We start from the raw sequence: 134795 nt of genomic DNA on the forward strand, positions 1-134795 counted from the left end.
TATGCATACTCAAAAGTAAATCACAGGGGAAATAAATCCAGTTGCTTTTTTCTATATGGAGAGCAAGAAATACTCTCAGAACCTTCTTGCATTCATCCCTTCAGCAACTACATAAACTTGTGGGGTGTTGAAGCACTGCCAGGAGAGGGGCAGAGTATTGCAGTGAGTTTTGTACTGCCAGCAGCTCTTCCACACAGACAGATTCCTTTAAGGTGTTTCGAGGCAGTGAAAGGCTGGAGAGCTGACGCTTAAAAACATTTTAAGGTGAGCTGTGGTACTGAATAAGCAAGGAGCAGTGGGGAGCCCCTGGCAGCTGCAGCAGAATCTGGGCCTGTTCTTTACAGGACAAAAATGCATCTTCTGTGTTTGTCCTCGTGAGCTGAACAACACCAGCATTTCCATGGAGATGGAGACATTGCGTATTGTTGGAGAAAGGATGTGAATTTTAAACAGAAATGTGATAGATCTCCAAATGCTGCTCAGGAGGCAAGGCACTGTTTTTATGCTAAAGAAGTAGGTTTTGCAGCCCCCTGCCATGGGCATGGAGGGCTGACACTGTTAACTCCTTCAGTTCCAAACCAAAAAGGCACCAGGACAGTGAACAGTCTGTCACAGCTTAAAATCTGTTCAGAGATAGCAAAGTCCTTGTCTGTCTGAGCACTCAGCCCCACTTTTCCCATGATACACCATTTCCATGCCAGAGTGGCAGAAAGGGCTCCCCCTGCAACAAATGAGGAAACTTCAGTACTCTGGGGGAATGAGAGTCTAGGCTCAGCATCCTGAGGGATAAAACCACCAGCTTTTGGATTTGCAGAATTTAATATGAATTAACCAAAAACCCCAAAAAACATACTCAACATATTAAAAATATTCTATGTCAGCTTTCCATTAACTGCCAGAAAACACAAGGGAAACATTATTCAAGCCAAACAAGTACTAGGGGCTCACATTTTTTCATTTTACATCTTCTTGTGACTTGACACTTAACTTAAACTGTGCTTGAAACCAGGAGAAAGCAGAGAAAGACCCATGAAGGTGACTTGGAAAGTGGTTTCACTTCTAGCTGAAGAAACTCTCCTCACATAAAGGCCCTTTAAGCTTGCTTAGGAATGGGCAACCTCAGAAAATATGAAAAACAAGGCGCATTGTGCACCTGCAGAAAAAGTCTTGGCCACCACTGTGGAGGTGCAGCCTTGCAAAAGCCCTCACAGGAATGGGAGTGGAGCAGTCAGCCAGGAAAGTAATGGGAGGGATGCTTGGGAGACACACATGGAGGTGGCCAGCGCTACAGAAATCAGACAGAAGGTACCTGAGAGAAGCCAGATGGGAGCAGATGTGTTTGCTAACCCTGTCACAAGGAATTTAGCATGGTGGGAGGCAGGGAGAATCTCAGCTCCCAGATTCTCTGCTTCCCCAGGGGTCTGGCTGGGGAAAGGGCCCTGTGCTGCCAGTGTCCTCCAGACCCTCAGCTCTGCTGTCACACGGGACAGAGGGGTCCCCAAGGAACAGGCACTGCCATGAGCAGCAGCACCAGGAAAGACTACAGAGTCTGTCATTTATATGCAAAGAGCTGAATGCCTTGTGAATGTCATTATGAAATTACTTTAATTTATTTAGGACCAGAGATGGAGGGAGTGGAATGGGGAAGTAGGAACATAACCCCATGTGCTGCATTTCTGTCTATGGTAAGTAAAGAAACTCTACCCCAGCAATCTTCAGGACTCAGCATCCTTTCATCTTGTCAGAGAGGCATGCCTGAAGCACTGACAGCCTTTCCTGAGCCCCAGGCCACAACAGCTTTCCCAATCCACTCCCTCCTCTCCTCAGGATGCCCAGCTGCATGGGTCTGTCCCCATTTCCCCTGTCTGGATGCAGATGGAAAATCTCACTCCATTAATTGCATGGGGGTAGGTCAAATTCTTGTCTTTCACTGCTCTTCAGATGGTACATAAAAAGAAGCATTTTACATAATCTTGGTTAGACAAATGGCCCACTGAAGGCAATATTCATTAAAATTCCATATACATAAGAATCATTAAAACACAGAGCTGGCTTGTCCACACACACAATTTTTCTAGTGTTAAATCATGGAATTTTAGCACTTAATGATGTTAGAAAAAAAGTTAATATGGCCACAAACCACCAAAAAAACTACCACAGGCCTGAAATTCACAGTAAAACTATAGTTTGTTTGCTGGGTTAGGGTTTTTTGTGGGTTTTTTTTTTCAATCAACCCACAATGTCTGGAAACCACAGGCTGAAAATTTCTTATCATTGCTGTAAATAAAAACACTGTGTGGGAGAGAGAAAGTAGAAAACACCAGGCTGCTATTTGGCATGAGACTTTTGGGAGAAAAGGGATAAACCTGGCACAGGGCTGGGGGAACCTCCCTGGTTAAGCAGTGAGCCTTGTCCATTTCAGCAGGCATGTAACATAGCCTTCATAAACTGACCTGGATCCACCTTAAAGTTATTAGGGTAAATACATTTCCTCCAAGAGGACACTATGGTTCTTGTTCTTCTAATAGACTGGGACACTTCTGGTAATTTCCACCTTATGTTTATTAAAGACCAGTTTATAGCCCACATCTAAGCTTCCCTTCAGCTCAAATATCTCTGAGGACCTTTCCCTGAATATTGGATATATTCTCTCTCTTTCCATGTTTTCCTAGGCTAAACACAGCTGCCTCTGGAATGGCATCTTTCCCTTTCCACAGACATCCAAAACAATGGCTGGGGTTTGCAGTGTCCCTGCTGGACACTGCTGATCAGACCTGCATGTTTGCTGTCCAGAGGATGGGGATGGAATTGAAGGTGGTCTAGATGGTCAATCTTAAAAATGCAAAAGTAGCCTTGTGGCTTGAGGGTCTTTGATGCTGGAGGAAGACAATGATTTACCATCCAATTATATTGGCAAAAATAGTTAATTTCCCTGGTGATGTTCTCAAACACAGCCAAGGGAAAGCTTAAGAAGGACATCCAGCTTTGTGGCTGTGGCAGGATGGGCTGAAAGCACAGCTCTCTACCACCACTCATGGCTGTGGGCTCTCCCATCTCATGCCTTCCAGGCTGCTGATTAGCTTGGCCTTCGTGTGGGTGCATCCTTATACTCCATCCAAGTGAGATTAGGATGTGACAAAAGGATTCAACATAATGCAAGTTTCAGAGCAAGTGACAGGAGTACTAAACTCTAAGCAGAGCATAAACATACAAGGTTAGCATGATCAAAATGAAATTACCTTCTCCTTATTGTTTCTTTATAGACCACATATTGACCAGGAAAGTGAACTGCTTTCTGCAGCATGTCCAATTGCCTTTGGGAAGCTTCCTTAAATCAAATTGGAAATGTTTTGCGATTTCTCAAGAGAATAAATGAGAAATAAATAGCAAAACAGCATTTTGCTGAGGTGTCTAGTCACCAGTCATCATTAGATCTGACAGACAGAACAAGATGTTTGGAAAACTTACTGAATAGGGTCTGTTATCTTGCTATGTATCAAGGCTTTTATCAGACATATCTATGGTATTCTTTATAAAAAAAGAACTCTGTTGCATTTGCAACAAAAATATGTTTATCCTAAGGACCTTGTTGTCTACAGTGTGTTGTTGTTTCTGAGCCCTATACAATTTATTTCATGGCAATACAGCTCTCTGTTTTAATATTGCTGTGAAAAATCAGGAACGTTGCTGTTTATCTGGTGAAGGGCAGACAAAAATCTGCTCTTATTTACACTTGAATAAATCTAAAACAAGTGTTGACTTAAGCTGCTAATCTAGATACCCACTGCTGTACCAGAGGAGAAACTCCTCCACTGAATGCTCATTTTTTTCAATAATGGCTGTCCCTGCATGGCTGAGCCCAGGGTCCTGATGGATAATGTACAGAGATTTTGAAAAAGTCCTTTTTCTCCATCCTAGATCTTCAGCCTTTCTCTGACCCTGACTCCAGCCTTTCTCTGCTATGTTAGAGACTCAGAAACTTCAGAAACCTTTTCCCTGGACAGGAGCTCACAGGCCATGACCAAGGCACTTAAGCTCTTCTGGATTAATTATACTGAGCTCTTGGCATGCTCTAAGCTTTTCCAGACTTCAAATCATTCTTGCAGTATTTCAGTGTATCCTCTCCAATTTATCAGCATATTTTTTTAAACTGGGGCTCCAAGAAGTGGACAGTTTGTTCCAGTAAAGCTCTTGCTAATGCCTCAGAGTGGTAATTTCCCTTCCCACTTCTCATGAGTATTTCCTTCCCATGCAGCCATGGATTACTTTAGCACTTTAACCACTTGGCTAGCCTGGGAGCCCATCAGCAGCCAGCCATCCACAGTGAAAACACTTCCTGGCCACTGCTTGCTAAAATACAGCCCTAATCCTGTCATTGGTACCTGCATAAAATATTCCAGCTGCGCAGTTCCATCTCCAGCAACTCAGCCCACTGTTAAAATGTGTGTTACCCAAGGGAGCCTGAGCTGCTGTGACAATGGAGAGCTCTGGAGGGCTGCCCTTTGTCACTCTCCCCCACACAAACCTTCTGCAGTCAAGTCCACGGGGTGTATTTCCACCCTGGCTGCAGAGAATGATGAGAGCAGGACCATGAGCAGCACCTTGTGAAATCCCAGTGAGCACCTCCACTGGGACACTGCTCTCTTAGATATAATTACCTTCTGAGGTATATAATTATAATTACCTTCTGAGGTCTGTCCATCAGCTGATTTCTGAGCCTTTTGGTAGGGATTTGTAATGCTTTATGTACAGAAATGCTGGCTTTTTTCAGCAGAATGTTATCCATTATCAAATGAAATGCCTTGCAGTGTCAAGCTTGGCAATGCTGTTTGCTTTTATCAGTCAAATGCATCTCAAAGAAAAGGCAATATCAAGTTCAACAGAAATACTGCTCTGTGCTCATTTGCCTATACATACAAAAGAAGCAATCAATCTGAAAAACCTTGGCAAATAAGAAAATATATTCAGTTATTTAAATTTTCAAAGAAAAATCTTTTGTTCATCCAGTTTGCAATGTACCTGAAAACAGAAAGGTTTTTTCTCCTTCCTGATATTCAGCAACTCCTATAAAGTCTGAGACAGCCAATTTCACTCTCAAGCCATTTAAAGCAGATGGATTGTAGCCATGCACAAAACTCTCTAATGAATAAGTAAAACTACAGTTACTTATTATATTATATAATAGCCATTTGTAAAGAACTGATCATTGAAGCAGCTGAAGTTTTCAGCTTCTCCCTGACTTGCTTTATTTAATTGCCTTTGTCTGCCTGGGTTTTGCTGGGCATTTACTGCCATCCAGTGCTTCTCTGAGATATGACTCCACCATCCACTATTGAGAGCTAACACAAAGCAAGAGTATTTGGCTCTTAAGGCACTCACTGACCTCATTTGGAGAAGTGCTACAGGTATTTTACAGCAATGAGCCATGGCTGTGCTGCAGCAGTGCCTGAAATGCTGTACCTGACTGTGCTGGCAGCTTCATCCTGGTGGGACTGGGCTGCCAAGCCCTGCAGTCACACCCTGCCTGCCCCACATCCAATGGGGGCTGATTTGAGCTCCTGTTCCACAGCTGTCAAAGACAAAATGTTTCATGATAAGAAATGAAAATAAAGGTTTGCTGTGTTTTTAAGATATTCATCTTCCATGATTTTTTTTTAATTTGCCGCATACAATTTGCTTTTGTGTTTTGTAGTCTGCAAGTACTCAGTGTTCACTGCTTCTGCTTGCCTGAGAGATAAAGCTCCATACTTGAAAAGCATTCATCTTACTGGTTTGCTGGTTTTTTGTTTTGTTTTGGTTTTGTTTTATTTTTTGGACCAAACCCACACTTCATAAGAGCTGCTCATGTTTATGAAATGTGTAAGAAGGTTAAAAGAGTAAAGATTTTAATTATACAATATCTATTTTTTTCATATTTTCATGAAATGTTGAAAGACATTCATAATGAACAATCCATGAAGCAAAACACCCAATGCTACTACAATATTATACTGCTTTTAATAAGACAGAATGTCTTAATTCCACAAGTAATAAACTGTGCCAGGCTTTGGAAAGGCCAAAACAATTACTTCAGACCTCATGGGGAGAGAGAGAGAGAGAGAAAGGACAGACCAAGTGCAACAAGAAGTGTAGGGTAGTGAGGGAGGGAGTCAGACTCAACCTTGATCCTGACCAAGTTACTCAGACCATGGTTTGGAAGCTCTGTGCACACTTGTTTTGGTTGGGTAAGAGATACCTAAATAGTTTTATGCATCCAGCCATTGTATTTGTACCTGCTAGTGGCACTTCCCTTGCTGCAATAAGATAATGCGTTGTGGTAAAAACGTACTTAGGATGAAATGTGTGTTTGTTTATTTAAACTGATTTCTGTTTTGCTTTGTATGGTGATTTAAGAAAGCCAAATTTGTAGTCTACAAATTAACCACTACTTTTATTGTGAGAGATCAAACACTGGAAAGACTGCCCTGAGGGGCTCTAGGGTGTCCACCCTTGGCTGACTGGACGTGGTCCTGAGCACCTTGCTGAGACTGGCCCTATTCTGAGCAGGGGATGGACTAGATGGTCTTCTGAGACGCTTCCAGCTTCAGCAAGTTGGTTTTGTGTGGTACAATGCGTAGCTTTGTCCTGAAACAAAATGTTAGATAGACACAGGAAAAAGTTGTACACAACAATAAAATTATAGCCAAACACTTTAATTCTGGTCATGAGCTAACCACCTTTCACTTTCCAGTAAGATAATGAATCTCTAATGACACAGAAACTCATAATAGCATTCATAAACATCACACAAATAGATTTCCTACATATAAAAATGTTCAAGCACATGCTTAAGTATTGGAATAAGCCTACTGTGATCAGTACTCAGGTTTAGACTAAGCACGCGTTAGATGAACACACAAACTTTACATCTTTTAACACATTCATTGCTCTGGTATCTGTATTCCAGACCACAGAGCTGGGTAGTAAAGGGCAAAAGGAAAGTTATATGTACTAGAAGTTGATGTGTGTCCAGGTGAGATAGAAGTGAACTGGGAAAATGAGAGCCCAAAAAAGGAAAAAGCTGACCCAGAAAACACTTTGAGATACAACCATAATTTCCCCATGTAAAACTTCTAGCACAAGCAGCTGAGCTGCTCCACATATCCCAGCTGAGTTTGGCCTCAGAATGGAAACATAGGAGATTTTTTTCTTTTACAGCTGTGTTTAACCAGGAAAGTTGGCATATGGAAAGCCTCTCAGCTATCCTGATCCAGTTTTCCTGATCACCTTTCCTTGCCTGGCACAGCAGCCCAGTGGTCACCCCATCCCCAGGAGCACAGGTCTCAGGAGGCACCAAAGCCTTCATCTCCCCTTTCCATAAATGCCCCCTACATGTACACATCCATCCCCCAAATTTCCCCTTCTCCTTGAGTAGAATCAAAAAGCCTCCACAAAGCTCAATGGCACAATAGGAAAAGAGGTGGTGGGTTTAAACTAGAGGAGGATAGATTTAAACTACAAACAATGAAGAAATGTTCTATGATGAGAGTGGTGAAGCACTGGTACAGGTTTCCCAGAGGGGTGGTGGGAAGATACCATCCCTGGAGATACTCTAGGCCATGTTGGATGGGGCTCTGAGCAACTTGATCTAGTTGCAGGTGTCATTGCAGGAAGGTTGGACTAGATGGTATTTAAAGGTCCCTTCCAGCCCAAATTAGTCCATGAATCTGTGATTCTCTGATGGGAACACTCAGATCACCACACACACCTGAGCAGAGATGCTGTGCTGCACCTGAATGTTCTTTCCTGAACTGCTGCCCCACTGCAGAAGGAGGCTATAAGGAACTGCTCAGTGCAGTGTTTCAGTATTGGATTTTGTGCTGCTGTGTTACATTTTATTTTAAGATAATAGTAACTAAAAATCTTTGCCTCAATTTATCTCTGAGATTTAATTTCAACTGAACTTTACAAAAATTATTTTCCTCTTTATCATTCTTTTTAATTCTGTGTTTCTTATATAGCTATGATTCAAAGAGGTTTAATTGGACTCACTTGGCTTTACAATAGATTCCAAATCCAAATACTTTTATACCCTTCAGATGCCTACACAGTGATGGCATGGAAATGCTGATCTAATGGATCAAAACTAAACCTGTCCCACAGACTCCTACCCTAATCTAAAGGCAAACACCAAAAATAATAAAAAAATTCAGCCAGGATTTTGCTGAAAATCTGTATAGGAGACCTGAACCCTGGGGGTGTGAGGGGATAGAGTGTAAGAAAATAAAGATGGTGCAGAAGGCAGTCTCACACGTGAGGAGTTGCAGCTGTACTAATCACCAAAGATTAGGAACAGGCTGCCCTTAACAGGCCACAGCTGTGCCCCATAAGGATGAGGGATATAAAAGAGTGGGTTAGTTGGGTGGGGAGAGAGTTGGAGTTGGTTGGCTGTGCTGTGGAGAAGAAGAAGGAGTCAGTGCTGTGGGGAGGTGCCCATGAGAAATCACCAAGAAGGTATGGAACTTTTGGAAAAAGATAGTAACATGGGGGAGCAAACTGTCTTTTTTAATCTTTACTGGGAAACCAAACAACTTATTGAAACTTTTATAATTACCTATTATGCCTTTAAAAAAATCTCAGACATCAAGAAATTGTTTGAATTTTGTGGTGCATAAGTATATGAGTTGTTTGTTGGTCTCACTTTTTTAAAAGGAAAGTTAGTCTGATCCTATGGCTGGACCCACCAGCAGCTTTACCACCCATGTGAGCCCCTGTATATCAAAATAATGCTCTTAATTTTAGCCTGGCCACAGCTTGTCCAAAATGGGAGTGCTGAGATCCAAATGAGCTGTGATATTGCTTTACCCATGGCTCTAAATGAAAAACTGCTAGTTTTAAAGTTTATTTTAAAGTCTTTATCTATTTTAAAACTTGTAACATACAGAATGCTGAAAGCATAACAAAACACAAAAAAAACCAGGTTGGCTTTTGAAGTGTTGAAGGAATGGGTATGTTTTCTCCAACAAGTGTCTTAAAATTGGTAACAGATGCTATTTTGCCCTTGTTGTCAGTGATAATTTTACAAGATCATTTCATCCTCCATTTCCTCAAAGTTTCATCTGACTAGGTGCCTGCATTGCCGGTGTCTCAGCTCCCTATTTCACCACGCCTTAGTCTGTTACTCATATTCTGAGGTTTGTCACAGTGTGTCACCTACCTGTTTTTATGCTTTACCCTTGACCTTCTAAACCTCCTGACCTGAAAATATTTAAAGGCTACAAGGCCATCCCATCAACATCCCTCCTGCGCTGCAAGGCTCAGTTTCTTCAGGAGAGCCTCATGACATTCAAAGCTTAATTTCTCTTTGGTTTATGCTTTCTTCATGCTTTTAGAAACTCTGTGAATCATGTGAATGCCTCTCCCCACATTTTTAATTTTGTTTCTGGATCTGAAATGAGCATAAATATGTGATGGATGCTCCAGAGCCTTGGCAGACCTGGGCACTAAAACAAGTGAAGGAAAGGGAAAGAACTTGATTTGAGTTTAGCTGTGAAGAACATTTGCCTGATTGCACCTAGAAATCTCTTTAGCCATTTCACAGTGCCTGATTTGGCAGAAATCTCAGCAAACCTAAGACATCAATTGGGTCCTGTCTAATGTGAGAGCAATCTGGGAGTCAACACAGTTCTAAAGACAACACGGCACAGGTAAATGCACCACATAGAATGTGGTGGGGTGTTTGACTCTCAGTTTTCAAGATGGGAATTTGGTGCCATTACAAAAACGTTTGCAATGTTCCAGCAGGAGCTTTCTATCAAAAGAAGGCTTTGATTCAGCATTGCTGTGGGTAAATGATGGATGTAGTTACACCAAAGAGAGGATCCTCAGGCTCCCAGGCCTTCATGTGCTCCCAGGAGGCTGATGAGAATCCATAAGAAGCTGGGTTAAGAGAAAGCAAAGTAGGTTGCTGTCTAATTGGCATTTCTTCCCCAGGATTTTTGTCTGTGAGTTAGCTAAGCCTGAAGATTAATGTTACAGGGGAAAATGGGCACAAAGGGAATCTAAACTCATGGCCCCAAGGACTCCAGCTTCAGGAACGGGTATGAGATGTAGATTACAGCTTGAAACCAAAACATTAAGATTGTTTCAAATGACATGGTGTTTTTGAACACTTTGTTCAGATTTTTATGTGTGCTCATGTGAATATTCCAACCTGCATCAGGCCAAGCAACAAATGTTGAAGAACTCATGTCCCCCCTGGGATATAAAACCTAATATGTACTTGGCAGTAGAAAACAAACAATCTGCGGTAGCTTAGAGGCTTAATTAAAGGGCAGCTATACCTGTGGTAAAAAATAGCAAACATTGACTTTTCAATGGTTTCTGTGAGCAATTCAAAGGAAAAAGAAACAACCAAAATTCAAACCTACTTGACAGTGTAAAGAGAAAAGTAATTCTGAAGAGCAGGTGGGCTTTGGGAACACAACCTTTACTGATGGAAGCCTTGGAGATAAACACAACTTAGACAAGTGCTTAAGTGATGCACAGGGTAGAAGAAGTTACCTTAACAAGATGTATTTTATAGAGCTGTGTGTTTTTACTACCAGCTTGCAACTAAGAACTCATGAAAAAGAGAAGTGCTTCTGAAATGGTGGAAACAAAATGTATTGCCACCTCTGGGTAGAACAGCCAAGGGATCTGAGGCAGTCCCTCAGCTCCTGCTGAGCAGGGATACAGCTGAACACCACGTGGGAAATGCAGTGAAGCCCAGCAGAGATCACAGTGGTGGAGTTTTAAAGAAATTACACTAAAAACTGCAGAGTTTAAGCTTCTTTTAAAGGAACATTTGCTGTGAACCTTTGAAGAAAGACCGTCACTTGCTCTAAGCCTGGCTCACAAGTGAAATGAAAGCTGTCCTTGCAGTGCTATTCAGCTGTCCTCAATGCACTTTCCAGCAAGAAGCCATTAATAGCCTCCAACAGGAGAGCAGATGAACAGGAAACTGTTTCTGTGAAACTCTCCTCCTTGCTGCCGCTCTAAAACACACTCTAAGGCTCATTCCATTTGTGTGAGTGGTTTCTAAACAGCCCACTTATTTAAAACTCCATTTTTGCTGGGCTAAATTTCCCTCCTATAAAGAGAGCTAGGGTGACATTTATGGTAGCGCCACAGCCAGAGACCCCTGCAAGCACAGAGCTCCTTCCTGCTGCATTCTGGCTCCACAGATGCATTACCAGGGAGAAAATGCAATAGCAAATCCTTTCAGTCTTGTTCATCTGTTAGTCAAACAGAGAGGGAAGCTGGTTAATTTGGTAACAGGAAGTCTTTCCTCACTGAAACATCACAGGCAATAAATAACCATTCAGTGGGTTTTTGTTTGTTCTCTTCATTGCTCTGTGACTCTGACAAAAGATAATTTATCTGGCATTACATTTAAATGAAGAAAAACATATATATATTCATTAATACAGAAATCATATGGGGAAAACTGAAGATATTTGCAAAGAAAGGTCGTAATGGAAAATACACACAATTTATAACTGACTTTAATCCTTTTTCTCCTTTCTTTTGGACAAGCTCATTACAGAAGGAGAACTGAATTTCTGCAGTAGCTGCCTTTGCTCACAGGCCTCTGATGAGCAATCAGCCCTGTGCACTGAAGCATGAACCCTATATGTGTACAGAAATTCATAGTTCAACAAATTCCCCAGATCAACTTGGAGATGGAATAACAACAGAATTAGATGTGTTATTAGAGATAGTGACCCAACACCTTCATTTTTCTCCTTTCATTTACCTTTCCATCTGCCTGCATCCAAAATGACAAGCTGAGTCTGCCTTCACTCAGTCCCTTCTGTGATGAATTGTTTGATGAAACAATTTCTGCAGGCCAAAAATATTATAGTTTTCTTTTTAATTTTGATGTTGATTTTCTTGTGTTGCTATTCACATGGAAGCCACAATGGATGGAGGAGATAAAGGAAAATGTCACATTGTGCAGGCTTGGAATTAAAATAAAGTTCTTGCATCCCAGTTTTTTTCATGGAGCAAAATGCATGGAGCAATACTTTTCTAAGAGGGATTACTCAGTGAGTTCATCTTTGTCAGTAAAAGCAGCAACAAGTTTGGAGTGGAATAGGTTGAACAATTTTGGTATCTCTTGTTGTCTACAAAGTAAACTTCTTATCTAAATGTACTCCCTCCACATGAGCCTGCCACCGTGCCCCTGGCTAAGGCAATTTCCAAATGGCAGCTCCAGAGCCTCTGTGGTGCCTGAGCCACTGCAGTGGGCATCTCCATGACACCAACAATTTGGTTCATGGAGATGCCCATTGCAATCTGGTTTTGGGAGCCATAATCCTGATACCTCTGGCTCATCAGGATCATCAGCAGCCTGCTGCAGTAGGCAGATACTGATATAAAATTATAAGGATATAATAAAGGTTCAGCATTTTTTGGGTACCTTTGCTCACCTTTGTCAAACCAAGTATTATATAAAAATAATACACATACTCTATTATATGTGTATATGTATACAATAAGGAAAGGGTGGCAGTCTCAATTTTGGATTTACTTCAAGCACCTCTCATACAGAGGGTGGACCAAGGAGCAAGTGTTGCACTATCAAAGCATGGCTGGGCCTTGATGACACCAGTGTTTTTCAGAAACATGCTGCCCAGCTCCCAGCTTCTCAGAGCCTGTTTTTTGGAGAGGGACTTCTCCCCACACATCACATGCTGCCACAGGCTGTCAGCACTGTTTGTGAATCAACAAGTAACACAGTTACCCCCAGGTAAAGGGAAGAAGGTCACACAAAAATATCATAAAATCAATACCTTACTTTTTCTAAATTTAATTTAAGTTTATTTTACAATTCATTGTAGCTGGAATCAGTGGCAGCCAGGTGCTGAGACAAGAGTATTTCCTGTTGTGCCTCCTGCCATGGAAAGGCTGCTGTAAGCACCAGCCTCTTGTCTCTGAAATTGGAGTTCCATCACTTGTTGAGTCACTCAGGATATAACAAGTTCTACATTTCCAGAAGTGAAAAAGAATTTGGCCTTGAACAGCAGGTGATATTTTTGTATTTCAGCTTAAACTCTTTTCTTAACAAGGAAAGGAGAGGCTTTTAATTTTCTGGGAGCCTTATAAAAATAGTCACAGTAACTTTACTTTGATAACTCCTGTCTGTCATATCTGGGACTTCAGACTCCTCTTGCCTCATACAAGTGCTAAACCAAAGGAGCATCAGCGACACCAGCAGCACAGAGTCTGCCATTTCACCTATTTAATTATTTTATCTGAGCTCTTCCCCTCCTCTGCCAGCTGGCCAATATTTTTAAGATTTTCAGTCACTAAAATATCTTTTAGAGCGTATTTCATTAAGTGGGAGACTTTGGAGTCATACCCTTGATGTGTAACTTTAATGAGGACAAATATTTGATGACCCAGTGTGCAAGGGGGTGGCACTGCAGGGTAACCCTATCCCTGGATTGCACCTTGCCACCGGCCAAGGGGTGATGTCTGTCACCTGCCTGTGTCAACTGTGCCTCTCTGGCATGGCATCCGGGGTCCTCTGTCTCCACACAAGACCTGCCAGCTGGGTGGCAGCATGACTGCCTCTGAGGACCTGAGAACCCAAAAAGCTTGGGAACCAAGTTAACTTTGGATTTTCCTTCCCTGGTACCACCTCAGCAGGACCAGATCCCTCACAGAGCACAATTCTGATGTGACACCAGTGCTGGAGGATGCCCCTGAAGGTATTTTAATTAGTTCAGGCTAGCTTATTCTGCCATAGTGGTTCACAAAGGCCCCACAGCTTCATCATCTCAGAGCTCTGAGCTGGTGTCTTTGATAGCAGCTTGCATCAGATCTGTTTGCCATTAAATCATTAGCAGCCCATAAAAAATGAAAATGAATCAGGCTACTATTCCCCATACTTTGGTCATTTCCTAATCTCATGGAACACATGAAAATAGCTATGCTAATGATATTGTTATGAATTTGGTTTTCTTGCTCATCATTACAATTTTAAAGTGGCTTAAATGGACTAGTAATCACCATAGCAACAAAGCAGCACTCAGGGGGACTACTATCAAGAGAATTTGATGTCTTAAAAGGGTATGTGGGGTTTTTTTACATCTTTTCAATGAAATCTGGAGGTTTTTTCTGACTTTGAACCAGATAACAGACCTGAAACAACTAGGAAGAAAATATGCACATTCTCATAATAGCACAGAATATCCCCAAATCTACACTTGTTATTTATTGATGCAAAGTTTAGGGGGCATGAATAGGGAAGCAAGTAGGAATTAGTCCACCAGGAAGGATTTAAGCATGTGTTGGGATAAAAAATGCATTCCAGTTGCAAAAAGACAGTGTTGTACCTGGGGAAGCAAATAACTGAGGTCTGCAGGAAGATCACAGTGTCTTGCTGTGCCTCAGCCTTCAGAGACTTTTTTATAATAACCTTTCCTGCTTCTACCTCCTCCTTCCATTGCTGAACATTCAAAGACTCTTAAAATTGTCACAGTATACAGCACAGTCTAACATGGTTACTTCAGTTGTTCCTTAGATACTGACAGCAGCAGCTAATTATATTAGAGATGAGATATAATTTTTTTTTAATGTTTGCTACTGCCTGGCTAAAAATGTTTAGATCAATAATGACATTATCTGTTTTCTCTTTCCTATCTTTGCCCGTTTTCTGGAAGATATGATGTGTTTCAGGAAAAAGCAAATTGAATCAGAGTTATAACAAAATTATTACTGTATTTTTTTTAAATATTGACTCAGATCTGCATATATGTCTGACAAACTATAGGAATTAAATACCAATATTGCCCGATGGAGCGTGCCTGGGCTCGTCTGGGCCTTGCTGCTTGACCAGAGATGGGCACTGTGGGGTTTCACCTCAGAGCCACCTTTGGCTGGCTGGCTGCTGCAGCTGGGTGCTGGGGACAAGTGCAGGCATGCAGGAGCTCAGGTTTACCTCTGGCAGAAAGGATTCAAGGCGAGGTGAAGGAAAAGGAGTCGGGTTCTGCTGGAGGGTTTTGATCCAGAGCTTTATTCCTGGCACACAGGCCTCGGAATCCAGCAACAGCTCCAACAGAACTCCTGAACCCCGTGGTTGCTGTGTCTTTTAACCTTGGGGACAGGGGGAGGGAAGGGGTAGGGGTCCCACCAACCAGGTAAGGTGGGGGAGTCTCAGGGGACAAATGGCTCCTGGATGGCCCAATGTCCCCAGGGCTGAGAGGCATCTTGTGAACTTCGCCAATCACGGATGGCCTTGCTGGCCTGCCGAGACTGACGGACAGCAGTCAGCAGGGGCAGGGGAGGGGAAGGGAGAGGTTATTGGCACACCCGGGGAAAGAACCGGGATGGCTGAGACAGGCTACTACATCGCACTGCAACAAACCCTCTCAGTAAAAGCCCCTTCTGCGAAAATCAACCCACCGGCAGCTGAGGCTGGAGTGCTGGAATGTTCCATGCACCCTAAACCAGCGCATGGCAGCAGGACTGGATACAGGAAGGAAGCCAGAGGCCAGTTTCTGCTTGAGGAGATATTTACCCTTACTTGTTTTGCTCTTCCTCCCCAGAATGCCTGACATCAGTAACCGGGCAATGTAGACAGCAGGTACAGGCAATACAGCTGCCTGTGTGCAGGCCTCATTTAGCAGCCTTAGGGAACAGGGTTTGCCATGCACAGCTCCCTCCAGCCCTGTAAAACCCAGTGGTGTCTGCTCAGGAGGGGCTGCCCCTTGGTGTGTCACAGAGCTCAGGAGCCACGTCCTGCCAGCCAGAGCACCAGGGGTGCCCTGTGGGGCTCAGAGCCCAGGAGGGAGCTGTGGGTGAGGGAGGCTGGGGAAGCAGTGGGGAGCTACCCCCAGCCACGCTGGCCAGCCCTTGGGGCAACAGAACTTGCACTCTTGAGGGTAAAGACATTTTCCAAGCTATTTTCCACCTGTTCTCCTTGTTGGAGCCTAAGGAACCAGCACATATCCAGCAGGAGCTGAGGCCTCTCCATCCCTCTCCTGCCTACATCTGCCAGACTCCTGTGTTTGGGGGTTGTGGGATAACATTCACTTCAGCCTTTAGTCTCCACCTTGGTACAAAACCTTTCCAGTATTACAGAGCACTTGGATTAACAAATTGCTTCTTGTGACGGTGTTCACAGGGGTCCAAGGAAGAGGGAAGAGATGAGGATCTGACTCCATGTTTCAGAAGGCTTGATTTATTATTTTATGATATATATTATATTAAAACTATACTAAAAAAATAGAAGAAAGGATTTCATCAGAAGCCTAGCTAAGAATAGAAAAAGAAAGAACGATAACAAAAGCTTGTCTCAGATTGTCCAAGCCAGCTGACTGTGATTGGCCCTTAATTAGAAACAACCACATGAGACCAATCACAGATGCACCTGTTGCATTCCACAGCAGCAGAAAATCATTGTTTACATTTTGTTCCTGAGGCCTCTCAGCTTCTCAGGAGGAAAAATCCTAAGGAAAGGATTTTTCATAAAATATCATGGCTACAGCTTCTCTTCTTGGAATGGGCAGAGTTTTCTTCTTATAAAGGACTTAGGTGCCTGCCAAAACTTGTATCTCAATGCCACTGCAATCACTGGGCACAGGGACCTTCTCCAAGACCTGCACAGTCATCTGTAGCCAGATACTATTTTCACCTCATTGCTGATGTGCAAGTCGAACCTGCCAAGGAGATCTAAAGCAGCACACTGAACTCCAAGTTCCTTCCCTTCATTTTTAAATACTTGCAGAGGGAACCAGCCCAGGGCTCAGGGAGGATACAGGCTGTCTTCAGCTATGAGCTGAATGGTCTCCACCAGGAGAGCTCACAAGAGAACACATTGTTAAAAATCCCACCCCAGAGGCCTCAGAGGTGCCCAGGTGAGCAATATTGTGGGTGATGGAGACCTCCAGCTTCAGCATAGTGCAATCCTTGTGCCCCATGGGAATGAGCAGCTCTTCCCCATTCTGTGCCCAGAACATGTCACCCCACAGCTCAGCAGGCTCTGCATGTTGCCCACCACAGCAGACAACAGTGCCTCTGCTTATTAAAAACACAAAATTAGACAGACCACAATGTTGCTTTTACTGAAGAGAGCATCAAAACCAACATCTGATAAGTATGCTTCATTTCTCACAGGGGCTTCCCTTCAGATTGGTTAGAAACCTCATTCAGCAGCTGTATGTCACGAAAAAACTAACAAAGGAAAAGGACGTTTAAATTACCTCAACCACATCAATATTAAGAGCAAATGGAGACCAAGGGTCCCCTGAGCCCAGACTGGCTTGGCATAGAAATCCCCCTGGCTCTGACAGCCACATTTCGGATCTGGAGGCTTAAGCCCCAAAAGGAGAGCCTGGGTAGTTCCTCCACTTCAGGAGCTATACAAACCAGTATGAAACCAGACAGAAAATTGATCTAATAGAAGAGGATAAAAGACATGGGATAGGGGAGACACTCCTCATAATGGTGTCCCTCTCTCTTCACCATGGCTGCTCTCAGGATTTTGACACAAGGAGAGTCTTCTCCTGTCAGGTGCTCAAGTCTTTGTTCATTGACTCATCCACCCCTGAGCAACCTGGTGCAATCACCAAAATAACACTCCTGAAAGCAGGAGAAAAGTGTCTCTCATTAGGGCTTTCTTGGCAGTAACAAAGAAACCCAACACCATAACTCCTAAAAACAAGAACAAAAACTTAAAAAAAGCTGAAACCTGGCATCTATATTTTGGTAATATATTCCCCACCAAAAATGTTAGCAGCAAGGAGGATTAAAATACAGCATTATAAAGTATTTCAGTCATAGAATAACATAAATAGCTTATAAAGTGTGATGTGTTTCCATGTGGGGCTAACAGATCAGGTTCCCAGGGCTGTCACAGGAACCCCTCAGCCTCAGCAGCACTGAGAGAAAAGCCAACCCAACATTCCCCACCCTGCTCTGGTACTGGTGGGCTCCACAGCTCGGGCAGCTCATGCTTGCAAAAAGCAAGGGGACAAAATCATAAAGACAGAGATAAATACAGCAGATGCTGGGATCTCTGCAAGAATGCAGATCTGGGGGTATTTAAATGCAAGGTAGAATTCTTTACAGGCTGAGGATATGGGGAGTAACAGGAGCAGGACATCCCCCATCTAATGTAAGTTAGTCCTATCTCGGTTTTAAAAATAGCAAGTGCTAGCAACTGTGTACACCTGCAAAATATTTATATTCAGGCATTTGTGGACTGGGATCTGGGAAGCCTGAGCTTTCTCCCAGTAGCCGCTGCTGCTGCTACAACTCACAGCACGTCTTACAACTTAAAGATGAGATTTTTTGCAAAGATACAGGATAGCATCAGGTTTTTTACATGGCTTAACAACCCAGTCCTGTATCTACCTGCATTTTATACCACCTCAGCAGCGCCACCACCCACCAAGCCACACAGTGGCACTCGGCCCCTGTGGGAGTGTGATGTGGCAGGAGGCAGCTTTGGGAGCTGCAGTGGGAAAGGATGGGCTGGGTGGGCAGCAGGAGCAGGCTGGGTGGGGCTAAAGGTCTGGAAAAAAGAGGGCTAAGCTTTGCCAGTCTTCATGTGAATGTATCTGCTGTGCACAGAGAGGTTTTTTCAGTGCACACAGCTACATGTCCACAGGCATATGCAGAAAGAAGGTAAAACTGAAGAGTAACATGGGCTAAAAATGTAAATTAAATCAAAACCTTTTTAAATTTAAATTTAACATTGTCCAAGGTCCTTATTCATGGTTTTTAGAATGAAAACATGCCACACATCAGACAACATGCCCTCTGCTTCTTCTGCATGGAGGCTGTGAACAGCCATCCCCTCCTTGCTCCTGCTTCCAAGAGGGATGAGTCTAACCCAGCACAGCCCCTGAGACAACATGCTCAAACAAAAAAGCCCACGACCTCTCCTGGCTGTATTTCCTGCCTCCTCTCTACCCATCCCTGCTCTTATTGCAATGACCCCAAAAATTTGATGAGCAACAGCCACCCCTACACCTGGGGTTTTTTTTTGTTTTTGCCAGCCCTATTTGCCTATTTGAAGTTTTTGAGGGAAGGAGCTGGGCAAAAGTCGGTGCTTGAAGGAAGTGGATTTAGCAGATTAAACACACCTCTAACAACAGCATTCCAACTCTTTAAATATTTGCACAATCAAATGCAGATTGCACACGTGGACATTTTAGCTCAGTTTCTTTGCATTATCCTTTATTACTATATGCTCAGGATTAGCCCTTAACATTTATCCAAGTTATATTCAAAAGTTACCTCTGAAATCTGATGGACATTGCAAACCTGACAAGGGGAACACAGAGGTATTTGTATGTCAGATCCCTTATGGCCACCAAGACCATTTCTGGGCTGCAGATCCAGGGCAGCCTGTAACACCTCCTGTGCTTTCTGGAAAGGTGGATAATGCACTGCTCTTCTCACTGCTCTCATCCTGTGCTGGGCTCCTGCCCTTTCAGGAAGGTTTGGTGAGCCCCAGAATTGGCATAAGATAGGAAGCAGGAGGCAGGGAGCTCAGTTTGGCATGAAACCATAGGCATCTTAAAATGTTTGCTTGAGCAGAGCTCAGGTTTTTCAAGGTGTTTACCCAGCTGGACATGGAGCCTGGCACTCCTGTAGAAGCAAGTGTTGACAGGTTCCTGTCATCTCCCAGCCAGGAGATGCACAGTAAGTCTTCACTAAGCTGTCCACATTGTCAGGAATATAAAACAATAAAATTTCTCATAGAAATAAATCTTAATAGAAATAAAAAGTAGAAATAAATCTTAAGCAGGAGTTAATAAAGCAGCAAGTTTAAGATGTTTGCTGAGGTTTAGAGTACTTTGTGTTTATTTTCCCGAGAAGTCCCCAAATACAACTGGGATTTGCCACCTTGCATGATGACCATAATGGTCATATTTGAAAATGTTTGTATTACAGCAATGCAGTAAAGCTAGATTTTTAATATAGACATTCTTTATACACTTTTTGGCATATTTAAATGAAGAGTCTCAACATATTTATACAGCCTTGAAGACAGTATCTCCCCTTTTTCCAGAAGCCTTCCTGAACCCTGCTCAGCCACAGATGGTGTGAGGAGCACCCACAGTCATCACAAGTCCAGTTTTGGACTCAAAGCTGCCTCTCCCTCACATCCCATCTGTCTTCCCCTCACCATCTCAGCCCTGCATCACACAGGTGAAGTTCAGGGCTTAGCTGTGCTTTGCTTTCCTTGGAAAGTGCCCAGAGCCACTCATCTTGCAGAAGGATTTGAGCACAGACCCAGCTGCCCCCACTCCATGAGCTGTGCATCAGGGCTGCTATTTTGGTCAGTCACAGGGGTCAACACCCCAAGAGAGCAATGTGAAGTTCCCTCCATGAGCAGGAAAAGGGCTTTTTAAGGCATCTCCCCTGCCAGGAGAGTGCTGGGAGTAATGATGACATCCTGTGCAGCTTTGGAAACTTCTAGAGCATGTCCACTAACCAACACCAACACACTTCCTGCAGGCATCCCAAATGCAGGGCATGGCAAGAAAAATACATCTGAAACACAGGAAAGCCTTGCATTATGAGAGTAAAGAAAGGTAAATATAACATTCACACTCCATGAGAAATGTCCAATGGAGGCTGCTGTAAGCTCACACTCCAGGACCCATCAAGTTTTTTTCCCAAATAACATCTAGAAGATTTAATCCTTTTTACTTTTTTTTTTTTTCTTTTAATCTTTTAAGGGCTTCTTTTCACCCCAAATACTTCTTGTATAGATCCCCTTTCTACAAATACATAACTTGCATGATATTTTTAAGGACTGTTAAATTCAGAATCAACTCATGACTCTTATTCCTGCTGCGTGCCTGGTTAGTATTTGTGACTGGCCAAACACATTTCTGGGCAGGGGCAACATTTTTTCATGAAGCAAAAACAACACTGAATACAGTTGCTTTGTTCACAGACTTTATACCAGGAATCCTTCCCAAATACTCATCTGACATCTAAACAACCTAGGGAGAGAGGATTTGCAGAATTTCTTACTGACTTAGCCACAATGGGTTAAAACCTCACACCCTGTGCTCAAAAGATTGGCATGGAGATGCCTCAGCAAATAGCTTAGGCTCAAACATTCCTTCCCAAACACCATTTTACAGCAGGCAAAATCATCTATATCTACATTTGCTCCTCTGCAGATACATGTTTTGCTCAACCAATGCTTGTCCCTGTAAAACTGGCTTTTTCAAGAAGAGATTGTTTGCTTTAAAGAACTCACTCCACAAGTTAAAGAAGCATCTTCTTTCCCAGTCATGTAGATGATCAGGAGCAAAGACACGACAAATTAGCTTGAGGAAATGGAAGCCACTGAGTAATCCAAACCAGCAGATATAGCAATTTAGCTCCAATTTATACAAAATGGAAGATCTAAGAGGTGAAGGCAGCTTTAGTGAACTTGTGGCATGCTCACTGGGACATGGTCCATCAGTATCTCTAAATAATCAGAACTGAAATAACAGTTATTTTTGTGAGAGGAAGAAAACTGGAACAATGCTGAAGGAGAAAAACAAAGGTCAGAGGAACCAGTGGAAAAGTTCTCAATTCAAAACTGTCACAGAAAAGGAGAAATTTGGGAAATTTAGGAATGAAAAAAGAGCAACTTTTATCAATATCTGGTGTGGAATAGGGAAGGATAGTGAAAAAGGAAAGCTGAAGGAAATCATTATCCATATGCAACTATATGTCACAGAAATTGGCAAAGATGGACGGAACTTCAGTAGAGAATACAAAAGCAGAAATTTTGGCTAATGCACATCTCAACTAGGCTTTGCAGCTTTCAAGGTAAAGTGCCAGCTATTTAAAGACAGAAAAAGGTATTTATCTACCCCTCATCTCTCTGCTTCCCAGTCAAAGCCAACTTGACTAAATACAGCATCAGTTCAAGCTAAATCTAGTATTAAAGACATGCTCATAACTACATCCTTCAGGCACTGCAATACGCCCACCTAACTTCTGGAGCATCCACAAATCAGTGAGGACACTGCTGCAAGGGACTGATCCCTTTGCAATATCCCAACCTCTCTAAGACAAAAAAAATCAACTTTTTACATCTTCTGTATTTCTCATGTTTGAAATAAAAATATTCAAAAGTCTAAGATGAGCCAATAATTAATGCACTAAACACTTAGCCTAAGGAGAGCAATTTAGTGAATCCAAGGATTCAGCAGAAGAACTCAGACTTAACTTGAAAATTACTTAAAAGTAACAGCAAAAAACCCCTCACCTTCTCCAAGCTGAAAGCTGAAACTGCCCTTTATCATTACTCCAGGGCTGCCCAGGGCATGCCTTGCTCAGGTGCACTGAGTCACCATGTGTGGGTGACACTGCAGAGTGTGGCTGGAAAGCCTTTCTGCAGCAGGAGCTGGAGTTACAGGGACAGCAGGTGAGCAGCTCATTCAGCTCCATTCTGTCTTCCATGGGCTGCTGCAGTGACCTTGGCACAGCAAGCACTGTTTTCACACAGACCAAGTCCCCTCACTCATACCATGGTGTCTATAGCCGAAACCAGACTGCCAGGCTCCACACTTTGCTTCCACAAAGCCTCAGGCAGGTGGGATTGAATCCAGCCTTTGTGAGTACTGCTGCAGGTGCAACTCACCTTGTACAAACACTTAACAAAGAACACATTAAACCAGTACAAGAGGAAAGTTAAGCATTCTGTGAACAACTTAAGTATTGTCAGAACACTTAAAATACCAGCCTAAAACACCATTATACCGCCAGCTGCATTGCTGCCACCAGGAGAAAACTAAACATTGAAATAAAGAGAGCAGCACACACTCACGAGTGCAGGATCCATCTCAGACTGATCTATTTCAGCTGAGCCAAACACTTGGAGCATTGTAGAGGCAAACAAATGGGCAGGGTGGCTGCTGTGAGCAGGGAGCTGAGGTGACACAGAGGCTGCAGAGCTGCTGCTGCTGCTGCTGAGGGAATGCTGCTGCTGAGCACCCTCCCGCACACCCCTGGGATGGAAAGGGTTTGTCCCTACCTCCAGGGCCCACCGGCAGCACAGTGGCGTGGAGCTCTGGCTGACAGGAGCTTGAACTCCTCCCAGCACTCTTGTGTCATCCATGCCCTCCTGCATCACAGAAATCACTGCTTGCTATTCCATTCATTAAATTAACCATGTAACTACAAAGGGACTGATGCACTCACAGAAAATACAATCATACACACCAAAATATACATACACTCTCCAATAAAGTAACAGAATTATTTTAAATAAAATTCCAGTTCCTTGGGCTTCAAAAGCAATGACACCCACCCGCCTCCCCCCAGAGATGGCTGTGAATCTGCAAAAAGCACTAATTTACTTTGTTCCAAGAAATCAGGTGTAGTTTTGATAGATAAATAACTGAAGTTTGCAAGAAGCATTAGCACAAAGCATTTTTAGGTTTATTTAAATAAAAATTATAATTTATACAAGACTTCTTAAACAAACAAGATTTTCTTAAAAAATGTACAGGGCAAATAATTTCATTATTTCAATTATTCATACAGTATAAGTCTTCTGTCGAACAAAAGTTACACTGATAATGAATTATTTACAATTTCAAAATATAGACTCAAACTTCAGACATAAAAATTTTAACATCCATTATATTTCAATGATTAGTAGAAATTAAACATCTGCCAAAATGTACAGAGTTCAATAAAAACTACCAATGTTTTCAAACAGGTTTAAGTAGCCAAAAATCAGGTACATCCTTTCATCTCTTCACAGTCGGGTAAAATTCCTTTTCTCTTTGTCTGCAGAATGAGGGTAGAGTTTTGCTGCTGGCATCCTGTGTGATGTTGCTACTAATAAATAGCTTGTTTCATTCAATCTTGCCTCAAAAAAGCTACAGTGCACAGAAAGGCATGATTTCATATTTCAGCTTGTTTCTCTTTTGAATTTAAATGGTCAGTGATAAAGAATTAGTCAGTTTTCATCTCCCTTTTTTATTGTCTTTAAAAGGGACTCAAACTAACCAATGAACTTCCAAAGAAGTTAAATCCAATTACACGTGAATGATCCAGACATCCACAGACACGAACAGAATTGCAAATATAAACAGCAGTCAGACAGACAGAATGACAAGAACATCACTTTCAGCTATTTAAAGCACTTTACATTAAGTGTTCCGACCCAGCCCGTTTCCGAAGGGCACCAGGCTGCACTGCAGAACCAAGCGGGAAGATTGGAATTTGAGGCGGGAGCTGCAGTGTGGTCACACAAGCCCAGGATACATTCACTCACTGCCCATCCCCTGCTGCCCTCCAGAGGGTGCAGCAGGAGAGAAAAGCCTCAGTGAACACCCAAAGGACACCCCGGGAGGAGCAGCTGTGCAGCAGGGAAACCGGATAACCCAATGTAAAGTGAAATTTGCAAAGTATGTACACACATGTCTGTCAATTATATTACAGCTCTATTAAAAAAAAACCAAACAAAGAAATCCAGTCTGTTTTCTCTACACTAGAACCAATGTTGCATTGCAGTTTGCACTAGGTTTGCTGCTTTAAGGATTGCTAACTTTTAAGTTCACACTGTTAAAGCGTGGATTCATTTCAAACATCAGCACATCAGAGTTTATAAGACATTTCTAATTTCTTCATTCAGAAAATAAATTTTAAGAGTGTATTGTACACATGAGGCATTTCAGTCTGGGAAAAGGATAATGCTATCTTTTCTCCCTCTGGGAAGCCTAGGTGTGGTTCACTGTCCTGGCACCAGCAGTGTAGATCCTACAGCTCCTCCAGGAACCAGAATCTAGGAGAACCCTGGACACGAGGGTCACCAGTGAAGGGTGGAGGGGGAGGAGGTAATAAGTGCAAGTCAACTGATTTCCTACTGAAACTGCTGTTATGACCAGAGTGAAGGTATAAATTACACTTGAAAAATGATACAAAAATAAGAAAAAGAGCATGCTCTCTGTAAAAAATATAGTTTTCTGTTTCTTCAAAAAAAAAAAAAAAGGATAACCTTAAAACACATCCAAGGGATTTTCTTCTTAAGACAAAATGAATGAATCTGATTAAGATTTATATAACATTAAGCTATTTTAATGCCTATTTTTTAGCTGCACTTGCTATTCAAGGAAGATTCTAGAAAGAAAAGCCAAATTATAATATGTAGCAATTACAAAAAAGATATTAACTGATTTTAAAGTAGTTTTGATGAGAAAGATTTAAGATCAATAATTTTTTCTTAAACACAACCTGAATGTGTAAAGTTATGAAACCATAAACTGTCAAGCTACATCCACTTTAAATGGTGGCAAAATGGATTTCCCACCAGTTCACTTGTATTTGAAGTTTCCAGGCCCTGAGTTACAGCATACCAAAGGTGGTCTTAGAAATGCACCCATTTTTCAGGTCATGTACAGACATTTTCCAGTGCTACTCTAAAGTGAGAACTTGAAAATTGCATTTTAACCATTACAGTGGCTTCTCCCCCATTCCTGCTTACATTTCCACCCAGGGCATACCCCATCAGTGTTTCACTTTACAATACTCAAACAAATTATGATATTCAACACAATTGCTTCATATAAAATTTCTGTTAAGTTCTCATATCCTACCTTTTCATGGCCAGACTAAAATAAGGTTTGTAGAGTTTGACCTCCACCTTCTTCATTACTCTTGTACTTATTGACAGACTTCAAGTTAAAACTGTGCTAAGAGTTAAACACCCTTTGGTGTTTGCTACCCCTCTCCCTCCTTCATTTTACCCCTTTCCTTACAAAGAAAGGAAATTCCTGTTAAAAAAAAAAAAAAAAAAAGAAAAACAGAGAAAAAAATCTATGAAATTAAGTCTCATTTTACATAAGAATTCACATCTCCATTGCTTTTTTTAACGGCCATTTATATAATGTCTGGAGACATCTATACTACTCAACTCAAAAGACATAGCAAAGGAAAAGACACTCAGGAAGGCTTGGCATAACTCCTACTGTGCTTTCATGAAAATGCAAATAAAACTCTAAACCTCTCAGATGGGTGCTATTATATAGAGTATAAAAGCTCTCTAATATTAAAGACAAAGGTCAATATGTGCTTTGCTGCTAGACAGGCCTGAGAGAGTTTAGAGGAGTGCAGCCTTCCTGTTTTACCTGGCAGTTGGGTTTAATTGTTATTAAAATTTAGTTCTGCAAGGGGGAAGACAGAAGCACACCAACGCTCCTCAAATTATGCTTTGAGAGAACTGGTGCTTTCAGTTGCTATATTATAGCATAATTTTATCACAAGGTAACTCAAGAAAAGAGCCAAATTAAAAAAGATCACATCTGAGTTTAGTTTAATCGTTCCCACCTCAACACAAAAAGCCTTCAAGTCTTTAATGCATTACATACAAACGCCTTGTACATGCAACATGTACAACAGCTGAGCCCTTCTAGGACAAGTACCTATAGAAATATATTTATAAGATGCCTAACATTTTAGGAACAACATTTTGGTGCCCTCTTTTATAAAAAGTATCTGCCTGCCTTCCATCCTCTTGCTTTGGTTAATGAGGAAAGGAAGATATAGTTACAAACTTTCTCCTCCAATTTACTGTACAAGTAATTTAAACATCTCTATGCAGGAAAAATTGAAGTTAACCAAACCAGTAAAACATCCTTCTGCAATGCAAAAATTAGCAAGGAGGAGTTACTTTAAATGCAGTTGTCCATATGGAAATACTAAGAAGTTAATACTTCCTTTGTGTTGCCATCGGTTTCAATAAAGGACCCAATTAAAAACTCCAAGCTGAAGAAGGTGACTTCAGGCTGCTGCAGTCATCATTCTCACATCTCAGGGAAAAACAACTAAGATAAAGGGACAAATGAATCCCTAGCGACATCAGTGGAGATAAAGGGATCAAACTGTTATATAGTCAGGTCTCCAAGCATCTTCCCAGCTTTTAATGTCAGTAAATAAACATTAAAAGTGCTTAATGTGCAAGGCTAATAGTGATGATAGCACTTTCACTGTTTTCATTTGGTTTTTTTGTCTTTTTTTACAAAAACCTTAAAAACAAACATGAAGGCATATATAAAATACACTTGGTTTATGTAACAGATAGAATATAAACCACCAGACAAGAAAAATTATTGCAAAATAGATGAGGATGTTCATTTTTTCACTACCAAGTCATACAAGAAGGAAGTTTCCTTTAGTTCTTCCAAGATAAGACACTAGCTTTCAGTGCTGGATGATGCAGATGTGATTTTCATGTATTGGCTGAAAATTGCCTCAAAAGCCTCATCTCTGTGTACCATGGCACCAAACACCAAAGGCTAAATGACAGAAAAAAACACATCATGTCAGTCCACAAAGAAAAATAATTTCCTCTAGGTATATTTTTGTCAAGTCGCTAGGAACAGATCAATTGTGGTAGAAATGCATTGATAAAGACTAAATAATCCTTTTGTCTATCAAATCCTTGACCACATGGCATATTTCCTAATATTTTTCATTTCCTTAAAAACTTCATCTGAGGGCCAGGCTCTCCCACCTCAAAGCCTCCTTCCCCCCATGGATGCTCTCAAGCCAACAGCTTTTTGTTTCAGACTGCATAGCAGACTGCATGCACCTGATGGAGGGTGCTGGGGAAAAGCTTTCTGAAGTGTTAGAGTAAAACACTCCAGATGCACTAGACCAAGCTGAATATTTAATACATCAAAATTCTGAAGACAAAAACACTGAATAATAGACAAGTGAATTTTTTAAAAAGAAAAAAAAAAAAACAGCCACTGGCATAAGGGGGAAGAAAGAGCCTTTATGCTTGTGCTAACCAGAGGAGGAAAAGAAGGTAAGAAATCCAACACAGCAATACAGATACAGCCAGCTACTTACTTTCTGTGTAGATGGTGTTGATACAGCAATACCCATCCCTGATCCCGGGAGAACAGAGAGCACTTTATACTAAAAAAAGCAAAAAAAAAAGCCACACACAAAGACATAAGACACCTTCTGTACTGAACAACTGCAAAATATGCTGCAGAGGTTACACAATCCATCACTGGCCTGTCCTCCCAACCATGACTAAGAGATCTCCAGTAAAAGCAGGATGAGGCCAGCTGCCATTCTCTGGAGCCCCATTCTCCTGGCCTTGCTGGGAACAGCCTCACTGGACAGCCAGGACCCTCCTCTCCCCTTGCTCCCAGGAGCTGCTGGCAGCATTCCCAGCCCCCCTGTGAGCATCAGTCCTGCCCAGCCCAGCGGGGAACGCCGGCAGGGCACACGTGAGAGGGGCCTGAGAGCATCACCCTCAGCCTCCCCTGCAGGGGAGGGACATCCACCCACTCCTTGCAGCAACAGCAAGCAGACCAGAAAAGGCTTGTTCCAAAATTAGATAGAAAACAGGGTACCACAGAGTCACAGCATCATTAAGGTTGAAAAAGAGCTCCCACCTTTGAACACCACCATGTCACCTAAACCACAGCACCCAGTGGCACACATGGATTGCTTGCTTGTTTTTTACAAAGTCCATAAAGATAAGAAGGAATACAGTTTGCTGAATTCAGAAGTATTCACAGGGAGAAAGTGACATTCAAGTCAGACCCAGGTTTCCCACCTCCAAATAAAACCACAGTACGTTTTTATGCTTGACTGCATGATCCCTGTCTCATTAAAAACACTACACAGATGCAAAAGAAACTTTATGGCAGTAAAGGCCTATTGAACAACAAAGTAAGTTGAAGCATAATGTTTGAAAGCCATTAATATGAATTATTAATTCCAGTAGGAATGTTCAATTTGAGCATAAGCTGTCTGCTTTACAGACATGTCAAAGAAATAGAAGGAATTAATTTGAAAATCTGGAGGTACTTATGCAGTAATAGACACCAGGCTGAGGTGCCTCTTTGCTCAACGTGATTTAATCTGTTGCACGGATGCAGCAGAAAGCAAGGGTGTCTGTGTTTAAGATAGGGAGAAGTTCAGAAAGGGTAACAAAAAGTGATGTTAAAGGCCACAGAGAGTGGTGCAAGGCACCAGTGAAGCCATTAGTAACCACAGGCTGATAAATCTCAACCAGAGAAAGGACAACACTGCCCTTGCTATGCTTCCAACCTTCCACTTCTTGCCTCTGTTACTGATGGGTCCCAACTAGATGAAATTCCAGCCCATCACAGTCTGGCTATTCTGATGATCTAAAAATTTATATCATTATTTATCAATTTATTCTAATGATCTACATTTCTCCACTGACAACAATCCTGCCTCCCTCTAATGCATCTACTTTTCAGGTGGTGCATCTATCAATATCCACACTCAAACTGAAGTTAATAATACACAATTCCTGTTACCAGTAGATCTTCTTAAGGCCTACACAGCTCTGGTCAACAATGGAGTTTGTAAGCAACATAACTTAAATTTTAAAAAAATCTGGGAGTGTAAGCGTTTAGTAAATTAGTTTGTCTTCATGCTTAGAGCAAGTTTGCTTGTGCTGAGTCTGAAAAAGCAGTTCTGTGAAACATTCATAAACAAAGGATTACATTTCACTTATACAAACTATCAGTGGCGTGCTTTTCCAAAATAACAAAAGCACAAATGCAAAACATGACTAGCTGAACAGAAAACCAGTTTTCTCCCCTATTTCCAACACCAACCAGACATACCTTCTGGATATCTGTTATGTCCGACAGCTTTATAACTTTATTTCTTTTTGATGAGCCAGATTTTGAGCTTTCAAAGCACAAGTAACTGAAAACAAGAAAAGAAAGTGTTCATTTTAATAGAGTGTTTTAAAATAAATTTCTCAAATATCTTCTTGTCTCTTCTGAAGTTTGAAATCTCACAAGTTAAAATAACTTTCAAAATAAAAAAAAAGACGTTCAGTTAAGTTATGGCTTCTAATTTAGCACAAACATTTATAAATTCTAGCAGCTGGCTGGTGTGTCTGAAAGCCTAGAACATACAGTATGCATACACACAAGAAATCTTGTATTTATATCACTGCATTGAATGGTTAAACCTGACAAGCATTTTAAAGACACACAAGGGACATATATCCTTAAACAGTTGAAATACCAAATGTCAAAAGGCTTATATGTCTTTCACCATCCTGAAAGAAGATTAATGAGAAACACTATGTTAGTTTCATGTTATTGTGCTGCAGACAAAAGCTCAGATTTCTAAACACTGGAGAGCAGCTTCCATCACTAGGTGACACTGCATACAGATGAGCTTTACTTCCTTTCATTACCCTCCAAAGGAATTTCAGTGCACGACCCAAACAGTAATGACCATAGCTATTCAGTCCTGGGAGGCTGGGAGGTAAGCAAGGAAATTTTAAAAAACAGCCACTCACCCATAAAAATTTGAATCTAAGGCTTATTTTTCAGTTTTCTTTTTTGGTGCTGTTATTTCAAGGAACCTACACATTCAGCTTGCTTGAAAAAAAAGCCCAAACTAAGAATATTTGTCAAATAGCTGTTGATCACAATTTTGAATGTTCACTTAGGTTTTAGGTTTCCATTCTAATATCTATACAGTTAGTATGTTATCCACATCAAGAGCTGCAGCTTCTAACAGCTGTCTGTACAGAGCTACTTTGCATTCCTATAAAAGCCTTTCCAAGGCAAAATCTCATCTGCTAAGCACAGCCACACACCAGGCTCAGCTCTCCCTCTCCTATGATACTGCCTTGATGTTGCAAAGCACCTTGAAATGGCATTTTTGTTTCAAAACATTATTAAAGGATCCTTTTTTTAATTCAAACACTCACTTTTCTGTGACATAGAGAACTCCATTCCTGATGTAGTCTGTGGGCATCTTCCGATCTCTGTTGATCAAGCAACAGCGCCAGCCATTTTCACACACTGAAAAAGGCATAACAAGAAATCTGACTTTAAGAAAATGAGACTGGCACTATCCCCAAGTCTCCTTATACAATAGAAAACACTGAATATTAAACTTTACATAATTAAAAGTGCTTAGAAAGAAAGGCCTAAGTCTTGTGTTCTAGACACCATAACATCTGTTTTAACACTTATTTTGAAAAAAAAAAAGAAAATAAAACCACCCACACAATTATTCCCTTTAACTTGATTACTGGATTTGCATAACCATAAAAGGAACACCAGGCTGTGCACTCTTTCCAAGAGCTGCAAGGGTATGGAATGAAAGAGACCACCTCCATTCATCCTAATTTAAAGCAAGACCTTTAAATCAAAAGCTTACACCTACACAATGCACAGAAAAGGAATTCAACTTTAAATTATCCTTGGCTTTTTACAAAATATTCTACTAATGTAGCCTTCCTGTGGCATCATACCTGGCAAAGGACGTTCATTCTCTGGCAGGTTAAAAACTTCATGGAAATTTCCTCTCTTGGTGGAATGAAAACGACTTGTGTCTTCATCTTTGCTTATTCCAGTGGGGGCACTTGAGCCCACATAACTCCTGGCAGTTGCTGTTTGAAGCTGCAGGAAAAGAAACATGATTCCAAAATCTGAGCAGCAACATTTAAGCTACACTCTCAAAAATAATTTAGCTAGCTACTCTTTCTAAAAAAAAAAATTAAAAATCTATAATGCAACAATTTTCACTAACTACTTCCATAAATTAACTTCAGACTAGCGCACTATGCTGCTGCTAGAGCACAAGCCTCTAATATGCTACCTGAACATAACCTTTCAAAGTGCTGCCCTTTGATGGACACACTTTGCTGGGGTGAAGCACATGATGCTAAATGCACCTATCTTAAAATATAATTTTTCTACAGTAAAGGCTATGTCTCATTAGATACTGTTAAGTCACTGCAAACAGCTCCAATGATTGTAACTACTGGGATTACTAACAGACAATATATTATCAGTACTTGGCTTGCTTTCAAGAGATAAACAAAGTATTACTGCACAAAAGAAGTTAGAAAGAAAAAAGAGAGGAAAAAAAGCCACACAGAACTGAGTGAGCTCATTATGAATAGAAATGCTGGAAATGAAAGGAAGTTTTCCACACTATGATCCATACCTTTTCATGCCCTGACAGCTAGCAGGAAAAGAAACAAACAACACAAATGTGACAGTGACAAAAGAAAAAAAGTGAAATCTATTTAACAGTATAATACACAGAATAAAACATGAACTGAGCGGCACTGCAAGACTTTGCTCACAAACCAAGAGACTACACACAATGAATGCAATTAAAAAAGAGTTACGAGTGATTAGAGCACACCAGTTCAATTTATTCAGGTTGCATTGGAAGCAGTGATCTTTTCTGTGCTTTGAAGTTGCACTGAATTTTGAGAGTGTTGACACATAAAACAAAATCTGAATGGTTGCTGGCATCCTTGGGAAGGAAAAAAGTACCATGGAGCTCCTAAAACCATACCTGAGTAAAATCTGCTTCTAACAGAGATTGAAAGTCACTGGGGACTGCTCTGGCAACAAGCCCTGCTTCTGGAAGGAGAGCAGGCAGGTTCTTTTGGACAGCTCTTCCATTCTCATCTTGGTGGGGCAGCACATGATTGCAGAGCTGGCACGAGTAGCTCTGCTCTGAGCCCTCCCATGCTCAGGCAGTTAAACAAGTGGCAAACTGACAGCATGCCAGCCCAGGACTGGGCATTCTGCGCAGCCCCAGAGCTGCTGAGGGCCAGGCAGCCTTCAGCTGCTTTCTGTTACTCTGCACTAAACTGGCAGCACTCAACCCCTCACAGGATTTACACACTAAGCAAAGAAATCCAAAGCAAATGAAAACCTGTGAACTGCAATTGCTAACTAGAAATCAGACTGACAAAAGAGGCACAGCAGAGGGCATTTGCCCTCTTACCTGCTTAAAGGTACCTTTTTAGGGTACCTGTAATACAATGATGCCTCTGGGGAAAAAAGTAAAGTTAACATGGAAAGCAAATGGCTGATGGTAACTAATATAATTTCTGAGGTGCTGAGTCCCTGGAACCAAGAAAAATAAAAGCTTCTTCAACAATCTGTGTGCAACTAAAGATGAAAAGAATTCTCTGAAGGCCTTCTTAGACAAGCTATTTGGCTGCACATGCACACAACCAGGTGAAGCACCATGGCCCAAAATATAAAAATTATCAAAGCAAGAGATCTAATGCTCTTTGTGCTGGAATAAGAACTATTTCTGCTCTCTGCTACACTGCTTCCTACCTACCTGCTATATAAAGAGATTTAAAAAATGGGAGTTTAAACTTCAGTACCATTACCATTACATCTGGTGGCTGAAAATATGAGTAGTTCTGCCCTTTCTAGTCCTAACTAACACATGCAAATGCTTCCTCTTACCACTCAGGCTTGAGACAACCAATGGCCAATTACTAAGAGAAAATAATTTCCTTAAGCCTTAAATCTAACTGTAAGTGATTGGATTTGTAATGCTGGGAGAGTTCTGATTGTCTAAAATATCACCAACAATCTGGAGGTATTCCTTTTCACTCGATCTGCCATCAGCTTTTGGCATACAACCTTTACCCATCAGATACTGCTGTCAGGACTGCTCTCTAAGGACACAAGGTCAGAGTGGGGCACAGGCAATTAATATTGCATTGTGTCTAAGTTTACTCTGCCTTGTACACTGCTGAATAATAAGAAGCCAAAGCAAATGCACACATGCTGGCACTACATGTTTTGGGCTCTGCCTTTCCTATGAAAAAAAAATTAAAACTCTCTTTGGTTTTTACCTTTTAGTACAAAAATCTATTTTTCATACTATGAGGTTTGCAGAAATCTCTCAAGGGGTAAGAAAGTTTCTCTAAAATTACTGAGATGAAGTTCATGTTTTCAAAGGCATTTGGAAGCAGGTAATGCAGTCCTGCACATCCTTTCCAGGAAGAGAAGCCAAGGCCACTGAGCCAGACCTGGTAGTACAAAACCCCTGTCTCTACTTGTAAAACTAAAACCACGAAGAACAGCCAAAAGGACTCATTATTCTCTAAGTTTATGGACTCAAGTTCAACAATTCAGAATCCTTCCACCTCTGAGGCAGATTAGAGAGACTCAGCAATATGATGTCACAACTACCACAGTATGTAAAAGATAACCTGAAAGAGTGAGCTTTTAAGATAATTTTCTGCAAGTAAGAGAAATTCAGGCCATGGATGGCTTCATCCAAGTGCTTATTTACCCCTCTCATCCCTTGGAAAACAGGAACAGGAGACTCACTTTCTGTAAGAAACTTGTCCACTTCCTTCTGAAATATTCAATTGTGCTGCAGTTATTTTACCATCCTATGCTCCACCATCCCCCAAGCCCCAGATTTCCTCCTAACAACTAAGGGTTAATTTCTTATTCCTTTTACTCTCCAGTTGTACACCCAGGCTGAATTACTGCTCAGTACTGTGCATTTCAGACAGTACTCAGAAACTCCATGAATGCAATTAGATACTGTGCTAAGAAGCATTAAGCAAATGCTAAAATGGCATTAGACTCAAGGTTTAATACAACTATTTTAATTTTTAAACTAACAAACATTGACAAATCCAGGGATATGGAAAACCCTGACTCAGTTACCACGTCAGGCCCCAAAAGAATTTACCAAGATGCACAAAGCACAATACTTAGTGATTTAACTATGACATTTTTAAAAAAAGAAAATGTACTTCTGGAGTATGACATGAAGTCATTTGTCACCACTATGCAAAAAGGTCACTTAATACAAATAACCATGAGACATCATGTCTCATATGTAAACTACCTTACTACCTTTGTAAGTGATTATCCCATTAGAAAGCTAATATACTTTTAAAAAGGTAGTAAACTACCTTAATACCTCTATAAGTGATTATACTTACAATGGTAGTAAACTAATAATTTAAAACTATAAATAAATACACTACTATACTACTATAAAATAATAAAAACTAATTTCTAAATTAGAAAGCTAATATACTTTTAAAAAGGTAGTAAACTACCTTACTACCTTTGTAAGTGATTATCCCATTAGAAAGCCAATATACTATAATATTGCATATTATACTCAGGCCTTTATCTATTTTTTAACTGCACTTCATTTTGAATAAGCATGTAAATTTCCACTGAAAAGGGATGTCTAAGAATAGAGAAACTGGTTACAAAAATACTGTACTTGACAACAGTATTACACAGAATGTAGATAAAAAAATTGGTATGAATATGGATGGTGTTCTATTTGTGTGTTCAGCTTCATGATTCACAGTATCTCTATACATACATACACATTTTTGATAATTGATTCCTTTCATACAAGAAACAGAATTCATAGAAAAACTGTACATCTTGAAAATAATTTAAAAAAAAAAACAGATATTACAATCAACTAACATTGATTGTAAGGATTTAATTAACCTTCTCTTTAATGTGCTCTAGTCACTGGAGAAAAGGAAAAGGGAGAAAGGGATCTGATTTTCAGAGGCTGAGAACACAGGGACAAAAAGATTCATTGCCCTTACCCGTCTCGACACTGTAGCATTAGATCTTTCTTTGAGCTGAGGATCTGTCAGGAGGCTTATCCAGATGATATAAGGAGTGTCATACTTATCTCTTAGTCTGGGGCATCGTTTGAAGATAAAATCAATAAGGAAAAACTTGACTCCAGCATAGAGTCCTGAAAAAAAGGTCACTTCAGTTTGAATGCTGAAGAGGCATTAAGAACATCACTGTTTTGATCCTATTTTCAAAAGTTCACAAATGAAACAGAATTCTGTATATTTAGTCACAGTGTTAAAACCATTCTCCTAGGTTTACTATTTTGTTATTCTTCTTGCAACACCAGAAAATTATTTTTCTTTCCTTCCCATCCCCAGTTCCTTTAAATATTTACATAGCTACTATTATGCAGAAGAACATTTGAATAATTCAAACATATGTTCCTTATTACCAGAAGCATTCTAAAAACAGTATATACTACCAAAGCAAAAAACACACCAGAGCATTCAACTATGCAGCTCCTGCAAGAATTTTAATGGCAACAGAGGGCTCTCATGTACTACATAAACCTCTATCTTCCAGTCCCAACTCTTATCTTATACAAGTTATTTCCTTGCATTCTGCCATTCAATCTGGGCTTAAAATACTCTCTCAAAACTTTACTGAGTGCAGTTCAGATCTCCTAAGAGTCAAACAATTATTCTTCATGCATCTACATTTAATTGCTGCGTCAAGCAAACCTACATTTATGTTCAAGCTAACTAAATGTAATACTAATTTGATTACATCATTAGTTTAATGAGAAAGAATTCTTAGCTCACAGTACAGGGCTTCATACCATAGCAAGGAGTCTCATGGTGTAGTGAGAACCCTTTTCTCCATTCCCAGCTGAGACTGAGTATCTGTAACAGACCCACTGTAGTCTGTTCATTTTGTCCAGCCCATCCTCCAAGTTTTACCAGTAATCCCACTAATACTTTTATTTTTTTCCTACATTGTCACTTTCATGCCTCCTGTGCCATGCCACGTATTTCATCTACGAGGATGAAGAAGCAAAAAACCCTCAACATACAGGATTTTCCAGAAGCCTGGGAGCTGACAGTCTGAGAAGTTCTGCTAACAGCTCATCATAGATTTCTCCTCTTCAAGAAGCAAAAGCATTATCCAGTCTTTTCCTATTATACACTGAGATGGTTTTCAAAATGGTCATGACAAATGATGCCAAGCACAATGAAAATACTTTAGAACACTGCATGATTTATTAATGTAGGTTTTCTCTCTTAAACTCTAAAATTCTCCCTCTAAAGATCATGTAAGCTTTGACCATTAAGTCTGGACTGTAAGAGGTGAATTATTTATTGTGTTTACCCAATGCAAGCCCAAGAATCCTGTAGGGCAAAAAGCAGGATGCAATAAAAGCTGCCCATAGAGCAATGTAGAGCTTCTGTGTTATTTCTGGCTGGACCCACATGAACAAGCTGAAAACAAAAAAGAAGCAAAATTTTATTACCAGTGTTACAGATATTGGTCAAGACTTGTTTTAAAAGGGAAGAAGATCTCACATCAGATAACTTACTTTTTAAATTTCTCCAGTATGTCTGCCATCTTGCCAAAAAGGTTCTGCACAAGAAGCAAGAAAATTAAAACTAAGTCCTGCATTGTTTTGGGGGTTTCTGTCCACATAATGAAAACAAACAGCTTTCTGACTGTGTTGGTAAGCAATTCCCAGAAGTGACTTTTTTAAAACTAATTTTTAGCCTTTTATGTACTTCACAACTTAGTAAATACAGAACAGAATAGCAATACATGATGACTTCCATCTCGTTTAACCTAGTTCTGTAACTTTTGTTTGATCCTTACAAGTGAAGAAACTATTTGATCCCACTGTCATGACTGGAAAGCACTTACATTATTGCAAATATTTTAAATTAAGCTGTCAATCTAAGAGTAAAGAGCTTCTGTTAGTAGGTAACAGAACTGAAGGTCTCTTCAGACATTCTGAGTACTGAAATTTCAGGAAGTGGTAAAAATGAATTCATCAAAAGGACTATTAGCTTCTTGGAAACACACCATTATCAGTTTTTACAATAAACCATTGGAGACAGCAGATTTCAACTAATTCCAACAAATGGGGAGGCAACTGACCCCTGCTCAGGACTCAGGCCATACTCTCTGACCAATCCTTACAGTCAGAGCACCTGAAAATTTCACCTTCCCAATAAATTTCCAAAGTTGTTCATATGAACACAGGCACCACCCCAGCAGGAGGGAGGAGCTGAGCAGCCACAGTCAGCAGGGAAGGTTCAATCCCTTCTGACAGCAGCACAGCACCAAGCAGGGCACAAGGCTGCAGCTCAGCTGCATGCTGCAGCCACTCAGCTGCCACCTCAGCCAGCTCCGGGGGCTGGGACAAAACTTCCCTTCAGCCTCACCAGCAGATTGCAAGGCTTGGAGAGGGTGGAGCTTTTTAAAACATGCTGTTTTAGAGATGAAGTGCAAACTGCTGAATTAACACAGCCAAACAGATCACAGCCTTCAGCTAAATATTAAAGGAACAGAGTCTCCTACATCAGTTTTATAACTAGCAGATTTGTGATATGGATCCACGCTCCAGTACATTTTGAAGATTCACCACCCAATCCACATTATCAGAAGCTTCTATGATACATAAGGTACAAAACTGTGAGAAGTTGCTTCTGTTCCCCTCCAGAGCTTGCTCAGAGCTGCAGTCAGGGAACCACAACCCATCCTCTAGAGCATCAAGCCATTTCAGAAACTCCAGGAATCTTACTGAGATCTCCACTGCTCACAGGTAAAGTTCCCTTTGCAGGAGAAGTATTTCCTCTTTAAGCATTGGTTTTCACATGCTGCCTAACAACCTCCTTTGACCACCTGGAGCATGAACCCCCTTGTTCCCAAGGAGGCAGCCAGAGAGCAGCACAGTACCTGAGCCTTCTGAGCCACATCCAGAACAAGCTGGAACTTCTCAGACACAGTCAGGTCCTCTTTTGGGGGCTCCTTAAGCAAGAAAGAGACAATCCAAGAAAGAAACAATTGATTTGCAGCTCAGATAAAAGGTATTTTTACAGAACAAGGTGACTCCTCAACATTCTCAGCAATACTCATCTCACTTTTAATTGTCTCTACATTTACCATTTTCATCCCTTGTTTCAAAGCCATTTTTTATGTCTTTCAGTGCTGGTTATTGTTAGTTTTCAATGCTTTGGGAGGCTCAGGGGAGACTTTATCCTTATCTACAACTATCTGAATGGAGGCTGTAATGAGGTGTGGGGTCAGTCTTCACTGCCAGGTAACAAGTGACAGACCAAGAGGAAATGGCCTCAAACTTTGCTAGGGGAGATGTAGATTGGCTATTCAGAAAAATTTGTTTATTAGAAGGGTTGCCAAGCCTTGAAACAGGCTGCCCAGGGAAGTGGAATCACTATCCCTGGAAGTATTACAGTGACACTTAGATCTGTCCCTCAGGGACGTGTACCCAGACCCAGTGACGGGGCTGGCAATGCTGATGATGTTCTTAAAGAAAACAGAATGCAAGACTTCTTGAAGACCCCAGTTGAATGCAAGACTTCTTGAAGACCCTAATTTGGCCCAAGCTGATAAATTAAAATTCATTTTAGAAATGTGTTTTAAGTTTGGAATATTTTAGGGTGAAGCATGTAAATCCAAGAGTGCTGTTACTAAAGACTTTTAAATTACAAGAGAAAGAAAAAAAATGTAGTGTCTTCACTTGCAGCTTGCTCTTCCTTCCTTTCCAGCTACCCACACAAACACAGAGAAAGGTTTAAAGCGGCAATTTTTTCTGCAGGCATACAGGTGAAGTTGATCAAAGACCTACCATCTGTTCAGAAACTTCAGGCACAATGCTCCACTGTATCCTCCAACCCCTAGGAATGATGGAAATAGTTAGAGAGCAAGAACTCCATCCATCAACACGGCTTGTTTGTAAAAGGTTAAAAAGCAGTTTTCTGCAATAAGCACTTACGGCTTAAAAGCAAACAATATAATCCCCAAATTAACAAAGAACCCACAATATAACAGAAGCACAAGTGGCCAACAACAGCCAGCTTTAAAAATATTAGTAAGTAGACACTAAACAGAATCACTACTTGTGGGTTTTACAACAAAACTTAATGGTGTGCATGGAGTAAAGGATTAGGAATATTTTCTCTTATTTTCTCATGCAAAAAAAATTACATCAACTTGTTCAGAAGCCTATTTGCTACCAGCAATTTCCAGGGAATACAATGTCAAACAAAATATCAATTAAGAAGTCAGAAAAGTAGTTTACAACATTAACATTAAGGTAATCTACACCATTTTAAGGTGCATTTAAAAAAAACAAACACCCAGACTTAATTTTTAGAAGAGATTGACTTTACAATTGGAAGATACTTTGGATAAAGTATTTCAAGAGCTATGGAAAAAGGCAAAACTGCCATTTTAGGCCTAGGTGAACGTTCTCTGCTGGGAAAACCAGCAAGCTTCAGTATTGAAGGTGATGTTCTTCAAGTACTCTAAACATCACAGAATTAGAAATATTAGAATTTCAGTGTGCTGAGGGATTTCTCTGAGAGCATGCAACATTGTTTATGATAATCCAAGCCACAGGATACAAAGATAATTCCCAATAATAGTAAAAGATTATAGAAACTGAGCAATGACCCTTAGGGTATTTGGGTTTGAATTTCCCTGTGTTAAATGTAAGAAAAGGTAGCAGTTTATAACTCAGTGCAAGGATAATAAAACATCTTTCGAACAAAGCATTACTTAAGAGAGAGTAAGCTAGTATTTATGCAAATACCTGGCTATGAGGTAATTTAGGGATAACCTCAAAATTGCTAAAAATAAGAACATAGGAATGGCCCAGCCATGCCATACAGCATTGATGTAAATCTGCAGATTAAGAAGAAAAAACAAACAAAGAGAGATGTGGATTACAAACTGGGGTACAGTGAGTTACATGAAATACCACTTCCCACTGTGCTCTTGGGCTCAGAACCATGCAATTCATATAAAAAAAAATTAATACATTTTAGCCACTCTGTGATTGACAATGGCCCCACACTAAGGAATGCAAAACCAAAACTAAGAATGAACCAGATCTCCAGAGATGACACTTCACTAGTTCTCAGCTGCCTCAGAGATAGTACTGAGTATTTTCAACACTACAATTACTTGATGGGCTAGCAGGGAAGAAAAAAAAAAAAAAAAGAGGTAAACCCTCAAGTCTGTGAATCTGCTACATGACCATGATATGGCCAGCAATGGCACAGAAGCCATGGTACAGAAGTGGAGTTACAGCAACTAGCCCCATACTGGGCAACAGGATAAACTCTCACTCTATTATTTCAGGTCCATTAAATCAAAAATTTTTACCAAGATGAAAAAGATTGCAGGAAAACAGGTTTTATTTTATGTAAAAAGTACAAATACAAAAAGCTTCAAAAAGCTTCTGGGTACAGAATACCCAGCTTCTGAAAACAGAGACTACAGTCTCTGTGAGAGACCCTAGGGTTTTTACCGATAACCACAAAGTGAAACCTTGCTCTGGCTCCCAGGTACCAGAGCTTTCAAAAAAAAAAAAAAAAAAAAAAAAAAAAAACAGCTCAAGTTTCTTCTTTCAGTTTTTATCTGAAATATGGGCTTACCAGGTGAGGCAAGAGAAAAACCAGCAGATATGGGGAAGGGACAGACAAAGGGCACTGGGAGGGAAGTCTCCTCCTCAATATTCATTCAGCTGTGCCATACAAAATAGCAGAAGGTCCGTAACTTATGGGGAGTTACTATTTAACAAAAAGGTGTGTGATATTTTCACCACACAACTATTGCCAATTCCTTTGACAGAAATTAATTTCATATACACTATGATGAAAAGAATTTAGATCATTTCATTAACAATAGGAGGAAGGAAAACAAATCCAAACTCCACTAGATACTTGTGTTTATTTGCAGCATCCAAACCTCATTAAGATAGCAGAGAAATGCTTGAACTTAGCTCACAGACCTGATGTTTGCACATTGATTCTTAATGAAATCAAGGCATTTTGCCTTTCCTCAGTATGATCCTATCAAATGGCAAAGAGCCCTGATGGGGACAATAGCTTCTCACCAAATGTAACCACTATCAGCATTTCAGCCCTAGACAAAAAGAAACTTTGCAGAGGCTGAAGTAATCATTGAATTACCAGGTCTGGGAGACTGGAAACAAGAAAGGCATGAACAACACCCAGACAGTTCTAAGTTATTTTAACAATTACAAAACTATGCTACAGGAGACCCAGGAAAACACAATTTAACTGGTTTTATATATAACAAACTGACCACTACTGTTATTTTGTGTCAAATGAAATTACATTTTTGATTTGACTGGAACTGTAGCACAACCCCTACTCAGATATGGCAGTTTCAAAGAATTTCAGCAAATAATGTATTTTTTCAAGTTCTTACTACTCCTGGAAGAGTAGGATAACTTACAATAAAGGCAATAGCAGAAGTGTAGATAGAATACCAGTCTAATAAGGCAGAAAGATTCTTCAAAAAATTTGTAACAGGTTTGGCACCTCTCTCTAAACGGAAGTTGAGAAAAAACGCAGTATTAGAATTAGCTGGGAGTGGTTAAATCACTTTTAAATTACAAACAATCAAATTAGAAAACTACAGGAATATTCATGACATGTAATGATAAAAAGGCTTATCCAAATGAAAAAAAAATTAAACCCACCAATGTAACTGAACAAATAAAGAATGCATTTCCAAAAAATGAAGTGTTATCCAAGACAAATATTACATCTCAACTCTTAAGTATAAAAAAAGGAAAAAAAAATCAACATCATTTATAAGGGTACCCTGATGCTAAAAGCGGCTTGTTCTCAGCCATGGTCACACCACCCCAAAGACCATTGTAAAGGTCAGTTTGTCTCACTGTAAAACAATCTACATTAACCTGACTGAATTACAAGCCACCAAGGAACAACCCAGAATCACAGAATCCTTTAGATGGGAAAAGACCTTTATGGTCATCACTGTATTTGACCATTAACCCAGCACTGCCAAATCCACCACTCAACCATGCCTCTAAATGATTTTCTCTGCAGAGCCTTCCCACCCACCACTCCTGTCCAGGTTGGTGTCACTGCAAACTGACAGGGAGCACTCCATGCTGCTGGCCAGATCATTGATAAAGATACTGAACAGGACAGACCCCAGTACTGAGCCCTGGGGAGCACCACTTGTGACCAGGTGGGTGTAGCTCCATCCCCACCACTCTCTGGGCCTGCCCATCAGCCAGCTTTCTACCCAGCAAAGCGTACACCCGTCCAAGCCATGATCAGCCACTTCCTTCAGGGAATGCTGTGGGAAACAGCACCAAAGGCTTTACTGCAGCCCAGGCAGACAACACCCAGAGCCCTTCCCTCCCCTGCTGCTGCTCCACCAGCTAGATTAAAGCCAGGCTGGATCTCCTGGCTGTGTCTCTGCAGGACTCTACCCATGGCTGGCACTTTGCTGCTCACCCTTCCTAAGCCAGGCAATGATGCCTCCCTGAAGGCAGTGTGCCACCCTGCAGGCTCTGCTCTGGCCGTCACTGCAGGGAGACTGCCCCGCGTGGGAGAGGCCCACACACAGGCACACCCAGCCAGCAAGAGCAAGGGCAGCTCTTCCTCTGCTCCCTAGAACCCTCTAATCCTTTTCACTGCTTGGCAAACCAGCTAGGGAACGCAAGGAAACAGGAGAGGGCTGCTGCAATGCCACCAAAGGTGCCTGTTGGACCACACCAGTTTTGCCTTTCGTGAGAAGAATGATGATACCTCCTGCACAGAGAGCCTCAGAAGCTCTCACTCTTGCAGTAGAACTCACAGCTTTCCAAGCCTTTCTTCAAGACAGCCTCTGACTTGCTGTCCCAGTTTGTTTGGCTTGAGACTGAGCAATCCCAAACACACTTCCTATGTGAAGTAATTAAGCAACTAGCACTGCATTTCCTTAAGCATCAGCAGCACAACCCAAGCAGCAGATGAAGAAGTGGATGGGCACACCCAAAGCACTGCAAGAGCTCATGGACTCAAGGGCTGCTTCCACTGCTCTGCTGCAGCTGCCTACACCAAGCCCATAAAGAAGATTAAGACTTGAAAGACTGGAAATCACTGGTGACAACAACACTCTGGAGAGCTCTGAGTCAGCCTCCCTGGACAACAGGAATCTAGATTTTGTGGCTAACGTAGTGGAAGTTAGGAACCACCCAAAATTTGACTTTAATACTACTTTTTAAAAGGTATTCTGAAGGCAATGCATGTACACCACTGACAACAAATCAAAAGTATTCTCCCAGATGAAACCAGACTAAACACAACAAATAAAATACTGCTAAGCACTTACTTAATCTTCTCATATTTTCAGTCAACCTGAAAAATAATAGATAAAAGCAATTTGTTAAAGAGACAACTAGTGAACACTTGTGTACATTTGATCCTTGAAATACTCTTCATGCTTCTAAACTATAAGCCTTTATTCTGGCGTTTATTCTTGCCTATTCTTTATTATTTCTTGTTACAAAATGTGTTTCTACTAATACAGTCTACCTTGCATCAGACTGAAAACTGAAGTTTAAAAGCCCTCCAGCCTAACTAAGCCTTTGTTCACTGTTTCTGGGAGGCATATAACAAAACCTGGTAAATAATACAAATCTTATTTTAATTCACACAGCAGATAAACTTAAAATCTCATGTTTTGTCCAAAGTAGTCAAAAAACTTTTGACGTAATTCTGTACTTTTGGTGTTATTATTTGTTATTGAAACAATTGCTGAAACCATACAAAAGGCTGGTTAAAAAGAAAAAAAAAAGTGAGAAGAAAAGTAACTTGTAAAGGCACCAAGAATTTCTCAAAATGACATTAGGGATTTACCTTCTAGCACTAAGTGGCTCTTCTGTTTCCACTGTATTCTCTTCTGGCTGAAATCTGAAGTCCTCAATATACTCCCCAAATTTATCACAAAACCACTTATGGAGTCTTGAGGAGACTGTGTGAGAGCTCTTATCTATAAAAAAAGAAGCACTAAGTATCAGGATAGTGCTAGAAGACACCTTTATGCAATGCCAGCCATTCCCACACACAGTGTTTGTTGGGAAGCACACTTTGCTCAGCTCCCCCATCCTTCACCAACACTCTTTGTGGAAACTTGCAATTTACTTGTGCCACTGCACAGGAACCCAACTGCATTAAATTGGTAAAATAAAACTAAAAGTGATTCCTGCATTGCTCTTAGGACAGTACATGGAAGCATCTTGTCACCCAAAGTACAAAGAGTAAAACATCCTAACAAACAGTAATTTTTAGCAAACACAGTAAAAACATTTTCTGGTTAAGAGGCTTCTGTAAATGAAAGACTGATGTAAATCTCAGTGCTCCCTGTTGTGCTGAAGGGTCACCTTGAGAAAAGCAAGTGCAAAGCAAATCACTCCTGAGCAGAGAGCTGGAGAACACCCTGCAGCCACAGGGATCTGACAGGAAAGGGAGGTGGAAACATAAGCAAGATTCTGCTAGAGCCATTTTTACTTCCACTTTCCAACCACTGATAGTTCACAAAGATTGTGTGTGTGTGTCTTTATAGAGCAATACAAAAAACCCACAGAGTTTCTTTTTTTCTAAAGTCAGCCTTCAGAAATTATGCTGCATATACCACTTTCTATATATGGAATATTCAGTCATATTATTACCTGGTCTTACACAACAGAATAATGAAGTGATGCACACTTTCTGCACGTCAGTTTCAGTGGAAAAATAACATAATAAAGGGGTACATGGTAATAAAATCAGGCTAAAAGCCTTAAGGCACTGCAAGTGAGAACAAAACAATCACCTATAACACACAAAATTGTGGTCTAAAAGGAACAGACAGACTATTTGGAAACACAGCTCAATACAGCAATGTCACCAAGAGGATACTGGTCATAATTACTCCATGACCAAATTTAGTAGAGAATTCCATTAAATTAATGTATGATTAAACAGAGACATGGGAGATTCATCAGCCAATTGCAACAGCCAAAAAGATGCATTTAAGCTCATGAGAAAAAGCCACTGGTGCTCAGAAAATAGAATCAAACCATTTATTAATGATTGACAATGAAATATAGAAAAACAAGGAATCTAGTGACTGTTTACAGCTGGGACAACCCTTCTATTTGAGAATAAAAATATGAAGTAGCTTCCCACATGCTAATACTTCAGAAAATACTGAGAAAGAGATTTTGACAAGAGGGAAAAGATGTCAGGTTGTAGCTCTCATAACAAAAAGCACTGACACTATGGAAGTACAGGAGGGGAAATTTCAGATTTAGTCCAAAGATTTAAAAGCCTAAATCTCAATCACAAGCTGTAGGAAGGGAAGTAAAAGTGTACTGAAAGATTAAGAATTTGACTGTTGCCTTAGTTGTTTCAGACATCAGTAGTACATTATTGAATTCATAATTAGCATCAGCTTGAGAAATGTATATGGCAGTGTAGGTGTCCAACAAATTAATAACTCTTATCTTACTCCTTCACTAGAATGTCTCTTCTTTTAGATAAAGGAAGTAGTAATATGATTAGTGGCATAACAGACCTTCTGCAATTGAGAACAAAACAGAACATTTTTTCTATGTATTACACCTGTTTTCTGCTAAGTCAAGGATCAGCAAGGCATGCCAGAATGGTGAAGTGAGCCAATAGCTTTCATTACATACCTAAAGGCTTTACAATACACAATAAATTCCTTGCTCGTGTATGCTAAGTTAACTACAAAAAGTAAATGCAGAATCACATACAGAGAGAGAAGTTGCTTGAATTGTCATTTATAAAAAGCTTCTTCAGAAGCAAGATTTGATTTTCTAAGGATCTTAAAAAAATCCAACTGAACTAAAGTGCTGTTAGAGATCTGACCAAGCTCACCTGTTCCATTGGCCTGTGCCTGTGGCTTTGCAGGTTGCTGAGCTGCAGGCACCTCTTCTGCCCTACAAAGAAAACAGAAACAATGTGAAATGTTACAGAGGGAGAATTTATTCCCTTTTAGGTAAAAGAAACACCAGAATCTCCACGGTTTCCATAGCTGAGATTATACAACCATGAAAACCCAGCTTACACCCTTTCACAAGACTCAAAATATTCACTGCACTTCAGATCCTGGGAAATGCCACCCACTGTGAGGTGGGGTTTAGCCATTGCTGTCACCAACAGCTCCAATTCACCTTACAACTGCTCAACAACGTAGTATTAAATTTCTTGCATTATTTATGCCTTTGTGTGGTATATGCATTGTAATGCCTGCCAGGAAAATTCTTCAGAGCCACGACTCTTCCCACAGCAATAAATTAAAAGGGATTCTATATCCCTTTTATAACCACAGCAGCAGAACAAAACCACAATTTAAGACACAAATCTTGAATCCTGCCACTGCTACTAGGGTCAAACAACTCCACAAGAGGAACAGGTGTTAGGAATGATTTAAAATGTTATGTTGTAAGCTCTCAAAATACACAGATCACAACCAATTTGAAAAATAACTTGAGAAATCAAAATAGCCCAAAAAACTGCAACAAAAATGTTCTAAAAATATATGTCAAGAAGCTGGCATCATTGGTCTCACCTTTCAAAATGACTCAAGAATATTCCCATCCATTAAAAGTGAACAGATTTTTTAAAACACAAATGCTTTTAGCATTCTGTACATGTGCAAGGCTTCAAGTTACATTTGTACACAGCCTCCAACTGCCAACCTGTGTTGAGAATACTTCAGGCTTCAGTCCCAAAATCTTCATTCATCCATGCAGATAGCATACAGAAAGATTTTTCTATGGAAGCAAGAGCTTTGACAACATAACACCAGCCACAGCAAGCTTTGACAGGGAGTTGTATGATTGGAAAGATTACTTCTTGAAATAAAAGTGTCAGTTGTGCAATTTCATGATCACTCATTTATCAGGCAATGTAAGCATTTTCAAATGTTCCTTTAATCTTTTGCTCCTCAGAAAGAGAAACAAGTGAAACATGGTCAGGAAATGAAGAGCAAGAGGAAGGATCCCACTGCACTGGGCAGATTGCAGCAATACAGATGGACACACAGTCCTCTCTCCTGCTGTTCCTCTAGAAAGGATGTTAGGAAAAGATGTCACTATTGCCTGCACATGGAAAAGGTCCTTACTGCTGTGTGCTGCTCAACATGACCACACATCAAGGAACATGATGGAGAAACTGCAGAACTTGTTACATCCCTTCCTTCCTAAGCATTCCCAATCCTTAATGAGTTTCCACATCCTTGTTAATTTCTAAAAAGAACATTTAGAAGTAGTTTACTGATTTATGAATTACAGTTCGACATTTATTGGTGTTAATGAGCTAAAATCAATGGTTTTTGCTTTGAAAGACACTTGCTTTCATGATTCATCAGGACTTTTCCCCATGGCTTCTGTATTTGCAGCAGAAAGACTTTTGAAAGTCACCTGAAATGTCATCAGTTTATTTTCTTTAGCTAAACTTTAACTTTGGTTCCTGTGCCATTTTACCCCAGTTTCTATATAAGTCACAGGTTCCTAACCTTGTTTCTTCTCCCATACCCTTGCATCTCCTCCATTACCAGCTCTCAAAAGACAGACAGAAATAAACATGATCAAATTTGCACCAACTCTTATGCAGTGGTATCTTGTTTTCCTCCACCAGCCACACATCAGATGGTTACACCACATATTGAGCGTTTCAGCTGAAATCTGTCATTTGGGCTGTGTTTCACTGGAGCTGAAGCCACATTTAGGTGGAAAGGAGATGGTCATTAACAAGCCATTCCAGCTGTGTGGAGGCACTGGCTGGGGCGGTGTCACACCAGAACTCCCGGGACAGAGCCAAGATGAGATCCCAGCACTGTCAGCTGTCAGAGTCTCCAGGCTGGGTCTTCCTTTGACATGCTGGGATGTACTTTCAAAAGCAGCACAGCATCATTACTCCCCATGTTTCTTGGGCAAAAAAATCAAGAAAATCTCACCAAGAAGTAGCTCTGTACAGCAGCCTTACTGGGCTCCATCAGGAGCACATGACAGTTGGCTTTGGCCCTTCTTGGTGCTTTTGTTTCATTTCTCTGGCAATGTCTTACTTGCCATCTGCCTGTTACTTCTTCCCCATGAAGAACCTGACCTTTACAGTCATCAGGTTAATGACAGCTCATTACTGCACCTGTGAATCAGGTTATAATTAGCCACTTCAGACAGATCTGTGACAGGAAGCTCAGAATTCATTGTTTGGGCTTGCACACCTACTGGGAAGTTCAATTGTAAAATCAGGTCATGTTGAACCATGCAGTTCATCAAGACCACTGACAGAGGGAAGAAATTATCTTTCCAGGTTTCTGAACCACTCTTCATGCCAGAGATAATTTAGAGGACTGAAAAACATAAACAGTCCCCAGAACAACAGTGTGTTCCTATGTGGGCTTCCCAACAGCAGCCTGAACCTACAAAAACAAGCTGCATTAATTCGTCTTGGACACACTTTCCACCCAGAAAAAGGGTGTAACACCAACACATCCCCAACATGAAGCTAGGTCATCTTTATGCAACTAGAGATTGCAGCCATTTAAAGCACAGCTGTTTGAAACAGATAAGAGCAACCTCAGACAGTGGAGGAGACAAACACAAACTGTCTTTTTTGTTTATTTTAATATACTGAGGTCAGGGAAGCATCAATATTAATGAATATTAGAGCTGTGCATGACCAGGTCACATGTACCTCTGAAAAGCAATTAGCACACTCTGATGCAGTGTCCATTCAGTGCTGCCCCTCAGAACAGCACCCAAGTGTTATTTAATTATTTAGCTGCAAGCATAACACAAATGTTAAGGGAATTTGACACTTAAGACCATTTCCCTAAAATAAACATTTTTGTTTATGCATATGAGGCCCTGAATAGAGCTGCAAGTTGAGATGTCTGTGAATCAACAGACTCCCCCAAAAACTGGATGCAGACCAGAATTGTTGGACACAAGAGGTGCAGTCCCTGCCATGATGTTCTCAGACATATTCAAAGCATATTCCCACAGGCTAACTCCAAGTTCAGAAGCAACCCATCACCAGTTTTTCAATCACTGTTGCAAAAGACACTCAAGGCTGTTAACACTCTTCCTAATGCTCAAACCTGAATATGTGTGTACGTCCATCAAAAGCACATTCCAACCTCATACATGCAAAACTAAGCAGGTATTTTCTGAGCCTAGTTTAAAAATACCTTTCAGGTATGCATGGCTTCTTACCCTGAAGAGCTGTTAAAAAACCAAGTGATATAATTTTCATGTTTTCCATCTCCTACCCATTAAAACACACCAAACATTTCAGAAGCCCTTGCTATTCTCATCTACAATGAAGGAATAGAGATTTATGCAGAAGCATTGTCTATTTGGTCCTTGTAAAAATAGTTCACAATGGTACTAATAACAAGGTGTGCTGCATAAGTCACAAGCTGCTGCTAAATGGTGTTGCAAAACTTTGTTATTTTTCTTTTCTGCATGACTGTAGCTCACAATTTGCAAAATATGTCACTTACAGCTCACACAAACTATTCCAGATTATTTATGCATCATTCTGCTCACATGTCATAAGCTTCAGCTGCCATACCAAATGCTGGGATGTTCTGAACTGTATCTGTGGAAAACTTCAGCTGAGGCCACTGTATTTCTGAATAATCAGATACACAAACAATAAACATCAATACAAAATAAAGCACCAAAAGTCCTCTTCTTCCACTCTACTCTCTTCCCTGTGCACAATTGTGGCCTCAAAAAGGAAGCCCATGTTCTTCACTAGAAAAAAAAAATTAGATTTTGAACTTGCTTTCTCCTTGCCAAACTTTTTGTATCATGTTTTATATTGATACATGTATTATCTGCCTCACAAATACTTTCGAATACTGCAACTTTTAAAATAATTTCTTTCTTATACCACAGCACAGTTTGATTTTCATTAGCATCAGTTTACTTCTGCAAACAGAAAGAACAGTATCTGCAAACCCCAGCCCCCAAGTAAGTACCACAAAGCTGCTCCCTCCCCTACCAGGGGACACATGAATCTCTATTTTAAAACTGCTAACAATAATCTTAGAAGCAGGGTGAATTTGACATAACCAGACAGAACTTGAGGCAGTTACTTTGCTTAATAAAATTAAATTTCCATCAGGCCATATTTATTTATTAATAAATATTACTTTGCTTAACCAAATTAAATTTCCATCAGCCCATATTTAATTTCCAATTAAATATGGGCTATTACATATTTGACTATGTAAGCCAACATTTCTCCTATAGTCCCAATAAAAGTATTTTTAAATGTCCACAATGAGATGCAAAATATAGTAAGCAGTGAAGAATTTCACAAAATAAGCACAAGTTAAGCAAAAATTATGGACAAACAAATTGTTCTCCTCCTGGGTAGAAACCAAAAAAATTTCAGAGTCTTATTTTGTTGTCACCTTATGCATCCTGCCTGCCACAAAGAGGCTGAAATAGAAGTAAGAGCAGTTAGAGAAGCACTCCAGTAGAGAGGATAATTGGCTGAATGTAATCCCCAAGTGCAATACCCAAGCTGACAAGACTAATGCAATCCTTAGGGTATCTAAATAGCACTCAGGGAGCCATGTCATCCTACCTTAATTTAGCAATCTCACTCCTGCTAGAGGTTTGCTGCTGTTCACAACCCAACAAGGTACAGATGTTGACACAAATACTGATAAACAAAGACTGTCCATCTCTTCTCTCTGTACAGCCTGTGCTGATAAGCTGCAGTGGGCCAGGTACGACTCTGAGTCAGCCTTATTATTGTGAAACAGAGTGGGATGATGAGTACCATTGTGAAGAAGAAGAGAGCTCCTCATCCTCCCCCAGGACTCACAGCCATGAGGAGATCCCTGTCCCCTTCTCTGTGCATGACCTGGAGTGCAGGCACAGCCCTTGGGACAAAGCTGTGCCAGATCTACAGACAAGCACATGGAATTTGCATCTCAAGCAACTTCTTCAAGGCAGCAAGTCACAGGTGAGAAATTATCCTTTCCTGAAGCATCAGTTTCACCTACCAAGAGCAGGGAACAGGGCTCAGTGCTCTGTACAGCTGTCACTGTGCCAGCTGATACTCTCAGCACACAACAAGCTCAAACTTCTCCTCCTCAGCTGTCCACTCTAACAGGCAGTGCCAGTCCAGACACACAGCCAGACCAGCACAGGCAATAAAAATGCACCCTCACATCCCAGCTGTAAGAGCAACTTTAAAATGTCACTCAAAAAAAGTCCAGATGAGAGCAGTCTGAGCCACCTTCCCACTGCACAGTTGTGGTGCTGGGTGGGAACCAGACTCCTCACAAGGACCTTGGAGAGCCCCTTCTAAGCTGACTTGGCAGCACAGGTCAAAGACTTCACATAGACCAACCCTGCACAAAACCAGTGATTTTGGAAAACCATCACTGTGAAATATCACCTGAAAAAATCCCACTGTAGTAGGTACTGAGAATAGAGGGAAGGCCTAATCTATCTTTTATCTAAAGCCTTGGTGCACCAACACTCTGAATACTGTTCAAACTCTTAAAACAGTTAAAGAATGGCAACTGAATTGATGAAGGGGATGGAGTACTCTTAAAGAGACTGTGGAAAAGCTGGAACTCTTTAGTCTGGAGACAATGTAAGAGAAGAAAGGACTCATTAAGGACGGCAAATAAACTGAATGCTGAACAGTAATTCACCATTTCTTACAATTTTGTAACTACCGGGTGCTTCTTGAAACCACTATAAAGTCTGTCAAAAAGGAAAGCAAATAAAATGCTTCTTTAAGATGTAAGAGGGGACTTCTGCAATGCATTGTCTCCACAGTTTCCAGAAGAAGATAGCTCCAGCAATTAATAGTGTTAAATAAATTCATGGATAACAAGTCTGCCAAGAGAGACTGAAGTGAAAGACAGCAATGTACTTTCTGACAGCCTTAAATAAAGGGTATGTGTATGCTTACAATGAGTGGCTGGGGGAACAGGGGCTGTTTAGCCAGGAGAAAAGGAGGCTCAGGGGAGATCTCAGTGCTGGCTACAGCTGCCTGAAAGGAGATTGTAGCTAGGTGGGGGTCAGCCTCTTCTCCCAGGTAACAGGCTATAGGAGAAGAAGAAATTACATCAAGTTGCACCAGGGAGTTTTAGACTCGGTATTAGGAAAAATTCCTCCACCAAAAGGGTTCTCAAGCACTGGAACAGGCTACCAAGGGATGTGGTTGAGTCACCGTCCCTGGGGGTATTTAAGAGACATGTAGATGTGGCTCTGGACTGCATGGTTTAGTGGTGGCCCCAGCAGTGCTGGGTTAATGGTTGGACTTGATGGTCCTAAAGGTCTTTTCCAAACTAAATAATTCTATGATTCCATGGGAGCAGGAGGCAGACAAAGAACAGAAAGAAAGCAGGCCCACATGTTTCATATAAATAGCTCCCACTTCCATTGCTGCCAGTGGATGTGGACTGGCCTGAGAGGGAAGGTATTTTTACACCTGAGTACAGAATGAAGTGGGAGGCTGGGAAGAATTTGCATGGCACTGGGAAATTGCATATCCAAGCAAAACATTTTGGCTGTCTGCTCTTGCTTGTCACCTCTAAGTAAGTGTCAGTGCTTAGCACGTGATCACCAACTCAGCCTGCACTGTGTCCTGTGACAGCACTGGGTGGTGAGACAGAGATCCTGCTCTCAGCCCAGGAATCTCAGCTCCTGCTGGGCAAGGTACAACAGGCAGCTACACACACAAGGGGTCTAAACAACCAGCCACAAGCAGCTGCTGTGGTCTGAAGATCTGTGTAGCTAAGCAGAGTAAGGAGAGACTACATCAAATGTGATACTTTGCATCATCAAAATGGATGTCCTTGAAATGGGCATGAAAGCACCTGAAAGGACCTAGAAGCATGGGGAGTGTTTCCATCTGTCACTGCAGTGGCCAGAAAAGCTCAAATTCCAGTTACTCACATGCTTTTAGAGCTTTGCTGTGGCGCTGGGACATCCTTGCTGCTGCTAGATTTAAGAGTAACAAGGATTGGGCAGTCTGGAGAAGACACTGGTTATGAGATGGATAAGCATTTGCAATGGCATGGCAAAGGCTCTGGCATTCAGTGGCTCCAGGAAGGCAAGATCCCAGAGGGAGAGCATTAGAAGAGGTGAAATGAAAAATATCTCAACTAGAAAGTGTCATGGCACTTCTATAGCTACAGCAGCACTTATGGCCAAGTAACTTGTATGTACGTGGATGTTAATTATGTCATTTTACAGGACAACTTAGACAGCTGCTCTCTCTGTGACCAGTAATTTATTTTAAGAGCACCTGGGCTGGAAACATATGTTTTTACCAGCACTTCCCAGAGACAGATAGAGATCTCAAGTGGCTTTGAGCTCTACAGTGAAGATGTTTCTCTTACCTTGCTTTAAGTACTTCATTGACTCTTTGTTCTAGCTCTAATCTCCTCTGCCGTTCCTTTTCTAGCTCCTGCCTTAATGTTTCAGCGTTTGTTTCTTCTCTCAGCTTCCTGAGCTCCTCCTCTGTTAATTAAAGAAGAAGATAAAGATTTAGTTACCCTGAAGTATTTCTATACAAAATTTGAAAATCTAATTATGACAGATTCGGTGTGGGGGATTTTTTTAGCTGTGCTATACCAAATATGTTCACCAGAAAAAAAAAAAAACAACAAGTATTCAAGGGCTAGACAGACTTCATAAAAAGCACACAGCTGTATCAGGTACAAAATGTTTCATTACAATTGTTAAGCAAGGAGAAAAATAGCTCCAGTGTTTTCTTTTCAAGATGCAAAATAAGCCCTTGGTACAAGCTATCTTTACTTAAACATGACTTACTCTTCATTCCCCAAAGAAATAATCAGCAGGAAAGGCTGCCTATTGCTAAATGCAGTGATCATAACAACAACAAAAAAAGTATCTGTTTTCTTCCCTCATGTCTGTGGGTGGAAAAACACAAAACCATAAACTCAAAAGAAGTTATATGATGCCATATAAACCCATGCCTATCAGTTCCTGGCACTAGGTCAGAGGGTGCCTCTATGAGCCTCAGCACCTTATAATTGTAAGAAAGGGTTGTGAAACAAGAAACTAAGTTAAAATTTTTACACTTTTCCAACGTTTTTGGAAAAATGTAAAAACTACTAACTTCCATGTAATAATTATATATACATATAAATATAATCTCATATTTACTTATACAAACACATACACACTCTCACAACATTTTTCACAAGAAGTTAGTATCAAGTATGTATAAGGCTTCTTTGTGGCTAATTAGCCTTGCTTTTTGTCACTGGCAGTGTCCTTGCTCATGACCTTATTTTACTCTAGAGCTAAAATGGGGTCGCTATTACTGACAGCTTTTCCCAGCTAGGCATACATGAGACATGGCCAAAATAAGATTGGTAATCTCTCTCTTTTTTTTTTTCCTTTTTCTTTTTAAACCAAAATTTACTTTACACTTTTTCTCTGGTATGATTTTTAAGCTCAATTACAACAATCAGTAGCAGAACAGCAGGTGTATGTCAAGTTTACACCAAACTAGAACAGAAACTACTTTCTACTTCCACTACCATTAGAAGCACAATGGGTTCAGGCTTTTTACATTGTTTTACAAGACTGGAACACCATTTTATACCCTCCAGAGGGTTGTTACACAATGTCTTTTGTTTCTTCTCACATACTGCCTTCTAAATCTTTCACAGTCAGAGGATTTTGGTGTGTGAGCCTCACTGACTCCAACCACCATGGTTCTTGAGAAGGTCTGAAGCCGTAGTGCAAATGTCCAGAGGAAGTGATGCGCTCTCCATGCCCTGCAGCAAGCCCTGTGCAGGGTGTCCAACCTCTCCATCTGCTGATTGTCCTGCAGCAGAGCAGGAGCCTCGGAGCACAGAATTAGGAGAGATGGGAAGAAGACACATGACTCAAGGGGACAACACTATGGCTTCCACAGTAAGGCAACAGCTGAGCTCCACCAAAAAGAAAGGAGCGCTGTTACCATCTCCCACTGAGAGATGGTGACCCTGGGAAGAAGAGCTGGAGCACAGAAACCACCACGTTATCCCCCAGAACTGAAACTGAGAACCCCCAAGGGTGGGGCAGGGCAGTGTCACTGGGGCAGAAGGTATTGTCTCTCTTGTCAATAAATGGAAATGTCACTGGGGCAGAAGGTATTGTCTCTCTTGTCAATAAATGGAAATGTCACTGGGGCAGAAGGTATTGTCTCCCCTGTCAATAAATGGAAATGTCACTGGGGCAGAAGGTATTGTCTCCCCTGTCAATAAATGGAAATGGCACTGCTGCAGAAGGCAGTGTCTCTCCTGTCAATAAATGGACAGATATGGATATAAGGGCAGACTTCTTCATGGGGCTGTTGCTAATGACGCATCCACAAGGAATTTTAAATCCAACAAGAAAACTAAATTTGTAATTAATTTACCCAACTTTCAAGGGCTTGTTCCAGAACAAGAGCCTGCACACAGCTGAGGGGAAACATCTGTTGCACTTCAAATGCACTGGAGCTTGTGCAATATCATGAAGATATCACAGAAAGTTCCAAAGCTTGATAGAGACACTATCTTCTCAAGACCATTAAAGGGAAAAAAATTCTTCATTACGCATTTTTAGTTTGATTAAAGAGGAAGTGACTATGCATTTTGTGTACATAAAAAAACCACACACATTATAAATTAACCTCAATGTCCTTGAAAGTCAGATTTTCCAGCTTCCTTAATTCCAGCTGTTCTGACTGTGCTACATCTTGTACCAAAACAAAACCTCCAGAAATTGTATCTCTTGTCCTCCAAAGAGGACAAGCAGTGCCAAATATTCTTTATGGAAAGAGGCAGAGTTAAAGGGTGCACAGTGAAAGAGGCAGAACTCCTGTAAAACAAACAAAAGAAAATACAACATCCAATCCTTAAGGACTGTCATAGCTTCACATTTCAGAGCATTTCCTAACTTTCTCATACATGACTGCAATTCAAATCCACCTCATCAAGCCCTTAAAGCAGTACTTGTTGCTACTTTGGCAGCAGTGTGGTCTGGCACTGTAAAACCTTCGTGTTCAGTTAGTTAAATACTCCTGAGTCTGCTAAGCAACAGGAGCCACAGAGAGGGGAAGGGGGGGAAGTTCTTCCTTGCTCTGTCCCCTGAAATAATCTACCACTTGGCCAAGCTGAACTGCACTTTTAAAGCAAATTTCTCTGTCCCTGAAGAGCCCTCCTGCAGAATGACGGAAGCTGGCTACAAAGAGCAGAGGTCACAGACCCCTGAGAAGAATACATAAGAATATTTCACCATGGTATCTATCCACTGAGTTTTGTAGATGAATACCCTCCATGATGCTGAGAATGGAGAGCTCCTTGGATTTCATCTTCAGTCAGCCAAAATTCAAACATCCTCTCCCCTCTGCACACACAAAATGATAAAACATGAAACATCAAGCTTCAAGGTTCCAGATTAATCAGTTTCCATAATTTCCTGCCCAGGCACATCCATCATGGCTCACTATCTCATCCAGGGCAAGAAACATTAAAATATTGCTGGGGGCTCAGTGCATGTCTTAGCTGGACACTCAGGTGAAGTGAGCAGCCATGAAGGTGACCTGGCTAGAGGGGGGAATTACTAAAAGAATAAAGTGTCTGCTGAAATACTGACAGAGAAAATGCTGCTATGCCTGGGAACTGGACCTGGGAACCAGAAGTATTGCTGAGAAGTGCAGCTGGCCTCTCTGAAATGCACAGCCTGGTACCCAGAAACCTGAGACACCCTGAGATACCATTGGGAAGCACAAAAACGAGGAAACACAACAGCCACTTATCATCTGAAAAGGTGAAAAGTAGCTCAAAAACAGGGAAAGCATCCTGGGGAAGTAAGACTTGGTAATTGCCATTGGCAATTACCTGCAGGAAAAAGAAACCAGTCTAGAAAAATAACTGGCATGAGAGAACAGAAAACATCATGTGTTGGCTATTCTGGGTGAAATATAGAAATTAACAGCATCTACTGGCTGCTGAAGTGGTACTGTCCTACACTTCCTTATTTCTGTCTAATATGACTTAAATTTTTATCCAAAACAAAACTTCTCTCTCCAAGAATTTTGCATACTGCACAGACTTTTCCTTTCCTAAACAGGATGAACGCTTCACACAAACTTTCTAAGAGATCTTGAATCCTCACCCAGGACAGTTTCCTCCAACATCTGGGAAGGTCTGGCCCATTCTGACATCTGTCCAATAAGCTGGATACTGGTAATAATATAAACATTTGTAAATGTGCACATAAATAATCCATCATGATTCCATTTTCTGTGGTTTTACTGGAAAGCTTCATTAGTGAGAAGTTTGCAGTAGCCTGTAACAGTATACACATATTTGGTTGCTGCCATACTATTGATTGTTCCCAGGAATTTGTAATAGCTCAATATATATTTCTATAAATATACACACACACACATATATATATTTGAGTTATAAATCATACATATAGTTGCTAGCCATGATTTTTGTCACAATATGTAATAAAGTAGAGAATTTAGAGTAAAAACCTCCATGCCCTAGAGTCTTAGAGAAGCCTATGAAGTCAGTAATAACCTCTAAATACCTACACATTGGGTAACTGTAGGTTTTGATAGCAAGTGTGAGTCTGAAAAAAATGCTTTAGAAGCTCTCTAGCAAAGTCAACTCGTGTAGAAAAGCAGAACAATATCTGGATGCTACTGCTCTTTTAAAATGAGCTATAAAAGTCTGTCAGACAAGGCAACATTGGTGTTTCAATGACAGTAATCACTACACTTCTTATTGCACTGCAAACCCTAGGAGAATTGACCCCATAGTGAACACCATCATCAGTGATGTATCTCACAGGTTATCAAAAAAACTTACCCATTCCAGTTTTTCTACAGCATTTTATCCTCTATGAAGTGTTGGAACTGAACTCTTAGGGTTTGACAACTGAAATTGAAAGACTTAGCATTTCAAAAATCTTAGCTGATACCATGAAACTGCTACAAGACAGCAGCACCCAGTGTTTTGTTGCATCATCTTACAGCATCAGCCACTACAGCAAATGAAAAATTTCAGTTTGCTCCTCAGAATGCTCACCTGTAAGAAACGTTCTGATAAAAAGCACTTTAACACCCAAGTGTTTAGTATTCAGTATTTAGTTCTGGTGAGACTGAACAGAATGTGAGTAGTGTTTAGAAAAGAAGGATGCTACATCAGGCTAGCAAGGCGTGGCAGAATGTTGGATTTCTAAATCAAAACTGCTTGTGCAGTAAAGCGGATGTTTCCCCTAATCCCAGGATTGGAGGTAGATTAGGGAGCCTCCTCGTAGCTGTTTTATATAATACCATTTATTCCCAGACCTACAGGTATGCTGCAAAATCCCCCTCTGGGACAAAGTGACCAAAAATTTATTTCAGAGCAGAGCTAGAGACTGCCAGTCACTGTTTCTAGCTACCTGAATTCAGTCTAGTGTTAGATCTAAGGAATTTAATCTGAGTTAAAAACTAGAAACAGCAAAAAGCATGTGTGGAACCCTGTTATATTTACATGGGGAAACACCAGTACTTAATAGGACAAAAATAACCCTTCTACATCTATGTTAATCATGGTAAATCTCCTTACAACCCTTTGAACATTGCTAGGGTTCAAGCATGTTATTTAATTGTTACTAAACACATTAAATCCCAACCACACACTTTCAATCGGGATCTCACCAGTTGTGCTGATGGAGCTAGACACTGGGAGCTGTCCCCAGGGCAGGCAGCTTCCACCCTTGCCAGACTCCCAAATCCTACAGAAAGCTAAGATGTTAACTTTGTCCCAAGGTAAACCCACTATATGACACTACTAACAAAAGGTCAGGAGTCTGAAAGCATCAGATATTTTTATCATCATAGACACTGAAGAGATTTTAGTCGTCACCATTAAAACCAGCAGCAAATGGCAGTGCTGTGAAAGCATGGAACAGCTCCATCACTTATGATAAAGCAAGGACAAACAAAGAATATTGTCTGACCAACAAGCAATGATGGACGAAGAACCTGCAATGGAATTCCCTGTTTTTTTCCTGCTTACACTTGCTCTGGAATTTACATACTCCTCTGAAGACATGGTCACAGTTCATAGCTGTAACTAGATAGAGCTTAACTGTGCATTATTTGTTCCTGTACTTCTTCTAATCCATGATTCTCCTTCTCCAGGGCATATGTTTTTTCCATCAGTGACTTGAGCACCATGGAGACTGCCAAAGAACTTATCATAAATCTACCCAAAAGATTTCAGATAAAACATTACCTTTTGATCCCAGACATTGTGAGATATTCTACTTCTCTGCATGCCAAATGCTTGGCAAAGTGCTTACTAAAGCCATCACTCTAGCAGCTCCACTTCATTAATTCTCCTTTCTTCCTTGAGTCACCTCTTAAGGTCATGTCATCTTTCATGCTTGGATTTCTACACTTCACTTGGGAATCCCAAAACTCACTGCTTAGGAGGATTACTCTAAGGATTTTATGAAGAAGAACCTAAAAATGTCCTTTGTCAAAATGGATACCAGTATTCTAGCTGTCCATAGCTCTTCCAGAGCTGAACAACAACTGGTTTAGAAGAACTCCTCTTTTTTGTTTGGGTTTTTTTTTGCATTTTTGAACACCTTGATTTGTCAATTTAATGGCTTTCCCTTGTGGTCAGGCCTCTTGCTTGTTTGCATGAATCTTTCATAGAGCAAAAAAAGATTTTCTAATAGGAATATTGGTGTCATAAAAAGCCAAAAGGCAGACAGAATCATTAAACATTAAGTATCTTTACTTAGTGCATATCCTTCCCTCCTCTCTGCCCATTTTATACAGGCATTTGGTAGAGTGGAGAAGTGAAATGCATAAATATAAACCCCACATTTTCAATATCACCTTTCTCCAGCTAAGTCTGCACGCATCAAAACAAAGAAGTGACCTGTCATTTTCAGAGCCAGTCATGCCAATCTCCCTTTAAAAACTTTAACACAGCTTTGGCAGTTAAACAAAAGTTTTTTGCTTTGTTTTGTTTCCATCATTCCTTTGTGCTTCCCTTTGCTCTTCCAAAGACAGAGCTCCTGCCCCAGTACTCAGACTAAGCAGAGCTTTAGAGGACCAGATTTTGAGCCTCTTTGCATGTGCCTACAGGCCAGGGAGCAGTGTGCTCACAGGGCTCCTGCTCTGCTGATAAGAAACAAGCCAACTCTGATCCAGAGACAGGGGAGGGAAGGGAGAGTCTGAACCAGCATCCTCCCTCAGACAGTTAATATTCACTGGTACTCTTCTCCTCACCTGAGCAGCAAGAGTTTCATACAGAACGATCTCTTTAATGTGATGAGGAAGATGGATTTACAAAACACATCATATTTTATAAAGTCTTCTTCCTCTGTGCAAGCTGTTCCAGCCTCCTCTCTCACCATTCCTGTCATATCCTACTTGGAGTGGGTGAGGTTAGAAATAACTAAGATGCCATTGCTAAGGTTTGTACAAAATCATGATGCTGACTACCAATTAGTAACTTTACATTTACATTTAGTGCTTTCAGTGGAGCTTTTTTCATGTTGTAATAGACACAGACCTGGATCATTTCCCCTTCATTAGGGAAGGATTTTAAATTACACTTCCTGAAAACATAGCTTACTGATACAGACCCCCTTCTCAAAACATCAAGTGGAAAGTTTTCTATTGCTAGATACACTTAAAAGTTCAGCTTAAAAGCAATGAAAAATACTGCTCCTCTATGAATTTTCAGAAATTTCAGAGAATAAAAATGCCAGAAGTGTTGCAAAACCCACCTAAAATAAACAGAGCTGCAAAAATGTTGTCATTACTGCAGGAATGGTTTTCACTCTGTGGTTTTGGCAGAAGTGAAACAGTCTATAAATGTTGAAATAACGTCTGGCTTAGGAATAGCAGCAGGCTCTTCCAAGGCTTTTGTGTTACTAAGCTGAGCAGGGAAATGCAGGTTCCACATGGGGCTCCCAAAATCTCTGTCCCAGTTACACACAAGGGAGAGGCACAACAGGGCTGACCTTGCCCTGCCTGGGTTATCACACCATCTCTGCAATTAACGAAGCCAAGCTGGGCACCCAAAAAAAGGCAGAAATAGGCACAGCCCACACACATAACACAGTGTGTAGGTGGGATCTGCTCAAGGCTCCACAGCAGCTCCAACAATACATCCCTCTGAGCACCGTGCTGCATTTTCTGTGGTCCATCAGCCTCATGAAAGGCAGTGTGACAATACAGGACTCTGCAGCATTTGGGCATCTTCACGTACAGCACCATCCCCTCCATCACCACGTGCATCCTTTGTGCAGTGGCATGGGCAGACTGCACAAACCAGGTTCAGACCAACGATCAGCCTGCTGCTGGACTGGCATGGAGTCACATCCTGTCCCTCTGCCCTGGTCTCAGGAACCTCATGCTCTGGGAAGACAAGCAGAGAGTGAGCAAAAGCCCAATCTGCCTCTTCTACCAGTCAGAGCAGAGTCCCTGAAGATGAGAAATGGAGATCTGAGTGCTCATTAGTCTGTATTGAGGCCTCCTGACCCTCAAACAACTGATCACAACTGCCTCTTCCAACAGTATTTCCAGGAAAATGAAGTCAGAGTTTTGGAGGGTTGTTTGTATTTTTTTTTTTTGCCCAGGAAGGCTAGAAATGAACTCAACATACATATTGAGTATGAGAACTCAATGTACACATTAAGTATCTTTGGGTATAAGCAAAACCTTTCCTACATCTCTTAAGAAACTTTCTGTAGTTTTTGAGAAGTCTCCCAATCAGAAGTCAGACCTAGAAAAACTTTAAAATTTGTTAGGAAGCAAATGAGAGCAGCTCTAGTAAAGAGACAGCACTACAGCACAGCCTGGACTCATATATTTTGACTGTGTCACCTCTGGGTGCCCAGGATAAACATTAAAGATTTCCCAAAAGTCACCACAGGCAAACCAGTCTTCATCAGAGGAACTCTACAATCTCAAAAGAGACATGTAAATCTCCCAGGGATACATTCTTAGCGCTAAGGAGTCCGGGATTTTAAACTGAAAGAAAGGAAGTTTAGAGGAAGGACTAAAGGATGTGAGAAACCCAGGGTAAGCTCCAGTACCACAGCACCCTCAGCACTCACCAGCACCAGCACACTTTATTTCACAGCCCTGGTGCAGCATCAGGATCACCTGGCCAAGGGCTGACCATGTAGCAAGGAATGGCCTTTATGGCCCACAGCTGGGATTTGTGTCTCTCAGATAAACACTGAGCTGCTTATTCTCTTGCCAGGGTCTCCACCTGCTATGTAAACCAGCTCAAATCAGCTCTAGATTCTGCTTCAAGATTTCTGAACCTCAGGTTCAGACTACAGGCTGCTATATCAGTAAGAAAACAGCAAAACCAATGCAGCGAACCTATTCTTCTGCTCCTCTCTAGCTCTGCTACTGCAGCTGGTGTGACCCTCATATCAGGAGAAATTCAACAGAAGGTGTCCTGACACAGTTGGCAACTGGACTCTGGCCCAGCTTCACTGCACAAAATGACTGGGACTGTTTGAGGAGGTATTAGCATTTCTGCACACAACTGTACTCTTCAGCACAGGTCTTTTGCTGGTCAGCACACACTTGGCCTCTGAGGTTTAACACTTTCTAACGTGCCAGTTCTGCCTGGGAATCATGTATGGTTTTCTAGAGCTCTATTTCCATGAGGTCAGTATTCTTCTAGGTTGTTCTTAGAAAGAAGCATCAGGTCATTTATATCAGAAAGTGAAGTGTGAACCAGAGAAAATACTGTGGAGTTAGTCACATAAGTGGTTCAAAAAGGCACAAGGATGAACAGTGTGCCAGAGCAGAAATTTCAATGGGAAAGCAACATAATTCCAACTTCTTTTGTCATGTGGTATAAACATCATGACTGAGACCACTGATTTGGTGAGACCTTAAAGTCTCCTGCCACAGACTGCTGTGTGGCGTGGAATGCACAAACCCTTGTGGGAGAGGATTCTATTTCCTTCTAGTACTCCTCATCCTCATGTGAGGTTCCTTTGATTTACCAGCTCATGACTAACCCTCTTCTCTAAGAGTCATCAGGTTTATTCACTCTCAGCTGGTGCTACCAACTCCTCTTTCCTGAGCTGCTGAATTCCACATTGCAAAAGGCCTGAACACCCTTGAATTAGAATTAGCTAATACTTCATGTAAACCACAGGATGCATGTGTGCTTACAAAGCACCTTGTGGCACCAGGACAAGAGCACTGATATCTCCAAAACTGCCCTCTATAAGCAGGCACAGGACATAACAGGAAGCAAGGTGTTTGCCTCAAACAAAAAAGATGCAAAAGCAGAAAGATTGTTTTGTTGGTTGTTTTGTCTTTCAAATGCAACAACAGCAGGTACAATTTTATTTTTTGTTAAGATACTAGGTTTTGAACTGGAAACACTAAAATCACTACTAATCTTAGCATATCAATATAACTGCCCTGGGTCAGTAGTTGCCTTCCAAAACTGAGCCCTTAACTAGCCCAAGGCAGTGTTCACTTGTATTAAAAACTAGGTTATAATAACAGGAAGTCCTTTAGAAATAAATGATTCTGATTGGCCCAGCTCCAAGAAAAGCTTTTTCCAACCACATGCACTGGAAACTCCAGCAGACTAAGCCCTTTGCACTCTTCATTCAGCTGCTGTTACAAGATTTCTTCTGAAGGAACCCACACCAGTACCACAAACTCAACAGGCACATTTTCAGCATTCCTATAATAAGGCTCAGAATGAGCCATTAGATCAAGAGATTAGGACCATTCCCACACAGACAGGAAAAGCAACTTTAGCCCCTTTAGCTGGGAGAATCAGATGATCCCTGCCCCTTGCTTAAGACATTATCCAAGATCCCATTCTCTGCATGCCTCACCCTCCTGTCAATCCACAGCTTAAATCCCTTGCATTTCCAGACACATTTCATTTGCATTTACAGCTCTGCACATGCTAAGCAATTCCTCTCCATCTTCACATCTCTGGGTGTTTAGATTACCTCTTTGCTAAAGAAGACATTCATCTGGCATCTCAAATGTAGATATTTTCCTTAGAGACAACAGCTTCTCTCCATACCTACTTGCTCTGGATATCCCCAACAGCTCATAGAGGCTACAGTGAGGTTTGGGATGTGTTTCACTGAATGTGCTACTCAGCCAAAATGCACCCACTGCTGCTGCCTACTAACAGTTGAATGGAGTTTAGAGAAAAACTTTAGCACCTCAAATTACAGACCCACACTGACCTGCACCTGTGTAATGTACGTGTACATCATACATGAGATAGAGCTGAAAGGAAATTTCTCCTCCTTGAACCTCCTGCCTGATGACATCAATACAAATAAAAGTCAGAATCAAGCTGATAACAAGTAGAACCACAGCACATTAAAAAGCAAATGCATGAAACTTTATATATTTCCCTCACTAATTGCTTTGGTTTTTGCATGCCCAGCTGGAGGAAATGGAGTACGTGGACATGGCAAACAATATGCAAATTCACTATCATAGCAAGGTGTCCTTAAGGGATTCCATAGTTAAAAATAGTATGGGAATACTGCAGAGCAACTAGCCTTCCTAAAAACACCTACTGTATGGAAATACTGCAGAGCAACTAGCCTTCCTAAAAACACCTACTGCAGCAACAGGATTTAAAAAAAAATAATGGCCAGGCTTTCTTCCAAGGGTTAACTGAAGTGAACAAACTGCACATTTCAAGAACGTTTTTTTCTGCAGATCATTAGTTCAGTTTTGGGAAGAAAACAATAATGAAGCATTTCTAGTATCAAAAATCCCAAACCAACTCAAAAGAGAAGTAAAAAGGAAAAGTAAGAACTCAGGAGCCATACGCAAAAGCTGAACTCCATCTTCACTCCAACTGACAAACATGGTGACCTATTTCATCCCAAAATTTTGAACAGAAAGTGGCCAAATAAGGGATAAGCTGCATTTAACTTATTTCTCAACCAGTTTATGACTCTTACTCTTGTTTTTATGGACAAAGGTACAAGCAATTTGTCAGGACAATGCTGTTATTACACCTACAGCTAACATCAGGCTGTGGTGAAGAGGTGAGGGCTGGAGACGCTCCTGGCTGACTCAAGGCACCCAGCTGAACCACCCCACTGGCCTGAACCCCCAAACATCTGCTCAAAGTTTATAGAAAGGGGTAAACTTTATCCTATTTATCCTTCCCCTTGGAGTTCACTGCAAAGCTCTGTGCAAAGGAAAATTCAGCTACAAGTAACAGTTGATCAGAAGGTTTTCAAATAACAGCAGGATCCTGAAGACTACCAATATTCACAATATTCAAACATTTAGTTACTGTAAGAACATTTAGTTCTTACAGTAACTAAATGTGTGCCCCATTTAGTTACTGTAAGAACATACTAAGAAGGAGAATGGATCAACCAGCCATGGAAGTGCCTGGGAGCTCTACCATGTTTTTACATCAAAAAGCACATCCCACTCCAAATCAGAAATCAGTTCTGCTAAGTCCTGCTGCTTCTGGTGTACATTAGATTGCATCAAGAAATCACAGGTGTCCAACCTAGCCTAAACACAGCTGTGTAACAGGGGCTTAAGCAAAGTATCTTTGGGGATGGAAGGAGTACATGGTAACTCTGTACCAAATAGTTAAATAAAATTCAAGTAAATCACTGAAACTAACATGGCAAGTCAAACAGATCTTTCAGTTTTTACTTGACATTCCAACCATGATACCTCTTCCAGGTATCAGTGGAAGCTGACAGCAGCTTGTTATAAATTCCTGCCCAGTCTCCTTTATCAGGCCTCCCTCTTATACACATCAGGGGGAAAACATATCAAAGAAGTATTGCCAAGTGAAAAACAAGTCACAGAAAATTAATGACAAATCCTTGAGAACAAGCTGAAGATAAAAACCTAAGTCTTGTCATTGGATTATGGCCTAGAAATTGAACAGAATCTATAGTCTTGTTATTTCTACTCCTTAGAAAATATCTGACAAGCTTTGAAGACATAAAAACAAACCTCATACTCTGAAGTTCAAAACCAAAATATTAAAATGGCCATTTTGGGAAGTAACTGAGCAAGAATCCTCATTAGTTTATTAGAGAGATCTCTACTTGTATCAAGTTATTTTGTTTGCTGTTTTTCTGTTTTTAACTATCCTGTCTTAAAAATCAACAGTTCAGACCTGCTGAGATAAAATCCCCAAAATCTTCCAGCTTCCCCTCGCCATGAATGACAACTTTTTCTCATTATACAAACATATGTACACATATATAAGCATCAACCCCAAAAAAAGCACTTTAAAGCTCCAGACATTCTTCTCTGTATTTCCTACACCACTTACCAATAATACACATCATGTTAAGAGACACAAGTTTTAAGGTGCATTATTTGTTGAAACAGCTGCCACGATAATGAACTTGTCTCCCCTTCATAAATGTCTTCTTAGCAACTACTACTGGAAAGCAAAACACCTATTGCAGGCACATGAAGGTTGACTTAGTTCTAAGACAACCTGCAGATGTCAACATCAAGACTTCATCTACGCAGCTTTTGTCACACAGTGAGTATGTTGTGAGGAATGTAATGAGGAAAAAAATACCCAAGTGACCCAGAAACCCTGGGAATGCTTTCAAGTTCTTCTTAGGGAAGCATAAACCCATGTGCTATCTGCACATCAGCACACCTCAAAATTCTGATGCCAACTCCTACTGTTAGAGAAACATTATTTCAGAAGTCCAAAGCTATTCCTCTCCACAGAGCATTTTATACTTACGTAAAAAGTGTTTTTCCAGTAAGGCTATTTCCAGGTGACCTTTGATCTCATTCAGTCTGTCAGACTCTGTTCTGTTAAAATCCTGGACTCCTGAAGCCATGATGGTGGTCCCTGGACCAGCCTATAAGAAAGCCAGAACATACTGAAAGTTCAGAAGCATTCTTTTGTATGTGTGTGCGTGTCATTTAAATAGATCAACTGATTTCTGGGGCAGTAAAGAAACAAGCATGTATTAACAACTCTACATGCCTCTTTCAGCATCAGATTACCAAAATAAGTGAATGAAAGCTAATCAAATGTGAATTTACAGAACACACTTCCGCAAACCTTGGGAAGCCACAGAAAACAAGCATTTCCCACCACCACCCTCACCAGTTCTACTGCATCATCATTTAATCCCTCCTTCTGCTGACTGAAAAGCCATATTTATACTATTCCTCTCCTCTTCCCATAGAATGAATGGTCAATGCTACACGCTAAACATAACACAATTTAAACATAATCTTGACATAAAATTGTGAGGCCAGCAAAAGTAATAGTTTTCTAGATAATCACTGAGCTACTGGGAAACACATATTGTATATTTTAATATCTATCTATGGAATGTATAATTTTTAAGATCTCTCAGCAAGGAAGGGGCTCCCCACTCCCCCACAACAGTAACTCTCTCAGTTACTGCAGAAGGATGTTGTTGGTGCCCAGGAGCTCACTCTGGCAGGCCAGAAGAGCAGGAAATCAGAAGATTGCACGCCTCAACAGATTTTACCAGCACCCCTTGAATGAACTCAGCAGAATACTGAAAATACTGCAGAAAGCAGGAATTAAAAAGCAATTTGATTAGTTAGTGAGACCACTGGCAATGTCCACCTCCATGAATTAAACACGGAAAAACCCCAGGCCACAGAGCAGAAGGCAGGTGATGCCTTCTTTCTCTCATCAAGTGGGCATTTTCAGACAGCAGGGAAAAGGGTGGGTGAGGGCATCTCCTGGGTAATGGTTGCCAAGTGCTTGTGTGCAGGCCCCACCAGGTATGAAAAATCTGTCTATGAGAATTGCAGGAGTTTCTCTAGCAGTTTATACTCAAAACCAAAGGGGTAGATTACAGAAACCTACCTCTCAAAAACAATCTCAAGACAAAAAAGGAATTTATTTACGTATTCTGACTATTTCCCACTCCTTTTCTGAACCCTGCAAACATACAGGAACTGCATTCCTTTCAATCAAACATGGTTAAATGTATTCCTTGCATACATTTAACCATGACAGCTTAAATTACATACATATATAAATTCAAGTAATGTACAGAAGACATTAAATTCAGATATTTTCTATGTTTTAGGAAAGATGTGCAGAAAGCTTACTGACAGCAAAGTACTTTCACAATTGGGATTGATTTGTACTTTCCAGATAAAACAGTGTGGAAATAGCTGTTAAACATCTGTTTTCTTGTTTGAAACTCAGTTTAAGAACAGATCCTGAGTTTAAGCCTCAGAATCTGTCTGTGCAGGCATATCAGCAATCTGTAGGCAGTCACTGCCCAGCATTCACCTAGCACCAGCTCCCCACCTGGGCTTGCTGAACACAGAGCCAAGCAGAGATGGATGCTATTTCCAGTCCCCCAAGCAGCACACCCACACACACTCTGCCAGTGCTGCTGGCCCTGACGAGGAGCAGGAGCTGTTAGCTCAGCAGCAGCCCTGGGCTACTTCCCATCTTGGAGCTGGCAGGAATCACAGCACAGCAGAGAGGGACAGGGCCCAGGGCAGCACTCACACCGGGAGCTGCATCCTCCTCGCCATGCCCACGTTTCCCCACCACTGCTGCCTTCAGACAGGAGGTGCAGTGAGAGATGCCATCTGCAGCTGCTCCAGACACTGCAGAAGATTATCAGAGACTCTTTTCAGATGAGCACAGGATGCAAATTGACCTCTCTGTTGATCTCTTATCTACAGAGCTGGGCTGTATTTATTTACACTGCAAGATTTAGTGCTATCACTTGCCAGACACTTGGAGAGCCCCAAGGAGGATGGTGTGGCTGAAGCTGAAAAGCAGCACCCTTACAACATGGGCAGGCACAAGGGAAGTGTTATTAAAATTCAGACTGCTGCCCAGGTGTTAATGCATGGCCTTCTGTACTGTACACCCACATCTAGCACACAGGGACAATCTCTGCTCCCAGCACGCACGATTTCACAGGGAGCTGTCTGAAGAAACAGTGCCACTGCTCAAATATTTTATTGATAAATAAATAAAATCACATTCAGGACAAAGACAAAGGTGCTGTACTCAAAAGGAATGGCCTGAACTGGGCATCAGCCCCGTGCTTAGACAGCAGCTGCTCCCCATCCCTGGTGAGGGGGGACAGGAAAAGAGAGGGGCTAGCAAGTACCTAAGCATATTCAAGTCCTCATCCTCACTGAAGGTACTCAAGATGTTTTACCCAAAGATGTGCTACATTTCAGAAATATGCCTAGAGAACCAGGTCTGCTTTTGCTTCTTCAGAGCTGTTGAGTGAATAATCGAAGCCCAGGATACCTTAAGTGTGCCTCTAAGGAAGAAGGAAAGAGCAAGAGGTGCACAGCACTGGGGAGAGTGATACCAGTTAACATGACTCATTCTTAGAGTTTCCAAATACGTTTATCTGCTAAAGCATTGGACCTAAGCAGCCTGACATCCACAGACAGATTAAAACTCAAAAGGTACACGCTTTTAAACTAGCAACAAAAGGTTAAAATGACCTTCTAACTTAGAGAGGAGAAAAAAAGAGAAAGAAAATCCACTGAGTTAAAACGTAAGGCTGCTCACTAGAATACTAGGAGCAAGATAATGTAACTAACATGTAATAATAAAATGGCTTATTAAGATACACAGTGACACAAGTTTGGTGGTGCACTCAATTTCCAAAATTAACATCACCGCAACATTTTATAAGTACTATTTAGAAACATGCAGAAAAATTGAGGATGCCCAAGACAGTGATATAGAAAACATTTAAACAGATGTCTCTGTCACTGAAGCTTTTCCCCACACCAACACATCTAAGAAAACAAGAAATAATGCCTCTACATTTGCTGAAGGTCAACTGCTTGCCTCTGAATTCAAAAAAGTCCCTGTGTCTGAAGCTAGCATATCTGGCTCAATTCACAAGTTAACAAAATCCTTGTATTAATTCCAGTTTTATCTGGGTAAAGGTTTCTCCTCTCTGCTGCCTCTGTTTGACAGCTCTGGGACTCAGGCTGGATTACCTACACTGCCCTGTACAGATGTCCTTTCCAGTTTCTGACTCACAGTAAAAGCCTTGAAGGCTTCCACAGATTTCTGCTTTTCCTTCTGCCTCTCTAGCTGTGACAGTATTTGACACAAGAGCCCTCTTAAAAGGTTGGCAATCGTTATTACTTAGCCAAGACCATGAGAAGAAGGCAGTAGTGCCTAGGAACACAGAAATGCCCGAGGTGAACACACAGACAGAGGGGTTAAAGGAACATTTCTGATGACAACAGACTGCCTGCAACCCATCAGCAGAGCTCAGGGCTGCTTGTCCAAGCCACATCCAGCTCCAGATCCAAAACCCGCATCTCCTCACAAAAGCATTTTTCAAGCCATCTGCAGTTCAGGCTTTTCATAGCAGCATTTCCCAGCCCTCCCTCTCCAAAACCCCTCCATGCTGCAAGCCCTGGGATTTTGTTCCGTGTGCTGCCACTGCTGCTGTACAGCCACAGAAAGGGTCCCAGTCACTTCCCAGCTAAATGGATCTGTCCTCTCCACTTGCAGCACAGCACCTCTTCAGTATCACACAGAAACAAACTGCCCAACTCTGTGCTTCTAATTTCCTTCCACAACATCATATGTATGCAGATGACTTTTGTCTAGGAATATCTCACAAAATGGTGAAGTTTCCTCAGAGAGGAGCAGCTCTCAAACACGAAGGATGGGGAGCAGTGAGGACACAATATGCCAGTGCCAGGGGCAAAATCCTCCACTCAAGTCACTCCTCAGAGCCCAGAAAGTGGCTGGGACACAACACAGGGAAGAGATAGTTTAAAATAGAAATTTTTAACTTGCATTCATTTGAGGAAAAAAGAGAAGGGGAGAAATCTTCAGCAAAACAACAAACTACACAGCTTGTCTTGTGAAGTTCTAGCCTCCTGAGTTTTTCATCTGACACTTCATGTGCATTTTCTCACTTCAAATTATGAAAGGGCTCCCCATGAATGATGCAATTACCTGCTGTAAGAAAAGGAAAAACTCAACAACATTGCATAAGAATGAAAGCATCTGCATGAATAGTTAATTCTTAGTAGCTATTCATGGAAGCATACCCATACTGGCATCTTCCTAAACCACAACTATATTCTACATAAATTTTTAAAAACCTACTGCTAGCCAGGTTCAGAGGCTTTAACTTCTTAACTGTAATGTTTGCATCGTGCTTTATACCTTCCAATCCCCGTACATGTGATGACCAACAGAGCAGCACTTGAGGTTTTAATTGACATGTGTCAGGGAAAACCAAGCTATACTGCAAGAGCAATTAATGTTTTCTGTACCACAATAACTCAGATTTAATCCTAGCACACTGGCAGGGAACTTGCATAAGTACATTAGACTGCTTCCAGTACAATATGCCAAATACAAGAGAGCTTTACCAGCAATTCTCACTTCCAGGTTAGTGCCAGCTTACAGGTTTAAACACAGTTTGTTCCTTCTCTGCTCCATGAAGGGGATGTGATCTGTCTGCAACATGTTCATTCATACACCTGCAAGTAGAACAGGATCTTGTCTCCCCTTCTGTACAAACAGGAAGGGTAGCACTGAATAGAGGGGACTTTAATTACTGAGCAAGCAACATTGCCTCAATTTCTAATGTCACAACAAATCACATGCTAATTGTTTTGGAATGGACCAGGTTCCTCCCTCTACCTATTTTGCAATTGTGGTGATTTTACAAAACAATGCAGAAAGAGCAGTGCTGCATGGAGTGTCTAATACCCTTGCCTTAAAAAATACCAAACAACCAGAAATCTAGGAAGCCATTCAGGAATTGAAAGAGATATTTAGCAGAGAGTTAAATTTGTTAACCAGTACTGCTGTCTTGGCAATGATCTGATCACAGCATCCAAACACCCACAGGGACCTAAGAAAGCATCTCCTATTCAAGGCATATCTGGTAGCTGGGGCACTTAAATGAGAGGGGGAAACCCACACAAGCAAGCAGCCAGACTGTAAGCTGAATCCAAACTAGTTCAAAAACTCTTTTTTCAACAAAAACTCTCAGAAACCACTGAGAATTCAAAGGAAAATATAAATCCTTCCACCTCCAGAGTCCCTGGACCAGGAGCTAGCTGAGTGCTTTACCCAGGTTAGGATGTTTATTATTGAACTAAATAGGTACAGCTCAGTTTAAAGATAAAGAATAGGAAATGACCTTATCTGGCCATCCTTTCTGTCTTTTCACAGGGTATGAATTTTACATGTGTGACCTCAATAAGGCATGTGAAGTGTTGGGACTAAGTGCCACTGAGCAATCTGTGGCCTGGGACTGAGCATTCACTTCATTTGCTGCAAGTGCAACAGAGGATACTGCTCCTCCTGGCAGATGGTCAGGGCTCTGCAATCACAAGCTTTTATCACAAGGCTTTTTACTCTGCAACCTCCATTTGTATCAAGCTTTTGCACTCGTTTGTCAAGTTCAGACACATACCTAAAGAAGAGGCACATTTTTAAGAGCACTGTAAACCCATGAAGGGTTCTTCACTCATAGATGCACTGTGCTGTTCTAATAGACAGAGATCTTTTCTTGATGCCTCCAAAATGAATAATACACCAGACAGGGGCAGGGGAGGGAAGCAGAGAGAGGCAGAGATGAAGTCTTTGTCTAGGGAATAGCTGACAGTGAAGATGCAGATAAGGGGAGTAGGACCCTAGTTTTGGGTGCTTATGTTCAGTTCCAAGCCACCAGCCTTGCTCTTTCAAGACCATGAGTTCTGTACCCAGATTTCAATAGAAACCATGAAGGAACCAAAGTGGATCTACAGATACATTGTAGATCCCGTGTGATAAGGATCCTACAGATCCTTTTCAGATAGATGTGCTTTTGTTCCTTCTGATCTACAGGATCTACAGTAGATCTGTAGATCACGTAGATCAGAAGGAACAGAAGCACATCTATCTGAAAAGACATGTAGCCTAACTTCCATTTACACAGAAGACTTGCATTGGTTTTTGTGTGCTTTCAACGGTTTCCCAAAGGTATTAAACAGGAAGAAACCAATAAGATTTGGTTTTCCCATGATCAGTGTAATACAAATATAATACTAAGTTGCTTACAAAGCCTATAAAAGAAAAACACCCTGCACAAGCAATTTAAGTTATGAGTTTTAGACACTGAATTAAAACCATTTCAGGCACAACTCAACTATATAATCTCAATAAGAAACAGACAAATAATTCAGAATTGCACTGTTTACACAACCTCAGACACACTACTTTAATATTGATTTAAGTATATAAGCATTACTTTCTTTACTCTTGGCACCTCTGCAGCACAGGGGTTATTTCTTCTCCCTTCATTTGAGGGATGGGCAGCAGCACTGAGTGCACAGATGCCTGTGAGGGCCAACTGTTCATCTCCAAAAATTCCCATCTGAAATTTATCCCTTATATGTCAGACCTTTTTCCTCATCCCAATTTGCTTATTTTGCTCATATCTGTAACACAGCCACTGCTCTTAGACTGTTACAGCATCACCCTGGGTTTGGAGCTCCCAAACATCAGGAGCAGAGCGAAACAAGGTTGATGCCATTTCTGCTTCCCTCTCTTTCTTTCTCCCCAGTTTTAAACAGCTGCCCTCAGCTGTATCCAAGGACTTGAACCCAAGGACCACAACAGCCTAGTGCAGAACATAACAGCCAGAGAGCAAATGCTTCTCCAAGCTCCCTTCTCAGCACACAGAGCTCAACCTTTTGAGAAAGCAGATACCATCACTGCAGATGTGCAGCTGATAAGGCTTTATTACTATTCAAAACTACAAGTTTACCTTGCTGTGCCCTCAGCTGCCCTCCATACCACCCAGGAGCTACTACTCCCCTGAAGAAATACAGAAAATAGTACCTGGAGTTTAAGGCAGATCTTTCTGTAGCCTCTAGCTCTGCCATCCAGACACTTCTGATTAAATACAAAAGGCATATGTACCAACACCAAACATAAAGCCTGAAGTTTAATGAAAAGAAGCCAGTATTTACCTACAAAAAACTCACAAAATACCACATTGGAAGGATAGCATCAAAGATTAGTCCCAGTATTCACAATACTTACATCTTAACAAATGACAAATGTCACAGACATATTTTATGAAAAATCATTTCATTAGGATCTTTTCTCCTGAGAAGCTTCAGCTTCTCCATGTTTTGCTGCTTTGGAATGTGATTTGGAGAACTGTTTACCCAGCATGTGAAATTGTTTTTACTAGATGACCAATGACAGCCACCTGTGTCGAGGCTGTGAGCAGTCAAGATTTTATTATCATTCCATTCCTTTCCTTGCTAGCCTTCTGATTAAATCCTTCTTCTATTATTTTAACATAGTTTTAATATATCCTGTTGTTTTAATAGAATATATATCATAAAATAATAAATCAGCCTTCTGAAACATGGAACCAAGATTCTCATCTCTTCCCATGTTGGAGTTACCTGCAAATTCCACATCCGGTGACCTCGAGTGAGGAACATTACCACAGATATATGTCTTCAGTAGAATAAGAGCAAAGGAATAGCATTTAACAGATTTCCTTGTCTGAGAAGCTTGAGGATTTCCATATAACAGACTTTATGTGACCAAAACATGCTCTGTCATTACCACCTGTTTGCTCCATGATCATAGGAAAAACATTCTGGCAGAAAAGCTCTCTATAAGCAGGACTGTATGCAGTACCATGAAAGCCCACTTCAATTTAAAAAAGATAAGAGCTACAGAACTAGATACAAGCTGCCAGCCCCAAAGGAGATGCATAAGCATATACAGTTTAAAATCTTTTAGTTTACAGCTTCCTGTGAGCAAGCCCCATGCTCCTAGCCATGAGCCTTCAGACATGGGGATATTTTGGGGATAAAAATTGCACAGGAAGCTTTCAAATGGTGATAGAAGTTCTGAATTCCAAGCACCTTCCACAATACAATTATATAGACAAATCTAAAGTAATACTGTGGCACTCCAAGCTCATGGATCTACAGCCATTTCTTAACACTTAAAGAAGGATTTTTTTTTTACTTTTTTAACAAATATTTAACTTTTCCTTAAGTAATGTCTTTGAAAAACATAGGTGCGCTTTGGTGCTTCTGCTAATAAGCACCAAAACGTTTTAGCAGCCCCTTCACAGGTTTAAACCAGCTCTAACTGCATGGAAGCACTACTGGTTATAACACTGCAGTGGAGAAGAAGCTGGTGTGACCCTCTAACACCAATGAAGCAACCAGAAGTCTTATCCTTAAAGTCCTGGATACTGTCATTTGAGCAGATCTGAGCTCCTCAGGCTGAAAAGTTGCCTTTTCTCTTTCAAATGTTCATTAGTAATCCAACAAAACAAATAAAAAACAGAGAGCATCCAGAAGCACATCCAAAGTTAACAAACCTGTCAGCTCACAATATCTAAAATTAGAAGTACGGACAGGGAACTGTAGTATTGAGAAATTAATTGATCTTCCCACAAAATGAAGGCCTAATACTGGAAAGTTACTTCCTAGCCCATAATCTTCAAGTTTTACAACCATTATATAAGGATAAAGAATTAGTAATTTCTGTTATTTTTCTGCCTGAAAAGTAAATAACATAATATAATATAATGATACTAATTTGAGTACTCACAGGGTCTCTCAACTCTTCATTATCTCGAGCAGATGTTCGAGGTATCTTCACTGGGATTTCATCTCCACATTCAGTGTCTGAAGCATTTGGAGACTCTGCTAAATCAAGGAACTCATCTCTCTTGTGACCTCTGAACCTTATTTTGTCCAACTTCTTTAGCATGTTCAGCACTGCACTTTTCTGCTTTACCTTAACATGACGGTTGGAGTCTCTGCAAGATCAAGAAATCAAGAGTATTTTAGAAAGCTTGCAATAAATCTAAAGACACACATTCTTATCACTAACTACTCCCAACCATCTTTCAAGTGCCTTCCTGCCACTTGAGGAAAAACATGCTTAGCTTCTTAACAGGAGTTTTTTCCACAGTGTAACAGATGCCTGGTTTAGTTTGCAGTAGTTGATCATTTACCTTCTTCCCAGACTATCATGGCCCCTCTCTCCTGGCACTTTTTAAAGCAAGTCAGAATAGGCAGAAAGGAACAACCTGCACTCCAGAGAAAGATTAGGAAGTCAGTTCCTAACAGGTTACTAGAAACAAAAAAAGTTTAGCTTATAAGTCAATATTCTTCAATTTGTGATGCTTCTAATCAAAGACAGGAAAATCCACCAAGCTTCACAACCAAGTTTTAAATTCCCAGACAAACTAAAGCCAAAGAGTAAGGATGTTATCCTATCTCACTACGACCTCAGGCTAACAAAACAAAGTACTATGGGTTTACTGAAAAAAGCCACAGATCCAAGCAGAAGATTTCATGAAAAATTAGACAGCTGAAACAGACCATAAATCATATTCAAGCACACTGCCAAAATCCTCAAAATTACCACAACTGACAATCTTGTATACCCCTGAAATTATACTAGGAGAAGCATTTTGCTTTTTAAAAGACACCAGAAGAAAGTTTAATTTATGTGCATAAACTCATTGTAATGGCAGCTTTTCAAGACACTGCACTGTATAATGTCTGATTTAATCCAGACTTGCCAAACTGGTCCCATTCAAGAAATCACACTCTGTACCAAAGGTGCCAAGCTTCATCTTAAAAAAAAAAAAAAAAAGCCAAACCCAACAGTTAGTTCCTTGACCCTGTCACTCCTGCTCTGTCAATTTATAACAAAACAGCCACAATCATCTCAGCACACAGAGATTCATCTGGAGGATGATGCCATGCTCTAGCAAATGGATTTTTAAAAACTAGAGGCACTTGTTCCTGGTACCACCCTTTTGTCCTCTATGGTCAGCACTACCATCCTCTTCATTAGAAGTCATGCTTGGCTTCATGGCACATCGTCCCAGACACTGGTGTGAGATGGAAGTACAAAGGTAAATTCAGACTCATGTCACTTCAGGAGTAAAATAGAGAGCAAAATACAAAAACCTTTTGCTACCACAGCCTTTGTACCTAAGGCAATTCTCACCTCCTAGGACAAACCTCTTTTCAACAGAGCTCTTCAACTTTCCGTATGGATTTTCCACTTAACCTAACACTTTGGCATTGACTACTCACTCCAAGTTCAAACCAGATCATTCCCTTCAAATATGTCTTAGTTTGCACCTCTGCCAAAGTTTATTAGCACCTTTCAATTAAACACAGAAGTTTTAAACCAATACAAACCCCTTACAGTACAGCTGGCAAAAAAAAAAACCCACAAAATTCTTCCTTTATCAGCGATGCTTAAAGTTTCAACTTGTGTTTAATCTATCACTTATAGAGAAACACTTGTGGTAACTCACACCAAGGTTATTTTCTAAGAACAGCTTTACTTTGAAGTTCTTTTACTTGTCAGAGCTATGTTTAAAATAGAAACACTTCTTGCTCATTCATTGACTATTTGATGAAGAAACTTGTCAGCTATCACATCCAGAAATATCTCTAGGCCCTACTATTAATAGCAATTAGGGAACAAATGGTATGAGGGAAGTTTAAACCTCTGACAAGCACCAGTACCATTGTATGGTTCTCTCTCCCATCACAATGATCTCCATCTATGTTCAACCAGATTTACATACCGTGTAGGAGACCTACAGCAAAGCAGCTGTAAACCAAATCCTGTCTGCTCATCATCCATGCTGCCACTGCTAATGATACAGCAGTGCATGGAAATAATAAGGTATGGAAGAGTTATTTCTTTTCTGGAGTGGCTGGCAGCCCATATTGATGGAGGACAAGCATCCATCCCACGCCCTCTCTATCCCTCTCAGAAATGGAGCAGTGAGTGCAGATGAGCACTGCTGTCCTGGACAGAAACGGGAGTCCTCAGCATTGTCCTGTTACAAGCACATTTATCCACTGCTCCTCAAAGGACAGGGCTGGATCTGGACATGTTTTATAGCCTGGTATATCCAGTACTTTCACAGATGGTTCAAGATGAGAATTCAGCTTTCCTTCCCCTTAGCATAAATTTACATTCACTTGCACACGTAAGAAATGAGAGGCATCAAAAACATCTTGAAACAAAGCAATCTCCAACCCTTTGAATGAAGACTGAAAAAAGCCACAAGGAAGTGAAGAGGCCCACTGGCATAACTGCCAGGAATGGGCATCATTTGGGGAAACTGAGGTCCTTTCTCATCCTAGGATGGCTCATGCATTTCAGCCCAAGGTCACAGAATAACCTGGCCAGCAGGTCACCCATGAACACATTTATGGTATTTTTTACTCACAAAACTGATGACTTACCCCTATGTATGTTACCACTCAGCCTTTTAAAAATGCAAACCTTTCTTTAAATTGCTCCACTGAATGAAGTCAGCATAAATTCTGATTGACAGGTATGTCATGAGGGTCAATATTTCTAAAGGATTATTCAGTAGGTTAACCATTAAAGGAGGACATAGTAAAGAACCACACTCCAAGCATTTCTGAAGCGCTTGAAGTACAAGAATCTGGTTTATAAAAATATCTTCTCAGTTAAAATTTAAAAATAATAAGATCATTTTGTCTAAAAATTGTTTTGCATGTACCAGGTTCTCAAATTACTTACAGTTACATTACATTAACCTAAGCAGAAATGTAAGCTTGCCAACAAGCTCCTATGAAAACTCATTATCTGGCCTCCAGCCAAATGTTGGATCTAAGACAGGCTTTTTATGTCAGCAGCCTGTTCCTGCAACCAGTAACTTTTTTTTATGCTGACATTTCAGCAGTTTCACTAGGAAAAAAAAATTCTTGGAGATTCTGTATTCCAACTGACTTGAGAGTCAAATTTAGGCAAGCTTGGGGAAGCTTTTGTAAAATGAAAGACCAGAATCTGATCTAGAATTAGATTTACTGTAAAATACAGCAACTAAGTATCAAAACACTCCTTTCACCATCATAGCTATTCATCCCTCACCTTCTCCCAGCTACCCATCCTGGACCCATCCCTGGGTGCCCAAACACCCATTCTGAGCCCAGCTGGCTCAGCTGTGAGTTTCTGGGTGTTTCTAGTAACTCCCCATATCCACCACATCAAAACCACCAAGCAACTCTCTGCATGTGAGGAGCTCAGAGTGCAAAGGCAGACCCACATCTCACTCTGCTTTCAAACTATTAACAAATATCATAACACTCTAATAAAAATACAAGTATTTTAACTCCATGCATTTTAAACACTGCCAAACATGCATTTCCCAACACTGCCACACACGTGACAGTAATCAAGTGAAACAGGTCTGTTTTCTCCATGCTTAAAAAACCTCCTAGCTAAAATAATCTTTAAAGATTTTCTTTTTAATTGTCATTAATATCTACCAGTCCTTCAAGACAGAAGCTTTATTCCTTTTAGAGAGGGCCAGGGAAGAGATGCCTTTATTTTGACCTAATATGTAAAACCCTCAAACAACTGTCAGACCTTTATTTCCAGTGAATATATCAGGACCCAAAAACAACATACATTCACATTCCAAATTTATACTAAGAACAGAAAAATCAAGTTTTCCCAAACTTCCACATGAAAATTGTAAGGAGATCTACAAGACATTTTTCAGCCTACGTTTATAGAGATGCTTCAGTAAGCAGACAAGGATTTCCAGGGAATATTGACAGCCACCCCTGCCATCTGGAGGGACTTGTTCATGAGATGCGTTCCCATGGACAACCCTCCCACCCCTTCCTGCCACTGCCACCCCATTTCTACTCCTGCATGAAGGAGGAAGAGGTTGGGATGCAGAGGGAACTCAACAAGTGCATTACCCAATGCACTGCTGCTGTCTGAAACCTGCCTGAACTCACCCCAGAGGCTCCTACAAGTAGTACACAGGTTTTGGTTTTCTGTTGTTGCATTTAGTTTTTACACAAGTGCAGTCTGTGGCCTGGTAGACCCAGCAGGGATTGAACAGCTAAATTTTCAAGTGCACTTTTCAGAGAAAGGGATCTGCTTCACAACAGAGGGTTCAGTCAGCTTTCCTTGGCTGTTAACAAAACAAAAACCTGCTACACAAAGTCAAACAGCATTGCCTCAGCAAGTGTTAGTCTGGAGCCTGAGGGAAAACAAACAAAGAAACCACTTAAAACATCATGGATGAATTTCATTCCAGGTCAAAAAGGCCCTACGAGATATGACACAGTACAGCAACCTTTAAAGCACCCCTGTTCCTTTTGCTAGAAAAATAGCTTTTCAGAAAGCTGAAGATGACCTGCAAATCTAGCATACCCCTAGTTCTCATTTCTACATTCCATCTCCTTCATATTGTCCTTTCATTCTCAAAATGCATTTTTGCAGAAGTCCAGTTTAAGAGCCCTGGTATCCAAGAAAAGCCAGGCTGTGAGTGGATGAACAAATACAGACATTGTTGTCAACACCAGGACATTTTGCTCTTATTGTGAGGAAGGGATGTGCAAACTGAGGGAGTGGAAAGAATCAAGATTGTGTTTGGTATCCATTACTTCTACACTGAAATGTTCCTTAATAATATCCTGAGAGTTCACAGGAGAGCAGTAACACAGGACAAACTCAATCCATCCACATGCACTGAAAATTAAGCTTGGTGTATTCTTTTCTAGACATGTTTAACTAAAACTGAAAGGAACAGTGAGTCTATCTAAGCTTAATACAGATTCAGAGTCCTCTGTAAAATGTTCTATGCAAAAAGTTCCCTCCTGCTACATGATTTTTCCCCCCAATATTTCATTTTAATGAATGGAATCTCATTTCAAGTCACTGTCCAAACATTTTGTACTTATTAATATTTAAGAAACTAACCAGAGAAAGATCAACTGCACTAGAGAACTCCTTGTCTGCTCAGCTTTTCACAGAATCAGAATGGGTCAGAGTGGAAGGAACCACAGTGGGTCATCTGGTCCAACATCCCTACTCTAGCAAGGTCATCCCAGAGCACAGGATAAAAGAAAAGGACACTTTCCTTCCCCCTGTGCACAGACTTCTCCCAAACTACTCTCCAGGAGGCTCACAACTCTGAAGAAAGCCAAACTTTACCCACAGTTCTTCTTGAACAACAGGGAGTGCTTTTGTAAAGGGGAAGTTTGTACTTTTCAAGAAAACTTTTCATTAAGCTTGCCTCAACAAAGATTTTAGCACACAGAAGGGGCACAACTCACACTCAACACGGCCCTTTCATGTCATGAACAGCTCCAACATGAGACTGAGCTCATCCAGGACAATGCAACATTTTGGGTTCTCAGTATAGGATGTCATCACTTGTCACTGGAAACCAAGACTGCAATACTTCGGGCCACACATTCAGTTGGATTGGCCAAGAGCAGCTTACAAACACTCTCTGAAAATTACAAGCATTGCCCAAGTGCCCTCAATTTCTGACATCACAAACACGCAAACAAATCTTCCAGCTGAGCCCTCCCACACTCATCACAACAGGTTCATCCTGAAATAACACTCAGCGTCACAGGCTGGTCAAGTCTTCCTTGAATTACATCACCCTCAGCTTCAGGGCCAGAACATACCCAGAACAAACTCCTTTCTGGTTTTGAGTAACATCTATTAAAAGCTCCTGACAGGGTCAGGATTCCTTAAAACTCTAGGAACAGACTAGACTAGACAGGGACAGACTATGGGGATGGACTCTGTGAGTTGTTTCTCTTCATAATAGATGAAATTATCAGGCTACCCTTGAAGAAGCATTATGGTTAGTAACAGGGGATTATTATGCCTGTGAGTTTGAAGGGAGACGACAAAAAAATCCCACCAGAATCACTTCCTGTTACACACTCCCAGCAGAAGCAACACTCAGTTAACACAGTTTGGAAACCAACAGGAAGTTGTGCTTTGGTGTTGAGACTTAAAACAGATGCAGCTATTAATTAAGCATCACCTCAAACAATTTATATTGTCCACTGGGAGGAGGAGGGGAGGAAGAAAAGAGTGGAAAGCTGTGTAACATCTTCCATGGTTTAATATGGGGTCTGGAGATGTAGTTCAACATACAGATCTCGACTGCCACTGCTGAGGTTGTCACAGCAACCATAATGCAGCTTCATGAATATGCATTATGGTAAAATCTATCTTTTTTTTCCCCAAAAGGGAGTAAAGTGTCATTCAGCTCACAACATGAAGCTCCCTGGGAGACAAATCAGGACTGCACAGTAAAAGTGACTTGTCTGCAAAACCTTCAGCTTGGCTGCTGCCAACAAAAGGGCTGGGGGAAGAGGGGAGACCCAGAAGAGGGTGGCTTGGGGCTGTAGGCATCTTTTCTGTACCTTCATCAGACAGTAATTCACATGTATCTGGCAAAAATGTTAAGGCAGACATTCCCAAAATGAGCTGCTCAGTTCCTGCAGAGTTGCAGACCTTGATCCCCCAAGCACCTGGGGACCAGCCCTTCAGTCAGCCAGGCAGCAGCACCAGTGACCCTCCACAGAAGGACGGAGAAGGGGCAGCTGCTGCTCAGTGTCCCAGACAGCTGAAAATGGGGCCCTTGACTTGACCACCACTGGAAAATTGTGGGTGGACAGTTCACCAAAAAAAAAAAAAATCCTAACCCACACACTTGTACCTATCCAGGTCAAACCCCACTGTGTCAAGGAACAAAAGGCAGTAATTGTTTCCACTGAGTATCTGTGGGAGCTGTACTTTGTCCTTAACTCCCCATTTACCCTAACATTTCCTCTGCTAACAGAGAGCCACCATACACGCTTCTTCTGCCTGGCATCATGAAACCTGTCTCTCCTTGTGAAACCTAAAATTAACAAGCTTTGTTAAATTAATTTGTCTATAAATTGAGAATTTTAACTCCTGAACAGGAAGATGAAATTCATCCTTCCTCAGGACACCTGTGTGGGAGACAATAAAAGTGAGACACTGGTTATGCCACCAGAAGAGCTGCACAAAAAAGCCTTGCATGAAGACTTTGCCTGCAGAGAGGATCTCCAGCAGCATGCATGGACTGGAGGACCCACCAGCTCAAGCCATGGCAGACAGCCTGTGAAAGAGTTAGCATGTCGTGATAAAGGCTACTGCTGACATGAATGTCTTCCTTCCAGGTCACCCACTGGGCCCTCCTTTCTCCCCTGCTGTGCTCCCATCCCAATCCCAGAGAGCCCAGCCAGGCCTGAAGCCCACGAGATCACAGGCTGACACCAAAGGGAGCAACCCCATTAATTTCTGCCACAGCCTTTATGTCATTTGATCACTCATGCAGTTTATCAGCTCATTGCTGAGCAACTAATTTTTGTGTTTGTTTTCTGGCAAGGTCAGTTTAATCAGAGCAGACAGGGAGGCAGTCTCACTCAGGGAAGCACAGACTATTGGAGATTCTGCTGCTCCCACACAGAAAACATTTGTGGTGGTGGTGGGCAGAGGGAGAAAGCATCCTTTTACAGGAGCCACCTGCACTTAAATGAGGCTAAACTGCAAAGCCTCACCCTAAAGACAGTGTTCATGAAGCTGCCACAAGGCACATTTCAGAAATTGGACTCAAGAGCTTCATTCCCTACTCTGAAGGACAGGGAAGAGTTTGTCACAGCTTGGCACTGACAAAAGGCTTTTTTCTGCTTCCTTGCTCTGAATTTTGTCTACTAGTCAGGGAAGAGCTGAGGGTGAAGACAGGAAGATGAGCATCACCAGCTTAGCAAGAGCCTCTGCATAGAAGGCTCTGGCAGCTCAGAACTGGATGGGCTTCCAACAGGTAAGAAGTTGGGGCACACAGCAAGTGCTGCCCTCAGCAAGCACAGCTTCTGCCTATAAAAACAGAGACATGGGGGTGACAAATGGGGCAGAAGGACAGGACACAACTAACACAGGGTAAGACTGTCATCACTGCACTTATCTCTTCCTCCACTGTTCAAATGGAAACTCTAAGAAGTCTAACTTGACACAACACTCAGAATAATGCTGGTCTTTTGCAATCTACTTTAAAATAAATATTTAAAGTTGGAAGTACATATACTGGCAAGAGCATCTTATGCAGACTAATAAGTTTATTAAGAAGGTAATCACTGATTGTTTATAAAAACTGTGAGCCCTGCCAGCCTTGAAGAATTTTGATTACATTCCTTCAATGTAAAAAAGAGCAAGTTATTGACACCTCTTTGATGCCAAGTTTTTCATCATCTCAACTGCATGTTCATCTTCAGAGGGTAACTACAGATAAATCAGAGAATGAAGGTACTGCTAAGAAAAAAAGACACTGTAGAAATGAGCTGCAACCCAAGCTTAAAAAAAGATTCTTTGAGAAAAGCATTCCAAGGTCTACACAGACTGGCTTGGTGCTAGCAGGTATTTCTTTGAGAGGACTCTCAGAAGCAATCGGGTGTCTGATCACAGCTCACTCAGCAGCCTATGGAAACAGAGCAAAGGTACACAGCATTGTCTAGTTTTGAAGAAAGTCTGTGCATTCCTTTTTGTTTGTTGTGTGTAAACACAAAGATGTACCCAAGTGAAGCAGACACAGCTCACAGCTAACAAGCACAGCCTGACCAATTTCCACCATGCACATACAGCCATGAGCACAGCTGAGGACACAAGCCAGGGCTGAAGGGGAGCCTGCCCAGCCCTCACCACTCTGCCATGTGAGAAACACTTCCCTGAGCCACACTGCCAAGCCTCCTGTGCACTGGGATTTCGCTCATGGCCAGGCCACACAGAAGGAATTACTGAAGCTAACAGGCAAAAGACCACAGGCTGCAACTGCTGTGTCACACATGCAGGGATAAAATTAACCCCCCAACTTTTCTGACACTAAGGAACCACAGGCCCAGGTTCCCAAATACTTCCATAACCACATATCTATCAGGGTACCTCACTGAGAACAAGGGCTAGAGTACAGCAAAATGGTCTATTCTGAGGGTCTTTCCTCAGTTTAGGGAGACAATTCAGTAGAAGCCAACACTAGAACTTTGTGAGTATCCAGTTAACATGAAAGCATCCACATGCAAGTTTTCAGTGAAAGATTCCCAAGATGCATTAGTTTTGCGTACAACACTTGGTAACTTGTTTCTCCAAGTTTTAACTAACCTACTGCTGATCTGAGAATTCATTAACCTTCTGAAATGTGAATGTTGCAAAAAAAAAATAAATAAAATCAAGCATTTCACTTATGCTGACTACAAAAATCGAAAGACAGACACAACTGAGGAAAAGAACTGAGCATTTTACCAAACACCAGTAGCTCTCCAACTGCTATGCAGTTATAAAAATAATGTTAATGCATTAAAGATTTTTAACTTCTCCCTTTGTGGTTAAATACAACATTGTAATTCCATGAAGAACTATAAAGACATAGCTAGCACATGCCAATTACAACCACCACTATAATTCAGCATATTTTCTTTCCTACTATATACTGGCCCTGAGCTTACAAAGAATGTGTATAATCTCCAAATCACAGACATTTCCATGCAAGCAGCAGAGCTGCTGCTCATTCTATTCCTTGTCACTTTCTCCCAACAAATATCTGAAAATGCTTCTGAAGTTGGTGCTACAAGTACACAAGACAGGGAAGAGGGGAAAAAAGTTAAAATACACCATAGATTACACAAGTTTGCAGTATTATAATTACTCATCATGTCAACCTCTAAATGAAGGGGCATAATATATTGTGTAAAAACTTGCATAAATCATGTGTAAAAGGACAGGCACAACACACAAAAATGGGGTTTATCAGAGTAAGTTAAATGAAGAAGTAACACAGAAAGACCAAGTTTTATACAATAAGTCTGGCTTCAGGCATCAGCTTAATTTCTGGCACTGTCTGTACTACACAGCCACTTGTAAAAGCCATGTAAACTGTTCCTTGAAATCTTACCACAGAGTAAAAAAGCCAAGGTCAAGTTCCCACCAGACTGACAGCAGCTCTGCTGGAAAGCAGCACTCTGGAAAAGAGCCTCCTTCATTCCACCCACGCAGCTCGTCAAAGCACGAGAGAGAGATTTTACTCCACGTAGAAGAGTTAGGAAATAGCAGAGGAAGTTGTGTGACACAGGAAAGCACCGAATCTGGGCTCTAGTTATCACAGACCCCTCCTGCATTTCTTCTGACTGCAACCCTTTATTGCACTGCTGTTACATTTGCTGGGAAAAGAAAGAAATCACTGTACCCGAAATACGGGTTTGATATCTGAACTGCAATTACTTGTTTAAATAATTAACCTAGTGAAATGGCAGGCTCCAGATTGAAAAGCCCTGCTGCTCAAGGTAATCTTCCTTACAGGAGCAAACCTCTGTTCTCTCACATTTCAAACTGCACCATTCCCACAGTAGCCAGAATATCTGCTCTTTGTCCCCATGCTTACAGTAGAAATCCTAAATGTTTAAGAAACAAAACTCCCAACTGGTGTGGCCATACCAGGGAGCAGAGGGTACAGTTCTGTGAGAAACAAGATCCCTAAGGAATAGAACCACAATCCTGCAAGTTAACTCCTTTGTTCAGTAAACTGCTCAGGTCTTCTGCCATAACTGCAGATCTTTCATTTCTCATGTTGATTTTAACATGCTTTGGACAGCAAAACTCAGTAGAAATCTTTGCTATTAAATCTGATTCTTCCAAGAAGCAGCTGTTGTCTGGGATCTCCTCCACACTCTTTCCCAACAACCTCTGCCTATAATATCAATGCTGTTCAAAAAGCCAATTTGGGTGATGCCACTAACTGCTCCAAGAAGAGGACTGAGGATGGACACTGAGGATGGACACCAGTGCAGCCCAGGGAAAAGCTGCCATACACACTTAGCAGCAGTGAGAGTTCAACAGGCAATGCATGGAGAAGTATGAAGGTGAGGCTGAGCAAAGTACATCCCCTCACCCCACCAACAGTCACAGATGGGGACCACAGCCTATGAGGAAGTAGAATAACCTTGGAAACAATGATGGAGAAGTCAGGGAGGGAAAGAAAAAAAAAAAAAAAAAAAAAAAAGAAGACATTACCCAAGTTTCCCATGCATTCTTGTGTTTTCTTACAAATTCTATTAGTTGACAAAACCTATTTTATTTTGCAAACAAAAACCAAAATAACTCATCACTCAAGACACTCAACACGGCTGGAAACAAGCTCCAGTCAGCAATCATAACACACTTATCTTCACACACAGGGCAGCTCAGCTCCCCACCTCCAGCAGCCTGGCACACACAGGCTGCCACAGGAACAGGGACAAAACATGGAGATGCATGGCCACATTCTATGAGCAATTCTGAGGCCTCCTTAAAGCAAGAATACAGCCAAGAAAAACTAAATAAAAAATTCCATAACACCAAGGAAACACAGAAATTATGCTTTACATAAGTCTGTAAGGAAGATACAAAGCCTTTTCCTAACAATAAAACACACAGCTGAGGTAATTACCATAAGCTTGCCTAGTTCATACTAATTTGGTCATATCTGTAAAAAATTTATAACATTTTAATGGTGTGTCTTATATTCTACTGTCTCATAACTGCAGATGACAAAAAGTTATGCACAGGAGTTAACAACTACTTTCTGAAGCTGCCTGAAACAACTGGGACAAGATTATCTTAGAGCAAGTCTTTAAATAAAGCAGGACATGTCAACAAACCAGCTCCACTTCTCTGCAAAGGGGGAGCCTGCTGTCAGCATCACCACCAAAGTATACACATAGGCTAAGTGGCATTTCTCCCAAGAGAACCAGCTCCTCTCTTGAAACAGCAGTACTAGCTAGTTTTCCACCAGGTTTCAACATGATATGCACTGAACACATGGAAAAGGAAAAAAAAAAATCTCTGCCAGATTGGTCCATTTGATCCCAAACATGGGGTAGCACATGAATCCAATGGTGTGTGCACTTCATGGATCAGCTTTTTTAGTTTATTAACCAAGCCTGTAAAAGCACTCTAAATTATCATACTTTTTGCATCTCTATTATAAAAAAACCCGAGTACTTTCTTGTCTCAAAATGTCACAGCTACAACGCAAAGCCTGTCAGGCTGCTAAAATAATCCAAAGCCACTGACAGCAAATAGCAACCTGGCACATGTTGAGCCTTCAGACTCAAAATAGATTTAAATTAACACAAAGATAGAGGGAGAGAGTTTAGTAACAAAGTGAAGAAACCAAGGGAAAAGAAATAAGATTCTATCAGTCATCATTTCCATCAGCCCAAACAAGTCAAAAGGCAGCTAGAGGATGGCATTTACGTCTGCCTCTGAGGCTGGGACGAGGGCCAGAACTACTCTCCTTGAGCTGACTTATTTATGCCACGCTGGCACTTGAGTTGGCAGCCATAAAGGTGCAGAGGTCAGAGTCCCTGAGGGGAGAGCCGTGGATGTGTGTCCTTCCAAGCAGTGTGTCTGGAGCCGTGGACGTGTGTCCTTCCAAGCAGTGTGTCTGGAGCCGGGAGCCACGGCCCTCGCAGCCCCATCGAACCTCTCCAGCTGCGCCCGTTTCAAAGCTGCCTCAGCCCACAGAGGAGATTTCTGGAGAGATCTCACCTTTCTCCATCCAACCACTCCTACAAAATAGAGTGTTTTTCCAAGCCAAAGCCAGAGAGAAGCCAGCGGTGCCTCACTTTAACACTGAGAGGCCACGTCCCCAGCCGAAGGCCAGAGACCACCCACAGACCTCCGAAGACCTCATGAAATGAAGAATGTGGGGATGGATACAAATGAAGGCAGAGAGCAACATTTCTGGCACTTCTGTCAGTTTCTCAACTGAGATTTCTTACAGCTTTAACTTATTCCCAATTTCTTAAATAATAGTCCCATATTTAAATCTTAGAATTTTAAAACCTAAACCATAGATTTCACTTTTCAAGAAGGATCCCAAAAGCTGAATTACAAGTCAAGATCAAATTCCTGCATAGGGATATCAAGCCTTTTGTTTATACTACACCTTTTGTTTATACTACACAAATGTTTTAACAGACACAGTCTCTCAAAGTCATGGAAACTTGCAATTCTGAGACTTTTTGCATTAATGTCAGAAGTATGCTGAAGACTGCAGAATGTGATGGAACCACCAGTTAGTACTGAACTCCCACTAGCCTCTGACTTACTTACATGATTGGCATAAAAGTTAAAAAAAAAAAAAAAAAAAAAGTAAAAGCTACACTATATTATTCTTGAATATACTGGGGATCTCCAGAGCAAAATATGCTCAAATGCAAATTACAAAACATCAAATTTGGTGAAGGGAAAGTAAAAGGAAAATGATCTCTTTGGATTTCTTTGTTGTAGACACCTGGAGCCTCCATCCAGCTGCAGGATCCAGGCAGACAGACTAAACTTGAGCAGGGACTTGGATGGCTGGAAATGGGATCTGCTCTAAACAACACCTTAGTCTTGGAAGAAGAGCTTATGAGTAACAGGGACTGGCTGTCTTTAGGGTGAAAAGAAAAGCTGTAAATACACAATGCAGGGATAGTTCATCTCCTATGGATACCCCTGCCAAACCATTCTATTTGTTGGATAATACAAAAGCTTCAGAAACTAAACAGCACTTTTAATCAGGGACTGTTCTAGCTTTTAATTGCTGCACTCAACTTTGATGCCCCAGCACACCAGGGGCATCAGGCTTTTCAAAAGATCTATTGCAACAAGCAAAATAAAAACCTCCCCTTACTGAAACCCTTCCTTCAGAAGAGGGAGGCACACAACCCAGAGACATGAAAGCAAGTTTTTCCAAATTATAAGACTATTTCCTAGTAAATGTGAAGGTTTCTGAGTGCCCAGGAGTCACAACTGGCACTGGGATCAGAAAGTTGGGTCTGATTTGTATAGAACCAGCACTAAGAACTTTGACCAAGAGCTCACATGTGTACAGAAAAGGAAGTCTTTGGATTTGGTATATAGTTAACAAACATACAGAAGAGGTCAGACCACTTCCTACTGGCATTCTTACACAAGAGTGCACACTGGACTACAATCACACTGCCAGTTATGACTACACTTTTCAAAACAACTTTTAAAGTAAAAGTTGAATCTACTAGTAAGTCCTTATTTAAAAATAAAAATAAGCTATTCCAGTTATCAACTCATAGGAAAGAAAAACTGCAAGCTTGTAGCTAATCTACCTCAAGATCTCGTGTCTGGTGCTTCCTCTGTGGTTCAGAACCATCAGCAGTGCATCTGTTTCCTAAACACAGTTTCCCATGTCTCATTTCACACAATGAGCAACCTGTGGTCGTTCAGCCATCCTCAAGGTCAAACCCTTCACTGTGTTTCCAGTAAGTATATGGGTCTTCAAATGACTTTTCTTCTGGCTTTTACAAGAATGCAGTATTAACCCACAGCATCTAAACTACTGCTTGATTAAGAAAGTTCTAGAAAACACCAGTCTGTGTAACTACCAACACCTAGTTCTGCTGGAGCTTTTGAAATGAGAAGTAGTAGTTAAAAACACCAAGGAAACAGACACTGGTTTTTGTGGCAGTCTATGTAGTGTTTTCAAAACTCATCTAACACAAATGTTCAACAGTTAAATGTGCACATGAAATATTCTGTTCAATGAATGAGGTCTGCTGTACTTTCATATTAGCTCTCAGATGTTATCATGAACTTTTAGCCAGATGAGAAGAAAGCCTCCTTCAGGGTAAAACAAACAGCTGTAGTTTGCTTCAGACAATAAGGAATACAAACTGCATGGAAGGATTTTCCATGATTTAACTGTCACCAACAACAGACTAATGAGTCACAGACAACAGCTTAATACTTACAGCTTATTGCTAAAGAAAAAAATATTTATGCAATTTCAAAGTATTAACAAGAAAACAAAAAATGAGTTTTGAATAGATCCCTGTAGTGTCTCAGGTTAGCTGTAACCACCCAAGTGAAACTCAGAGTGGACACTGGACACAGCCAGGCTTGCACTGCACCAGGAAAACCAGAGTGAAAATGTCAGCCATTGTTTCCTACTCAAAATGCATATACTGTCCCTGTTCTCCTTTAACAGAGGACTGCAAGGGCCAGAGAGCTTCACCAAGCAAATTCAAACTGCTAACAAAGTCAGCTCCACATTCCTCCTGTAAAATATTCCAAGAAATGGTATTTGTGCTTCATTTATTTTCAAGAGGGATAAGTGATCCAGCATCAGAGGGAATCTTTGTTGGCAGAGCACTCAAACTGGGGAAGAATTGCTACTGGAACAAACAGGAAAGAAGCAAAAGTAGCTTTACAAAATGTGTATTTGCTGTAAAAATATTGCCTAATATAATTTTCTGGGGAAGTCACAACTATTCCACCTTGGCTGGTTATTGCCATGACTGAAAGCAAAAAGAGCTGTTGCATGCATGTACAATCATCAGTCACATAAGCAACCCTGCCAGGGAGGGAAGACAAAGTTTCTCAAAATAGGCCGAGACCTTTCTTAAGTATCAAAAAGCTTTTGTTTTCAGAACATTTCTTCCACATAGAAAAGGGCTTGCTTATTATTCCAGATAATCTGGAAGAGAACAGAGTTCTCATTTCTGCACTGTTTTGAAAACTCTTGACATTAGTTTTATTTACTGCAAGTTTCCAGGAAGCTCTTACATCTGAGGACAATCTGGCAAGCCCAGCACCTGCTAGCAGCTGTCAGTTCTCTGAAAGGGTCACCGAGCTCAGCCCCACTGTTCGAGGCTTTTGGGAAGGGCATTCCCACTGCACACCCACTGGGATCCCACAGAGCTTCTGGGACCATGCAGGCTTTTACACAACACCAAGTCACATTTTGTACCACATTTTGGTACAAAAAGTGACCTCAGACACTTGGAGGTGTCCTCTGGGTTACTTTGTAGATTAACTTTTAAAGGAGCGTGAGATATTGGATAAAAGCACTGCAGAAGTGCAAAGAATTATGAACTTAATCTAATTGTAATAACACCTGCAGGTGGTTTAATGCTTTGAAAAGTTGGGCTACACAAAGAATATATTCAGACAGATTGTCATTTTTCCTAGTCCTTCCAAGAACATAACCCTTGCAGGGCATTGCAAGACGCAAGACTTAGTAGTCTTCAGATATGGTTTTTACTATTATCTGATGATCCCATCAGTCAAAGACACCCTAGTGCAAGTCCCATGAGGATTCTTTGGATGTTTTGCTGCCCCCAAGTTCCACACTTGACAGCTATCTTTGCTCCACACAAACAGGATGGCAGCTGCTGGGAATCAAACATCTCAGCTAAAGACAGCAAGGTGCATGCAGGCAACTCCTTTGGCACTACTCCCTGTCTCACAAGGGAAAAGATGAGAAAGAGAGAAGATGAAGAAAGCTCCTAACACAAAAATGAGTTCAGAGATAGGACTGTGGATTACAGATCATCTTGCACTCGATTTCAATCAGGTAAAGGTCATGTTCATCAGGGGCAATGTAACTGCAAGGCATATCACACTGAAGGTACACAGCATTTCATCTTTGGGTGCCTAAAATGCCCTTGTTTTTTCCTGTTCCAACCTGGTATCTTGTTGTAATACTTGTGCATTTCACAAAACACTCAGGAGCCCAGGCTATTGCTCCCTGCACTCCCAGAATGGGGTTACAGGTATTTTCAGACTGGGCTCTACTGCTAAGATCTCTAAGGCTCATACTGGACACCCCATTCTCTCCAGACAATGCAGAAAGCATAAACTCACCCATTTTCTGGGTTATCCCTGGAACAAAGGCTGACACTGGTAGTGGTCCCACTACTAGAGAAGTGTCATGGGAAGCAGCTTTACCCAAAGCACACAATCATACAGTTCCCTGGATTCTGATCTGGAGCAAACTACAGTAAATTACAGGGTTTAGACACCTTCATCAGTCCTAATGTAAGGTGGGTCCCTGAAGCTTTACAGCTACAGACATCGCCTGGCTCTAGAAAACAACATGGAAAAAAAAGATATCCTCATCAGGCTTCTAACACAGCAGCAGGGACTACTCGAGGTGAAGTCCAAAAAATGCCAACATTTCAAGAGATCCTTCTCCAAACACCTCATGTCTCCCCACCCCTATGGCTGTGACACTCCTGAAAAACTGCTGACAGTTCGAAACCTGCACACCTCTGTGACACTTCCCCAGGAATTACAGCACACTTCTGACCTTGAGAAGTGCAGCAAGGTATTTTAAAGCAGTTACTGTGCACACCTGGGAATGCAGAGAAGAGATCCAGAGAGAAAGAAAGAAAAACATGCAAACCATTTTCCGAATGCAGAAGGAATGTGGAGCCTCAGGTAGTAAAATACATAGTGAGAGGCTGGAGGACTTTTTTCTGAAGGTACCTCTAAAGCTAAAATTCTCTTAAGGAGTCAGCTTTTTCATACACACTTCTAACTTAAGAAGAGTTAGTTTTCAAAATTTAAGTTAATTATAAATTTTAGTTTATGAATTAAACCCCGCCTTGAGAGCATCTAAAGATGCTTGTGTATCCTTCACTGAAAAACCTGGTACTAATTTTTGATCTCTGAATATTGGTCAGTTTCCAAACCAGTGAATTTGATCCGTTCTCTATGTCAGTAACCCTGATACCTGACATGAATATTGAAGGAACAAGTGGCTTTTACAACATGGTAAAATGCCAAGCATTGGTAATGCTAGACACCAATACAAACTGCTGATAGTCCTGTCAAGAGATCTGGTAAGACAGTTTTAGCAGCTGGAAACTAACTGCACTCAGTCATTAACTGCATTTATGAGGCCAGCCTGAAGGGTATGGTTTTGTTCTTTCCAATTAAGGTAAGTACAGACCTCTAATGTTGCGAAGTTACTTTTGGGGGGATACTAAGAAAATTTGAAAGGTGCCTATTAATCACTATATTTGGACACAGAGAAGGCAAGCAACTTCCAACTGCTTTTTCCACATGATTTTGCTATATTCTTTAAAAACCTTCAAAAGATCCTATCTTAACCAACCACACATATTAACATTAACAGGATGTAAATGTAATGTAAACCATCACATTTACTTAATTGTAAAGAAATTAGCATCCCCTCTCAAGGAGTTTGATGCAAAACCCACAGATAAAGTGAAAATTTGTGCTTTTTGCCTTTTTCTTGTTCTTCTCTCTCCCTCCTGTCCATGACCAGCGTTAGCAGCATTACACCAACATCTTTATTCTCCACCTGGAAGTGTTCCCCTAAAAATAGAAGCCCTGTTGACCTAAAAATAAAGCCCCTGTTTACAAATTCTGTACTTAACAGCAACTACAGAATCACCCATTTACGCACACAGCATCCAAACTCGCCTGGGTTTGTCTAGAGACAGCTGCTCCCCTCCAGGCCCATCTCTGGGAGATGCAGCAATGCACAAGTGCCCAGGGCTGGGCAGGGCAGCCCCAGCAGAGCACAAGGTGGCTGCTGGAGAGCCAAACCAGCCCACAGCAGGAATGTGCCCTCACTAATGCAAGCACACGTTCATTATAAGCTGCAATGAGCTCTGTTTCAGACAGGAGTCTGCATCAACACACCCCAAAAACACATGTCCCCATGTGACTCAGCATCCAATGGTTATGCTTATTAAGCATGTGCAGCCAGCAAACCCAGTCATAAATCCCTTAATCACAGGTCAAAAGAGTTGTCAAGGCCTGCACTGATGGGATCAGCAAAATGCTGAAGTGTTTTAAACAAGGAACATTAGCTCCCATGGAAGGCAGAAGTACTCAGAGTGTACCCAGAGTGCAAATCATCAGTAATTTACAGCACCAAAGTGACCTCTTGGACCTGCATCCAAAAAAACAAAATGCACAATTTACTTTATAAGTTTCTTATTTTTAAAGCCCACTGGGAAACATGAGGCCACAACTGTAGCACTGTGCCCAGTTCTGAGGGCTCCAGCACAAGAGATACATGAACATACTGGAGATAGTCCAGCAAAGGGACTGGAGCATCTCTCCTGCGAGGAGAGGCTGGGAGGGCTGGGACTGTTCTGCTTGAAGAAGAAAAGGCTCATGGGGAGGATTTTACAAATGTAGATCAAAAGCTGAAGGGAGGGTGTAGAGGTGACAGAGCTGGGCCCTGCTCAGTGGTGCCGTGACAGAAGCACATCTAAGGGGCACAAACTGAAACAAAGTTCTCTCTGCACATCAGGGAACACTTTTTTTTACTGTGGGGGTAACTGAGAATTTGCACAGGCTATCCCGGAAGGTTGTGGAGTCTCCATCCTTGGAGACACTCAAAAGCCATCTAGACTTGTCCCTGCGCAACCTGCTTTAGCTGGCTCTGCTGGAGCCAAGGGTTGGATCAGGCGTCCCCAGAGGACCCTTCTAACCTCAGTCATTCCATGATGCTGCAAAACAAAAAGACTAATTTGCTTCAATTACTAATTCGCTTCAATTACTAGAGCAAGTTTAAAAAGAATACATCAAACTTCATCTAAAATGTATCTACAGGTGAAGTGCTCTTTATGCACCACCACAGAAAGCTTTCTGCATTAACCTGGCATTTATAGGAAGCTGCGACCAAACAGAATTTCAGTTTTTATTAAAATGCAAACTAGTTTTTAAACTTAGAGACAATTTTGAGTATACTCAAAGCACATTTAGAGAACACTTCCTGTGGGGTTTTTTCCTTATTAACACAGGCAAATATTAAACATATACAGTGGCCCAGGATGCAAATAGAAAGGATTTTTTCAAAGCAAACTGTGAATCTTTACTTTCCGTCACCCTCAGAAGCAAAAAATCTGCACTTCCAATCATTTAAGCACCTCTAACAATTGGGTCTTGTAAGCCATGGAATTAAATTTTCTGCTTCCAGAGCATGCACCAGGAGAAAGGATTGGGTATTCAAGAGAGAAGGGAAAACACAGCAAGAGTGCTCCCGCCCACAAATACAGCATTTCTGATTTGCATCTGATAACTGCTCTTTCAGTTTAGTCAAGACAAGATTTACTTTGCAAATGAAACCATACTATTAAGGTGAAGAAAAACACCCAGAACCTACTCTCTCTGAAGACTGCAGAGCCTGTTAATATTTATGAAGTCTGAAGTAGCTTCAAAGACTCTTTACTTCATTTTCCTTATGTCATAACAAAAAGCAGCACTAAGTCATTAAATTTTAAGGGGACTTCACAACCAAACTCTAACTCTTTTAGTAAATTCTGACCTCTAGGAAAAGGTGTAATTTCTTTGGTTTGGAAGTGCATGTCCTATAGCAACAGCAACGAACACAAGGTGCAAAGAGGAAACTTGCAGGCTAAGTAACTTCGAAGACCAAAACAGATAAAAACCTCAAAGCACCCAACATCACAACTGAAGCACTGTATTTGTTGTCTGTATTTCTGTGCACAGATTATTACATGGATTAACCTGCCAGGTTAAGGGCAGTGGGCAGAGAGGAAATCTGTTTAGAAAAACCCTGATTAAGCACTTACTGCCGAAAGCTTTCCCTCTGATCAAACTGTGTGTCATAAAAATAACACATTAGAGAAAGTGATCTCTCCTCCTAGCATGGAGGCTGCCAGGCAGATATTCTTTAGCTGCAAAACTCTGTGTAGGAAAGAAACGGAACCAGCGTTACAGGATAATGCTAGGAAATTGTGTACTTTATTTGGGCCTGACATAGGTTTGGACAAGAGAGCCTCCAATTCAAGATGACAAAATTCTCTGAACATAATACTGGAGTATTTTACTTACAGCCAGGGCTTTCAAGACTTTGAAGTTAGAGAGCATCACTGCTAAGCCTGATAAATACTGGGGGTAAGAGAGGGAGGAAAGGACCACGACAAACCATTGAATAGCTACATAACTTTAACCCCAAAAAATCAGTGAGGTATATGTTGCCCTTGACTCAAGCCTTCCTGAACAGCATTTATTACCCAGACCTATAAAAAAGAAAACATCAGGAAATGTGATCTATTACTCCTTAAATAAAAAATTATTCACTATAAAATTGTTAATGGGACCATATGTTATACAAAACACAGACTGGTGTTCAAGAGTCCCTATACATTTGGTGGTGATACAGTCAAAAAATAAAATGTGAATTTTCAGCAGACAAAATAAGGAGAAATGGGATCTTTGTTATTCTTCCAACAGATCTGTCATCACTTTGGGGGTTAAACAGCTAATGCCTCTCCCTAGTTCTGAAGTATCTGTATTAAGGATTGAATACTCAAGCACCAAAATGATGCTGAAGACATACCACATATATGTAGTACTACATGTATGTACTTCATTTGTATCCACAGACAATGTTTCATACCCAGTACCTATACCTGACCTTTAACAGCAGCACTAATCACTTCTCAGACACTGAAAGGGTTCCCTTGCCAAAACAAAGTCTTCCAGCTGGGGTTTTTCCCCCCAGGTCTCAAACAACACTGAATCTCTCTGGCACATAACACTGTTCCAGCCATTCATTTGTATAATTAACTTCTATTCCTATAACCTTTCAGTATCACTCACAGAAAGAGAAGGGGTAGAGGCAGGGAAAAGTTTCTGCTGTAAATCACTGGGAATTAGATTCCAGCTGGAAGGACAGCAGGGCTGCGGTCAGCCCCCTGATTTTGCCTCCTCATTTGGGATCTCCTTCTACCAGTCTCTTTCAAACCAGGTCCCATGAAAGAGCAGAGCCAGGATAGGCTTTTCCCAGCTGCTGCCTTAATTCCTCACCACCCGCCCAGGCACTGATGTGAGGTCACAAGGACACAGCGATGCTGGCAAGGCATCAGCAGGAGGTGAAAGCCTGGGTGATGCCTCCACCCAGAGCAGAAGCTGTACCATGCAGCAGGAGGTAAAAACCTGGGTGATGCCTTCACCCAGAGCAGAAGCTGTACCATGCAGCAGGAGGTGAAAGCCTGGGTGATGCCTTCACCCAGAGCAGAAGCTGTACCATGCAGCAGGAGGTGAAAGCCTGGGTGATGCCTCCACCCAGAGCAGAAGCTGTACCATGCAGCAGGAGGTGAAAGCCTGGGCAATGCCTTCACCCAGAGCAGAAGCTGTACCATGCCAAGGAGTGGCACACACACATCCAAACAGCAGCAGCCAACCCCAGGCTGCTTGAGAGCCACCCCCTGGCCAAGGGCATGCTGAGCACATCACATCTCAATCGTGCCACAGTTAAATGAGAAAAAAAAACCAAAACCAAACCTATCAATCTGATACCTGAACTCAGGTTAGTCCCATCTACCACCGCCCGAAACCTGCTCTGAGAGCTTACCTGCAGAGCAGGATGCACGGCATGGCTCATTTCAGTTCACTCTGGCATCTCAGCCCAAAACCACCTTTATTAGGGCAGAGGGATGAGCCAAACATTCTTGTGGCAACCACATAAAAAATAGTGAACCATAACTCAGGCTTTCATGGAATTTTGCAAAATTCAGTGCCATAACAACATCATTTTTGTATTTTATCAGTTTCAGAGCTAGCAGCTTAACATCAGCTTCTGAAGAACACAGACTAGGACTAAAAAAAGCCTTCCCTTTCTGAACAACTAGATGTGGTATTTGATAACTAAACATGGCATTAAAAAAAGTAGTTAAGCTCACACTTCTAATTCTAAGGAATGAAATTATCTATCACATGTTAAAAGTAAAGGCAGAATACTGGCAGATAATGCAAAGCACAGAGATCTGAGAGCCCTACTTTATTAAATATTTCCTCTCCCCACTCGCATCTCAACCACCACTGGAAACGCGATACCGAGAACTTGTCCATCATTCATTCCATAATCACACAAGCTTAACAGTACCACATCTACTAATCTAAAATTCCTGAGCTGCAGCAACAAGGCAAGACAAAAAAACAGGACAAAAAGCCGTCATTTCCATTTGCACCATTTGAGCACACGATGACCACAGGAGCACACAGAAGACCACAAAATCTACGCATACCTATTGACCTGTCTGCAGGAGTCCAGGCTGACATCCTGAATTGCAAAACAGCCATTTACCATGCCATCCTCTCTGTCTCCTCCCGAGTAAGCTCTCCAGCAGCATTCCTCTGCTTCTACTGCTCCACACCAAGAAGCATCCAGACACTGCATGCTCTGAGCAATCAGCACATTGCTGGCTGCTGTTTAACACGAACGCGTGCCCAGCCCTGAACTCGGCTAGGCACAGCCACCGCTCAGGAATCAAAGCTCACAGCAGAACCTGCATTCCCAGCTCTCATTGCTAAATCGGATGCCACCCAGCTGCCACCCCGGCCGGGGGCGGGAGGAGGCAAAGCAGGGTGTGACGCAGCTCCCGCTGCTGCTCCTCGCCAAGGGAGATCCCCGCACGCAGCCGGGGAACACCGCGCGCCCAGCCAAGGGCCGGGAGCGGCTCTGCCAGCCACCGCCGCCGGCAGCCACCACACGGCCCCGGGACAGCGGCTGGGGAGCCCGGGGAGCTCGGGTTGCGTGTGCACACAAGGATGTGACCTTTACCGGGCTCACCGCCGCCCCACGCGCTGTGTTTACTACAGCCGCTGCCTTCTGGCTGGTGGCGGCGATGCCACCGCCTGTCCCCGCAGCCCAGGGCGGCTCCTCCGTGCCGGAGGGGCGCAGGCAGGGGACGAGGGCCCCTGCTCCGCCCGGGAAGCGGGGAGGGAGCAGCCGGATACCCCCTGCGCGCACGGGGACAGCCGTGCCGCAACCGCCCGGGCAGCCGGGCCACCGGCCGAGACCTCCGTTGGCTGCCCCGCAACCTCCCGGGCCGCCCCTTCCCCCCGGCCCCGGGAGAGCCGAACAAAAGAGAACGGAGGGACCAAAGGACAGCAATCCAAGGGTCCTCGTCCGGGGATGGCGAGAGACACCGCGCCCCGCTGTCCCAGGGAGGTGGCGCCGGGCTAGTAGGTAAAGGTATGGACACCCAAAAATAAAATTATTATTATTATTATTATTATTATTATTATTATTATTATTATTATTATTATTATTATTATTATGCCTCCGAGACAGCGAGGCACTCACCCTGCTCGGAAATCGGAGCAAACTCTCATTCACGCTCCCCGCCGTGCCCAGGCCGCCGGAGCCAGGCGACGCCCCGAGAGTCGCCGCTCTGTTGAGCGGGGCCGGGCGCGGCCGGGGCCGGGCGCGCCCGCTCAGCGCTCAGCCCGGACAAAGCGAGCGCGGCGCTGCTGCGGGCGAGGCGGCAGCAGGTGCCCGTCCGCCGCCGCGGCCGTGCCGAGCGCCCCGCGCAGCCGCCGCCGCCGCAGCGCCCGAGCCGCTCGCCGGGGCCGCGCTGCGCGCCCGCCCCGCCCCCGGCGGCCCCGCGGCGGGAGCCCGCAGAGGCGGGGGCGGGCGGAGCCGGCGGGCGGGCTATGGGCGGTGCGGCACGGCCCAGGCCGCAGCGGCGGCGGCGGCGCACAGCGAGGCGCCCCGCCGGTCGCAGCCCGGTCGGGACCGGAGGCGGGTCCCGGTCCCGCGGCCCACCCGGCGCGGCGGCCGCTGTATCTGCGCGGAGCGGCAGCGAGCAGCCCCCCGGCCCCGCCGCCCACACCTGCCCCGCGCCACGCCGGCGCCTGGAGCTCGCCTGCGGAGGAGTCCAGACGCCCAGCAGGCAAGACCCTCCCCTGCGCTGGCTGCCTGCGGTGCGGCAGCGGTGGGCACCGCACGCCGCAGTGTCCGCAGCGGGGCTGCGCTGCCCGGCCGTGAGGGCTGCAGCACCGCCGTGCCGCGATGCGGTGTGCGGCCAGCGCTGCCCTGCCCTGCCCTGCCTTGTGCTCGACCCTGAGCCCCGCAGAGTCGAGGCTTTGTCGTTCCCCGGGCTTGGCGAATGCATCGGAACGGTGGCAGCCTTGCCAGTGCTTTGCTGCCGTGGTGGGAGTCGTATCGCCGGAGCTCAGTGCGCTCCGGTTAACCGGGGCTGAAGGCGAAGCCGGGGCCGGGCACGGCCGTGGCGGGGCTGGGGCCGCAGCCGGCGCTGGCTGACTGCAGTGGGGCAGCGGTGCCCACGGGCCGGGCTGGCCCTCGGCAGCCTCGCCGCACACATACCGGGGAGCCCGGGCCCCCGGGGAAAGAAGGGATTATCCTGTGTACAGACCCCCACTGTGTCAACACTCTGTGAGGTTGTTAATTATTTAGTGAGTGTGTAGGGCTGTGAACCATTGCTCATGCACTGTTTGTTGTGTTTTATGTTGCTTGTGGTTAACCCTGATCTTTTTTCCATAGCTTAAAAAATGCAGGGAGTATACGCCGTAGGAAACCCTTTTTTTTTTCTCATTTCTCTCACCTCCAGTCTCACGGGTTTGGTGATGCAGGGGCTGCCCAACCGAGTGGCTGCTGTGCAGCACAAGCAATATTATATTATACAATTTTGTAATGATTTGTCTACCTCAGCATGTGCCTCTAGCGCGATGGCGATGAGCCGGGGTTTGCTGCGCGGCGTCCTCCAGCGAGCCCCTGGAGAGGGTGGCCTTGTCTCCGGTGCTGGTGTCCAGCAGATTTGTCCCTTTGCAGGGTGGTGATCGATGCACGTTCTGTGCTCACCAGCATCCTTGTATTTCACGTCATCTCGTGCCCTTTGCATGCGGGCTGTGCAACTCTTTCATTTTTTGATATCAAGAATTTATGAATCAAAAGGTGGGGGAGTGTGGAGGCTGAGTCAGATCGTGAAAAAGGAAAGCCAAATGAGAGCGTGCAATTGCATATCACATTTACAAACATGGTTTCATTCATCTCCATATGTTGCTCCTGTTACTACTAATAAAGCTCTGGTTTCTCAGACTGGAGCTACCCTGGGAACACTGATCTTCCTGGCGTTTTTCTCTATAGCCTCCATAGTATTTGTGTTACAGTATGTTATTTTCCTGATTATGTTTTCATTATATTGAACAGGTTAATATCAGAAAGAATTTGATAATATGAATGTACTTCCCACACACTCCCTCTTGTTCCTATTATTTGATGTTCAGGGGAGTGACAGTTTATTTACAGGCAGCAATTTCTTTCCCTCTCTACTGGGTAAATTAACTAATTATAATAACAAAAAAAAAGCTTTTTTTTTCCTGAGTTCTTACCTCTGTTTCCTTCTCCTTTCTTTCCTCATTTTACTAATGATAGCCAAATCCAGCATGGTGATTTTGGAGCTGCAGGAAATTTACCTTTATCTACTCAAAGATTTCTACAGAAGCTTCTATAGGCAAAGGGAGCCAGAGACAAAGGTCTACTTTAAGCAGAATGGTGTCTGGGGTTTACTTCCCCAGCAGAGAGGTACAACTGTAGGGTGTACAGTAATTAATTTAATCCAGTGTTGAGAGAGAAGGAAGAATGATTGTATCGGGAAAGAGGTTTTTGTCAAGTATCAGATGTAAGATTTAAGCAGCAATTTCAATGACCTTTGTGATTTCTGTTTCAGACAAAAGGCAGCAACCTAGGACAAGGGTATCATTACCTTCTCCCAGCATTGTCCTTTGTTCTCCTTGGGTGTAGCCTGTCACTTCCTAGGGTTTGCCTCTGTCCCTTGTTGGGACAGCAGCACCTCTCACCCGTGACTCTCAGAAGTGCTGTGCTAGCAGGTGATTTATTTTTCCCCACTGCTCATTTCCCATCTCTGCTGTGCAAGGTCTTTTTTTCTTCATGTGGCCCTTCTTATGAGTTTCTCTTTCCTGTGTCTTATTTATACTTAAGTATTTCTACCTCACCAAACATTGTGCTCATTACTTTATCTTCCTCCTCTGGTTTTTTTCTCCACTCATTTCTTTTCTCTCATTTTTATTCCCTTTCATATATCTTCCTCTTACATCTCTTTTCCCCTCTGTGTCATTCTTTTTAAAGCCTCTCCTTCTCTCTCTCCTTGCTGACATCTCACTTCTGTCCACTGCCTAACTCTACCTTCCTCTTGACATTTCTTCTCCAAGCTATTGCTTTGGTCACTGTCCTTTTCCTCCCTTATATTTACATATATTTTACTTTAATGTTATGTATATATATGTAAACATATATTTCCACTCCACATCTTTCACACTCCAGCTGAAAACAAGAAATTACTCATGCTGATAGTCTGATCCTATTTCATCTCTTTCTTAGCACCTGAAATACACTACTCCTGCCCATCCTCAACCATATGTGTTGGGTAGACTAAAGAACTATGTGGAAAATGTTCCTAAATTCAGATGTGTACTTGAGAAAGCATCTTGCATAGGCTGCACTGTGAACAAACAGATGTTGTGCTCCCACTGACATTATTAGAGGAGGACTTTAGGCCCCTTGAAGAAAGAACCTCAAGAACCTAATGACATTCTTTTTACGTTTCTCAATTTCAGGGGGGTTTTTGGTAAATAAAAAGACTTATATTTTAAGTGAGGGACTCTGCCATATCTTTGAGATATCCCTTGGATGCTGGACTGACCCAAAATAAGACCTCCCAAAACATTTTTCTTTCTTCCCCCCCAGTTGTTTTGTTTTATGCATTTGTTAAGCCAACATTGTGCAGCTGTTGGAAGAAATAGCTGCACAAAAGTGGCTTAACAAATGCAAAAATTGGAGAAATGCTTTCTCCTCAGCAGAGCTAAGCTCTTCCTCTGGAAAGGGTTCTGTGTGGGGTGAGACTGGGATTTCAGCCTGTCAGCTTCCCTTTTTTCTGGAGCCAGAGGGAGAGGAGAGAGCTGTGACTGCAGGATCATATGCATTGGGTGGGAGATGGAAGAATAGATGCATAACCCAAAAATGCTACATTAACCTCAGAGGGTGGGAGAAAAGTTGTTTAATAATTTTTTCCCTTGACTGTCACTGACTACAAACATCATCATTGAGGATTAAGGGCAATTGTTAGATTTTGCTATTTAGATAAGAGTCTTAGTTTTTAAAAATATAATTTATTCTTTAAACTACTTTTTTCTGTGTTGTTCAAAGAGCTTACTACCAACTGGCTGGAATGAAAACAGCTCCATCCCACGGATTCCACCTCCGCTTTCTGGCAGCTTACCTGACTCATAAAGAGAGTGGGGGGGTTTTATGTGCCACCTACAGCAGCTCAACATTTTCCTTTGTGGTGAGACTTAATCACCACCCTTGTCATATTATTTCATCGACCTTCTTGGAATAGGAATCCTTTACCTTTCAAACCAGCCTTAAAACTTCCTATAAAAATAGGGCGATGGTTTTTTCCTGAATTTGGTGAAAGTGCCTACGTGGTCCAATGCAGCAAGGTTTTCTGTGTTATTTTTTAACTTTTACCTGAGGGCCGTGGAAGAGAGAGTTTCCATTTGCAGAGGATGTGTCTGTGACACAAGATGTGTCACTTGGAGAGTTGAAATCCATCAGCTGAAGGTAGAGGACCATCCCCCAGGTAATCTCTGCAGGTGGTGTGTGCTGAGGGGCAAACTGTGGGCTTTTAGCCACCATGGTCAAGGATGAGAGTGGGCAAAATTTGTCAGAGGCAGTGCCTGTATTAGAGTCAGGAAAGACAGACATGCCTGTGGGCACATCAGATCTCTCCTTATAACCTGTTTGTGTAACCTCTGTGACTGTCTCTTGTAGGGAGAGGGATCATATGAAGTAGACTGATATTTGTCAAGCAGAAAATACTGCTGAGAGAAGACTGCAAGGTTGAAATGAAAACAATAAATAAATATATAAATCAATAAATAAAACCAATAAATAAACACAAAGCTGGCAATGCAATAGGTAATGTGTACAGGAGGCAATGGAAGAAAGGGTAGGAGAACAGAACCACCCCATGTTGTTGGGAGTTACAAAGAGGACATGAGTTATGCTAGAAAGCTGGGGCAGAAAGCATTTGACATATTTTCTGAAGAAATTCTTGGAATGACATAGGGGAAGGGCAGAAAGGAAGGTATTCTGGAGCTCAGCACTTAGAGATAGAACCAAGTGTGAAGAGAGGCCAGGGAAGGCATTTGGTAAGAGTCTCCTCATTTCTCTGTCACAAAGGCGGGTAGAATCAAGGAACAGGAAGGAAGGGGGAACACTGAAAGGACTGAAGTGAACCATTGGTAAATATCAAAGAAGGAAGTGTAGGGAAGGGAAGCTGCTTGCAGGTTAACAGAAAGGCAGAAGTCCTCTTTGAGTCCTCTGGAGGACCTGGAAATTGACTGCATGACAAGTGGGGTTCTACAGGATAGGAGACAGAGAACATTCTGTCAGGAAGGAGCTGTCTGACCACACCTAATATAAATATAGGATGTTTTCATTCTTGTTCTGTTTGTCTTAAAATGCACTGCAGGTGCAGCAGCTCTGCCCTGAAGATATGGAGGCTGCAGCTGTCCTGACCTTCCAGTACCACCCTCCTCCTTCTTGCAGGCCAGAATTAACCCCATATTATCTCCTCTCCTGCACTGGGAGTCCTCAGCCCAGCCCCAGTGATCCTCCTTATCGACTGCAGCTGCCTGATAACTGGGACACAACTCAAGAAAAGGACTTGGCAGTCACCTGCAAAGATGTGCTTCTGGAAGCAGAGGCACTAATGAGCTCTGTGGAGGGAGTGTGCTGGGGAGGCACCAGCAGGGAGGGAGGAGAGCAAAGGGTGAGCACTTCATCTGAGGGAGGAACAGCTTGGGAGGCTGTTGGACTGAAGCAGTGGGAAAACTAAGGGCATGGAAAGCTCAGGAGGAAAGTGCATGTGGGAGGATGGAGCCAAGGATGGTTAAAAATAGCAGTCTTGTACAGCTAGTATGGCACTCCACTGGTGTTTTAAACCTGCTGCCTTTCTGAGTTTTGAAAAGTGAGCTTTACATTTAATTGTTCTAATTGCTACTGACCATCCACGACCACTGCCATTTTGTCCAGCAGCCCCCATTTTCTTCACTGCTGCTCCAGTGGTTGCAACCAGGTCTTCAGCATATTGCTCCTTGCATCCTTGCCTGATGTAAATATTGGTGTATCTTCAGTTTTACCTTGACTTCTCTGGTAGGGAGATGGTGGTTTTTAGCTTGCATCAGCACAGTGACTAGCACACTAAATTCATGCAATAATGATCTATCACAAATTAGAGGTAAATCAAAACACTATTCACAAGCAATTTGTACAGTGTGGAATTTGGGCATGGGCTAACTTGACAGCCATTTCTTTTAAAGTTTCTGGAGAGCTGCCAGTTTTCCAGCCCTGTGGCTGTTCAAAGTGCTGTGGTAGTCTCTGTATGAATACCACATGTGAGGCAGGACCAAGTGGCACAGACCTGCTGGGGCTTTGAACCTCCTGACACTTGCAATGGATGTGAGAAAAAGAAGGAAGGAACAATAAATAAAAGAATAAAGGAAAGAGAAGTACAAAGTGAAGGACATCTGTGCATTCTGATAACAATTCTTCAGTAGCACAGCACCATAAAAAATGTTGCCTGGTTAATGTAGAGCAGTTACTTGCTATGCTGGAGCCATTTCCTAGAATTTTTATAATATCAAGTTTTGTCTTTGAAATATGGAAGGAATGGATTTCTTTGTCTTTCTCTGCTCCTCCCTTGCCTTTATCCTCCCGGTTCCAAGTAAGGATGTAAGTGAGGTTTCCTTTCATCTCCAGTGTAAATTTATTCATGAACATTATAGAACTGTTTGTCAGTTCTTGTTTCAGAGTTTACTTCTACCTTCGACAACTCTTGTGTCTTTAGTGCTTGCCCCTGTCTGTTTCTGGAGAAAAGCCAGCTTGTCTCTTCAGGGGAGCTTTGCCAGACCTGGCTGTCCCAGCCCTGCTTCTCTCCTTCCATCTAACAGACTCTCCATTTTCCTGTTTCCTACAGAAGATGACCTCTAATGCTCAGAGGACTCTCTGCCTGTGGTAATGTGATCTGGTGGCAGCAGCAGAAAAAAGTGTCAGTAGTCTTGGATCGTGTTCCCAATCCGGTTATTGAATGATCTGGGGAAGGACATTTATCTTTGTTTGCCTGCAGGCTCCAGTAATAGTCACACATCTCTGTTTTACAGTAAAATTGCTTTTACCATGCCGAATTAATTATTAATACATACATTACAGTATTTTCAGTGTCCTGTAGAAATGAAATCAGATGCTGTGTCGCTTGCTGTCCTTTAGTTTGTGACATGGCATGCAGTCCTTTTGGATATACCTGTCTGGTACCTGCTGTGTTTACAGTCTGTGTTCCCAGGCTTTACCACCATTATAAAACAGCTTTCACATATCCCTGACGTTTTTGATTGCATGCTTTCTGCTATTTTTTCTGAAACCATTTTCAGGACTTGCTGAAATGTGAGTAATGTAGCTGGGAAGGGCTGATTGAAGTGAGACTCATTTAGAAGGAATGTTGGTCATGATTGATTACAGCTGCACACATCATGCCCTTGCCTGACATTTCTCCCCATGTAGGGGGAGACTTGGTGGTGGTGAGGTCCAGGTCTGTTGAGCATACATGCCTTAGACCCATATAGATACCTTGAAGGTTGTTAAAAGATTTTGCTGGGTTTATTTTATCCATGACATTGAGAATATGTGATAAGTACACAGGTAGATAACTACATGGTGATGTACCAATCACATCACTCATAAAACCCTTCATGACCTTGGCCTGGTCCTCAGCCTAATATGGGCACAAAGCTTTCCACTTCAGCATGGGTTTTATGTCCAAATTATTGTTCTCAGTCAGTGTGGTTTGGCCAAAGTACACATTGTGGGGTACAATCCCAGCTTTTTGTTTCTTTTTGCTACCCCAGTTATCCATGGTGCTGGAACAGGGTTACAGGAGCCTGCCAAAGCCTGGGTGAGGGGTGGGCAGGAGGAGGAGGTGCTGCATGTGTCTGCACTGGTTCCCACATAACTCCTACCTTAACTCAGAGCAGCTCTCATTGCTTGGTGAAGCTTCTCCCTCGGCCACCCACTCTCTCCCTACGGCCTGCAGGTGTTGGGCTGTAGCTTCTCTCCTATTTTTGGCTGAATGGCTGAATTAGCACATTTTTAATGGATGCCTATTTCAGCACTTATGAAAATAGTCTAGAATTTTGATAATTCTCCATTACTCCATAAAATGCATAAAAATAGTTTGCTTAAATGTGATAGCAGTTCTTTAGGCTTATTGTCATTACTAGTTTAGAGACCATGGTTCCACTGAAGAAGGAGATATTTAGATATAGCAGCCTTAGTGAGGTTTTGCTCTCCTCCTTTTCCAGAGAAATTGAAATTATGTGGATAAAGAGCAAGTGATTTTAATTTTTGGTACAGCACAGAGCAATTTGTTTCAAATCTGCAGTTTTTATTTTCAATAGCATAGGGTGCTATGGAATAAGTGGTATTACAGACCCCAGTCATCTCTGATTTTGGTTCTCTCACCCATCTCCACTAGACTGTACATTGCAAACCACCAAAAAGATAAAGTAGAGCTTGTGATGCTTGTGAGCAGTGGAGCTGCTGTGATGCCTTGCTCCTTCTGCCCAGCAGGATGGTCCCAGGTCAGCTGGGACAATCAGCTGTCCTTACATGGTGAGCAGGCTCTGCCTCCAGAGCAGTTTTGCTGGGTTAGTCTGAGGATGGGAGCGAAACCCTGCAGTTGGACACGGGGCTGCTGCTGACAGGCTGCTCCCAGTGGGTCCAGTTGAGTTCAAGAGGGATATGAAGGGAAAAGAAGGCTGTGGCTTGAGGAGAGGATTCATGGCAGAAGCAGAAAATCCTGATGATCCTAAAACTTGGGGAGGAAGCTCATGATGCATTTTATGTCTGAGGTTTTGAGTTATTGATAAAACATCAGGAAGGAAGGGAGCCTGCTTGTGTTCTCTGTTGGGCTTCCTGAGGATGGTTGTGATAACACAGAATCACTGAAGGGACCCACAAGGATCATCAAATCTAACTCCTACAGGTTTCTCAGAAACCCTGACCCTCTGTGGGAAAGCTGACTGGAGTGTAATTGTAGCAGGTGCTGTACCAACTGGGTGTATCCCACACACATTTAACAGGTATGGATCCGTAGAAAACATAATTTTTCTTTTTGTATTTATTGGATACTTGCTCAAGGATGGGGATCAGGGCTATCCCAAAGCAAGTACACAATAAGTTCTCTTACAAAGAGCAGATAATAAAGCTTTTTAAACTACTCCTTTATTAACAGTAACAAAACCTTGATAAAATATGAGGTCGGATTTTTGTGAAGTAATGAGCCTTTTGAATTCCAATGGAAATCAATGTCAGCTGTTGGGGCTAAACATCTCTAAACATTTCACATGTGCTTTCAGACCTGTGTTAAATCCCCACTGACTTCAGACACTCTTTAAATCAGCATAAGGACTACAGTATTTAGTCTCCCGACAGTCATTCTTCTTGCAACATTGTCTCTCTATTGCTCTACTTCACTCATGGGGTAAGATTTTATTTTCTTTAAAATTTCAATGTATCTTCTCTGCAGAGAGCTCTGATGTAGGGCCCTGCTCCTTATTTTGTAGGTAATAATACAAAATCTCTGATTGAAACCTGTACAGCCTTGAGAATTACTTGCAACTTGGGCAGAAGGAGCACAAGAAATTACAGCTGTTACTGGTGATTAAACAGTAGAGAACTGTAGAGAGCTCCCAAGCAATGGGTTAGCACAAGCAAGATAAGAATCAGTCAAAGAGCTCAGTGCTCTGTTCTGCTTGTATTTGTTCTAAAGAAATCTGCAAATCTACGTGAGCATCATGGGTCTGTGTCAGGCACTGAGTTTGTAGCATTTCTTTCTTTGTCAGTGAGTAGAGGTCATCTTCAATTTTAACCTGTAGTCACAGCCCTCTGTTCACTAGAAGACTGCATGTGTACATCCAATTTTGAAAGGTAGCCATTAAATGAAAACCTCACAGGAACAGAGATACAAAGTGCAGCAGAGCGTGTGGAACTGAGGATGGGGCCTTAGTGCTGTTACTGGATTACTTGGGAGGAAACCTGGGGTCTCAAAACTGTTTTCTGTACCCCTCCACCGTTGGAAGAAATCAGGCATTTCAGATTAGTTTACCTTATTCTAGGAATTTCTCCTCCTCCTTACTTCAAAGCAAATATTACCTCATCATCACATGCTAGACAACATACCAAGGGAAAAATTCTCTTCAGACCGAAATACAACTATCAGTTTTTGCACGAGGCAACATCACCAATGTCTCACAATGACTCATCATGCATCTGCTTTATACCTGAGGCAGAGCTTGCTACCAGATAATCACAAATATTGTTTGTTTTCCCAACTATGACTATATAATGACACCTGACAGATGAACAAGTTCTTGTATAATAGTAGATGGCCATGCATAATAAAAAGGAAGAGGATTTGCAGTTTGCAGAAATTCTCTTTTCCAATAACAGTCATTTGCTGACACATTGTAATTTGTAAGCTATATTTACCAGATCTCACAAGCATTTCAGAGCAGGTGAATCCATTAGAAAGCCTTTTCCTTTTGGTGGAAACATTCCCTAATTTTTTACCCTTTGTGTTTCGAAGAAAATGAAACAAAAAGCAGCAGCAAATTTCATTTGGTATTTCTTGGCATGCAGGAATAAAGCCAGGTATTCTTTCTTTTATACAGTAGGAGAAAATGAGGAAAGGGGCAATAATTGGACAGAATGGACAGAACATTCTTATTTACGGGGCAGAATCAGCAGATCAGCAACAGATCAGCAGGTATCCGTTGGTTCTAGGAAGGATTAAAGTAGAACATCAGAAGATTAACAAATATCAGAATTTCAGATGTCCAAATGATGAGAGCTTGAATTTTTCCTACAAATATTTAATTTGTCACCAAAACCTCCTAAGAACAAAATGCAGATTCTAGAAATGTAACTTTTATGGTTGAATAGGAAATTACAAAAAGGGCATGAGGATATACAGTGAATGCCCCAGAACTCATCATAGCAAGGACAGCTTTTAAAAAGAAAAAAAAATTTAAAAAATCCAAGTGCTGTTTCCAGCCCTGCATGAGGAGAGGTCCAAAAGGGCAGCTTACAGCCCATGCAAACTGCTGGCAGCAGCTTGGCACTGCTCCTGCAGACTCAGCAGCAAGGCCAAAAATGAACAAAAATCTTCCCTGCTTGTCTCTCCATTGATATATCAAGCCTGGGGAGAGGAGACAGCATCAGATTCCATGTGGGATTTCTCAGCAGGGCTCCTCTCCCATTTCAGATCTGAAAGACTGTGGTGATTTGTATCTTTGAATATGTTTTTCCGTTCACTTTCCCTTTAATGATGCTGAAGAAAGGAGTGTCAGCACAAAGGAAGATGTATCTGTCACTGGCACTGCTCTGGTTTGTGGCAGCACTCAGGCTGCTGCTTGGAACTGGCTGGAAAAATTACTGTGCTTGGTTTTGTTGTTGGTTTTCTGAGGAAGGAAAAAACTGCCAGCACTGATAACGGATTTAAGTCAGAGCATACAAAGCCATAAAGAAAAAAATGTTCCCAGAGATTTTTCTCAAAGACCTGAAACTTTCCAAATGTGCTGCTTGAAAATGCCTCCTCATGCATGGCCATACCCTGCATCCCAGGGACCTCAGTGGCCTGGACCTGGAGGTGAACACCATCTCTTCTTAGGAGTCCATGTGGGAATCTCAGGCTGCAGTATCCCATGGGAGAGGTCAGTCAAGGGAACACAGCTCATAAAGTGTTCATAAAGTTCTACCCAGTTTCAGTCTCCAAGTGTCACAGAATGGATGAGGTTGGAGGTGCCTCTGGCAGACATCTAGTCCAGTCCATGCTCAGAGCAGGGCCAGCCACTGTGGGTTTCCCAGAGCTGTGTCCAGTTCAATTTTGAGTATCTCCAAAGATGAAGATCCTACAACCTCTCTGAGCAACCTGCACCCAATGCTTGGTCTATCTCAGAGTAGAGAAGTCAGTCATGCTGACAACACTTCCAAAATAAAAACCAATAATTATTAACCTCTTCAGGTTCTCCAGGTTCTCTCTCCAACTCTCTCCCTCTTTTATTTTCTTTCCCTTAAGGAAACAAAGATATGCAACTATTTTTATAAAAAGAAACCGTTCTTTTGAAGGTACTTTTTGTTTTCCTCAACAAACTTTCCACAAGGACACTTTGGGAATAATCCCACTAGTTCTGTACTTATACCAGAGCAGCACCTGCTGTGGGTTGCACTGCACTGTTGACAGAAGGATTGGTGATACTGTTGACCATTACTGACATTATTTATTTAGCACCTGGCAAATGCACTCAGGCTCTGCCTGCTAGGCACTGCCCAAATAAACCACAAAGAACACAACCTGTTTTCAAAGAAGGTGATATTTACCTGTTAAACAGTCAGCTGCAAAGAAATGGATGGAGGGAAGCACAAGCTTTTGTGCTGATCTCTGAACTTCAGCATCATTGCTTCCCCCGTTGCAGCCATGCATGGGAGGGGAGTGAGATCTGGGCTGTGCTACCCAAGGGTGTTGGCTGATCAAATGGATGGAGATGTCCTGTAGATGTGACCAGTTCTGGAGCCCTGTGAAATCACTGTGGTGCCTGTTGGGTTCTCTATTCATTCTTTTAAAGCTGCAGTAGAAGTGCACTTAAGAATTAATACTTATTTTAGAAGGACATACTTTTCAAAATGCTTAAGAAATATCTATTTGCATTTTTCAGTTGTGGTGTTTTTCAGTCAGGAAATGAGCTCAAAAGAAAAAGAAGCAAGTGCACAGTTATTTCTTCCTGTAGAAAAATCATTTTCCATTGAAAAGGCATATTTTCAAGTCTACAAACAGGGGATTTCTTTTCCCAAGACTGTTTCCCAAACAGATAAGAAAAGGAAGAAAACTTGTGATTTCACCAGAGGAAGAAAATGTTGTGTTTAAGTGGGCAGGTGTCAGTTCTGAAAGGTGTCCAGAACTTTTGCGGCAGTCCAGCACTTGCCATTCCAAATGCCACCCCTGGGAAGAATGCCAGAAAAAATTAAGGACATGAGGTGGCAGAGTCAGAAACTTGTCACATGAAAATCACATCTTTGGAGAAGGAACTGCTCTTCTGGAGCAGATACCCATTTCTAAGGACACTGCTGACTTTGGCTTCCAGACAGGAGAGTGTTTGGGAGGGCTGTGGTGGAGATCTCTCTTCCCCACTCCACAGCATCCCAGGCTGCCCTTGCAGCTGGGCACAGCCCTGCCTGGGAATAGCCCAGCTGGGCACAGCCCTGCCTGGGAATAGCCCAGCTGGGCACAGCCCTGCCTGCAGTGCCCATGCTGGCCCTGGACAGGGGCTGCCAGAGCAGAGCCCAGCCCTGGTGCTCGCTGCAGGTGGGAGGCAGCCCCACACAGGCTGGTTTGGAGCCGTGGAGGGGATTTGGAAGCAGGAGCTGGTGCCCACGGAGGTGTGGGTGGGCACATCAATCCAGCCTCAGGATCAAAGGTGTCTCCTCCCACAGAGAGCAGCTGGGAACTTGGTCTGGGCTTGTTTGCAGCAGTGCTGCTGCATCTGGCTGTGATGCAGATGGAGAAATCAGACATCCACTCACTCTCTCCCAAGGAGGAGAGGCAGGGCTGAGCATGCAGCCATTGCCTTGGCACAGGCACTGTTTAGGTCCTTCTCTGATACTCAGAGTGTGCAGACCATATGTTACATCCCAGCTTTCTCTCTTCTGTTTACTTCTATCCATTTCCCATGTGCCAGCAGCCCTGAAGCTCTTTTTTCTCTACCAGTCTCTCTTGGCCAGCAGACTGTAATTCCTAGGCCATCTTCAAAGGAGATGCAGAGCAATAAAACCCAAGCCCTGGGGTGATGCTGTAAGCTCATCCTCCAGCAAAACCTGGAGCAGCCTTGTCTTTCAAGGGAACATTTGAAGTGTTCTCAGAAACACAAAACCATTTACCAGGTTGCAACACAGTTATTATTCCCCTTGGCCCATGAAGTAAAGCCCATGTAAATTTGTAGTGTAGGGGAGGCACACAGTTTTTTCATGGGTTTACATACTGGGTTTTTGTTACTGCACTTTGGATGAGAGCAGTCAGCTGCAGGTCATGGCTCTGCACATTGTGACCTAATGAAGAAAAACTCAGAGGGAGGATCAGGTATCTTGGCCAGCAAAGGCTTGCTCTCTTGAAAGCAAAAAGCATCAAATAACAGGAAATAATTTTTTCCATCAATATGTACCCTGAAAGCACTTTGCTTTTTGATTCCTGTCCACATTTCTGTTTCTCAGCCAGGTGATTCCTGCCACCTCCTCTAGGCTTTTCTACTCTCTGGTATTTTTGATAGCAAATGTGAATATTGATACATTCCTGTAGCTCAGCTAGCTATCTTAAAAGTGTATTATTTTTATATTTCACTGGGAAACATAGTGTCAAACAATAGCCACAAAAATGCAAGCACCCTCAAAGTAAAATTCTATCTTCATGCAAATAAAAAGGGTTTATTGGAGATTGTAAACCACATAAAATAATTTTGACCAGTCTCATGTGCCTGCAGTGATACCTTGCAACAGTCTTGGGCCCATTCCAGCAAGATTTGATTTAATCCATGCTGCAGTTAGTGCTTTCTTTGGAACTGCAGGTTCTCAGAAAGATGTTCAGGCTCCATCTCATATTTACTGAGCAGATGCCAATTCGGCTTGTGTTCAGAGATGTTGACAAGGCCAGTGTTGTAGGTATTTAAACAAAAACAACAAAAAGCCATACACAACCCAGAGAAATTCTTGCTGGCAGTTCAGAAATGCTGGCAGTTCAGAAATGCTCTTGCAAGGTCATGGGGTGTTTGTCTCAGATTCTGAGCTGTTACGTGCCTCCAACTCAGACTCTCTCATCTTGCAGTTCAATTATTCTGTAGAAGGTCAAAAAATAATTAGAATTTTTTTATTTTCTCTCCAAGCATCTCCAAGACACTGCAAAAGGTCTCTCAGGATGCCAGAGCCAGCGAAGTCAACCTCAGCCCCCAAAAAGGGCTCCAAGAAGGCCGTGACAAAGACGCAGAAGAAGGGCGACAAGAAGCGCCACAAAAGCAGGAAGGAGAGCTACTCCATCTACGTGTACAAGGTGCTGAAGCAGGTGCACCCTGACACGGGCATCTCCTCCAAGGCCATGGGCATCATGAACTCCTTCGTGAACGACATCTTTGAGCGCATTGCCGGCGAGGCCTCGCGCCTGGCGCACTACAACAAGCGCTCCACCATCACCTCGCGCGAGATCCAGACGGCCGTGCGCCTGCTGCTGCCCGGCGAGCTGGCCAAGCACGCCGTGTCCGAGGGCACCAAGGCTGTCACCAAGTACACCAGCTCCAAGTAGCTCCGTGTGTGTCCCCTCTGCAGCGGCACCATCGAGCGCAGGGCCCTCCACGCCAGCACGGGCAGGCAGCCGTGGTGAACGGTCACAGCTATTGTCCACAGCAATCTGCAACTGGGGATGGGCACGGGAAGCTGCCCAGAGGAGGAGGAGACAGTGATCTGGATATCAACTGGTTTCCATCATCTGCTCAGGATCTGCCGAGGCTGGCAGTGGAGGCCCCTGCTTTTACATCTCATTCAAAGAACTGACCAGCCATGGTTTATCCAGTCTCCTCTGTGCTTGGCAAACATTCCTGTTTGGCACTGGGAGGGGGGACTGGCAGCAGCAACACAGAGACACCCTCACTGAAGTCTTCCTGTTTGACTGCTTTCTCACAGTCATCTGGTATGGGTACTGAGGAGTCAGCATCCTCTCCCTCAGAGCCTGAATCCCTCCTGCTGTGCAGTGCCTCAGCCCATCCCGTGCTGGCAGAAGTGGCATCAGCAGCTCCCAGGCACATATTGATTCAACAGCTATCTGTGCTTGACAGCCTGTTTTAAAGAGCAAGCCTGGCAGGCAGGCAGATGCCCACGTTGATAGCAAGCACTAATCCTCCTCCTTGCTCCTGATGGATGAGCCATGGAGCAGGATGAGGGTGCTGGAGCTGCCCACTGCCTCCCACCTTGTGCTGAGGTGGAGGGATGGACAAGGTGGGATGTTGGGAGAGGGCCTCTGCCTTTCCTGGCTGCTGCTTTGCCTGCCTTAGGACTTGCTTTGGCATGCAAGACATTGCTAATTCTGCTGCTTTTCAGAGACTTTTCCTGCCTTGATGCTGCCTGGGTGTTCCCTTCCACCATAAGTGTGGGCAAGATGGGGTGGTGCCCGTGGGGGTCCCCTCTCCTGTGAGCAATAGGGTGGTGCAGGACAAACAGCACAGATGTTGTGGGCAGGGACTGAGGATTTGGGAAGTATCTGGTGTGGGAGCACAGGTGGTGAGTGCATTTTGAGGGGTGGGAGGAAGCTGGATCCCCTCAGAGATCACTGCAGGCAGCTCGCCTGGCCCTGCCCTCCCTAATTCATTCAGCAGTTAGAAAGCAAAAGCAAAATTGGGGGCTGGGTGGATATATAGGGACACTTACCTGCATCCCAGATATTTAAAAGATTAAATAGTTTTAAACTACTTCAAATACTCCCCATATCTTTTCAAAGTCCACAGTAAGGTGAGCAATAATAAAATCATGATAAAGCCATAGAGGTTAAGGGAGGAATGTCTTGGTTACAGGTTTATCTTGCCCAGACTGCTGGATAGCAGAAGGGCCTGTGTAGAACTGGTGTGAAGTTGAAGCTTCCTACTCAAACCACAAAATTAGCCAACATTAAAAAAAATCAAAGCCTCTGGTAGGCAGTAACATTCAAACAAAAAATATTCATGTCTAAAATAACAACAGCTTTCTGCACTTACTCTGTAAATAAAAGGAGCAGTAAGGAGATAGGATCCAGAACTAAGTTCTGATTCTCCCTAAGCTTCAGGACTTTGCTTTTAATTAAAAGGTAAATTCATATCCCAAAATAGCAGCCATGCAGTACATTTCTATCTTTCCCCTGCCTTTATCTCTATCCTGTTTCTTTACACTTTGAGAGTGATTGGGACCTTTGGCAAATTTATGTTGCTTTTGGAGCTGTAGGGCTCTGCAGCTCCAGAAGATTCTCATTGCAGTCATTTTTCCAGCTGGTCTGAGGCATAGCCCTGCTCAGAAGGCTGGGAGCAGCCTGGGGCCTCTGTGCAAGAGTGAAGGTCAGTTTGTTTGTGGGCTGCTCACACACCCCTGCTTTGGGTGTCAGCACCCCACACTTGGGAGGGGGCCAGGGGCCACATCTCCCAGGATCACCTCCCACACTCTGCTCAGTGCTGCCACACAGCTGTGTCTCATAGCCTGGTGCTGACACCTCTCAGAAAGAGCCAAACCCATCTCCCTGGGTGCCAGCACCCACAAGGAGCAGCTGCCAGCAACAGCCCCTGTATTCAGTGCCAGTGGCATTGGTAACCTGGGCCTCTTGGCCAGGAACTGTGCAGGTGACAGCTCAGTACTCCCTTTTGTTTGCAATCCAACAGTCAGAATCAGATACCAAAGATGAGCATGTACCTGCAGTGGGCCCAGAGCCACCGCCCTTGACACCTGTGCCACAAGAATCCGGGCAGCGGATGATGCACCAGGGGCACTGTTGGGAGTGAAGGGCTGGGTGGTATTGCTGGAGCTTTCTTCTTCTGTCCCTGTGAGCTGCAGGTCAGAATTCATCCCTGTGAGGAGCTCTCTTGAAGGCAGGAATTCAGAGTGGAATGAGCCTTCTCCAGTCCAAGCAGTGTGTTTGAGCCAGGACACATCTCCTAGGATCACCTGGCATAGCCTCTAAACTCTCACTATTTGAGCAGAGTCCCACTTGAGTCTCCACAGGCTGCAAGAAATCAAGAAAATAAAATGAGGGTTTGGCCCTCCAGGGTCTCCTGGGCAGCTCAGGAGCCAGGAGGAATGAGGCTGGGCACTCAGATGGGAGCTGCTCACTCCATACTCAGAGTACTGGTCCCATTTTCTTCTGCCACTGTTGTCATTCTCCATTTTTGGAGATTGTTTCAGAGAGGAGAACCAGTAATTTAAATATACAAAATACTTGAAGGCTTAAAGAAAACTTTTATATTGTCTAAAGCCAAATGACTGAGGCTGATCATGTCCATGCATTTATAGTTTAGGTTGTCCTTTTATGCATCATTTGCTCTTCACTGTCCATTTGTATTTTTTTTCACTCACTCCTGACAATGTGAAGCACAGGATTGAAGAACTGATCCATGTTAAAACAAACCTTTTTTTTTTTCCTTTCTTTCAAGCTTTGTTTTAACCATGTTCTGGTGGCTGCTCTATTCTGTCATACATTTGTGCCAGCAAAGGGAAAGGATGATCCAGGAAGGGCAAGGCTGGTATTAGCTAGGACTGACACAGAAAGCATTTGGGAAGTTAATGTACAGGACACCATCCACACATCCAAATGGGAATTAGTTTGCACGTGATAAGCTTCGGCTGAGCCTTAATATTAGAGGCAACAGAAGGTGGTCTAAAAGTTCAAAGATTGATTGTCCTGTAAGTAGTCTGAGGTGTGACATATTTCACAGTTTCCTGGTAAGGAGATTTGCTGCAGAAGATGGATTCTGCACTACAAGATCAGTGCTTTTAAAGAATACATATTTCCAGCTCTGGAATTGAGAAAATGTTTTAAAAGTGAAGAGAATATACCGAGCCCCACTATCCCTACCTGATCCCCTCTGCAGTCCCAAAAGCATCTCTGGGCCATGCCTGTGTTTTGCCAACTAAAGTAAATCAACTACAGATTGAAAGTTGGTAAGGAAGATGGAAAAGGTAATACAGCCTTGATACTAACCTCATATTAACCCCAAGGATATCACTGTAATTGTTGTTTGTTTCATGTACAATTTAAAAGAGAAAACAAACTGCTATAGATCTTCTGATTTTCAACCCTGCTTCCCCAGAAGGGCCTAAAGTCCATCTGCCTTTCACAGCAGAGTTCAGCCTGTAGAGGAGCTGAGTGTGGAGGCTTGCTCCTGCTCAGGACTGACAGGTTTTTACTCAAGCTTGGGGAAAATGAGCAAAAACCAGTGTGGAGGATGAGTGCATATCCTGGGCACAGCTGTGTGCCCCACAAGGGACACTGAAGAGTCCTGCCCAGTGGGGCTGTGTGGCCTGTGCACCCTTCACTCTGGTGAGAGGCAGCCCCAAGTCCTGCCACCCCTGGAGCAGAGTTTGGCATGGCCTCTGCATAGCCCTGAGCTTCTGTTCCATCACAGCACGTCCTGAGGGTTTACATCCAGACCAAATTGTTTGCAGGCAAAGGAAGAATGGGAACTGAATAATAAAAATCACTTAGTGACAGAATTTGGAGGGTTTCCTGGGACCACCACCTGGGGAGCAATATTTCATGCTTACTCCATGCGTAGTATCTCTTGGGCTTATGTACACAGAGTTTTTCTGACAGTAAGTGTTACATCAAGTATGATCCATGTTAAATTGCTGCTGGGTTATGACTTTAGTGCTAATTACCTGCTTTCTGTTAAGTGTCTAAATAAAATGTAACTTCCATCCTGTTGGAAGCCAATGGTACCCAGCTGTTGGGGTGTCTTTGCTTCTGCCTTATCACTAGTGTTCCCCAAGCCCTGCATTTCTCCCTCTCCACGATATTTCCTCCAGGCTTGGGGTGACAGCAGCCACCCTTCCAGCAGAGATGGAGCACAGACAGCTGATCTGGCAGAGGGTCAGTCAAAAACCAGAGGAGCCCCTCACTGAAGGGATGTCACAGGCTGCCACTGGAGTCCTCATGGGCTGTCACTCAACCCAAACATGAGTGCAACATCAACATCTGTTTTTCTCAAGCCCTTCCAATGATCTTGTCCCAGGCAGAGCTGAGCCTGCCATCTGTCCTTGCCACACTCCTGCTTGGGGTGTCTCTGCCTGGCACCCATCATTTACTTCCAAGCAGGAACAGTTTGGACTGAACAGTGTGAGATCCTGGGGCTGAAGAAGTGTTTCATGCACATTCAGAATTTCTGTTGATCTGAATTAACAATTGCTAGCACTAGAAACATATTTTATTGGCCTCTGAGAAGTTTATAGGCAACAGCCATGGGATGAGATGTAGCATCTGAAAACCCCAGAAAGAAATAGATCTTGCCTTTAAGGAATGGTTGGTAAATACACTCCAGTGAAACACTTACCTGCTGGACATCAGTATCATAATGCATTCCCTGAAGTGGGAAATGCAGGGGCCATGCTGGACACTGACTGCTGGAGAAACAAGACTTCAGACATGGCATATAACAGCAATCAGAGCTAAAAGTGTTTCTGTGTCTCTAAAGAAACACAAGCTTAACATAATTGGGAAAATCAGCATTTAGAAAAAAATTCCCAGCCTATAACTAGCTCATCTGAAATATTTATTTGCAAGGAAATAAATTTTGCTACCTGTACTGATTTCCATTTTCATACTCCTTTCCACAGACACACCCACAGTGCAATTTCAGAACAGAGCTGACACCAAGGTATCACAAGGTTATAAAAGGTAGAGCATAACACTATGGTCGTGCTTCTCCAGGATGCTGGGAGATAACTTTTTTTTAAATTATCCAGTTATTATCTAATAATTACTGACTGGTTATTCAAAGACCATTAAGTGGATTCAGGTGCCAGAATAATTTTGGCAGAACCAAGTGGAAGAACTCAGGAACGCCAGAATGAATGATGAGAGGATGAGGTTTGAATTAAGAGGAGCAGCCCTTCATGCAATGGATGAGCCATGAGCCACCTGTAGAGCCTTTGCCAGTGGCTGTTGATGATGCTAGAATTGGCTCAAGGACAAACTACTGGGAGAAAAAGTCTTTAGGTCTTGCTAAACACATAAACTGTGCTGAAAACTATTATAGGCTGAGAGAATACAGAAGAGAAGTGACTGTGTGTGTCTGTCCTGTTCCCACAGCCTGTTCTGTCGCAGCCACAGCTGGAAACAGGATTTTGGGTTGGATGCACCAAAGGGCTGGCCTGTACACACATGAACTGTAAAGAGTTTCAGGCAGTTTTCTTAGGTCTATGGAGCTTAGATCCCAGCATAAAAGAAAGTTTTTTACCTTGCTTTTCCATGTGGCTCCTGCACTTGCTTTGAAGGTTATGTAGATTCTATTACCCTGGATTACATGAAAGATGTAAGAGATGTTTTGTTTCTAAAATAGTTAGGGTTAATAAACACAGATGTTGTGAGAATGAGGAATGGACCTTCTGCTTTCTCATATAATGGAAAGCTGTTCTCAAAAACATTTCTCATTTTCTCCCTTGAAGCAGTTGATTTAAAAAAAAAAAAAAAAGAAGAAGAAATACACCATTTCCTGCCTTTTAGTGTCTGTAATGCTAATTCCATCCCCTGGCAAAAAAAAAAAAAAAAAAAAAAAAAAACAACAAAAAAACTCTTACAGAAATTAATTCAGAAGAAAATTCTTACACCAGAAGGGACCTAAGGACCTAAGGCAGGAGACTGTCAGTGATGGCTGCAGGATTGACAGATGCTGGTGAGAGCTCTCTGAGGAGCTTACCAAGGTGCCAGCACACACAGTGTGCTGCTGTCTGGATACAGGAAATAAAGGACAGGGAGGGAATCCCTGGTAAATCCCAGGGCTGGAGCAGGATGGACAGTGTAGCTGCTACCAGAAAAGGTACAAAAGGCACATCCAGAGCCAGCACAGGTCACCAGTTCAAGAGCAACACAGGAATGTGATGCAGACATGAGGGCATCATCCCTCATGCTCAGAGCAATTGCAAAGCTGGGCACACCTATCCTGTGTGCTGGTCAGAGAGCTTGGATGCATCTCATGAGGGTGCTGCTACTATAAAATAGCCTTGTCTGCTAATAAGGACACAAAGTCACCCTCCTATAGGGATTTGTGTTCAGTTTGCTACACTGTGGCTGCTCATCAATCTTTTGGGTACATCCAGACTTGGGGCAGGAAAACTTTCCCATCTTCTGGGCACCGCTCCCATTTATGGGCCACTAAACCTCCTCCTAATCAGGTGTGGAAAGCATTCTTTATACAAAGTACAGCCCTATTTGCCAAGACTCAGAAAAATGTCCAGCACAACTTTTCAAATAAACCAGGAGATGTTTCTGACCTAATTTGCCATATGGACTCAACACATTCTGGTGAATACAATGCCTGCCTCTGAAAAACTCACTCTGGATGGGAGAGCTTATGAGTGCAGCTGATCCAAGTACCCAGTGCCCAATCTTTGCCTGACACTGCCTGGGAGTAAAAAACAAAGGAGGGAACATAAGTACAGCACACTACTACTACTACTACTACTACTGCTACTACTACTACTGAATTTCACTAAAGTGATGGAAATGTGAGAGTATTGAAACTTTGGTTTTTTTGGTAGCCTTTTGGTTTGTTTGGAGTGCCATAGCATTCAAGGGGTTCAAGGAACCCTGGTCTTGCAGGCACAGATGGAAACAGGCTATTGAAGTGCTCCATCCCAATAAAACCTGCCCTTGCACAAGGCTTTCTGAGGCATGACCAAGTTATAGCAAAGTGGGAGGCCTGCAACAGTGAGGGCTGCCTGAGCATGTTGAGAGGAAGATGGCTGCTTTGTTGGGAGGTTGCTTTTTTGGGATGAACATGTATCTCACAACTCATTTCTCCTGTCATCAAGGTAATAAAATGTCACATCTGAGTACTGACTTCAGAGATGCAGGATCCTCCCATCTCTTCCACAAACACCCTGCAAATGCTGCATCCACTGTACTCACACCAAATCCACACTGCTCCCATGCTGACTTGCACTCTGGCCCTGAGTTAAAGCCAAGCAACTGCAGCTTGAATTGGAAAATCCACAGTGGAGTGTGGTGGTGTTCACAGGGGTCCCAGGACGAGGGAAGAGATGAGAATCTTGACTCCATGTTTCAGAAGGCTGATTTATTATTATAGTAAAAGAAAATTATGTATTAAAACTTACTAAATGAATGGAAGAAAGGATTTCATCAGAAGGCAGGAAAAGGAAAAGGAAAAGGAAAAGGAAAAGGAAAAGGAAAAGGAAAAGGAAAAGGAAAAGGAAAAGGAAAAGGAAAAGGAAAAGGAAAAGGAAAAGGAAAAGGAAAAGGAAAAGGAAAAGGAATGATAACAAAAGGAATGACTCTCAGAGAGCCCGAGCCAGCTGACTGTGATTGGCCATTAATTAGAAACAACCAACATGGACCAATCAAAGATGCACCTATTGCATTCCACAGCAGCAGATAATTATTGTTTTTCTTTTCCTCTGAGGCTTCTCAGCTTCTCAGGAGAAAAATCCTGGCAAAGGGATTTTTCAGAAAATATCATGGCAACAGTAGAGCGGAAGAATAAGATCAGAATTCATCCCCCAGTGCCTCTTGCAGCTCGTTTTGTGGTGAAAGGCCCGAGACACCTCACGCTGCAGCTGACCTTGGCTAACAAAGGCTGTCCCAGTGGGGTGTGCCAGCAGTCACTGGGCACTGGGCAGGAGCCAGCCCGAGCCCCTTTGGCATGGATGGCTCAGCACACAGGAGCCTTTCCAGCCCTGCAACAGCGCACCATGCCTCTGCACATCACACCTCTCCCCAGGCTTTAAATACAAGGGACAAAAGTTCTTACATTACCCCTGATTCTGTCCACTCCCTGAACCCACACCTGAAACGCTCTTTGTGGCATTTAAGTGTCTTCAGATGGAAAAGAGAGAGCTCAGGATTGCCTGCACCATCTCTCTCAGAGGCAGTTTGGCTGATGGATCCTCCTTCTGTGAAAAATGCCAATCACTTGTTTTTAAAAGTTTAATTTTAAAAGTTTAATAGTAATAAAATGGTTATAAAAATAGTAATGCAATTAGAGTAATAATAATTTGGACAATTTGAATTAGGACAATGTGAGACAATAGAGACAAAGAGTTATGGATGTTTGGGTATCTTTTTCTGGGCAGCACGAGCCTGGAAAGGGACACACGTTAACAGAGGATTAACCCTTAAAAATAATAGCATGTTGCATATTCATATATTTCATACATGATGCATAAATTCCATTCAAATACAGGATTCTTCTCATCATCGTTCATTTCTTCTGATAAGACAGCAATAAATTCTCTTTCTCTGAAAGATTCAGGTGTCCTGTAGCTGCTATCTTGCTGCGAGTCCTTTCTTTAAAAAAAGTATCCTACATAGCATAGTTTCTATTTTAACATTTTTTTATAACCTAAAACTATATTTAACACAGTACTTAAGAGAATTAATCCAGCATTACTTTCTAACACAACACATATAATATTCATTTTAATATTTGCGAAAAGCCAATCATGAAATACACATTTTTCACACTGCCATACCTGGGGGCTGCAGGGCAGGGCAGGACACTGAGCCCCCTGAGCTGCACAGAGCTGGGGCCAGCAGCTGCAGAGCCATGCATGCAGAGCCATGCAGAGCCATGCATGCAGAGACATGCATGCAGAGCCATGCAGAGCCATGCAGAGCCATGCAGAGCCATGCATGCAGAGCCATGCAGGGGCTGAGCAGGGGCCTCCCTGCCCAAGGGAGGGCAGCCCAGCAACCAAAAGCTCTGCAAGGTTTTAAAGGGATTAGACGTGCATAGATGGCAAGAGGGATTTTCATAACAAAGGGCTAAATAGATGCGAGTTTGCAAGCAGCAGTAGCTCTCTGCTTTATGGGAAAGTTACACTGCATACAAAGAAACCGCGGGAAGAAATCTTATCCACCCTGCAGCTGCTGCTGTGGGGCTTGCAGCATCCTCAGAAACAGCCCAGACCTGCTGGTCCAGGCAAGGAGCCTTCCCTAGGTGAAGGCAGAGCAGAAGCTCATGCCCTTGCTGCCCTTTTCATGTAAATGAATAGTCAGGTCAGACTGCTCAGAAAGAAATACTCACATTTCAGAATTTTTTCCCCTTTTTTTTATTTGGTTTTTCTGTTTCTTTTGCTTTTGTTTGTTTTGTTTATAATTTACCATTTTGATAAAACTATCCATGTTTTCTTTGGGCTTTAACCTGGCTGTGGGTAACTTTGACATGCAGCTACACAACTGTCAAGGCCTGAGCAGGCAACAGCTCTGAAAATGATGGGGAAAACATGAAGGTAACCCCAATATCAGCAGTTTTGCTTCTGGGAACAAAGATGCCAAAGCCTCTGCGCCTGTACAGGGCTGAACAACTTTCTGCTGATGCTCTCCCTGTTTGTCCCTATCAAGCTGTCAGGAAATGCAAAAGCAGGGAGCCACTGCTTGCCCACTCAGTGCTACAGCTCAGGGGAAGAAAAACCACCCTGATTTCTTCCATCTGGTTGGCTGTGTGGGAAACAAGACTCTTATTTCCCTGCCAATGGCCTTGCCATTACTCCTGTGCCTAACCTGGGGCATGCCTTTCTACCCCACTGCTGAGGCTGGGCTGCTTTTTGGAAAAAAGAAATCAAGTAAAACAAGTGTAGGAAGAAGCAAGCATTCCCGAAGCAAAGGATAACAGAGCAGTACCCTAGAAACTGTTTTTATAACATAAATTATTAGTGAGGAAGTGTGTGTGACTTGGAGCAGAAATCCATTCCCCAGGGAATGCCATCTCTTCCAGGTTCCCCACCAAGGGCACTTTTGCTTTCTAATATTTTTGGACAAGAGATCAATTTAGGAGGCAGCCAAGGGTGAGAAGTCATTGGAAATTAGACACAGTAGTAGTATTATTAAAATCTCTCACACATCTCTTTACCACAGCTCAGTGCCTGCTATGGATAAAAATCCAACCTCTGCTTCTCATTCTAGTTTCAAAACAGATGCATTAGCTGGGTCTGATGATCCAAGTACCAGTAGTAGTACCAGCATCTGCTGTTGCTGTTACCAACCTTCATGAAAGGTCTTTTGCCTGTCCTTGAAGGCAGTTTGACACTGAAAACAGTGTTCTCTCCATTTGGTGGTTGTGTCACATTCCTGCACTTGTCAGATGATGACCCAGAAGAGCCTCATCAGACAGATTTCTCAGTCCCCTAGAGCCAGCCAGGGATAAGGTTTGACTGGGTGCTATAAAATATTTATTGGAAGACATGTGGTTGAGCTGACATCTCTGCTCACTTGTGGGATTTCATGGCACAGCACATCAGGCTGCATTTCTCTGTGCAGGACTGCTCTTCTCCTGTGCTGGATCTCCCTGGCTCTGCCAGTGAGCCCTCACAACTGAGATTTTAGCTGTGGACTGCACAGTCTAAACCACATCATGCGTTCTATCCTGTGTCTTGCTGGATGCCCAGTTGCTGTGCTCAGTGAGCTCCAGTGAAAGATCCTAGTTGGATTCTCAGGAATCAAGTGAGATTTCACTAAGAAGTTAAATATTTTTAGCAAGGTGGAAAAATCCTTTTTCATTATCTAAGATTAAATTCTCCCCTTGAAGCCAGCCAGCCAAGACACCTCCAGCAGGGCGCTGAGTCACACAGCTGAAGATGGAACCACCTTGTCCTTGCAGCAATGAGTGTGATATCATCTGGGCTCTGAGCCCTGAGCTGAAACAGCACCCTGACATACTGACAAGCCAGGCCAGAGGGGAAGGCACCATGGACACAGCAAACACCCTCCAGCAATCCAGTCCAAAGCCTTGAGCCTGAAAGCAACACACACACACACACACACACATAGATCCTTCAGCAGCTCCTGTGTGAGCTGCCTTAAACCTGCTGCTGACAGTCATTGTCATTCTCATGGAGAAATGTAAGCAGTGGGAATGGCAGAGCAGTGTTTGGTATAAATCAGTTAATTGAAACTCAGCCAGCTTGTGTCAGGGCTGAAATAAACCTGAAAGATTTCATCGCAAACATTTCATTTTTATTTTAGAAATGCTAAAAGAATTGAAAGGAGAGCAAGTCTCAACACCAAAGAAAACAGCTTCTCTTCCAGAGACCCTGCTCCCAGGCCCAGGACAGGCTGCAGCATGGCAAGGCATGGCCAGGAGGAGTGCCAAGGGATGCTGCCAGGGGTGCTGCAGGCAAGGGCTCTGCTGCCCTCCTGCCGCAGACATCTTTTATGGAAAATCCTTTCCTTAGGATTCTTCCTCCTGTGAAGCTGAGGGGCCTCAGGAATAAAATGTAAACATTGATTATCTGCTGCTGTGGAATGCAACAGGTGCATCTGTGATTGGTCTCATGTGGTTGTTTCTAATTAATGGCCAATCACAGTCAGCTGGCTTGGACTCTGTCCGAGACAGAAGCTTTTGTTATCATTCTTTGCTGTTCTATTCTTAGCTAGCCTTCTGATGAGAACCTTTTCTTCTATTCTTTTAGTATAGTTTTAATGTAATATATATAATAAAATAATAAATCAAGCCTTCTGAAACACGGAGTCAGATCCTCATCTCTTCCCCAATCCCAGAACCCCTGTGAGCACCGTCACACCCTCCCCTCACTGCACTTTGCTCAAGTGTCCCCCTCCTCCTTCTGCTCCTCCCTGCATGAGGCTGGTACAGGCAAGGAGGCTTTGGCTGCTCTTCCCTGACAGGCAAGGAGGAACCAGCTCCTCTCCCTCTGAGCTCCTGCCTCCAGAAGTAGATTAAACTTGAAGAAATGAAGGGCTTATCCATTTCAAAGTCCCCCAACAACAATGTAAAGGTGAAAAGGCCTCAAAGGATTGCTCATCATGCCTCTGCATGGAGGAGGTTTTGTTGAGGGAGGAGTTGTAGTCCCCACACATGCTGTCAGCTGCAAAAACCCAGCATAGATAAAGGAGCATCATTCTGCTTTACTCCTCTCTGCCTGGATGACAGATATCTGATGTGCTGGTGTCTCTCATGACTGGGGTTAAGAGCAATTTCCATCCTGTGAGCCAGCTGACATGCACTAGCAGGAAGTGACCTGTACCCCAGGAGTGCACACTTCTCTCATTTTGCAATGGAAGGAGCCTGGAAACCTTCCTTGAAGAGCAATGTCTGGAATTAGGCTGTGGTAGGTAAGACATGGCTGAGGGGGAGCCAGATCCACGAAAAGTCCATGCAGCAGTGTCTGGTGGCTGTGCATCCCCCAGGATGTCACATCCTGACCTTCCCCCAGCTGCTGTGTGCAAGCTATTCACAATTCCCCATGGCGAGCTGCTGGGCTCAGAGATGCTGAACAACATCTGATCCAGCTCAGCAGGAAGCTCATCCAGCTCATGGACATGTCCTGTCCACAGACCTGATGCTCACAGGGACAGCCAAAAGCCCTCCCAGAGCTACAGCCCTTCCAGGCACCCATTTACCATCTCTGTGGTTTTTGGGGCAGAAACTCTGCCTGGGTCGCCTCTCAGCAGGGCTCATCTGAAAGCAGGATGTCAGGGGCTTGGGTCATGGCCTCTTGGAAAAGTGGGGAGCCCCTTGAGAAGATTGTCCTGCAGATCTGTCCTCACTCACCTGCTCAGCTGGCACAGCAGCCTTGCTTTCCCCACTGGAAGCCTTTCCACAGAAAGAAAAAACTCAGTGCTGCTTTCTGAATCCCACAGAGGGCAAGATAAATCCATCTGCAGGGAAAAAAACCCAAAAATAAAGTGTACAAGTTTTGCAGACAGCTTTTGCAGGCACCTGACATCAGTTGCCCGTGTCTGTCCTGCCTGCAGCCGCTGCCAGAAGTTTTTTGCCATTCCCATATCTGTCCTGGAGGAAGCTGTCTCTCTGCTGTTTGGAGATTGTGGGCACCAGCAGCAGCTTGAGAACAGTTTTGGGTTCAGTTGTTTCAGCTTTACCTGCGTACAGCATTGGGCTGTCACCCTCAGGAAGGCAGAGCCACCTGGCCGGGTTTCTCCTGCACTGAGCTGCACAAAGCTGGGCAAGTTCAACCAACAGCTGCTCAGGGACTCAGCTTTATCTGGTGCCAGTGGTCATGGAATGGCCTAAATATGCCCTTTCATCTTCTAGTTAGAAACAAAACAGGAAAATTATCCCTCCTGTTACCCTGCCTCCCATAAGAAAATGAGTAAAGGAGAGCACAGATTCCTGAAGCTTTTGGAGAGGGTTAAATACTGTCGCAGACTGACCAGGCTTTGTATTCAGCCATCCCTGCTCTCCCTCCAGTGTTCCTTGTGCCTAACAGCACTGGCCACATCCATGGTGCTCATATCTCCCATGGGCATATTTTGCAGCAGAGCTTTGATTCCATGAAGTGGGTGTTAGCTTCATCCAGTGTGAATAATTTTGAAGGTGGGACTGCAGGTTCGCTCCTCTGCCCTGATTTGGAGATACCCTGAGGCAGTCAAACCTAAACACTCATGTCGCAGACATATTTTATGAGAAATCCTTTTGCTAGGATCTTTTTCTCCTGAGAAGCTGAGAAGCTTCAGCATCTCCATGTTTTGCTGCTTTGGAATGCGATTTGGAGAATTGTTTACCCAGCATGTGAAATTTTTTTTACTTGATGACCAATGACAGCCACCTGTGTTGAGGCTGTGAGCAGTCACAAGATTTTATTATCATTCCATTCCTTTCCTTGCTAGCCTTCTGATGAAATAATTTCTTCAATTCTTTGGATAGATAGTTTTAATATATCATTTTATTTTAATATAATATATATAATAAAATAATAAATCAGCCTTCTGAAACATGGAGCCAAGATTCTCATCTCTTCCCTCGTCCTGGGACCCCTGGTAACACCACCACACACTCACACAGAGGCAGCAGGGGGATTAGGGACAGATTTTTGAAGCCTGTGTCTGTTCTCCTGGTGCTGAAGGAGCCAGGATCTAGCTAGCAGAGCACAGTGCTTTCCTCAGCAGCAAAGCAAGCTGTGTTTAGATCCCAGAGATCTGGGTCCCTTTGATGCTTCTTGCAAGTGAAATCAAATGCTTTGCAACTTACTTCATGAGGTACCTGTGGGAGCAGAATCTGACATGCTGCATCTCTCCCTAAAACTAACATGATCCTACTACAGGGGAAGTCTGGGGGATTAGCAGCACTTAATCACACAGTTCTTTGAGCAGTATAAATCTTCCTGTACTCAGGCTGGAGAGTCACAAGTTAATGACAAATATTTGTTCTCTCTAATGTGTGTACCAAGGGAGGAGTGCCCAGCTCCTTCCAGCTTTCCTCCTCCATCCCTCTGACAGCTCTACCACCACCTGCTCTTAGAGCAAAGTGGGCACAGAAATAAAATCCATGCTGGTTTTTGGACAGGCAGGCAATACAGGCTTGTAATGTGAGAACATGCACTTTATTTTTAAGTGCAGTGAAGAACTTGGGCACACCTTGTTGCAAATGGAGTGATGCACTTCACTTGAAAAAGAGAAGTAGCAATATTCTTATTGGTATAAAACATGACTTTTTTATAAGCTTTCTAAGTTTAAAGCATGAGTTTTAAAACATTTGATAGCAAATACAACAGTGATTTAATGAATTTGATGGCAAGATGCACTTGGTGATTTGCTGCATAGAGGACAGAGTAACACAACTGTCAGGGAGACTCTCCCTTTGAGTCCTGAGGTTCACAAAGACCCTCTTACATTCTAAACTCCTACTTTGAGGAGAGTTTAGGGATGGCTGGACCCAGACTTAGTCCCAAAACTGGTCAGTGATTTATATGTAAAGGGTTTTACATGTACAATCAATCCCTTTAATCACTTAGCTAAGATTTCAAAGTTTCAGAAAATCTAAAAAGAAAGCATTTAATTCTTTCCCCAGGCTGCCTTTCCGGTATATTGCTATTATTCTACCATCTTTCCTCCAGGACCCCACCCCTCACAAGGGTCATTGCTCAAATTCCCTGGGAGCCAGGACCAGCCCCACAGGCTCCCCCTGCTTCACCTCAGCTGTCAGGGACCCTGAGCACTCTCCTCTGCCTCCCAGGCTGTCCCTAAACCAGCTCCTACTCCCCAGCAGCTCTTCTCCTCCTTGTCCTCCTCCTCATCATCATGTGCTCACCCCTCTCCTTCATCTGTAAAGACAGATATAGCCTGTGTCTCCCTTTGCCAGAGCCTGGGAGTGCTGGATCATCCTGCCCTGCTCTGCTCTGTTCCCACTCAGGAATCAGATGAAAAAGAAGTTTCTGCTTTTCTTGTGTGGAGTTCAGCTTGTGAAAAGTTCCCACACAGTAGATCACAGGTGCAAATAGCCCACAGAGAGGACACTGGAGAGGCTGCCTGGCCAGCTGGTCTCACCCTGCCAGGCACAGTCAGAGTGATCACAGCTCATGGAACCAGGTGCATTTGTAACTCTGGGGCTGCAGACTGAAACACCATGGTCCAGAGAGGTGGCCAGATCCCAGGCTCCCAGGGATCTATGGTGGCAGGGAGATAGCATGAAAATAAACCCAGAGGGTGCTTTTCAACAGCAGTGTCACCCTGCTGAGCCATGGGCACCTCCCAGTGCTGCCCCCATCCCTGGGATGGCACAGATGGGTTTGTGTGGCCATGCTGGGAGCCCCTGCAGCAGTGGCTGGTGTAGTCACATCCCACAGCCCCATCCCAGGGTGTCCCCAGCACGCTTCAGATGGGCCTAACCCCATCTAACCCCATCATTTACACCCTTTGGGTTCCAGGGGGGTGTGGTTGGAGTTTTTGCCTTTTTTTTTCTTTTTTTTAGTGGTGAATGAGCAGTTCTTTATGCTGTAATTATGAGGGACAGTTGAATAGCTACAGCCTTGCTCTGCCAAGACAGACATGTACCATCAGTGCTCTCATTCCAGCTTGTATGTGCATGGTCTGTGGTTGTCACAGACATCTTTTATAAAAAATCCTTTCCTTAGGATTTTTCCTCCTGAGAAGCTGAGAGGCCTCAGGAACAAAATGTAAACATTGATTATCTGCTGCTGTGGAATGCAACAGGTGCATCTGTGATTGGCCCATGTTGGATGTTTGTAATTAATGGCCAATCACAGCTGGCTCGGACAGAGAGCCGAGCCACAAACCTTTGTTATCATTATTTCCTATTCTATTCTTAGCTAGCCTTCTGATGAAATATTTTCTTCTATTCTTTTAGTATAGTTTTAATGCAATGTATATCATAAAATAATAAATCAAGCCTATGAAGCATGGAGTCAGATCCTCATCTCTTCCCTCAAGCTGAGACCCCTGTGAACACGGTCACATGTGGTAGAATGGGGTCCTGAGCCACATGAAGATCACTGAGCTCTGCAATATGAATGATAATTGGTGCAGGTGATATATAATGTTCAGAAAAATTCAGGTCTTTGAAAGTTTAGGACTGATGCTGCTCCTGTACAGAGAACAAATGATCTATGTAAACTTAGTCCTAAGTTTTCCATTATCTTACATTTGCTAATGTTTCTGCTCCTTGTAAGTAAAACTGATAAAAACTCATTAAAAGATCATGAATATAATACATGCACTGTTGTGGATATCTAAGGTTCATGCAGTAGGATCATGTGGATCATGTGGATATCTAACACCTGTGAATATTGGTGGCAAGATTTGGACCCTTTTTAATGACTCTTTTTGTAAGGCCACATTATAAAATCTGTGATTTAGAAAACACTTTACAGGCAAATTATTAAATTTTCCTAATTAAAAAAAAAAAAAAAAAGAAAAGAAAAAGCCCACCTTCTAAAGAGCTTTATTGGCTATTCTTTGAGAGATCAAACAGTTATTCAAATGTTGTTATCATTGTATAAAAAGGTAAAGCAACTCTAGCATGATTAATTTTCCATGTATTGAGTAGAAGGGATAATTAGGGTGTGCTTCATACCGATTGACTGCAATGGCTTTCTAATTAAGTAGATGACTGCAGAGCTAATGAGATTCAAAATTAATGTTTATATGTGAATTTGGCCAGACCTATTTTAAGAACCACGAAGACTGATTGGTCAGAAGCTTTCTTTTTATGTCAATCAGATTGCTATTTTGGAAATGGGAGTTTTATCACCAGGGCGGCTCCTTTGCAGCGGCTTTTGCCTCTACCTGGTGGCTGTAAGATGAATTGCAAGATTCCCGGGGCGTTTTTGCTTGAAGGCAGGCAAGAACATATGTGAACATGAAAAGCACTCGAAGATTTTACCATTTGAGGACTCATATTTTTCCCCACCCCACAGCTGGGTCAAGTAACTATTGGAAAGGACTGGTCATGTGGATATGTGAATGAATAAGGTACATTCATCTCAGCATCAGCAGTCATGGCTCACATATCAAGATTCCTTTGAAACCATCAACAAACAGACAAGCAAAACCCAACAGACATGGTCAATTCGATTTTCAAAAGGCATTGGGTAAATCCCACAACAGCACCTTGTGAAATAGCTGCCATGGATTAAGAGAGAGTGTTTTCATGTGAGCAAGCACTTGGCAAAACCCAGGGATGCAGCAGCATTATTCACAGGCAAGGGGAGTCCCAGCTGGAGTCCTGCACTGACATATGCTGCAGCTCCTCTGAGCAACCAGCTCCTACAAAAACCACAAATGAAGGTTTAATAGACCTATTACAGGAAAAACAGACCTTCTGGGATATTGAGTAATGTCAGTCAGTATGCAACTGTCCAAAATAATAAGGACAAATGTTATTTCAGCAGCTGCAGAAGGGTTTCAGAATACACAGAAACTGGACAATAAAGTGGCAGGTGAAATTGCAGATAAAACACAGAATAGTTTAAGTCAAACCTATCAGCAAACACAGTTGTAGCCTCCAGTGTGCAGAGATAAAACCTGAACAAGCTGTTGCAAATCAAAACAAGATACACGGTTCTGGGCCCACATTTCAAGGCAAATATAAATGTGAAAATATGTTACAGGAAAAACTGCAGCCATTAGCCCTGAAAATAAATAACTAGGAGGGTGGGAACTGTGTGCATGAAGTCTTGAGCAGGATGGAGAAAAGGAGCAGAGAACATTGTCTGAGGGTGTTTGCAGCCCTGAGCAGGTGGCAGATGCCACAGGCAAGGAGGAGGAGGGTTCCTCACACAATGAATGCTCAAGTTCCACAGCCGTTTGTGGGAGGATGCCAAAGTTTGCACAGTTCAGAAAGCAATCAGCCAAATTCCTGGAAGAAAAATCAGTTTGTCACTATTGAAAATGAAGGTGTTTTTTCTGGTCAGGAAGTCTTTGGACCACAAAGAGTTGCAGTCTGCAAGCACTTCCATGAAACACCAGCACTTTCCCCTCACCTCCTTTTGCTCTGCCTGCAGGACCTGTCACTGCCAGAGACAGGGTAACAGGCCAGGAATCTCTTTGGTCTGCTTATTCTTGATTTTTCGGTATCATTTATATCCATTACATCTCACATTTGAAGAAAAACACCAAAGGTTATTGAGCATTTGCTGGAGCACATCTCATCTCCCACTAGGTGACATTTCAAACCTCAGCAGGAAGCATTTACAGTGTCTATAACAGGAATGGAGACAGCTAGCCAGAAAAGCCTCAACTAAATGTGAAATATGGCTAAATTCCTTTATATTACTAAGTGCACAGCGTACAACAAGTGCTACACTGAGCAACTGCAACAAACTCCCATAGTAAGTGTACTTAGAAAGTCTGTATAGCATGTAAAACATTTTAATTCTGGCATACTCTTGTGACCTTGACTTTGCAAAGGCAGTAAAGTTCATTTAAGCTGATGGTTGTGTGGTTTTGTGTGAATAATTAGTAGAAATTTGTTGTCAACTTATTGTGAAAATTCCATAGCTTCTCAATGATTTCTCATGGACATCGCCTCATAGCATTGACTCCTTCCTCACATTATAGACAACAAACTGCAACCCTCTCCTCACCCAGCTAACCCACTCTTTTGTAGCACTCATCCTCACTGGACACAGCTGTGGCCTGTTAAAGGCAGCCTGTTCCTAATCTTTGGTGATTGGTACAGCTGCAACTCCTCAGGTATGAGACTGCCTTCTGCACTATTCTCTTACATTCTATCCCCTCA

General features: G+C 42.5%; 2 protein-coding genes across 6 annotated transcripts; one reads left to right on the forward strand and one right to left on the reverse strand.

Annotated features, from left to right (window-relative positions):
* Positions 1-24981: 24981 nt before the first annotated feature.
* Positions 24982-100371, reverse strand: GRAMD4 (GRAM domain containing 4). Of its 2 annotated transcripts, none has more exons than XM_063155453.1 (19): positions 100267-100371; positions 76086-76296; positions 67227-67347; positions 53829-53949; positions 46316-46377; positions 44291-44423; positions 43764-43789; positions 41868-41959; positions 40195-40286; positions 39229-39277; positions 38319-38390; positions 36949-36992; positions 36741-36850; positions 35396-35550; positions 31283-31430; positions 30734-30827; positions 29625-29709; positions 27859-27927; positions 24982-27299 (listed from the first exon to the last, which is right to left on the reverse strand). In XM_063155453.1, exons 1-19 carry the CDS (start codon positions 100293-100295, stop codon positions 27198-27200), a joined length of 1815 nt encoding a protein of 604 aa, XP_063011523.1. In that variant the 5' UTR covers positions 100296-100371; the 3' UTR covers positions 24982-27197. The 2 variants fall into 2 exon arrangements, with proteins under 2 accessions (XP_063011523.1, XP_063011522.1); XM_063155452.1 differs by lacking the exon at positions 100267-100371 and adding an exon at positions 99206-99442.
* Positions 100129-119547, forward strand: LOC134417789 (histone H2B 5-like). Of its 4 annotated transcripts, XM_063155457.1 has the most exons (3): positions 100764-100855; positions 102653-102812; positions 114990-119547. In XM_063155457.1, exon 3 carries the CDS (start codon positions 115022-115024, stop codon positions 115400-115402), a length of 381 nt encoding a protein of 126 aa, XP_063011527.1. In that variant the 5' UTR covers positions 100764-100855; positions 102653-102812; positions 114990-115021; the 3' UTR covers positions 115403-119547. The 4 variants fall into 4 exon arrangements, with proteins under 4 accessions (XP_063011526.1, XP_063011527.1, XP_063011524.1 ...); XM_063155456.1 differs by lacking the exons at positions 100764-100855; positions 102653-102812 and adding an exon at positions 100129-100149; XM_063155454.1 differs by lacking the exon at positions 102653-102812 and having other exon boundaries at positions 100772-100855.
* Positions 119548-134795: the final 15248 nt, after the last annotated feature.

Source organism: Melospiza melodia, chromosome 4 (genome assembly GCF_035770615.1).
Source record: "Melospiza melodia melodia isolate bMelMel2 chromosome 4, bMelMel2.pri, whole genome shotgun sequence".
Lineage (NCBI taxonomy): Eukaryota > Metazoa > Chordata > Aves > Passeriformes > Passerellidae > Melospiza > Melospiza melodia.

Bases quoted from the DNA above. Each gene is read 5' to 3' on its own strand.
- GRAMD4 (XM_063155452.1), bottom strand. From the start codon at position 99,357: ATGCAGTGTCTGGATGCTTCTTGGTGTGGAGCAGTAGAAGCAGAGGAA. The intron at 40,287-41,867 runs GTAAGTTATCCT...CTTAATCTGCAG, and splicing joins CTTCTGCTATTGCCTTTATT to ATTTACATCAATGCTGTATG. The intron at 39,278-40,194 runs GTATTTGCATAA...CATCATTCCTAG, and splicing joins CTAAATTACCTCATAGCCAG to GGGTTGGAGGATACAGTGGA.
- LOC134417789 (XM_063155456.1), top strand. From the start codon at position 115,022: ATGCCAGAGCCAGCGAAGTCAACCTCAGCCCCCAAAAAGGGCTCCAAG.